The sequence below is a fragment of the Musca autumnalis genome, unplaced genomic scaffold, assembly GCF_047663935.1.
Source record: "Musca autumnalis isolate F117 unplaced genomic scaffold, ASM4766393v1 scaffold_4, whole genome shotgun sequence".
Classification (NCBI taxonomy): Eukaryota; Metazoa; Arthropoda; class Insecta; order Diptera; family Muscidae; genus Musca; species Musca autumnalis.
In genome coordinates, this window is record NW_027411977.1 from 69,666,659 (window position 1) to 69,791,639 (window position 124,981).

The window sequence follows — 124,981 nt, forward strand, 5'->3', positions numbered from 1 at the left end:
AATAAAAACGAAAAATGGGCAATCGACATTGAATTTTAAATTTTTCGCAAAAATAAAATTTGAAAGTGATAAGCAAAAGTTCATTCATTCCCGCAACAGCAAAACATTTTTGAGAAAAAAGTCAAAATCATAAGGCTGAAGATATACAAATTAAAAAGCAACCTTGTTACAACTTACCTCGGACTTAACTTTTTTATGTATCATTAATTATTTTATTTTGTTATTTTTCAGCATAAAATTGATATGGTGGCACATTTTGCTGCTCTAAAAGCTGTGGGAGAATCATGTCGCATTCCATTGCAATACTATCACAACAATATGACGGGGACGAATGTTTTGCTGGAAGCTATGGCTGATAACAATGTCTTTAAATTTGTGTATAGTTCCAGTGCCACCGTCTATGGTGAGCCACAATTTTTACCTGTCACAGAACAACATCCTGTGGGCAATTGCACAAGTCCATATGGTAAAACAAAATACTTTACCGAAGAAATTCTAAAAGATTTGTGTAAATCTGATAAGGTATGTTCAATTGAGTGAAAGTGAAAGAGACTGAAACACACTTATTAAAACTATTTTTCTACGATTATTTCAGCGATGGGCTGTTGTCTCTTTGCGTTACTTCAATCCTGTCGGCGCCCATCCTAGCGGCCGCATTGGTGAAGACCCGAATGGTGAACCCAATAATTTAATGCCATACATTGCCCAAGTTGCCGTGGGCAGACGTGATTGTTTGCAGGTTTATGGTTCAGATTTTCCTACCAAAGATGGTACTGGTGTACGTGATTACATTCACATAGTTGATTTGGCAGAGGGTCATGTTAAAGCTTTAGATAAATTACGCAACATTGCAGAGACTGGTTTCTTTGCCTACAACTTGGGCACAGGTGTTGGTTATTCTGTGCTAGAAATGGTCCATGCATTCCAAAAAGCTTCTGGAAGAAATATTAATTATAAATTGGTTGATCGCCGTTCTGGCGATGTGGCAACATGTTATGCTGATGCCAGCCTAGCAGAGAAAGCCTTGGGCTGGAAGGCAAGTCGTGGTGTTGATGAAATGTGTGTCGATACATGGCGCTGGCAAAGCAACAACCCCAACGGTTATGCTGTGAAATAATTTTTGGAATCTTTTTGCATTTTCCTAGATATGCATTTTCTTTTGCTAAATTATAATTTTAACGAAACATTCTTTTAAAAAAATGTATTACTTTATGTTTTCCATTGTATGTATGCATGTTTCTGTTTTTTGTTGTTTTCCGTTGTATTTTGTTTGTGTTATATATGTATATCGTGAATGTTTCTTGCCTAAAATGGAAATTATTGTGCAAATGATGACTTTGGAGTATTCAATATTATTGTGTTACCAAAGCCATCTGTTATAAAAGCTTTTGTTTATCGCCTTGTTCTTCTTTACAGTGCAAATAACACACAGAACATAGTCATTTGTTTTTAAAATATTTTAAAATAAACAATTATCTATTCGAACTCCTTTTCTCTAATCGTTTTCCAAAAGAAAAAAACAAACACATGTTTTTAGTTATTAGCAAATTGTCTAACTTTTAAAAAAGAGCTCTTATTTAGTTGAATTTTTAAATATACCTACTATTATCAAATGTAAAATGCATTTAAGCATTTAACTATTATTGTAATAAATAGAAATATATTAAAAGAAATCCATATACATATGTATGTGTGTATTAAATTGTAAGAAATGTATTTATGTATGTAATAAATAAAATATACTTATGCAAAATATATTTTGTATAAAAAGTATAAATATACTGATTTTTTAAAGGAGACCCAGTCTGAGCGTTTCTGAGATTTTAAAATAGGCTGCTGATATTTTCATTCCTTTTCCAATCTGTAATACAATATTTTGATGTACTCATATACGTTTCAATTGAATGTTCCAAAAAAGTTTTGGATTTACCAGTTTTTTTTTTTATTTGGATGTTGAGTTTTGAGTTGAGATAGTGTTCAATTTTCTTTCATAGGGGCAGCGAACAGCTTCTTTCAATATGTGTGGACATAAAACCGATTTTAAATAGCGACGACACACGCTCGTTTAGCGGAGACACACTTTGTCCTGTATGAGAGATTATTAATATGCCTGGAATCTACACATTTTTACTACAATATTTATACACTCAGCATTTATGCAAACGAGGGTGTATACTAGGCCGGGGCGATTTGTGTGGAATAAAAAAACCTTAATGGGCCCTTCGTGTTTCTGATTCCTGGGATTGAACTGAGCAAAAAGTCCACTGGACCATGGGGTCGATCATCGATAACAATTATCGTCCACGTATGGCAACTCTCAACTGAAGTTGCGAATCTCAGTTGACGAAGCGGCTGTTTTTCAGCAACCACCATTTTTCAGTTGCAGTGAAAATTTTTGAAGAAACAAGAAGTAAAATAGAAGGAAAAATAAACATTTTTTTAACAATTATTGATTCTTTGCATCATTAATTAATTTTGTGTATCAATATGGTGAAAATAACGACAAAGCAACAGTTCGAAATATTAATTGATAAACTGAGTGAAAATGCCTCAAAATAAAATAAACTTCAACGACACTGGTTGTGGTCCATACAATAAGTGAATTTATTGCCTTTGGAGCGGACAGCAGCAAATCTTTTGCAAATGAATTTGGTGACAAATACAGTAGGTTCAGTTGAAGTACAAATTACGAACATCTTCCTTTGGACCCATAATGTGCACATGTACTCCATCAATATAGCCAACTACACCAGAGAAAAAAAATGGTTTTTATTTTGCCTTTTTTCCTCCTCTGTCAACTTCGAAACACACAATTTGTCCTCTATCAAGTGGACAATTTCCTTCAATACTCTCGACAATGTAGATTGAGCCATGCAATTGTTGAAATCATTGCCATGGGACTTTTGGAAACTTCCGTCCTCAAAGAATCGCAACGCTGCGCACACTTTTAAAAGTGGGGGTATTGCTGTTGATCTGTAACTTACTTTGAAGTCATCCTTTAACGTTTCCACAACGTAAACTACGGCATACTTATGCAATCGAAAATACGCCCTAAACCTGAAATAATTTACTGATTATACAGATCTTTCCACATGATCATCACCTTACAGTGCAGATGTCAATTCCAATGGAATCGACTTGTCCCTCAAATTTCTTCTAATAGATGCAATGTCCTGTACATTTTCTTCATCATCAAAAAATAATTTCACCGAACTTATCATTTTTTGGGACAGCAAATAAAACTTGACGATCCGAAGATTCAATGGGCAGGTTATATTCCAATCTTGGGTTGTTTTCCAAATTTGCTCGAAAACTCAGCCAAAATATTAAAATTAAAATATTGTCCAGAATACACAAAAGAGTTATCCAAAGCGCAATTATTTTTGAAATGTTTTTTTTTTTTTTTGGCGAATAGAGGTCACAAGTTTGAAAAAACACTGATCGATAACAACCACCCAGTTGAGTTGACATTAATGGTACAACATTTCGTCTCAGTCGCGCAGACAACTGACAACGCAACTCAAGTTTAGTGGCAATACAAGATAGACCCACATATGTAAATCCCACGGCAGCGGGTTCTAACGTACCGGATTGGCCCGAAACCATAGTGTTTCGGCCAGCGGCTGCCAACCCAGCATCAAGCCTATGTTTTTACGTAGGTTTCATGTTGCTACAACAACAACAACTGGATCATATGTCTACGATGAAAATCGAGCCTCCCGAAGTTTTTTATTGACGTTTTTTGGATTTTTTGGCATATGACAGCCAAATCATTGAGATTTGCGATCCAACACGAAGACCAAAATTGTAACCAACACAACAATTAAGAAATCTCTAGTACATCGCAAAAGTATTGGAAATCTCCTTCAGGTAGTTTTGGCCTTGGGAAAGTGAAAATTTTTCGGAAAATATCGATAAATGACACCGTGCCAAAAAAATTGACCAGAAAAATATTCAAGCGTTCTTTTACAAAATTCTATCCTGTTGGGATCCATGGACAACGAAAATACCTTGGGTCGTTTGGGTCACTTCGTTTTATTATTTTATAACGGTAAAAGTAGAGAAAATCTGGGTTTCCTACATTTTCAAACTTAAACGGACATATCTTTTTTCACAACGATCTCTTGATCCTTTTCCCTTTAAAGGAGTGAATAATATCTTTCGAATGAGCTATTATTCGAAACTTTCTCCTATGGACAGGTGCAAATCTAAGGCACGGGAACAACTTTTTTTTTAAATATAAAATTTTTCTCTTATCAGCTTGCCTTTAACAAAGGAATTTTTGGAACTTCAAAGGCCCATATCTCGGGAAGTTTGGACTTCCGCCATGGTGTAAGAAAGAAGGTGATACAATAATAGCAACCTATGTCTTCATTTGCTGTCAAAACATATTTTTAATCAAAAATAAATAACAAATATTTCGTTTCTATAAAAAAAATCTGTGTACAACATCTTTGTTTAAGCTTCGCGAATAATATTTTAACGTTTTCTTCTAACTTTTGTGGATATTTCGCGCAAAAAAACAGCAAATGAAGACTACAACCTAACGTCAACTATTGGATCACCTTGTTAAATTCGCCTTGGACTTCCGCAACAAATGTTATATATATTTGTGATCAGGGTGACGAGATCTACCTGTGATAAAAATTTCATTTCGATCCGAGCATAGTTGGCCAGCTCATTTTATGCCACAACTTTCCTTGCGGCAATGTTCAGTTTGTCGGCGAGAGATTGTGTTGAGAAGGAAAGGGTTACCATATGCCTCACCTCTCTCTCCATCAAACTAACTAAATATGGACTCCTGTTAGTTTTGCAAAATTGATTATTCAGATATATGCGGCAAGCTCAATGTTTTGTCCCATATGTCTTGAAGCTTTAAATAATGACCTCTCATAAATGGGGTTTCAAAACCACATCGATAAAAATTCACTTTCCTTTTCCCCCTCAAATAGAATATGAACGGAGTAGTACCATAAAAGAGTACGAAGAGCTATTTAGCATAATCATAAAAACTAAAACCGAAAACTGGACCTAAAGTCAAAGTCACATACATATCTATTGTATGGAGTTTGAAAAGCAATTAGCAGTTATATGTAAACATTTAATAAATGATTTGCTACGCTTAAATATTCCATACTATGGAACAACAATCTAATTTATTATACAAAAGAAAATTAACTAAATGTTTACAATGATAGGTAGTACGTACGTATAACTAATGTTAATTAAACATAAATAGGTATGTATTAAATAAGTATAAATAAATAGTTCCTTGATTATGACAGCAAATACTTTCGCCCATAAAGCTGAGCTTTTTTCTCGAATGTTGGCGATTTAATGGGTGTATTAATTTTATAAAAGGAATTCATGGAATACTTAACATACGTTTCATACATTTCATTAAAGAAATTCTTAATGCCTTCATCATTTTTCTGGTCATGGACAATAATAAAACGTATTTGACTTGCCGTAACAAATGCCGAAACAAACCATTGATTGAAACGATCAATGGATTTCAAGTACATATTGGGTGTTTTCCATTTATGTTCGTCCACTAAATCTAGAGCGGCATGTGCTATAAATTGACTTAGATGGCGATGATCCTCCTTCTGAACAAAAAAAGTGAAGATATTATTATTTGTTGCGGACCGACTTAGATTTACAGACAACCCACTTACCCGCATTTCTTTGCTTACAGCTGGAAATTCCATTTCAAATATTGGATTGTCCTGATGACCCACTATTACAAAATAGAATGTGGGCATTGTGGTGTTTAAAATGGATTTGATTTGTTATTAAATTCGACAGAAATATAATTAAACAAGTGAAACAAATCTTCTTCTGTGGCTGACGAAAACAAATTAGAAAACTAAAAAACAGCTGTTTTTATAAACGCAAATGGGATCTGTAGATCGAAAAATAAACGGCCAGATGGATCTGTAGGTTGAAGAATAACTAAAGGCGAAGACGCACATCATGAATTGCAAGTCGGATATACCAATTTTAGGAGCAACTGGAGTTTAGCCGCTCAACCCAATTTTTTTTTTAATTTACAGTTTTTTTTTAATTGGCCGGCCTTCGGCCGGCGATTTAAGACTTTCTCCTATGGACAGGAGCAAATCTAGGGCAAGGGAACACAATTTTTTTCTAATTTAAAAATTTTCTCTTATTAAGTGGCTTTTTACAAGGGAATTTTTGGAACTTCAAATGCCCATATCTCGGGAAGTATATACTTCCCAAAAAAATTATGTGTACATTCGTGATCAGGGAATTGAAATCTACTTGTAAAAAAAATTTCATCAAAATCGGAGCTGAGCGGCTAAACTCCAGTTAAGCCCAATTTTATGTCATGTTTACATTAGAACAGTGATGGCCAAAGCATGGCCCAATTATAGGTCCTCCATCAAGCGAATTCAAAGAAAAACAAAGATTTTAAATGTCAAAATTTATAAACAGAGGCGAAAAAATGTTATTTATTTATTTATTTTGAACATATTTTATAAATTAAGGCGCCGGGTTACCAATTAAGGCGCCGGGTTACCAATTAAGGCGCCGGGTTACCAAGACCATATGCGCACGATATAATTCAATGGTATATAATTAGATTGAGATCAATGTAAAGTAAAAATGTAAATAAAAATAAATTTTAATACATACAATTAATTATTAATAAATTTTAAATTACATACAATATATATATATATATATATGGTTTGTTCCAGTACTGCAAGAATCTACTAATTTTTACTATTTTCTTCGATAATATAAAGGAAAAAATGTTATCGTAGTAAAAAATAGTAGCTTCTAGCAGGTTCTGGAACAGAGCAATATATAATATATATATATATATATATATATATATATATATATATATATATATATATATATATATATATATATATATATATATATTATGAACAATAAAGCATATACATAGGTTTAGATTTAAACATCACGGATATTGTGAGCCAAAAGCGCTGATCGAATAAAATGTAAGTGTTGTTTTGTGGAACAGTCAAGAATTTGCTCAAGGTTTAGCTCAGATGCTGAAGACGGACATTCCACTAAAATATGGGATACAGTCAAGCAAGCACCACAAAAAGAACAAGGTAAAGGTTCGGTGTTTTCATAGGCGAAAAAATGTTTGAGGCGAATTTCTTTTCTGTCAATTCAGGTAGATACATACAAAACATTTCCGAGAAAAAGTTGTTCCCGTAGTTATATTTGTTTGACGAAATAGAAAATATCAGCTGATCGAACATGAAATGCTAAAGTAAGTTATTGTAAATTAAATGTTCATACAAAACACAACAAATGCTGACTTTTAACATGTATAACATTAGGTTTATTTGTTTTCTGTTTTCGAGATACATCTACCTGTTTCTGTACAGTTTGACATTTCTACACCTCACAGGGCCCATGGCCCAATTATAGGTCCACCAGCAAAATCAGATGATTTCGATTTGAGCTGTCAAAATTCGTATTTGTCATTTGAGTTAGCTGTGAGGTATAGAAATGTCAAACTGTACAGAAATAGGTAGATGTATCTCGAAAACAGAAAAGAAATAAACCTAATGTTATACATGTAAAAAGTCAGCATTTGTTGTGTTTTGTATGAGAATTTAATTTACAATAACTTATTTTAGCATTTCAAGTTCGATCAGCTGATATTTCCTTTTTCGTCAAACAAAAATAACTACGGGAACAACTTTTTCTCGGAAATGTTTTGTATGTATCTACCTGAATTGACAGAAAAGATATTCGCCTCAAAAATTTGTTCGCCTCTGTTTATAAATTTTGACATTTAAAATCTTTGTTTTTCTTTGAATTCGCTTGATGGAGGACCTGTAATCATGGTACAATTACTTAGGTAGATGCCTCAGCCCAGCTGATCGAATCTAAAACGTCAAAAAACTAGAAATTCGCCGTGAAAAATCAAAACAAAAACCATATGATTCAGTAAAGCGCTCGGCACATACGGTGCGTTGTGCGTCGCGCTACAACAACCACATGAAAAATGTGTAAGTGATGCCAAGTTTTTTGAAAAACAACAACATGGCTGGCGCATGAAAGTTAAACATAATTTAACTGTTTTGGGACAACGCATGTCCCAACGTGTCACTAAACGGACCGTATGTGCCGAGGGCTTAAGTAAGAGATAGCATGTGTTCACTTCACTGTACAAACACAAGCGATAAAAAGAGACAACAAGAAACCATTTGGCGAAAATTTTGACAGTTTACATTGCAAAAAAAGTTGCTTTGTTGTAGCAATTCGCCGATGTTTCTACCTAAGTAATTGTACCATGCCTGTAATTGGGCCATGCATGGGCCAAAGCACACATTTGCAGATTATAACTTGCGCTAGTGTGAGTGGAAACCTAATCAATGCGTTAACCTAAGCCCCGGTCCACACTAGCGTGAATTTCATTAAAAAATTTCATGAAATTAGGTGTTCTTAAATCGAATTCCTCACTACAGCAATTTTATGATTTTACTCTACTATGGACGTCGATCTAGAGACGCATAATTTCATATCAAAATTTCAATGAAATTACTGTAGTGTGGCCCGGGACTAACGAATGTGCTTATAGTGTACGTGTGTGTCGTATGCCCGCGGGCTTTGGAAAGTTGTTGTTGGTGGCCATCACTGCATTAGATGGTCTGTTCCAGTACTACCCATTTCTACACATTTTTACTCCGATAACCGATTTTTCCTTTATGTTATCGAAAAAAATAGTAAAAATGTGCAGTACTGGAACAGACCAAGAGTCATGGTACAATTACTTAGGTAGATGCCTCAGCTCAGCTGATCGAATCTAAAACGTCAAAAAACTAGGAATTCGCCATGAAAAATCAAAACAAAAAACCATATGATTCGGTAAATAAGAGATAGCATGTGTTCAATTTATAGACAAACACATGTGATAAAAAGAGACAACAAGAGACCATTTGGCGAAAATTTTGACATTTTACATTACAAAAAAAGTTGCTTTGTTGTAGCAATTCGCCGTTGTTTCTACCTATTTAATTGTACCATGATTATGGCCCCGGCACATACGGTACGTTGTGCGTCGCGTTACAACAACCACAAGAAAACTTCAAGAACAAACTTGGCATCACTTACATTTTTTTCATGTGGTTGTTGTTTTTAACGCGTGACGCAACGCACAACGTACCGTATGTGCCGGGGCCATTAGAGTTTTGTATTCCTTCTGGCTATATTACACCATATGTTTTTCACATGACGTCAGCTGGTCTGTATATTAGTATACCCAAAGTGACTACATACATATGAAATATGGTGTAATATAGCCATTAATGAGGATTAAATGGACGTAAAATTGGATTGAGTATTTACTAAATCCAGTACCATGTAAACTTACTATTATCCTATCTGATTATTTTTTTATTATTGGTCTGTTCCAGTACTGCAAGAAACTACACATTTCTACACGCAATTCCGGGTGGTGGATGGAAGGGGTCTTTGTGATATGTTGAATCAGAACTGTATGAGGGCAATATCTGATAGTCCTGATTCAACATGTCTATTTAAAGTTCTATCGTCGAAGTCAAACGATTGGGTTCCGGATGTTTTTGTTTGGTTATTAAAAGTGCAAAATGATAGGAAAGATGACGAACCGGTGATTTTTAAAGAAAACGATAAAGCCAAAATGGATCTACTGAAGATAGCTTACAGAGACAAAGTAGGGAACTTCTCGAGCAAGTGGAAAGGCTTGTTCCAGAAGAGCAGAACAAGGACATGCTACTTAAGTTGAGCCTAACTGACGACGAGCTGGATACCACGGTGATCCCAGCCAAGTCTACTGGGGAAGATGAGAGTAAAATGGAGGAAGGCAGTATGGACTCCGATGCTTAATTTGCAACAAGCCCAGTTCATTGTAATGAAATTCTTGTCTTCTGTGATGATGCAATGCTCCCAAAATTTTACAAAAAAAAAAAAAATAAATAATAATAATAATTTAGTATATATTTAAAACTTTTTATTACAGAGTTTACAATAAAAAAAGGCAAGTAAAAATATAGACTAATTGTATATTAAAGATGTTTACATGAATAACAATTTCACACAAAAAAAAAACATGCATACACTTTATATATTATTATTAAATAAATACTTTTTTGTACATATATACGGAGAGAGAGAGGGAGAGAGCGAGATTACAAAATAATAAAAATTACACATTATTGCCTAATTGAATAACACTTTAAATATAAATATTTTATTTTCTACTTGGATGTTGAACTTGGTGGCTCATAGTCGCCATTATTTGGAGATGATAGTCCAACTTTTTCCATTAGTTCGGTTAATTTTTGTGCCTTACGATCTTCATTGTGGGCTATGACCGTGCACAAGTGTTCAGTTAAAAGTTCCTTTTTCTCTGAGGCATTGTGTAAATCTATTTTAGCTTTAAGAAATTGTGCCTCAATTTTTAAATAATTTTTTCTGGAAAAAAAGGAATTTTCGCAAATTAAAAATAAAATCTTAGAGGGTTGCAAATTAAAAAAAAAACTTACTCAATGTTTGAGAAATGTATACATGCCGCTTCGATTTGTTTCCTTAGCACGGCTACATCGACAGCTAAATCGTTATCTAATTTGGCAAGCTCTGCTTTAATTTCTTCAATTTTTCGGGCTTCGGCGGCAGTTTTTTGAGAACTGAAAAATTATGCACAATGTATTGAAAAAAAGTGTATTTGTTTTGTGATATTTACAAAATTGTTTCAATAAATAACGGAATTCCTTCTCAGAATGCCGTTTTAAAGGTTAGTCGGTAATTTCATTTAAAAAAAATTTAGGCGGACTTATAGAATAGAAAATTAACTTTCCTTGTAGCTAATGCTCGCAAATATAGAGTATTAAAATATCATGTAAGGAAAAAAAATGACTTCGTCCCCTCTCATCTCAAGTGGATAAGTGGATGTTGACCTGAGAAGTAAACCTCTTAACATCTGTCAAAGACAGTAAGCTTGAATGTGACGCCCTAACACATTTAGACTTACTAAAACGTAAATATTTTTCTCCCGAATAGCGTAGAAGGGTCAGGGGATATGAGCGATGTTTTACATGACTGAAATGATTAGGAAATGTAGCCAATTATAGGATTTTCGATCTATCGGTTTCTAGCCTGGGGGTCCTATTAACAATATAATGATTAGGATGACTCCCGTGGTAACAACAATCCAAATTATGCTGCGATGTGAAGCAGTACCTTCGTCTTGACAAGTAATTGGACACTTTAGTATTGAGATTTCTCTCTGAAGCATTTGAAAAATTACGTTCTGATGCCGCATAGCTCACCACAGATGTACAATGGTAAGCACACCAGCCTTGTACATTGAATGCCAAGGTTCCATTCCTAACCCAGACAACATTACATTTACAACGGTGGCAAAAATGCCCCTCAGTGTAATGTTTGTGACATTTTCTGAGTATTTCAGCCATGTACAACTTCTCTACAAGTGGTGTCTTAAGACATACCGTTCGGACTCGGCTATAAAAAGTAGGTTCCATATCATATCTCACTGATATGAGAAAAGTCTCTCTTGTCCCCTCTGGAATGTTTGTCCGAACATATATGTATTAGTATGTATACAAATCTTCCCAGTCCATGTGGTTTACATTGGTACTTGAGCAGAAAGTGATCAATTACGGGCATTTTATTTGGAAATCCAATATTACAATATCTTCGGCCATTTACAGTTGACGGTGAATACCGGAAGCGCATTTTTCTCATTGATTAACATCGGGAAGGCAATTTTTATATATTTAAAATCATACCAAATATTTAGGGAAATGACAACTTTACACTACCACTTGGCTTTGTTGAGTTTGGAAGTCAAAACAATTATTACGTAGGTGTATGCTTCTTCTATGTTGGTCTTTTGCACATTAGAAATGGTCAGACAAAACGGAATTAGAATTTCAAACTTAATTTCTTAAACTGATAACAAAATACATACTTATCAAAACAACTCAGGGTCATTTCGGAAGCCAAAATGTATAAACATTATTTTTTATCATACCAATATTGATTGTTGTATGTACTTACTGTTGTTCAATAACTTTGTAAAGTAGATCTTTTTTCTGGCGATTTTGTTCTTCAATCATTTTTCGATGTGTTTCGAAATCTTTCAATGATATACCTCTAAATGGTGATTGAACATTCAATGAACTTGGCGGGACAAAAGCATTGGATGGTTTTTCACTTGTTGCTGAAGAAGGTAAAATTGAAGAATCATCATCATCCATACTATTGCTATTGGAACATGTTGAAGATATTTTGCTTTCATCGTCCACATTTAGCTTTAATATGGAAGAAGAATCGTTTGATGACTGTTGTTGTTGTGAATCTAATTCTCTGTACTGGCCAGCAGCGTTATTCTGACGTGACGTTGACAATGCTTCTGTTGGTGTTCTTGGTGTGGTGGTATTAGTGTTTGGTGTTTTTGGTGTCGTTGTTTCTTTAGATTGCTGGTTCTGCGATTTTACAGGAGGTTTATAGAATAAAGCTTCTTCAATGGATTTCGAAAGACTGCCATCCAGATTTACTTCCTCCATAGAATCATTTGTATCCATTTTTTGAATTTTTTCTGTTTGGTTTCTATTAGAAGTAGCCATAAAGTTACCTTGGTTTTTTTGAAGACGATTGATTTCACTTTTGTCTGGCATACGTCTGATACCGTGTCCACGAAATGTTGCTGGTTTAACTAGAATAAAAAAGAAGATCCAACATCACCATAAAAAGAGATTCAAGTTAGAACACGAACAAAAGACAGGTATTTTTTGTCAACATTTATCTCGGCAACATCCAACATCATGTAAATTGCCTATCTCTATGTCGTGTCGTACCATTGTTGATATCAGTTGGAATTTTTCTATTCTTCTGGCCGGAAACTCGATTTATTTCATCTTGACTAAATCCATTGAATTTATCGGACATTTTGAATTTCTAAAACTACCAATATATAAAGTTCTGGATTTCGTTGTTAATAAATATGTATATAAATTTAGAACGTGTACTTGTGTAATTAATTAAAAATACAAACAAACCGACATCAAGTGTTGGAACAAGTAAAAAATCAACAAAACTAAACTAAGTAACAGATTGAGAGAGGGAGGAGAGAGACCTCAATTGTGTGCATTGCCATCTCTTAATAAAAAGTGTTACCAACCAATTGTCAAACTATGTGATCAATGGGCAATGAATGATCAGCAATTTCCGTTATATATAATTATTTTGAATAGCAATTCTATAAAATATATAACAATTAAAGAAACGATTTTAACGTGGTCCAGTGAATAGATCCCACAGTTGATCGTAATAAAGATGTCAAAAATATAACCCAAAAAATATAATAATAGGTGTAGAAGCTCATCTGTAGTGGTATTCTATAAAGCTGGGTACACATTGTCAGTTTTGAATGACAGATTTGTTGTTGCTTGCTAGTGTGGCCGTTCATTTTTGTCATTCATCATGCAACCACAAAATGTTTTGTGGTTGCTGGACGGTTTGACAGTTATCGATAATTGCGAAATATCGACATTCAAAACTGACAATGTGTACTGCACTTAACTCATTTTTGCTGTTATCGATAATTGTCGGTAAAATTATAATGCTTATAATTTCGATAATTAACGAAATTTTTCGGTAAGTTAACGGTTAATAAAAAGTAGTCACTAGCCTCTACCGACACAAACAGTGATGCCAATTTTTCATTATGTTTTTAATCATAATTTTGCGATTTAATTTTACCGATTTTTGTCGGTAACAGCAAAAATGAGTGACAGAATCCCACTACTGATCGCGGGCGTAGGAAATTATATGCACTAGTGCTCCAGATTTCGGGGATTCATTGTAAACGCAAAGTTACTTCACGCCAGTTTAATCTGCCTCCATGGTCTGACTGAAGATAAGGTTAAAGAAACCTATGAGCGTTTGGAGATATCATAAAATCAATATGCTGACTTTCTTCTGCTACTACGACGAAAGCATTGACCCTCCCGAAATCATTGCTCGGTGGTGTCCTGCCCGACTACTAACTGTCCCAAGATATTGGATGTAAAGTTCGATACCATGCTTAAATCGTCCGCGCAAGCCACAGCTATTGCAACAACACCAGTAGTGCGATTCTTTAACACATTTTCTGAGTTACCGACAAAAATCGTAAAATTAAAATGCTTTTAACTTCGATAACTAAGGATATTTTTCGGTAAGCTAGCGACAAATAAAAATTAGTCGTAAAGTTCTACTAATAGCAAGAGTGTTGTCAACTTTTATTTGAATTTTTTGCGTTTTAATTTTAACGATTTTTGTCGGTAACTCAAAAAATGAGTTAGAGAATAGCACTACAGAAGTAGGCAAGGTATTAAGTCGCTGGCCGGCAGTATCGAAGCTGACCTTGTTGACCTCTTATCGAGCAATAGACCGGTTTGTGGGAAGCTTTAACGATCTAGTGGACAGACTTCCTCCCCCCCCCCCCCCCAGGCACGTCAGGAGAGATTTTCATGATCTGGAGAGAGAGGTCCAAAGGTATAAACGAGAACCTGTCGATCAAAGAGTCTATCAGACAGGCTTTAATAGCATTCAAACTGATGCAGTTGCGCAGGCAGTACAAAGGTACAGTGTAAATGCCGCATCCATCGCAGCAGAAGAAAGCCAGGTGGCAACTCGAGTGGTCTTAAGCCAGTTAAGATCCGGACAAAACAAACGTTGGTTTAGGTCAAGGCTGCCCATTATCACCACTACATGACATAATGTTAAAGGTGTGCCCGAAAAGGCGAGGTGTAACATGGGGACTGAATAGGCAGCTCGAGGACCTAGCATATGCAGATGATATCTGTCTTCTTTCACACAAGATCTGCAGGACAAAATAAAGAAAGACTTAGAAAGACGCAGATAAGGAGAAAGAAATTGAACTAGATTGGTTGCACCTTGCGGAAGCAATGTGAAATCTCGAGAACGGCTCTAGATTGGAACCCGCTGGGCAGTAAAAGGCCGGGCCGCCCAAAAGTGTCCTGTCAATAAATCATGGGATTATATAAAAACAATTCTGCATAACAGATCATTGTATTGTTAAAGCCCTATGTCCCCCGATTAATAAAGGAAAACAAGGAAAAAAGCGGTAAGTTCGGCCGGTCTGAACTTTTTATACCCTCCACCATGAAATACTCTGGTCGGTCGGTACCGTTATATGGGGGCTATACCAAAACGTAGACCTATATTGGAAATTTTTAGTGGAGAAAAATGTTGGTCATTGGGAACCTCAAAGGTCAAATTTCAGCTAATTCAGTCAAAAATGGAACTAAAAGCTTCAAAATACCTTAAATCGGGAGGTACCGTTATATGGGACCTATACCAAAACGTGGACCTATCTTCACCATTTTTAGTGCAGAAGTTTTATGATCTGTTGAAACTCCAGGTGTCAAATTTGAGTCAATTTAGGAGGAAAAATGTAGCTAAAATCCTCAAAATACCTTAAATCAGGCGGTACCGTTATCTCGGGGCTATACCAAAACGTGGGTGGACCTATCATGATAATTTTTTTTTTTTTTTTGAGAAGTTTCTAGTCCATTAAGATGCTGAAATATCCAATTTCAGGTAGTTTGGTAAAAAAATTAGATAAAATCCTCAAAATACCTTAAATCGGGTGGTACAGCTACATGGTGTCTATACCAAAACGTGGACCTATGTAGGCCATCTTCGAAATTGATCTGTCTATGGAAAAAAAGACACTCGGGTGCAAAATTTTAGCGTTCTATCTCAATTACTGTGGATTACAACAGACGTCTTAGAACTTTTGTGGGGAGGTATCCTTAGGAAGGACCGATATGGGCAATTTTAGAAGTTAAACTACATTTTGACAAAATATTAGTAGACGCAAAGTTTGGACCAAATTGGTTGCCCCATTCAAGTGATATCGTCCTAGCATTTTTGTGAAATTTTTTAAATATTGGGGAGAAGTACCTTACTTTGTGGACCGGTATTGCCCCATGAAACTAAGTTTGGATAAAATATGAGGAAGACCGACTGTTGGACCAAATCGGTTGAACAGTTCGAGAGTTCGTGGCCGCCACATATGGTGACATAGGGGTTTTTTACACCTTTCGGTGTATGGACTTGCCCCTGAAAAAACTTTTACTGCCGTAATGGAGGTAGCGAATGCAAATAGCTTCAACAAAAATCAAAGTGATTCGAGAGCAGGTCTTAAGTGAACTTGTCCGAAATTTTGTGTGGGAGGTACCAGAAGGAGTAGATAAATATAGTCCATATTCGAACCTGATCTATATCTGGTAGATATATTAGGGTGTGCAGAGTATGGATTACATCGGTCACTCCCTTCAAGAGTTATCGTGCGCACAATTTTTCCGAACATTTTTGAACTTTTGTGAGGGAGGTACCTGAAGAAGTGGACCGATATGTTTTATCTTCGAACTTAAACTATGTTTGGACAACATATTACGAAGGCCAAATTTTGGACCGAATCGGCAGATCCGTTCGAGAGTTATCTTGCGCTCCATCCACTACACTCGGTGTTATAGGGGCTTTTTGCATCTTTCAGGCTATTTGCTCAGGAAGTATGGACTTGCCCCTGATGAAACTTGTACCGTCGTATGGGCGTATGGGGAACAGTGAATACAAGTTGTTACAACAAAAATCAAAGCGATTCGAGAGCAGGTCTAAACTGAACTTTTCCGAAATTTTGTGTGGGAGGTGCCCGAAGGTGTGGACCGATTGAGTCCATATTGAAACCTCATCTAAGTCTGGTAGAAATTTCACGATGTACAACGTATGGGCCAAATCGGTTACTGCCTTCAAGAGTTATCGTGCGCACAACATTTTCGAACTTTTGTGGGGGAGGTACGGAAGGAATGGACCGATATAACCCATCTTCGAACTTAAACTAAGTTTGGGCAAAATATTACGAAAGCCAAATTTTGGAGCGAATCGGCTGATCCGTTCGAGAGTTATCGTGCGCTCCAGCCAGCCAGAGAGACAGTCGGAAGGACGTTGCTAAATCAACTCCAAATTGTCTGAACACATTTCGTCCAAACATACTTGGGGTCTAAAACCATTATTTCGATGAAGCGCATTTTGCCCATATGAAAGTGTATATACCCTCGTTAGCATAAATGCTGACGGTATAAAAACAAACTTAATATACCCTTCATACTATGGTGGAGGGTAAAAAAACGGCCAAGCTATCCCCACTCACCTGTCACCTGATAAAGAGGAACCAAAACCAGTTAACTGAATAAAATATACGAACAAACATATCGGCACCATAAATGCCCGAAGACGTAACCCACATGAAATTCGAAATTAGTTTTTTGAAGGAATCTGAAACATAAAGCTAAATTTCAAGCTTCAACGTTTAAAAATAACGATCCAATTCAAGAAATGGCATTTCGGAAAATGGGTAACGTTGCAGATGTTGTTGTAATGACGGATCCCAAAACCAAGCGTTTTCGCGGTTTTAGTTTCATTACTTACTCCCATTTGTACATGATTGATAATACCCCGAATACTCGCCCTCATAAGATTGGTATTCTATAAAACAGTTTTTCCTTTTGGAAAAGTTGTTTGCTTCTCCTGTAAAGTTTTGGTTTTGTGGGTGACGTATGTATGTATTTGCCTTTCTACAACAACAACTGAAAACATTTTTGGCACTATTCATTCACAATTTTGCATTCTAATTTTATCGATTTTTATCGGCAACTGAAAATGAGTTACAGAATTCCACTACAGATTTTGTTCCGAATTTGGAGATAAATATCAGAACTCAGATGTTCGACTATCTTATGTCTCTTATGTCTGTCTATCTTGATGTTCTCGAAGATAATTTTGATCTCATGTTGAGAATAAAGCGTACATTTTAGTTTGATATAAATACCGAAATCAGGAATTTAAAACTTGGTTTGGTTTTAGGACGCGCAGCTACCGTTGTTGGCAGCTACTTCACTCGGGACCTTGAGGTCAATTGTGATCATCCTTAAAGAAACTGTCTGATGTGGTTGGTCTATTGCGGGTTTGTTTGTGTAAGTGGTTTGCTGTGATGAAGTAGACATGTGAGAGGTGGTTGCTTGTTTAAAGTTGAGTGTGTTGTTGCTGATGTTGTGATGATCGATGACTGGTCTCTTTTGGAGTGATGTACGGTGGATGGTTATTGCGGATTTTGTTGATGTAGAGTGGTTTGGTGTGATGAACCTGATGAGTAATAGATATGGGTGTGTGACTGCTGTGGTTGTGGTAGAGATGATTGATGTAGAGCACTGCCGACCAAGAAGAGGACACACAAAATTCTGAATATTGGCATCTAATGACAGTGTGTTAGTAAGGTTGTATGCACGCATGCTGCAAAACAAAAACAAATCAAAACACTTGCTCTCTTTGTGCGCTCTTTCGTTGCCTTCGGGTCGTGTGTGTGAATTGCCGAAAAACTTCGTAACTTCAACAATACCAAAGAACGGCATTGATGTAGAGTTGTTTGATGTGATGGAAGTGATGTACTATGGATGTGGGTGTGTGGCTACTGAGATTGTGCTTCAGAGTTGAGCCAGTTTTTATCCCCCTGTGTTTAGAAGAATAAAAGCAAAGAAGTTAATTAGTTTTGTTTGCCAAGCCATGTTAGATTTTTGGCAAATTGGTATATGTAGATGGGGTCTATTACCCTAGACAGACGGCAGCGTTAATTTGCATTAATAACTGTATTTAATTTTGGCCTGACAGACGACAGTTTCTGCATTTACAAAACAGCTGATTGCTGTTTTGTTGTTGTTTGCAATGTATTTGTTGTTTTCCTTGTGTCTCAGAGCATGAATATGCTCTCTCCTCCATATGAATATGGGCTCTCTTCTACGGCATTGCCATATAGAAATACCTAAATGCCTTTTAAATGCAGCTCGATTTTGTGCATTAAGAATGTGGATAATGCACGAATTAATTTGAATTAAGGCAGTTAATGCAAATTAACGCTGCCGTCTGTCTAGGGTATATGTCGGAGAAGAAAGTCAGAGTATTTATCTCATATCTACCGAAGAATCGATGTCTCCTGGTGAGTAGCGAGGGCACCTGCATAGTAGATGTTCGACCGTCTCTGTTTCTTCTGGGTCTTGACATAGCCTACAGTAGTATATACTACTGTTGTCCCATCTAGAAGTTAGGGACCTGACCACGCTATGACCGGTAATGAGTCCTACAGTGGTCTTTATCCCTAACTTATTTAGTGAAAAGAGATAATTGATTCTATGTTGAGAGTAGCTGGGCCAGATTGCCTTGGATACCTTACAGACAGGTTCCGTTTGCCATCTTTGCCCTGCCCTCTCAAGAAAGAAGCCGCCGTGTTTCCGGATGTAGTAGCACTTTGGTGGTCTGGTGGATAACTCAGCTGGTAAGTCAATCGACTGAGAGCTACCCCGTACTAGTTCATCCGCCTCTTCGTTCCCCTCTATTCACTGTGTCCAGGAACCCAGCAAAGACCAACGATATCACGTACTTCAGCAGAGCGTTTTTGCAGTCAAGGATAGCTTTTTAATTTACAGTCCACGACTTGAGGGCCGCTTGACTATCGACAAAAATAGTCACTGGTCCTTTAAGGCTGCTCCTAAGTTCTTTGACCATCTCCATTGCTTTCCTTATTGCAAAAATCTCTGCCTGAAAAACGCTGCAATTATCATTGAGTTTGAAGGACTTTTTAATTTGTGGGTTTTCGCAGTAGACCCCGGCACCGGTGCCATCCTCCATCTTGGAGCCGTCTGTACAGATGGCCAGACCGCCAAGAGGAGGGCTACCACTAGACCAGGCATCCCTGCTTGGAATTGTAATATTTATTGGGTTGAAGTTGAGTATAGTGGGTATATAATCACTGATGTGATTGAGTCCACTGAACTCATGTAATTCGGTAAAGGGGGAGAGGACCTTTGCATGTCCAAATCGTGAACACTGCCACATTCCTGGCTCTCTGAGCCTGAAATCCGTTCTCGCCGCCTGAAAATGGATAGTGATGTCCAGAGGTTGGAGATCAAGTATAACATTCAGAGCGGCTCAGAGCGGCTTGAGGTGTGTTTCTAATAGCACCAGAGATGCGGCTCTTTGAACACTCGATAGTTTGGACAGAAGTGCACTGTTCCCGAGAGCATGCCACCAGACAAGCCCGCCATAGGTAAGAAAGGGGAGAACCACCGTATCATACAACCAGTGTATGATCTTTGGTCTGAGACCCCAACTTTTACGATGGAGTTCTTGCAGGAATATAGTGACATAAAACCCCTCTTAGCCCTCTCCTCAGTTTTCCTTTTCCAGTTTAGACGTTGGTCCAGGATAACACCGAGGTATTTGGCTTCCGATGAAAGTCTTAAGGCACCACAGTCCAGTTTTGGTACACCATATTCCAATTGTGTTTATTTTTTTATTAGAACAAATCACAACTTATTTACACGAATAGGATTTAAAATAAAATCTAATAGAAACATTTAATTATTCCTTTTTATTTCTTCTTATTTTCTATGGACTTTTCTTGCTTTGGTAGTACTGTGATTTGTAATTCTTTGCGTAATTCTTCGACATCTTGTTCCCAGCGTTCCTCCCAGTAAACTGACATCAATGGTTTAGCCTTTCTGCCATTCTTAATGGCCCATGGTAAATATGTCGAGAGATATTGTTTTCTTTGTCTATATAAAACAAATAGTAAGGTGTTTTAAGGGAACGAACACATATGCACATAGTTATTTTCACTTACTTTGGCCGCAAACGCAGGGCTCCAAAAACTGCACCACCATAACACATTGGCAAACCTGTATTTAAGGCTTCAACCCATTTAACGGCAACTTCACCCAACATATTTGTGGGCATATCGAGAATGGCATGCACTAAATCATGACACTCACGATATCTGGTCATAATGTATGCCAATTCGGGATCATCCATAAAACGAACTTCCATGCGAGAATCCGGTGTTACTTGCTATGTAGTTAAGAGGAAAGGATTAAAGGTTGAATTGGTTTTATAACATTCCAAATCCAATACTTACATTGTCATCTAAAAACTGTACATATGACCTGCCGAATGTGTTTTGTGGCAATTGACGTAATCTCTCGAGATTAACTGTGCGAGTGTTGATACGTGGCTTCTGTTGCAATATACGCTGACCTTCATCGCTGGCTCGCATAGTATGCAAAATTTGTTGCAATGCATGTTCACCTGTTGTCTCACCCAAGCTAGCAATCATATCATGCCTAATAAATGTCAATGGAAATGGTTAGGTATAATAAATGAATGATCATGCAATACATATTAGGATGGGACGAAAAAAGTTTAAGTTTAATTCAGCAGTGGAATATTTATGGAATGCAGTCGACTTCTCTATAACGAATCACTTTATAAAGAATAAATATGTATTCCCACACGAATTAGGCTCTTTATAACGTAATAGTTCTTCGTCCATAGCATCTACGTTAAAGAAAAGGTCAACTGTATGCACGAAAAGTGTTTCACATACAACCTTATTCTGAACGTAAATTCCCCGTAAGTTTTCTCACTCCCTATTTTAAGTTGCAATGGCAGAGAGAAAAATCTCACTGGCTAAATGTTTGTTATTTACCTTTTTCGACCCATTCTAGTGTCCATTTGTATGTAATCATTATACATACCTTCGTGGATCCACTAAAGCTGCAATGGATGATCCTGCCCCCAGTAAAATCCTTTGAAAGGAATTAATTTCGATGCGATTTTGCAAAAATTCTTTGGTAAATTCATCCAAATCTTGTTCAGTAGTTCCATCGTGCTCAATATTTTGCTCAGCCTTAGCTAATGATGATGCAATACTTCGAAAATATATTGGGTTTTTTATTGATAGACTTTTTAAAAATAATGTTCGGTAGGCGTTCGTCAACATGATGTTAGAGATGTATCTTTCTGAAAACATACGTAAATTGACATTAGAAAGGTTCAGCAGAAAAAAGTAATATATACGTCCTTCAAGAGATGTCCAGCAATTGAGAAGACCTTGAATCATGATTCTTCCTTCGTAATAGCATAAAAAAATACATAATTTTCCTAAGGTCTCCAAATGAAGCAGTTGTGACTTACTATGCCATTTGCGCACCATGGATCTTCAAGATCAAGCTGGCAATAAACACACTCCTCCATTCGTGACTTTGCAAAAGCGCCATTGCTGTGTGCATTAAACAACAACAAAAGCGCTTTTGCAAATTCAGGCCATCAGTAATCTACTCCATAAAACGGCTGGTCCAGATACCGGCTTTACATATATTTGAGAATATCTATTAATCCTATCTTATTCACACCTAGATACCCGATCTGTGAGCAGAAAAGTAATATTACTTATATTCACAAAGCTAGGATGCTAGGTCAATACAGATCTTAAGACTACAGACTAATAAATCTATCGGCCTTTCTCATCAAGACTCTCGAAAGTTTGATCAAGTTGGAACCGAAAAATTTGTTTCCATTCTCATCCAACAGGACAGTTGTATTAGCCAACTGACTTTCCGTTGCACCATCCTTCTTCCTCTAATAAGCTCCGTTCTTCCACGAGGAGCTCGACTCGGAGCTCCAGAACCCTCCTGTTTCCCTCAGCAGCTTCAGCGGAAGTCGCAGGTGTAGCTGTCAAATTGGCTAAAGCCTTGTGAGACTACGGATTCTCTTACTTCGATGAGGGAGCCACCTTGGTGGAGTACGATTATGCCTGGCCCAGCCGTAGACACCAATGGTGTCCTCAAGGAATCCGGACCGCTTGAAACCAGCGTTTTTTGAACTTTACTGGATTTGATGTTATCATCACAGTTTTTGGACTTTGGCCTAGGGAACGGAATCCGTTCGATAGGTAACGAACGCTTCTCAACGTAAGTGTATTTCGTCTCGAAGCACTTTAAGAAGAACAAAAGCTTTAACTTTTATGCCGGAATTCCGGAACCTACCACTTTTGATGGCTGGTAATGTGGGAGAATGATCCATCTCTTCACCCACAGCCTCATTCAACAATGCATACAGCATGGGAAGGAAGGGTCCGTCGGAAGCGACCGATATTCCGTCCACTGAGGGAGTTGCTCTCCGATCGCCTGGAGTGGTGCTCCCCTGAGTAACTGAAGAGGACTCCGCTCTGTTTGATTGAAATGATCGTAGCGACCATCATATCGTCCGACAGAGGAATATCTGCCCAGTAGCTCACGGGAGAACTATCCAGACGTGGACCTAAAGCTGTACTCAGAAAGGGTCTCTAGAAGCACCCTTTCTTTCAGAGAGGGTCTATAGAAGCACAATTTCTTTCAGAGAGGGTCTATAGAAGCACCCTTTCTTTCAGAGAGGGTCTATAGAAGCACCCTTTCTTTCAGAGAGGGTCTATAGAGGCACCCTTTCTTTCAGAGAGGGTCTATAGAGGCACCCTTTCTTTCAGAGAGGTCTATAGAGGCACCCTTTCCTTCAGAGAGGGCCTGTAGAAGGACTCTTTCTTTCAGAGAGTGTCTATAGAAGCACCCTTTCTTTCAGAGAGGGTCTGTAGAAGGACTCTTTCTTTCAGAAAGGGTCTTTAAAGGCACCCTATCATTCAAAGAGGGTATATAGAAGCGCCCTTTCTTTCAGAGAGGGTCTATAGAAGCGCCCTTTCTTTCAGAGAGGGTCTATAGAAGCACCTTTCCTTTCAGAGAGGGTCTATAGAAGCATCCTTTTTTTCAGAGTGAGTCTATAGAAGCACCCTTTCTTTCAGAGAGGGTCTGTAGAAGCACATCTTCTTTCAGAGAGGGTCTATAGAAGCACCCTTTCTTTTAGAGAGGTTCTATAGAAGCACACCTTCTTTCAGAAAGGGTCTATAGAAGCATCCTTTCTTTCAGAGTGAGTCTATAGAAGCACCCTTTCTTTTAGAGAGGGTCTATAGAAGCACACCTTCTTTCAGAAAGGGTCTATAGAAGCATCCTTTCTTTCAGAGAGGGTCTTTAGAAGGACCCTTTGTTACAGAGAGGGTATATAGAAGCACCCTTTGTTACAGAGAGGGTATATAGAACCACCCTTTGTTACAGAGAGGGTATATAGAAGCAACCTTTGTTACAGAGAGGGTATATAGAAGCACCCTCTATTACAGAGAGAGTATATAGAAGCACCCTTTCTTTCAGAGAGGGTTTATAGAAGCACCCTTTCTTTCTTTTAGAGAGGGTCTATAGAAGCACCCTTTCTTTCTTTTAGAGAGGGTTTATAGAAGCACCCTTTCTTTCTTTCAGAGAGAGTCTATAGAAGCACCCTTTGTTTCAGAGAGGGTATATAGAAGCACCCTTTCTTTCAGAGAGAGTCTATAGAAGCACCCTTTCTTTCAGAGAGGGTCTATAGAAGCACCTTCCTTTCAGATAGGGTCTATAGAAGCACCCTTTCTTTCAGAGATGGTCTATAGAAGCACCCTTTCTTTGAGAGAAGGTCTATAGAAGCAACCTTTCTTTCAGAGAGTGTCTATAGAAGCACCTTATCTATCAGAAAGGGTCTATAGAAGTACCCTTTGTTACAGAGAGGTTATATAGAAGCACCCTTTCTTTCTTTCAGAGAGAGTCTATAGAAGCACCCTTTGTTTCAGAGAGGGTATATAGAAGCACCCTTTCTTTCAGAGAGAGTCTATAGAAGCACCCTTTCTTTCAGAGAGGGTCTATAGAAGCACCTTCCTTTCAGATAGGGTCTATAGAAGCACCCTTTCTTTCAGAGATGGTCTATAGAAGCGCCCTTTCTTTGAGAGAAGATCTATAGAAGCAACCTTTCTTTCAGAGAGTGTCTATAGAAGCACGCTATCTATCAGAAAGGGTCTATAGAAGTACCCTTTGTTACAGAGAGGTTATATAGAAGCACCCTTTCTTTCAGAGGGGATCTATAGAGCACCCTTTCTTTCAGAGAGGGTATATAGAAGCACCCTTTCTTTCAGAGAGAGTCTATAGAAGCACCCTTTGTTACAGAGAGGGTTTATAGAAGCACCCTTTCTTTCTTTTAGAGAGGGTCTATAGAAACACCCTTTCTTTCAGAAAGGGTCTATAGAAACACCCTTTCTTTCAGAGAGCGCCTATAGAATCACCCTTTCTTTCAGAGAGGTCTATAGAAGAACCCTTTCTTTCAGAGAGGGTCTATAGAGCAACCATCCTTTCAGAGGGGATCTATAGAAGCACCCTTTCTTTCAGAGAGGGTCTATAGAAGCACCCTTTCTTTCAGAGAGGGTATATAGAAACATCCTTTCTTTCAGAGAGGGTCTATAGAAGCACCCTTTCTTTCAGAGAGGGTCTTTAAAGGCACCCTATCATTCAGAGAGGGTATATAGAAGCACCCTTTCTTTCAGAGAGGGTCTATAGAAGCATCATTTCTTTCAGAGAGGGTCTTTAGAAGCACCCTTTCTTTTAGAGAGGGTCTATAGAAGCTCACCTTCTTTCAGAAAGGGTCTATAGAAGCATCCTTTCTTTCAGAGAGGGTCTTTAGAAGGACCCTTTGTTACAGAGAGGGTATATAGAAGCACCCTTTGTTACAGAGAGGGTATATAGAAGCACCCTTTGTTACAGAGAGGGTATATAGAAGCACCCTTTGTTACAGAGAGGGTATATAGAAGCACCCTTTGTTACAGAGAGGGTATATAGAAGCACCCTTTATTACAGAGAGAGTATATAGAAGCACCCTTTCTTTCAGAGAGGATCTATAGAAGCACCCTTTCTTTCAGAGAGGATCTATAGAAGCACCCTTTCTTTCAGAGAGGGTCTATAGAAGCACCCTTTCTTTCAGAGAGGGTCTATAGAAGCACCTTCCTTTCAGATAGGGTCTATAGAAGCACCCTTTCTTTCAGAGAGGTCTATAGAAGAACCCTTTCTTTCAGAGAGGGTCTATAGAAGCAACCATCCTTTCAGAGAGGATCTATAGAAGCACCCTTTCTTTCAGAGAGGGTCTATAGAAGCACCCTTTCTTTCAGAGAGGGTATATAGAAGCACCCTTTCTTTCAGAGAGGGTCTATAGAAGCACCCTTTCTTTCAGAGAGGGTCTATAGAAGCACCCTTTCTTTCAGAGAGGGTATATAGAAGCACCCTTTCTTTCAGAGAGAGTCTATAGAAGCACCCTTTGTTACAGAGAGGGTTTATAGAAGCACCCTTTCTTTCAGAGAGGGTCTATAGGAGCACCCTTTCTTTCAGAGAGGGTCTATAGAAACACCCTTTCTTTCAGAGAGCGCCTATAGAAGCACCCTTTCTTTCAGAGAGGTCTATAGAAGAACCCTTTCTTTCAGAGAGGGTCTATAGAAGCAACCATCCTTTCAGAGAGGATCTATAGAAGCACCCTTTCTTTCAGAGAGGGTCTATAGAAGCACCCTTTCTTTCAGAGAGGGTATATAGAAGCGCGCTTTCTTTCAGAGAGGGTCTATAGAAGCACCCTTTCTTTCAGAGAGGGTCTATAGAAGCACTCTTTCTTTCAGAGATGGTCGATAGAAGCATCCTATCTTTCAGAGAGGGTCTATAGAAGCATCCTTTCTTTCAGAGAGGGTCTATAGAAGCACCTTTCATTTCAGAGAGGGTCTATAGAAGCACTCTTTCTTTCAGAGAGGGTCTGTAGAAGCACCCTTCCTTTCAGAGAGTGTCTATAAAAGCACCCTTTCTTTCATAAAGCGTCTATAGAAGCACACTTTCTTCACAAAGGGTCTATAGAAGCAGCTGTTCTTTGAAAAACGGTCTATAGAAGACCCTTTCTTTCAGAGAGGGTCTATAGAAGCAACCTTTTTTAAGAGAGGGTCTATAGAAGAAATGTTTCTTTCAGAAACAACTTTTCTTTTAGAAAAGGTCTATAGAAGCCCCTTTGTTTCAGAAAGGGAACAATGTATGAGTAGCATGCACCAACATAGTCCCTCTCGCAGTCCTCCATATAGAAACGTATGTTGGTACCCCTTAGATCCGTTTACTCCCGACATCTATTGCATCTCAGCGAAGATTTAGTATGGTGGTTACGGATGTCATTAACTGAGCACATCCATATTTGTCCTGATTTGCCGCAGCTAGGCAGAGATTACCAGTTTGGCAGCTAGTTTGATAAATGACTTGTCCTGGCAACCCGATGGAGGGTATATTTGCCATCCCATTTATAACACATCGAAATATTCGTCGGAGACCAGCATAAAATTCGAAGTCGAAATAAAGACGTCCATCTTACTGTTAAAATCAAGATACAGCTCGCATCATTTAAGACAGAGTTTTATAATTTGGTACATACATTTCTATTACTCCTGTGATGTGTAGTATGGGCTATATCGGTCCATTGAACTTTCACCCAGAAATTGTCAGTACATGTCCACGTTTTCATATAGCCCCCAATAGGCGGTACTATCCGATTTTCGGTATTTTCAATGTTTTAGCCTCATTATCTCACTGAATTGGTTTAATTTCGTATTTAGTCTCGTTCGGAGCATTTAACTTTCCCCCAGAAATTTGTCAGTACAGGTCCACGTTTTGATATAGCTCCCATAGGACGGTACTACCCGATTTTCGGTATTTAAAAGATTGTAGCCTCATTATCACACCGTAGTGGCTGAAAATTGGTATTTAGTCTTCTTTGGGTCACAAAACTTTCCCTCAGAATTTTGTCAGTACACCATTTTCGGTATTTTAAAGGTTTTACCCTCATTATCACACCGAAATGGCAGAAAATAGGTATTTAATATTCTTTGGGTCCACAAAACTTTCTCCGCAGAATTTTTTCAATACAGGTCCACGTTTTGGTATAGACCCCATTGGATGGCACTACCCGATTTTCGATATCACACCGTAAGGACTGAAAATTGGTATTTAGTCTTCTTTGGGCCCACAAAATTTCCCCCATAATTTTGTCAGTACAGGTTCACGTTCTGATGTAACCTCATAGAAGGTATGTATGTCGCTGGGTTAGTACACTAGACAGTACTTCAGTTACTGCTTCTCATAAAGAATCTTCTTCTATTCACATAGTATGTGTTTCTATGCGAAATGCTAACACTTGAAATGTTCAAAAGAATTTGTCAGAATGTATGTACTCGTACGTATGTCTGTACGTAGCACCAACCACTATTGATTGAAACACCAATTAATTTATCTTAGCGCAAAAACAATCAAAGTGATTTCTACCTTGAAGGCATCATTCTTTTTGCCTCTTCCGAATGTTAGATTTGGTGATGAACATTATGACGAAATACACCCAACAACCGGTTAATTGTTCAGTGGTGGTACTTAAGGCTAAGATAAACACAAATTCTGAACATACATACATAGGTATATACGTATGTAAGTACATAGCATTGAGTAATGTACATATGTACATATTTGAATGACTTCAGCACTTTATTATAATGAAAGAAAAAATCCGGAAGGCCATTCTGGTGTTCGGAAACGAAACATAACTTTTTTAAGAACTTCTGAAGGCTTGTTTAATGGGAATGTACTGAAGAAAAAAATAACAAGTTGTCCAACACAATTTTATTTCTAAAAATTCTAGAGTTTTATAGGTATGTAAGGAACTTATGAGAAATTCTGGAATTAACAACATAAGTGTCCAGTGATTTACACCCTCCACATCTGTAATAAATACAATTTGAATCTAATTTGTAATAAAAATTGACCCAGTTGTGCCGGTAGCTTATAAACATTATTGGTCAATTAGATTTCTATCAGTTTTTCTTAGGAATTCCCCTTAGGTGTTGATTATGTATGCCACCTTTTAACCCGACTTTTTGTTTGTTAAAGGGAGAACAATTAAAAGCAAAAACAATTAAAAAGAGAGCGAATAATTGTTTTCTGTCTGTTCTCCATTCAGTTGATATGTGATTTTATTCCGTTTTGTATTGTTTCTATCCAGACACCAACCAACCAACAATTTTATTAGACCAGAGATCAACGACTTTGGGTGAAGTGAGTATAACGCACGTATTGGTTGGTACATACCTACAGTATGTATGTGCGTTTGTATTAAGATATATAGGTGAAATAATAAACCGACCACTAGTAGATGTACAGTGGCGAGCATTGTTAAAACAAAATTGACCACATTTGACTTTAAGGGGCTGCTAGGTTGCGAAAAATGCTATAATCGGTTATTTATATAATTAGGTTGCTATAAAATCTAAAATCTATGAACAAACAAGAGGTGTTCTTATCGAAGACAAAGAGGTCTGTTTATGGAAGACAAAGAGTTTCTCCCTCAGCATAATCTAGGCGACATTTCTTGAGTATTTCAAGTAGTGTATCCACAAATGGTGTCTTAAGTCCGACCGGCGTGGACTCGGCTATAAAAAGTATGGCTCTCACGATAACATCCAAGCAGGTACTGCAACGAAATCATCTCATTGTGTTGCTTTACAGGAAGAATGTTTGCCTCCTCATGTAGATGGTCCACTGAAGATTTGAGGATGCACCCTGTCGCTGTTCTCAGGGCGGCATTCTGGCAAGTTTGAATCTTTTTCCAGTTCGTACCACACAATCTCGGGGACCAGACTGGAGCCGCATAGCTTACCACAGACCGACCTATCGCGTTATACGTGGCCAACAAGGTTTCTTTATCTGCACCCCAAGTGCTGCCGGCCAGGGACTTGAGGACCTTGTTCCTACTTTTGAAATTGTCGCAGATAGATGTGGCGTGTGCGCACGACGTGAATGTAGTGTCGTATGTGACCTCTAAAATTTTAGGGCAGTTTGTGGTCGGAATTCTGCTACCGTCGACCACGACATTCAACTCACGTCCAAACTGCGCTGCCCATGTGGTGAACAGAGTGGCTGTAGATTTTGTGGCGGAAATCTGCATATTCCTCGAATTGAAAAAGGTGGTAAGATCGGTTAAATAGTTGTTCAGATGTCATCAGGATAGGTACCCGACGCCAGGATCGTGCAATCATCCGCATACGTCACGATCTCAATGCCGTCTGGAGGGGGTGGAATACAGGAGAGGTAGAGGTTAAACAGTTCCGGAGACGTCACTCCACCTTGGGGAACTCCCTGTTTCACTCTACGGGGTTTGGACTTCTTATTCCTGAATTCCACGTACGACTGGCGTCCACACATATAGTTGACTATCCAACGTTTCAAGCTTGGCAGGAGGGTTGTCTGCTCAATGTCCTCAAACAGCGTGGAGTGTCTGACTGTATCAAAGGCTTTTGATAAATCAAGCGCCACCATCACTGTTCTATCGCACGGCCGTCCTTTACAGATATATGTGGTAATGGCGTGCAGCGCTGTTGTCGTGCTGTGCTGCTTACGGAATCCATGTTGATGATCGGCAACTTGATAGCTATTTCTGACACTGGGGAGGAGCAAGACCTCAAGTGTCTTTGCTACGGGCGACAGAAGCGAAATCGGTCTGTACGATTCACTTTTGCTGGCATCCTTGCCTGGCTTCCGTAGTGGGACCACCCTGCCCAGTTTCCAGACTTCGGGAACAACGAGGGTTGCTAGCGACAAGTTGAGATACTCGACTCCAGGCTCATCCAGCTGCTTCAACATTACCATGGAGATTCCATCAGGGCCCAACGCTTTGGATGATTTAGTGTTCCTGATGACATTCGCAACATCAACCATTGTAAATTGTGGTGGTTCATCCTCGGCTGGTAGAGATCTGGTGCGACGTAATACTCTTCTCTTCGCCCTGTCACTCTCGGGATGCTCGAAAAACTGCCGATTGAAATTACTTGCGCACCTCATCGGGTCAGTCAACGTAACGTCGCCAAATGTGACTGAGGTCCTATCTTCCCTTCTTCCAGGGTTCGAGAGTGACTTAACCGTTGCCCACAATTCACCAATACCGGCTCCAATGTTTCAACTCTTCAGATGATTTAACCATTTGTTCCGCTTATGCTCGCCGACCAGCCTGATAACTTCCAGTGTCAGCTCCCTGACTCTGGTGTCATTGGGGTTGATACGACGAAGCCCATCACGCTCATTTGCTTATCCCGTCGCCTCTGCTGGGAAATTTGGTCTTACTTCGGGTATTCGACCAGCAGGGATATGGCGAGCGGCTGCAGCAGTGATGATGTCCTGGAACGTCCTTTCCGCTACCCGAACATCAGAAGGATTGGGCAATTCTCTGAAGCGGTGATTGGTGAACTCTCTAAAACTCGGTCAATCAGCTTTTTTATGATTGAAGAATGTGCGGCGTTCAGAGGTGATGAAGTCGGGTGGTCTGCTAATGGAGACAATTATGGGGAGATGGTCTGATCCAAGGGAAATGACGGGTTGCCAGGTAACGTAATTTGTCAGACCGGGTGACACGATGGTTATGTCAGGCGAACTGTGACACTCTCCTCTAATTCTGGTAGGGGCGTCCTCATTGACCGTGCAAAACGTAGAGCTATCAATCTGCTCAGCCAGCGCTGTACCTCTCTGGTCGTTTCCGAGGACCGAATGCCACATCTCATGATGCGCATTAAAATCCCCCAGGACCAGACGATTATGACCTTGCAAGAGCGGGCTAATGTCAGGCCTATAATCAGGGATACAGCTATTTCTCGGCGGGATGTATACATTCAGCAACTCTATCTCGGCAGCTCCACACCTGACTGCTACCCCCATACATTCCATGTACGGGTCATTAGAGACAGGCTCAAGCGAGATAGGTCTGTATTGGACAGACTGGTGCAATAGGAAAGCCAATCCCACACCTCCACTTCTGGTGCGATCTTTCCTCAGAACATTGTAACCATCACAATGCTCTAAGCTGTGGTTGTTGTTCAGCTTGGTTTCCTGCACCGCCGCGACCTTGATGTTCTTCCGACTCATAAAATCTACTATCTCCTCGGTCTTACCTCGGAGTCCATTGCAATTCAATTGCAAAAAGGCTGCATTTTCGGGGATTGGGACAACAACGGCTGGTGTTATAGGCTGCGTGTGCGTTTGTTTCCGAGGGGACTGCGGGGGAGTTTCGTAATCAGACGACGAGGGAGTCTCGTAATCCGACGACGACTCACTGGGGACTGTGTTCACGCAGCAAAATAGTCCCTGTCGTAGTCCCTCATGTGGACGAGTCCAGAGCAACCCCTTAGATGCACCCACTCTTGACATCTATTGCATCTCACCGAAGGTTGGATGTGGGTGAAGATGCGGATGTGACAAACTGAGCACAGATATATTGGTCCTGTGTTTTCCTCCGTCCCGGTTCGGACCAATAGAATTCGGAGCAGGCATTCCGGGATATGCTGCTCCCAATACAGAAAAACGAAACAAATACAAACGTGTACACACTGAGGTGGCAGCCGCTGGCCGGAACATTGGTTTTGTGTTGTTCCGGGTCAATCCGGTACGAAAGAACCCGCTGCCGTGGGATTGTGTTTGTATGTTCGTTCCTCTGTTCAATCTGGCCCAAACAATCCAGTTTCCGGAAAGTGGCTGCGTCGACGAATGTAGCCACAGATCCACTAGAGTTAGATAAGTAAGCATCCCGTAGTGCCTTGAGGCTCAAGGAGCTCAACCTGTGGCGTTCTTCAGGGTCTGCTAGCATTTTACGACAATTAAACAGTCAGATCGGACTAAGCAACAGGGGGAGTGAAACCGACAATATTTCGCCTTCACTGGACTTTGATGCAGCGAAGGTAATAATCCCTGATAGAAGTGAATGGGAGCATGGCAGACCACTACTCAATAGCCTTTCCATCTTTACTGACGGTTCAAAGATGGATGAAGGTACTGGAACGGGGGTGTATTGCGAGAGTTAAACATCAAACGCTCGTTTAAGCTTAGTACAAATTTCAGTGTTTTTCAGGCGGAGGTCTTTCAGTAATGAAGGCCCTAGAATTAGTGATAGGAATGACGGACCATGCAGCTAGGACAGTCACAGTCTATGTAGATAGTCAGGCTGCCCTCAAGGTGTAAGGATCCTATACTATTTAATCTAGGATCGTTCAAAATTGTAGGTCCATCTTAAAAAAATTTAATGTACGCGTAAACCTTTTTTTACGCTTTGTTGGATTGTTGACGAATTAGCAAGGCGAGGCTCCTAGTCCTCGGACCTCATGGTTTAGGAATATGTCAAGCCACCGCTTTGTTTCTTTCTCGGCAAACTCAGCCAGCTCTACGCAGAGAAAACCGTAAGAATTTGGCAAGACGTACCTGATTGCAAGGTATCGAAGTCAATCTGGCCGGCAATCTCAGGGCGCATAACTGCGTCCCTTCTCTGACAACGCAAGTCAGAAATCAGAATCGCTACGGGGGTCATAATTGGCCACTGCAGCATAAGATCTATAACATGTAAGTGGGATGATAATAACATTGAGTATTGTAGGTTATGTGAGGATGAGGAGGAAACGGAGACAATCGAGCACCTCCTCTGTCGATGTCCTAGACTGATGGTCAAAAGACATAGACTATTTGGTGTACATCTGATTGAATCTCTCTCTTACTTCTCCTCTATTGACCCTACAGTCTTGGTAGCATACTGCAAGAGCCTTACGTGGCTTTGGGGCGCGTCTTTATAGACTATGAATAGTCTAGAATTTTTTTTTCTAAATCAATTTATCTTCTAAATACCATCTGATCTTTTCTCTACATTTACTTATTCTTTTTACTCTTCCCACGTGTCTTTCCACTTCCCTCCTTTCCTATCCAACTTAATCTATCATCTCCTCCCTCATAGCGATACCGGAATGCAACAGTCACACATCACCATATAGCCGTATCTACAACCACCCTCCTCATATACAATCAGCTCATCCATAACCAACATCGTATCATACATTTCTTTCGCACCATTACCGAATCCATAACCAGAAACACCTCTTCAACAAAATACATAGCTGTTCGAGATACCATATCCTACATCTGCAAGCAAATAACCCGATTTACACACAACCTATCAAAACAAAATCATTATCTCTACCATTATATATAACTAAAATAGTTAGGATGTTCACAATGGACCTAAAGGTCCCCGAGTGGAGTGGCTGCCAACACGGCAGCTGCGCATCCTAACCTAACCTAGATAAGTAGGTTTGGCGGGGCAGTTGAAAAGGTGTTTTGTGTCGAGCGGGCCCATGCCGCATACTGGGCATACACGGCGCGGTCAATTTCCGTCCAATAAGAATTTAGACGACTGCAATATACCGAGCGTAGTTGAGCCAAAACTACTCTGGTTTGTCTTTGCTGCTGACGCTCCTCAGCTGCGATAGATGGGGGATGTACTCCGAGGACTTTATGCACACTATTTTTGTTTATGGTCTTAGGAACTGCATCCGTGTGAATGCTATTTAATCCTGCTTGATATGCCTGTTGATCTAGGGGTTCTCTACTGTATCGTTGAACCTCCCTCCCTAGAGCATGAACATCCTTCTTGATATGCCTGAATGTGTCGGGCCTGGCAGATTGTGATTGGGATGGCTCTCACGGTAACACACAAGCAAGTACTGCAACGAAAACATCTCATTGTGTTTCTTTACTGGAAGAATCTTTGCCTCCTCATGTAGATGGTCCACTGAAGATTTGAGGAGGCATCCTGTTGCAGGGTTTCTTTCAACAGGGTTTCTTTATCTGCATCCCGGGTGCTGCCGGCTAGGGACTTGAGGACCTTGTTCCTACTTTCCAGTTTGTCGCAGATAGCTGTGGCGTCGGAATTCTGCTACCGTCTACCACGACATTCAACTCTCTTCCAAACTGCGGTGTCCATTTGGTGAACAGAGTGATTGTAGATTTTGTGGCGGAAATATGCGGATTTCCTCGCGTGATCCAAAAACCCTATATATATGAAATTTTATGGCGATCGGTGAAAGTTAACCTGTGCCAACCGAGCGATCTTTGTTGCCATAGTAATTTGTATGGGACCAAAGATAAATTTTCACGAAAATTCTCTAAGGGCCGTATTCATTGTCCAATCGATTAAAAAACTTTAAAAGTTCATTGTTGTGGCTAAAAAACGATTTTGTTTAGTATTTTGCGGCGCTGCACAGTGGTCCCACTTCTATGGAAAAGAATGCCAAAAATAGTTATAATCGAGCTACCGCCTCCAAATTTTAAACGTAGGTTTATAATAAGCCAAGAAGATAGAAACCCTTTTTTAGTGGATGTAGGTCCATATTTGGGTATAGCTCCCATAGAAAGGTACAGCCCGATTTGTGGTATTTTGACGATTTTGGCCAAATTACCCAACCGATTTGGATGTTATTTTGCATTTTGAGTTCTGAGTGAATAAACTACCTCCTTACAAAAACTATTCAATATAGGTCCACGTTTAGGTATAGCCGCCATATAATCGTACCCTCAGATTTTCGGTATTTTGCAATTTTAGCGAAATTTTCCAACTGATTTGGCTGTAATTTGGCATTTTGAGTTCTGAGTGAACCAAATACCACCATGCAAAAAATGGTCAATATCGTTCTACGTTTAGGTATAGCCCCCATATAAACGTACCTCCCGATATTCGAAATTTTGACGATTTTACCCACATTTTCCAACCAATTTGGCTGTAATATTGCATTTTGAGTTCTGAGTGAGCAAAAACGTACCTCCTGATTTTCGGAATTTTGACGATTTTACGGGCGTGGTATAAGAGGAATAACTTATCGGGTGGCAGATGGGGGCAGCTGGACTTTTTTTAGTCGTAAAGTAGAGACTTTTCCTTGCATTCTAAAAAAAATTTCAAGACTCTCAAATGCTCACAACATTAGTAAAACTCAACATAAATTAATAGTAATTATATTAAAAATAGCAGAAAAAAGTCATTTAAAAAGAATTTATTTTTATTCGTTTTCTAACGAATTTTGAATTTGTTTTTTCGTAAAAACATTGCCAATGCCATCACCTATAAGATTAATTTTTAAATTGTAAACTCTCCAATCTTTTATAATTTTATTCATAACCTACGAATGCTTTGCGGATGTATTTTTCGTTTTTAAGGCCTCACATACAAATCGCAACTTCTTCGACTTAACTTGGCGTATAACCGCTGTAAATTTACAAAAATAAGGCTGGATGTTAAAAATTTTATATGTTTAGAGAATATTTATTTCAATCGCAATAAAATTTTTCGATTTTTGTCCACGGGGGGAACCACTGTGCGCTGTCGGATGTCTCAGTAATTTTTTCGGTTCGAAAGTATGCATTAAATTCTTCTTCTTGATGCCGTCCAACTATAGGTGTGTTCGTTTACTCAATAATTTGTACAAATTTGTACAAATCCAGTAACTTCTTGTAAGCGGCCAAGGTCTTTTACATTGTACTGGAGAGTAAACGAACAACATCCAGTAACAATTTGTACAAATTTTAAGTAAACGAACACACATTATAACTCTTTCCTTTTTTGTTCTAAATAAATTAAAAACATATTTCAAATTTATTCCAAAAATTATTTATTTTTTGTTTCTATTTTGCACATTATTAGTACATACATATTGTTCTACTACTATTTACAAATATTGTACCTCTTATCAATAATAGTAATTTACAACTACGAAATATGCTTAAATACACTTAAATCTATTGAAAAGTGAATATTATAACAGGTGGAAAAATGCGCAGAAAGCTCAATTCAATAAAGCATTTATATGATTTTGGGGACTATAATAATCGAACAGATAATTAAATACTTCTACAAAGTGATTTGCAATAACAATTTCTTGACAGACTGTCAATTGAATGATTTAATATACAAAAAAGGATACATATTTTTAGGAATATTTCATATGGCTTTGGGCATTTGTACACGTTTTTATAGAAACAGGCGATAAAGTCTGTGCAATGTCCCAATTTGAACTTCTTCTATATCTCAAAAATGGTAATACCTAGGAAAAAATCATAAAAGTCAATCTTGCAGAGAATTTTCACAGCTATAACATTTTCTCCACTCCCATTTCGATAGAACTTGCCGTTCTATAGCAAAATTCTGAAAGCCTAAAAACGCAAAAAATGTAACCTTTGACCTTGATTTATTAAAAAATCCCTCCGGAGATTTTTTTTCTCATCTATCAACTTTTTAGTTTCATAATCCGCAACAACTTTCCAGGTGTAAGCACTTTTCATTTAATGTTAGTTAAGAAGCACCATGTTCGCTTTATCACTGTATAATTTAGAGCTTTTGTACACATAATTTAGAGTTTTAGGAATTATGGGTTTGTCCATGAAAAACTAAATATCGCTGTAAGCAGAACAACAAGGAGTACCTTGGGATCATCGAACAAACCTTTTTTCGAGACATTTTCTCAGGAAGCATGGACTTGTCCCTAAATAAACTTGTAACGCGGTAATAGGGATCGCGAAACAAACTGTTTCAAAAGTAAGAATGATTCGATACCTGGTTTTGACTGCCGGACTGACGGACGGAGATATCTATGAATCAGAAGTTTGCTTATTAAAATTTTTTAGTCAGAAGCTGAGGGTATATCTCCGTCAGCACAGTTGACTGATACTTTCTTCCTTTTTATACCCTCAGCATTTATGCTAACGAGGGTATATACACTTTCATACGGGCAAAATGTGCCTCATCGAAATAATGGTTTTAGACCCCAAGTATGTTTGGACGAAATGTGTTTCAGACAATTTGGAGTCGATTGAGCAATGTCCGTCCGTCTGTCTGGCTGGCTGGAGCGCAAGATAACTCTCGAACGGATCAACCGATTCGGTTCACATTTTGGCTTTCGTAATATTTTACCCAAACTTAGTTTAAGTTCGAAGATGGGCTATATCGGTCCACTCCTTCCGGTACCTCCCCCACAAAAGTTCGAAAATGTTCGTAAAATTTGTGCGCACAATAACTCTTGAAAGGAGTAACCGATTTGGTCCATACTTTGCACATCCTGATATGTGTATCAGACTTAGATAAGGTTTCACTATGGACTCAATCGGTCCACTCCTTCGGGTACCTCCCTCACAAAATTTCGGAAAAGTTCAGTTTAGGGCCATCTCTCGAATCGCTTTGATTCTTGTTTTAGCAAATTGTATTCACTGCCCTCCATACGACGGTACAAGTTTCATTAGGGGCAAGTCCATACTTCCTGAGAAAATAGCCTGAAAGTTGCAAAAAAACCCCTATGACACCGAGTGAGGTGGTTGGAGCGCCAGATAACTCTTGAACGGATCTGCCGATTCGGTCCAAAATTAGGCCTTAGTAACATTTTGTCCAAACATAGTTTAAGTTTGAAGATAAGCCATATCGGTCCACTCCTACAGGTACCTCCCCCACAAAAGTTCAAAAATGTTCGGAAAATTGTTCGTACGGTAACTCTTGAAGGGTGTGGCCGAATTGGTCTATACTTTACACATCCTAATATATCTACCAGATATAGATCAGGTTCAAATATGGACAATATTTGTCCACTCCATCCGGTACCTCCCACACAAAATTTCGGAAGCAACTTGCATTCGCTGCCTCAATTACGATGGTAAAAGTTTTTTAGGGGCAGGTTCATACTTCTTGAGCAAACAGCCCGAAGAGTGTAAAAACCCCCATGGCACCATATGTTGTGGCTGGAGATCCACTTCCATAACGGTCAATGTCGATCCATTCCTTTAAGTACCTCCTCCGCAAAACTTTTGATCTTTAATCCAAATCAACATTTTTGTCGTTTCAAACGCCCAACATTTTTAAAACCCCCTAAATACATACGTATTTTGGGAAAAAAATTTTTTCAATATACACAGGCTGAGCAAAGCCGACTGATACTTTCTTCCTTTTTTTAAATATATGTACTTTATAAATTCAGAATAATTAGGTACCCGAACGAGTGGACCGATATAGTGCATATTCCCACCTCATACACGACTGGAAGAAATAATACGATGTGCAAAGTTTGGATCAATCAGAAACTCCCTGCGAGAGATATATTGCTGATTTGCCATTTTAGTTCGTGCCGTCAGGTTTCTTGGAACTTTTAGGCCGTTATTTCAGGATGTTTGAACTTGCCCCTAAAAAAAATTATACCGCCAATTCGGTTACTCCCATCAAGAGTTATTTTAGGGCATTTCTTTTTTAAAGTTTTGTGGGGGTGGGGGATATCGGCAGGGGTAGACCGATATGGCCTGTCTTCGAACTCAGCTACACATTGTGCTAAAGGGTTTTTTTTAACTTTCGGGCAATTTTCTCAGGAAGTATCGACTTGTCCCTGATGTAACTTGTACCTTCGTATGGGGGGCAGTGATACAAGTTGTTACAACAAAAATCAAAGCGATTCGAGAGCAGTTCCTAAACTGGGGCCTAATTACGACATTCGATTCGATCGAGTATTTGCTCGTGAATGAAAAATCGAACTATTAAACCCTATTCGCACCACCAATCGTACATTTACTAAGGAGATGCATTAGCAATTTGTTACAACAATATGTGTGTTCGTTTACTCAAAATTTGTACGAATTGTTACTGGATGTTGTTCGTTTACTCTACAGTACAATGCCAAAGACCTTAGTCGTTTACAAGAAGTTACTGGACTTGTACAAATTTGTACAAATTGTTGAGTAAACGAACACACCTAATGTCACAAAGTTTTACAAAAATAAATCATTTCGTACATTTTTCTACCACAACTTCATTCCGAAATTATTACCTAAAGTATTATTCAACAATTTCAGCAAATATTTACATTTTTTCATTAATAACTTTGTTTTTTTTTTAGTTTTTGTTTAAACAATAAACACATTTTTACCATCTACTTTTTAAATGTTCTTTGAAGAACACAGGTTTTCATAGTTCGATTTTTTCATTCACGAGCAAATACTCGATCGAAACGAAAGTCGTAATTAGGCCCCTGAAGTTTTACGAAATTTTGTGTGGGAGCACACGAAGGAGTGAACCGATTGAGTCCATATTGGAACCTCATCTAAGTCTGGTAGAAATTTCACGATGTGCAAAGAATGGATGAAATCGGCTACTCCCATCAAAAGTTATCGTGCGCACAAATTTTCCGAACATTTTCGAACTTTTGTGGGGGAGTTACCGAAAGGAGTGGACCGATATAACCCATCTTCGAACTTAAACTAAGTTTGGACAAACTATTACGAAGCCAAATTTTTGACCGAATCGGTTGATCCGTTCGAGAGGTATCGTGCGCTCCAGCTAGCCAGACAGACGGACTATTATTTCGATGAGGCACATTTTGCCCATATGAAAGTGTATATACCCTCGTTAGCATAATTGCTGAGGGTATAAAAATTGTAGCTGATCAAAAACATTTAGCTACATAGGTAGGTGGCAATTACGTGATCTATGTATACTTGTTGTGTTGTCAAACATCAATTATTGTTGTTATTGTTACGTTTTTGCAACAAAACAATTCTTAACAAAAAAACCTACTTTATTTACTTTATTTAGAACTACTTGCTGCGCACTTCTTACTTTAGACAAATGAAATGGCAACGAAGATAACGTCTGTTATTTTGTATGCAATGATATTCACTACTTTATCAGTTCTTGCATTCTACAAAAAAAATAACAAAATAAAAGATAGCACTTCAAGTGAAAACTTTGAGATAAAAAGTGCAATTGCAAATATGTAGTTGCGTAATACTGGAGAAAAGCCATAAGTTGTATACCGATAATATGGAAAGCTCAGTGATTCGTAGTATTGGGTAGGGAGAATGATAAATACCAAAAAACGGTTCTGGTGGTCGACTTTAATACGGCGAGACCTACCTTAAGAAAAAAAAAAAAAACAATGAACAAACGAAGAAAACACTATTTCATAGAGGTCATAATCTCCGAACTGTCAGATGTATTTGGAAAGTTCAAAGCCGATATATTAATTCCTCAAATGCGATGAAACGGAAAAGGCATCAAAGAGTTTGTATTGAAAAAGTGATATGTAGTGAGGTCCCAAAAAGACTACAAAAATACATCAAAAAATCCAAAAATACTTATTTGCAATAATCTATATTAATAAAAGAATAGAGTGACTGATTCACTGACTGACTGATTGATTCATCAACGCCCAGACGAAACGGCTGAAGCTAGAATCATGAAATTTTGGGTGAGGGTCACTTTTGGTCCGAAGTTGACAGATAAGGCTTGGTTTTTGGAAATTCGAACTGGAAGGGTACTAAAAGTACTAAAAGGTACTAAATATGGTACCGTTTGTATTTGGCGAACCGGTAAAGCTAGAACTTTGAAATTTGGAATGAAGGTCACTGATGGAGAGTTAGAAAGGTGTACCAAAGGGTTTTTAGAAATTCGAACTATAAGTGTACGAAAAGTACTAAAGTGTACTAAATTTGGTGCCAATTCGTACTTTGCGAACGGATAAAGGTTATAGGTTGAAATTTGGTGTGAGAATCAAGGTTAAAAGGTACGGTTGACATAAGGAGGTGGTTTAGGAAAAGTGTACACATGTGTACGAAAAGTACTAAATGGTACTAAATTTGGTACAATTATGATTTGTGCGAACGGATAGAGCTGGAATCCTGAAATTTTGAATTAAGGCTATTGTTGGAGAGTAGAATGGACGTAGTTTTGAAAATTCGTACTTATGGGTGCGAAAAGTACTAAATGGTACTAAATTTGGTACCCTTATGATTTGGGCGAACGGATAGAGTTGGAATCCTGAAATTTTGAACTAAGGTTACTGTTGCAGAGTAAAATGGAAGTAGTTTTGTACATTCGTACTTATGGGTACGAAAAGTACTAAAGGGTACTAAATTTGGTACAATTTGGATAAAGGTTGAACGGATAGAGCTGGAATCCTGAAATTTTGAATTAAGGCTACTGTTGGAGAGTAGAATGGACGTAGTTTTGAAAATTCGTACTTATGGGTGCGAAAAGTACTAAATGGTACTAAATTTGGTACCCTTATGATTTGGGCGAACGGATAGAGTTGGAATCCTGAAATTTTGAACTAAGGTTACTGTTGGAGAGTAAAATGGAAGTAGTTTTGAACATTCGTACTTATGGGTACGAAAAGTACTAAAGGGTACTAAATTTGGTACAATTTGGATAAAGGTTGAACGGATAGAGCTGGAATCCTGAAATTTTTGAATTAAGGCTACAGTTGGAGGGTAGCATGGAAGTAGTTTTGAAAATTCGTACTTATGGTTACGAAAAGTACTCAATTGTAAAACATTTGGTACAATTACGACGTGGGCGAACGGATGGAGCTGGAATCCTGAAATTTTGAACTAAGGCTACTGTTAGAGGGTAGAATGGACGTTGTTTTGAAAATTCGTACATATGGGTACGAAAAGTACTAAATGGTACTAAATTTGGTACACTTATGATTTGGGCGAACGGATAGAGTTGGAATCCTGAAATTTTGAACTAAGTTGGAGAGTAAAATGGAAGTAGTTTTGAACATTCGTACTTATGGGTACGAAAAGTACTAAAGGGTACAAAATTTGGTACAATTTGGATATAGGTTGAACGGATAGAGCTGGAATCCTGAAATGTTTGAATTAAGGCTACAGTTGGAGGGTAGCATGGAAGTAGTTTTGAAAATTCGTACTTATGGGTACGAAAAGTACTAAATTGTACTAAATTTGGTACAATTACGACGTGGGCGAACGGATGGAGGTGGAATCCTGAAATTTTGAACTAAGGCTACTGTTAGAGGGTAGAATGGACGTAGTTTTGAAAATTCGTACATATGGGCACGAAAAGTACTAAATGGTACTAAATTTGGTACACTTATGATTTGGGCGAACGGATAGAGTTGGAATCCTGAAATTTTGAACTAAGGCTACTGTTCGAGAGTAAAATGGAAGTAGTTTGAAAATTCGTACTTATGGGTACAAAAAGTACTAAATGGTACTAAATTTGGTACAATTTGGATATAGGTTGAACGGATACAGCTGGAATCCTAAAATTTTTGAATTAAAGCTACAGTTGGAGGGTAGCATGGGAGTAGTTTTGAAAATTCGTACTTATGGGTACGAAAAGTAATAAATGATACTAAAATTGGTGCAATTATGATTCAGGCGAACGGATAGAGTTGGAATCCTGATGTTAGAGAGTAGAAAGGAAGTAGTTTTGAAAATTCGTACATATGGGTACGAAAAGTACTAAAGGGTACAAAATTTGGTACAATTTGGATATAGGCTGAACGGATATAGTTGGAATCCTGAAATTTGAATTAAGGCTGCTGTTAGAGAGTAGAATGGAAGCAGTTTTGAAAATTCGTACTTATGTGTACGACAAGTACTAAATGGTACTAAATTTTGTACAATTTGGATTTAGGCTGAGCGGATAGAGCTGGAATCCTGAAATTTTGAATTAAGGCTGCAGTTGGAGGGTTAAATTGAAGTAGTTTTGAAAATTCGTACTCATGGGTATGAAAAGTACTAAATGGTACTAAATTTGGTACAATTACGATTTGGGCGAACGGATAGAGCTGGAATCCTGAAATTTTGAACTAAGGTTACTGTTGGTGAGTAGAATGGAAGTAGTTTTGAAAATTCGTACTTATGGGTACGCAATGTACTAAATGATACTAAATTTAGTACAATTATGATTTAAGCGAACGGATAGTGCTGGAATCCTGAAATTTTGGATTAAAGATATAGTTGGAGGGTAGAATGGAAGTAGTTTTTAAAATTCGTTCTTATGGGTACGAAAAGTACTAAATTTGGTACAATTACGATTTGGGCGAACGGATGGAGCTGGAATCCTGAAATTTTGACCTAGGCTACTGTTGGAGAGTAGAACGAAAGTAGTTTTGAAAATTCGTACATATGGGTACGAAAATTACTATATGGTACTGCATTTGGTACAATTACGATTTGGGCGAATAGATAGAGCTGGAATCCTAAAATTTTGAAATAAGGCTACTGTTGGAGAGTAGCATGAAAGTAGTTTTGAAAATTCGTACTTATGGATACGAAAAGTACTAAATGATACTAAATTTGGAACAATTACGATTTAGGCGAACGGATAGAGCTGGAATCCTGAAATTTGAATTAAGGCTGCTATTAGAGAGTGGAACGGAAGTAGTTTTGAAAATTCGTATTTATGGGTACGAAAAGTACTAAATGATACTAAGTTTGGTACAATTACGATTTGGGCGAACGGATGGAGCTGGAATCCTGAAATTTTGAACTAAGGCTATTCTTGGAGAGTAGAACGAAAGTAGTTTTGAATATTCGTACTTTTGGGTACGAAAAGTACTAAATGATACTAAATTTGGAACAATTACGATTTAGGCGAACGGATAGAGCTGGAATCCTGAAATTTGAATTAAGGCTGATGTTAGAGAATAGAATGGAAATAGTTTTGAAAATTCGTACTTATGGGTACGAAAAGTACTAAGTGGTACTAAATTTGGTACAATTACGATTTGGGTGAACAGATAGAGTTGGAATCTCGAAATTTGAAGTTGAGACTACTGGTGGAGTGTAGGATTGAGGAAGTTTTGGAAATTCGTACTTATGTGTACGAACAGTACTAAGTGGTAGTAAATTTAGTACAATTTGTATTTGGGTGAACGGATAGAGCTTGATTCCTCAAATTTAGACTGAGTGTCGCTGATGATGTGACCAAAGTACTAAATGGTACAAAATTTGGTTCGATGGTGATTTGAGTGAACGAATCCTGAATTCGTAATTGAGATTATTGTTGAAGTATAGAATTGAGGTACTCTTGGAAATTTTTACTTATGTGTACGAACAGTGCTAAATGGTACTATATATAGTACAAATTGGATTTGGGTGAACGGATAGAGCTGGAATCCTCAAATTCGGAATTGACATTACTGTTGCAGTGTAGAACTAAGGAGTTTTGGAAATTCGTACTTAGAGTACAAAAAGTACTAAATGGTACTAAATTTTGTACAATGGGGATTTGGGTGAATGGATAAAACTGGAATCCTGAAATGTGGAATTGAGATTTTTGTTGGAGTGTAGGATTGTGGTTGTTTTGGAAATTCGTACTTATGAGAACGAAAAGTATTACATTTCGTACAATTGGGATTTGGAATCTGGAATCCTGAAATTTGGAATTGAGATTATTGTTGAAGAGTAGGATTGAGGTAGTTTTGGAAATTCGTACTTATGGGTACGAAGAGTACTTAATGGCACTCAATTTGTTGTTGGGTGTAGAGACAGTGCTGAAATCTGTATTCTTTGGATTTAGGGTGAGTATTGGTGTGCAAAGTTGGTATCGCTGTTAATATGTAAGGGTGAGATACTGCTGATCTTTTTCAAATCGAACTAAAGAGGATTCGAACAGTACTAAAATAACAATAAATATTGATTAAAATTGGTATTAGTGCAATAAAATTTTCAGTGTTCGCCATTTTCATATTTTATACTGTTTATTTGTTTTTTATATCCTTTCCGCATACGAAGTAGCGGGCACTTTGCTAGTGTTCGTATAAATATAAGTTATCAAACTCCGCGTTTGTCTAGCCAACCACATCTGACACCACATCAGCTAAACGATGGTAGCACATTGGTTGGATGTGTGGGACTTCGCTAGATATAACTTTTTCAATTCAATTAAAAACTTTTATAAATAATTTCCTTCGTCCTAATAGGACAACAAGAAATAAATGATAACGGGCCTACACCATAATAGTGTATATGTCAACAACTTTTGATGTAGATGTTTTCTGTCCAAATGCCAATTTGAATAACAGGGGCTAAAATCTTCATAATACTTAAAATAATCAAAGTACCGTTAAATGGATGCTTTACCAAAATATTGACCTATGTCAACAATGTGCCTCATCGAAATAATGGTTTTAGGCCTCAAGTGTGTTTGGAAGAAATGTGTTTCAGACAATTTGGAGTCGATTGAGCAATGTCCGTCCGTCTGTCTGGCTGGATGGAGCGCACGATAACTCTCGATGGGATGAACCGATTCGGTCCAAATTGTGGCTTTCGTAATATTTTGCCCAAACTTAGTTTAAGTTCGAAGATGGGCTATATCGGTCCACTCCCTCCGGTACCTCCCACACAAAAGATCGAAAATGTTCGGAAAATTTGTGCGCACGATAACTCTTGAAGAGAGAAACCGATTTGGTCCATACTTTGCACATCGTGAAATTTGTACCCGACTTAGATAAGGTTTTAATATGGACTCAATCGGTACACTTCTTCGGTTCAGTTTAGGGCCATCTCTCGAATCGCTCTAATTTTTGTTTTAGCAACTTGTATTCACTGCCCCCCATACGACAAGTTTCATTAGCGGCAAGTCCATACTTCTTGATAAAATAGCATGAAACTTTCAAAAAACCTCTATGACACCGTGTGAGGTGGTTGGAGCACAAGATAACTCTAGAACGGATCTGCCGATTCGGTCCAAATTTTGGCTTTTTGTCCAATCCACCCGGTACCTCCCACACAAAATTTCGGATAAGTTCATTTTAAGACCTGCTACCGAATCACTTTGATATTTGTTGAAGCAACTTGCATTCGCTGCCTCAATTACGATGGTAAACGTTTTTTCAGGGGCAAGTCCATACTTCTTGAGTAAACATCCCAAAGTGTCTAAAAAACCCATATGGCACCATATGTAGTAGTTGAAGATGCACTTCCATAATGGTCAATGTAGATCCATTCCTTTTAGTATCACCTCCGCAAAACTTTTGATCCATAATCCTAATGAACATTTTTTTCGATTCAAATTCCCAAAATTTATAAAAACCCCTAAATACACACGTTTTTTGGGAACAAATTATTTCAATGTATACAGGCTGAGGGTATATCTATGTCGGCAAAGACGACTGATACTTTTTTACTTGTTTTTTTTTTAATTTTTGAAAAAAACTTGTATTTACAGAATTTTGACCAGGAAAAAACGATTCTGAACCACTGTGCGTACTAAAAGGGACCGCGAGGACTACCTGCTGTAATAAATTTAAAACTATCCTAGGGCTGGACTTTGCATTGCACATTTGAAAACATTTTTGAAATATTCAGGGTTATCATGAATAAAATTTCCGTGCGGAATTTTTCCCTTTCCCTAATTTCATAATTTTTTATTTCCATATGTCCAAAAAGGGAATATTTTTGTTCCTTCGGCAAGAATATTCCATAATTAAGTGATTCCAGTAGTTTTCAACTGTTTAAAATATTGATTTTAAAATAATTTCACTTTTTAAAATTATTTTCCGTGCGGAAAATTCCGAGAGAAATATTCATGAAACGATGGTACCCGATTGTAAACTATATACGAAAAATTTATTTTTGTTTGTTTTTAGTGAAAATGTTTGAACTTTTGTGAGGAAGGAGGGCCCAAATGGTCAATCCCTGATCTCCATCAAGGTTTGGGGAAAATATTAAGAGGTGCAAAGTTTTCAACAATTCGATTGATCCGCTTGAGAGTTTTCGTTCGCACCAGCCAGTCAAACCCACAGACAGATGGACAGACCGGTCTAAATCGACTCCAACTAGTCTGAAACGAATTTCGATGAGACACATTTTTTACATACCCTCGTTAACATAGAAAGTAATACTAATATTTAAATTTTAAATAAATTTTTTATATACAACTAGCAAAGTGCCCGCTACTTCGTATGCGGAAAGGATATAAAAAACAAATAAACAATATGGAAATGGCGAACACTGAAAATTTTATTCTACTTATACCAATTTTAATCAATATTTATTGTTATTTTAGTACTGTTTGTACCGCTTTAGTTCGATTTTCAAAAAGATCAGTCGTATCTCACCCTTACATGTTAACAGCTAGACCAACATTGTACACCAATACTCACTAGAGTTGTGCCAAAGGAACTATATGGAACTATCTAGTTCACTTCGCAGTTCCAATGGCCCACATTTTTTCTTTGAACAAACTGCGTATACTTAACATCACACGTTATATTTCATGATGTTACTCATACGTTTTGGAACTAGTACAAGGAACTAGATTACCCAACTCTAATACTCACACTAAATCCAAAAAATACAGATTCCAGCACTGTCCCTACACCCAATAGTACGATTTTCCAAAACTACCTCAATCCATCACTTCACCAGTAACCTTAATTCCAAAAAAAAAAACAGGATTCCAGCGCTATCGGTGCACTCAAATTGTACCATTTGGTATATTTCGTGGCCATAAGTACGAATTTCAACAACTACCTCCATGTCTCAAGCCTACACTCCAATCGTAGTTTTACCAAATTCAAGGATTCCAGCTCTATCCGTTCCCCCAAATACCCACTGTACCAAATTTAGTACCATTTAGTACTTTTCGTACCCATAAGTACGAATTTCCAAAACTACCATAATCCTATACTCCAACAGTAATCTCAATTCCAAATTTAAGGATTCCAGGTCTAATCGTTCACTCAAATCCAAATTGTACCAAAATTTAATACCATTTAGAACTTTTCGTACCCATAAGTACTAATTTCCAAAACTACCTCAATCCTACACTTCAACAATAATCTCAATTCCAAATTTCAGGATTCCAGATTCCAAATCCCAACTGTACCAAATTTAATACTTTTCGTTCCCATAAGTACGAATTTCCAAAACTACCACAATCCTACACTCCAACAGAAATCTTAATTCCACATTACAGGATTCTAGGCCTATCCGTTGACCCAAATCCAAAGTACGAATTTCCAAACTACCTGAATCCTACACTTCAACATTAATCTCAGTTACGAATTTAAGGTTTCCAGCTCTATTCGTTCACCCAAATCCAAACTGTACCAAATGTATGTAGTATTTTTCTTATCCATAAGTAAGAATTTGCAAAACTAACTCCATCTTACACCCTAACAGCAAGCTTAATTCTAAATTTCATTATTCCAGCTCTGTTCGTTCACCCAAATCCAAATTTGGTATTTTTTGTACCCATAAGTACGAATTTTAAAAAACTTCTTCCCTTTTACACTCCAAATGTAGCCTACGAAGTACGAATTTCCAAATTATCTCAACCCCATACTCTAATATCAATGTTAATTCGAAATTTCAGGGCTACAGCTCTATCCGTTCACATTAAATCTAAATTGTACCAAATTTAGTACCACTTAGTACTTTTCGTAACCTTAAGTACGAATTTTCTAAACAACTTCCATTCTACAATCCCACAGTAGCCAATCTTATACTCCAGCAGCAATTTTTATACCAAATATCAGAAATTCAGCTCTATCCGATGACCCAAATCTTAATTGTACCAAATTTATTACGTTTCGTAACCCATAAGTACGAATTTTCAAATTATCTCCATCCCATACTACAACATCAATCTTAATTCAAAATTTCAGGATTCCAGCTCTATCCGTTCGCCCAAATCGTAATTGTACCAAATTTAGTACCATTTAGTAATTTTCATACCCATAAGTACGAATTTTCAAAACTACTTCCGTTCTACTCTCCAACAGTAGCCTTAGTTCAAAATTTCAGGATTCCAGCTCCATCCGTCCGTTCGCCCAAATCGTAACTGTACCAAATTTAGTACCATTTAGTACTTTTCGTACCCATAAGTACGAATTTTAAAAACTACATCCAATTTACTCTCCAACAGTAGCCTTAGTTCAAAATTTCAGGATTCCAGCTCTATCCGTTCGTCCAAATCATAATTGTACCAAATTTAGTACTTTTCGTACCCATAAGTACGAATTTTCAAAACTACGTCCATTCTACTCTCCAACAATAGCCTTAATTCAAAATTTCAGGATTCCAGCTCTATCCGTTCGCCCAAATCATAATTGTACCAAATTTAGTACCATTTCGTACACATGTGTACACTTTTCCTAAACCACCTTATATAGGTCAACCGTTCAAATTTCAACCTTTAACCTTTATTCGTTCACAAAATACGAATTGGTACCAAATTTAGTACACTTTAGTACTTTTCGTACACTTATAGTTCGAATTTCTAAAAACCCTTTAGCACATCTGTCCTACACTCCATCAGTGACCTTCATTCCAAATTTCAAAGTTCTAGCTCTACCGGTTCGCCAATTACAAACGGTACCATATTTAGTACCTTTTAGTACTTTTCGTACCCTTCCAGTTCGAATTTCCAAAAACCCACCCAAATTTTCAGGATTCTAGCTTCAGCCGTTTCGTCTGGAATTTGATGAATTAATCAGTCAGTCAATCACTTTACTCTTTTATTAATATAGATAAATTCGATTATATGGATGCAAACCGGATGTTGTCAAAAGCTGAAGAACAGACTGTAGCTGTCATGACCATCTGTGGAATCCCTTGAAGAAGCTGTTAATCCCTTGAAGAAGCTGTGAGGTGGTATATCATGAAGTAATCCATTTTTATTTTACTGAAAACAACAAACAATTATTTTTATTTGATAGACTCGAAGGTAGCCTTCGCTGATAACAATCACGAATGCAGTTAGAATTCCAAAAGGGCCTAATTATACCCTCCACCATATGGAGGGTATAATTAAATTTGTCATTCCGTTTGTAACACATCGAAATATTCGTCGGAGACCCTATAAAGTATATATATTATTGATCAGCATAAAATTCTATGTCGATTTGACCATGTCCGTCTGTCCGTCCGTCCGTCCGTCAGTCCGTCCGTCTGTCTGTCTGTTGAAATCAAGATACAGCTCGCAATTTTAAAGATAGAGAGTCAAAATTTGGTACAGAAGTTTTTATTACTTGCAGGATGGTTGGTATTGAAAATGGGATATATCGGTCCACGTTTTGATATAGCCCCCATAGAACGGTACCTCCCGATTTTCGGTATTTTTAAGGTTTTAGCTTCAGTATCCTACCAAAATGGCTGAAATTTGGTACGTTGTCTTCTTTGGAAGTATAAAACTTTCCCCCAGAATTTTGTCGGTATCGGTCCACACCTTCATATAGCCCCCATAGAACGGTACCTCCCGATTTTCAGTATTTTGAAGGTTTCAGATTCATTATCACACCGAAATGGCTGAAATTTGGTACTTAGTCTACATTGGTGGTATAAAACTTTCCCCCAGAACTTTGTCGGTATCAGTCCATGCCTTCATATAGCCCCCATAGAACGGTACCTCCCGATTTTCGGTATTTTTAAGGTTTTAGCTTCAGTATCCTACCAAAATGGCTGAAATTTGGTACGTTGTCTTCTTTGGGGGTATAAAACTTTCCCCCAGAATTTTGTTGGTATCGGTCCACACCTTCATATAACCCCCATAGAAAGGTACCTCCCGATTTTCGGTATTTTGAAGGTTTTAGCTTCATTATCCTACCAAAATGGCTGAAATTTTGGCACGTAGTCTTCTTTAGGGGTATAAAACTTTCCCCCAGAATTTTGTCGGTATCGGTCCACACCTTCATATAGCCCCCATAGAACGGTACCTCCCGATTTTCGGTATTTTGAAGGTTTCAGATTCATTATCACACCGAAATGGCTGAAATTTGGTACTTAATCTACGTTGGTGGTAAAAACTTTCCCCCAGAACTTTGTCGGTATCGGTCCATGCCTTCATATTTGAACGTTCTAGCCTCAATATTCCACCGAAATATAAAATATTCCAGAAGAGTATTATCAGTATAGGTCCACGTCTTCCTATATCCCCATAGAAGAGTACTTCTTGATTTTCGGTATTTTTTTAAGTTTTAGCCACATTCTCTTATATATATATATATATATATATATATATATATATATATATATATATATATATATATAGGAAATTTGGTATTTAGTCTTCTTTGAGCCTAAAAACTTTCCGTCAGAAATTTGTCGGTATAGATCGACGTTTTGAAATAGCCCCCATAGAATGGTACCTCACATTGTTTTACCTAAATTGCTGAAATTTAGTATTAAGTCTTCTTCATACACGAAAGAAAACTAATTATTCCATTTTACTTCAATACAACTTGTGGTGGAGGGTATAACAAGTTCGGCCCGGCCGAACTTAACGCCGTTCTTACTTGTTGTATGTCTCAAAAGTAAGTATGCACCGGAGAACACTTGTGGAACTGTGTGCCAGATATTTTTGAAGAAACTTTTATTAAGTCTCAATATTATACTATCCTCCGTAGGATATTAATTGGCTTTAATGACAGTTATAGATAGTAATTTTAGTAACATATAAAACGTGTAAATACAAAACTCCGGTGTTATTTCTTGTTTTTGAATTCTTAAGCCATCAAAAGCTCAGGAAGGCACTAACGTTTTAATATGAGGAAATTTTTATCGACTTTTAACTTGTCCTGTTTGATAGAACATGTAATAACCCTTAATCCATACACATAAGGACCTTTCTTTTGAGTTTATTCTCTCAAAAATTGTGTCTCTTTTCATATTCCAACCAAAAATAAAAATTTGAGTATAGTGTAAGGCATGTATATCACAATTTTAACTATCGCAGACATATGTATATAACAATGACCCCATGAATCTTATTTGCAAATTAATTAATTGATTTTACAATATTGAACTGTGTAAATAGTTTATACATTTGTTTGTGTACTTGCATAATTGCAAAAAATCATTCTTTTGAAGAGAACTACAAAGCATATGTATATGTAAATATTTATGTTAACAATTTTTAATAACAATTACAAATGCTGAGGAAAACAGAAAAAACAAACTACCTGAAAACATTGAAATTTCCCGGTCACAAACTGAATTTGCAATGTACTTTTTTTTCGTCTTATCAAAATACTCAACGTAGTTGGACGAATACAAATAACACAAGAAATACTTTATAAAAATTAAATTTTAAATTATTCTCGTATGTTTTATGTATGAATGTACACATATTTAGACATGTGTTTTTTTATTTCCAGCAAACATCAGCAAATTTTGAATGAGAAATACTATCAACATCAGAAAACTTAAAATTATTTTGTGTGTTTAATGCCCACAAATGCTTGCGTGGTTTATGGCAAATATGTATTAATATTTTCATTTCCTTTTATTTAAGTTCTAACTTTACTACATATAAAAACATGTGTAACAATTTAATAACATTAATTAAATGCAATAGGCTGTACTGAAAATGTTTTATTGTATTTGTATAATTGTTTAAGAAAGTAAAGTTATAAGAAAATGTCAATATATGTTCTGTTCCAGAACCTGCAAGAAGCTACTATTTTTTACTACGATAACATTTTTTCCTTTATGTTATCGAAAAAAATAGTAAAAATTAGGAGATTCTTGCAGTACTGGAACAGACCAATTATTATACATATTAATTTGTATAATTAGTAATAGATAACAATATGTATGTCATCAATCAATAAATTGTATAATAACTTAATCATACAACAACAACAAAACTCATATTACTAATTGCTATTTGACATAATGCTAAAAATATCTAAATTATTAAACGATTAGCGGTTCTTCCTTTTATTGCTACTTTTGAATTAGAATACAATAAAGATCCCTTTTGGTACTATTTCAATAGTAAAACTATGGTGTAAGAAGTAAGGTGTTTACATGAATTACAACAACTAACAATTTTACAATAAAAACACCAGCAAGGAAAGGATCATAGCCGGGCGGGGCCGACTATATGATACCCTACATCACTGTGAATATGTAAAATATATAGGAGATATGTATATACATACATATATCAATTTGAACTGATTTCTATATAATACGGTACACCTATTACTAGGCAAAATTCCGTCACAGATTCCAAATTTCATCATAATCGGACGTATATAGGGTGTTTGGTGCAGACAAAAAATCGGCCGAAAATATATATCGGCCGAAAATCTGAACCGATTTCGATATAATTTGGCACAGTTCAGTCATACCATGCAAATTTCATCAAAATCGGAAGTATATAGCCTGTTTGATGCAGCAAATACGTCATATCGGCCGAAAATATATATGGGAGCTATATCCAAATCTGAACCGACTTCGATATAATTCGACAAACTTATTTCTAGACCGAGTGCAGTCACACATTTCAAATTTCATCAAAATCGTGCGTAAGTAGCGTGTTTAGTGCAGTAATGATTTATTTGAGATATTCTATTGTTTTATATTCATTATATTATATTTCATTTCATTTCATTTATTCATCAATTGTAATATAAAAAAGCCAACATGGCCAATAACTAAATACTACAATATCCAAACACCAAGAACTTAGAAGTAAATAATTAAAATTAAATATATATATATATATAAATACATAAATAAAATATATACATAAATACTATGCATACTATGATTAATGACTATCAAAGGAATTCATTGAAATACAAATATAAATAGACTCCCTATTCATAGCCACTAACCACTGCACTTCACTTAACAAATGTTAAGAAAAGTGGAGGGGAGATGAGCAAGGGACGTCCCTACACAATAAATGCTATGTTTCACTCAATCACTAGAGTGAACATAGAAGGTCTACAGGAACCACATCCATAAAAAAAGTCCAAAAAAAACAAACAATATAAATATGGCTCCCCAGCCACAAAAATCACAAGTATATATGTATACTAGAGTGGGGCGATTTGAACACCATCACGGGCGCCTGGAGTTTCTGATTTTTGGGATTGTACTGAGCAAAAAAGTCAACTAGACCATATGTCTACGGTGAAAATCAAGCCCCCGGATTTTGACTTGAAGTTTTTTTTCAAGGATTTTTGGATATTTTGGCATATAACAACCAAACCACTGATATTTTCGATCCAACACACAGACAACAATTGTAGCCAAGACAATAATAAAGAACTCTCTAGTACATCGCAAAAGCATTGGAACGCTCCTTCAGGCAGTTATGGCCTCGAGAAGGTGCACATTTTTCGGAAAATATCGATAAATGACACTGTGTTACAAAATGGGACTCAAATTCAGTGGGTTGAAAATCCCTTTTTTAGATGAAAGCCCTTGGTGAGTGTACTAAGAACCCAAAAGGAAATTTTCACCATAGGTCAAGTTTCCGAGATATCGCGTGATTAATGGTTTAATTTTGGCCCTTAATTTGCGAGAAAATAGCTTTATACCTCTGTTAAGCGTTATTGTAGCTTAATTTTGAGATTACATGTCTTCAGTCAAATCGAGTGGTGAATCTTTTTGTAGAATATTTCATCCCTCTAACTCAACTCCTTCCATGTCCTTTTCGTCCTTTATTTTTTGAACCGTAGTAAAAGTACCACAAGATGAGATTTTACAGCATCCAAATGTTCTACAAAAATGTTGATCAGAAGATTTTAGGTACGGTTCTCATTGATGACCAATCGATATTTCCCCGTTTTCATGGTCCTTTTTGACATTTACCTGTATTTTGTTGAGAAAACTATGTTTTGTTTTTATGTATATTCGTTATTGGTCTGTGGTGCATCTGAAATACTTACCATAAATAGCTCTTGTAATGACGAACACGTTAATAACAAATTTTATTGAAGGATAGATCCGGTTATTTAAATTTTTTAACCGGATATTCTGATATCAAAACCGATTTTGGAACCGGTTTTAAGTAACCGATTAACCGAATATGTATATCATTAGAAAGCTAATAAAATGGTCAATCAAATGACAGCAAGTAGCTGATTACATGATTACTACTTTGTTGGTTCCGAATCTAGAACAAAAAACCGCTTTCTTAAACCGATTTTGATGTAAAATATCACTCGGTTGAAAAATTCTTTTTGGCGATGAAAGTCGATTAAGATATTTTATAAATCTGGAAAGACAGTTATGCCATAGGTCAAACTTCTGAGTTATTGTGAGATGAATTTGTGTTATGTTGTTTTGTTATCATGCACTTAAAGTTCATCAAGAATGAATTAATTTCGCATTAACTCAGAAGTTTGAACCACGTCAACCCAGTGATATTACATCAAAATCGGTTTAAGAAAGCAGTTTTTTGTTCTAGATTCGGAACCAACAAAGTAGTAACCATGTAATCAGCTACTTGCTGTCATTTGATTGACCATTTTATTAGCTTTCTAATGATATACATATTCGGTTAATCGGTTACTTAAAACCGGTTCCAAAATCGGTTTTGATATCAGAATATCCGGTTAAAAAATTTAAATAACCGGATCTATCCTTCAATAAAATTTGTTATTAACGTGTTCGTCATTACAAGAGCTATTTATGGTAAGTATTTCAGATGCACCACAGACCAATAACGAATATACATAAAAACAAAACATAGTTTTCTCAACAAAATACAGGTAAATGTCAAAAAGGACCATGAAAACGGGGAAATATCGATTGGTCATCAATGAGAACCGTACCTAAAATCTTCTGATCAACATTTTTGTAGAACATTTGGATGCTGTAAAATCGCATCTTGTGGTACTTTTACTACGGTTAAAAAAATAAAGGACGAAAAGGACATGGAAGGAGTTGAGTTAGAGGGATGAAATATTCTACAAAAAGATTCACCACTCGATTTGACTGAAGACATGTAATCTCAAAATTAAGCTACAATAACGCTTAACAGAGGTATAAAGCTATTTTCTCGCAAATTAAGGGCCAAAATTAAACCATTAATCACGCGATATCTCGGAAACTTGACCTATGGTGAAAATTTCCTTTTGGGTTCTTAGTACACTCACCAAGGGCTTTCATCTAAAAAAGGGATTTTCAACCCACTGAATTTGAGTCCCATTTTGTAACACAGTGTCATTTATCGATATTTTCCGAAAAATGTGCACCTTCTCGAGGCCATAACTGCCTGAAGGAGCGTTCCAATGCTTTTGCGATGTACTAGAGAGTTCTTTATTATTGTCTTGGCTACAATTGTTGTCTGTGTGTTGGATCGAAAATATCAGTGGTTTGGTTGTTATATGCCAAAATATCCAAAAATCCTTGAAAAAAAACTTCAAGTCAAAATCCGGGGGCTCGATTTTCACCGTAGACATATGGTCTAGTTGACTTTTTTGCTCAGTACAATCCCAAGAATCAGAAACTCCAGGCGCCCGATAACACTTTTTTCCTTCCATACAAATCGCCCCGGCCTAATGTATACCCTGTAACTAGTGACTAGTAAACAAACATTAATCTATTAGAGAGATGCTCAAAACACCTTCTCTTAAAAACAAAGGTGGAGAAAGCAAAATTACGTAGGTCAAGAGGTAACCGATTCCAAAATCTTGCAACCCTAACAACAAAAGAATGCTCTCCTATCCACGACGAAAATATAGGAAATGACAATTGAGGATTCCTAAAGTATCGATTAAACACAAACTTATTAAAGAGGGGAGAGTTGACGTCCTTCATTATCCTATAGTGGCATAAAAGAAGGCGATATTCAACATACTTGTCAAAGGACAAGCCCAGGAATTTAACAACAAATTGCGAAACATGGTCACCACGTCGCAAACCAAACACATATCGCACAATAGAATTAACAATCTTATGAACACGCAGCATTTGAGAAGAACTAGCTCCAGAAACAACCTCCAAACAGTAGTTTACATGAGACATCAACAACGACATAGCAACTTTCCGCCTAACATTAAGGGGTAAATATACTTGGAGACTATAAAGCCTCCTAAGCTGAAAGCGAACACGAGACAACAGAACATCAATATGCGTTACAAAACTAAGCTTAGAATCGATGACTACACCCAAGCACCGAATCTCACCAACAACATTAACAACAGAAGAACTCACACAGATATTAGGAATTACAGAATTAACAGGCGTATTAAAAACAACAGCTTCAGCTTTATCCCAGTTGATAGCCAAACCATTAGAGGAGATCCAAAGTGATAGCGATTGTAGCACAGAATTTGCTAAATTCTCCAGATTCAAGAGATTTACACTCCTGAAGAAAACATGGATGTCATCCGCATACATAAAAATACTATAGCCAGAACCTGCAATTGAATCCACAATGTCATCGATAAACATTATAAACAGAAGGGGCCCAAGCACCGAACCCTGCGGGACACCACGCCGAACATCACTAACATCAGACCGAACACCCCTATGCTCCACAAACTGGGACCTACCCACTAGATATGAAGAAATCAACCTACAGGCAGAAAGAGAAAAACCAAACTTATGCCTCAACTTGTGGAGCAGAAGGCCATGATCAACGGAATCAAAGGCCTTGGACAAATCAAGACCAACAAGTAAACCAACATCAGAACCATTGAAAACATCACGAATAAGATCAGTGAGGCATAACAAATGCAAAGTACTACTATGGCCATGTCGAAACCCATACTGGGAACTACTCAAACACTTACGGTCATCAATAAACTCTACAATAGCATTCTTAACAATGTGTTCAACAATCTTCGACATCGACGGCAATATGCTTATTGGGAAAATACGTTAAATCGGGCGAAAATATATATGGAAGCTATATCCAAATCTGAACCGATTTCGATATAATTCGACAAACTTATTTCTAGACCGATTGCAGTCACACATTCCAAATTTCATCAAAATCGTGCGTAAGTAGCGTGTTTAGTGCAGCAAATACGTCAAATTGGCTGAAAATATATATGGGAGCTATATCCAAAACTGAACCGATTTCGATATAATTTGAAACATTTATTTCTAGACCTAGTTTAGTCACACATTCCAAATTTTATCAAAATCGGACGTATGTAGCGTGTTTGGTGCAGCAAATACGTCAAATCGGACGAAAATATACATGGGAGCTATATCCAAATCTGAACCGATTTCGATGTAATTTTGCACATTTATTTTTTGACCGAATTCAGTCACAAATATTTCATCGAAATCAAACGTATATAGCATGTTTGGTGCAGCAAATACCTGGAATCGGCCGAAAATATATATGGGAGCCATATCCAAATCTGAACCGATTTCGATGTAATTTGGCATACATATTTCTAGATCGAATTCAGTCACACATCCCAAATTTCATCAAACTCGTGCGTATATAGCGTGTTTGGTGCAGCAAATACGTCAAATCGGCTGAAAATATATATGGAAGCTATATGCAAATCTTAACCGATTTCGATATAATTTGGCACACTTATTTCTAGACCGAGTTCCGTCATACAATCCAAATTTCATCTAAATCGGAAGTATATAGCCTGTTTGGTGCAGCAAATACGTCATATCGGCCGAAAATATATATGTGAGCTATATCCAAATCTGAACCGATTTCGATATAATATGGCACATTTATTATCAGATGTAATTTGAAACATTTATTTCTAGACCTAGTTTAGTCACACATTCCAAATTTTATCAAAATCGGACGTATGTAGCGTGTTTGGTGCAGTAAATACGTCAAATCGGCCGAAAATATATATGGGAGCTATATCCAAATCTGAACCGATTTCGATATAATTTGAAACATTTATTTCTAGACCGAGTTCAGTCACACATTCCAAATTTTATCAAAATCGTGCGTATGTAGCGTGTTTGATGCAGCAAATACGTCAAATCGGCAGAAAATATATATGGGAGCTATATCCAAATCTGAACCGATTTCGATATAATTTGGCATACATATTTCTAGATCGAATTCAGTCACACATCCCAAATTTCATCAAAATCGGACCTATATAGCGTGTTTGGTGCAGCAAATACGTCAAATCGGATGAAAATATATATGGGAGCTATATCCAAATCTGAACCGATTTCGATGTAATTTGGCACATTTATTTTTAGACCGAATTCAGTCAAATATTCCAAATTTCATCAAAATCGAACGTATATAGCGTGTTTGGTGCAGCAAATACGTCAAATCGGCCGAAAATATATAAGACAGGTATATCCAAATCTGAACCGATTTTCACCAAAAGCAATAGCTTTTCTTCCTATGGCTACAAAAATTGTATTCCCCAATTTTCAGCTGAATCGGACAAAAAATGCGACCTGTACGTTGCGAACAAAAATATATGGACAGACGGACATGCATAAATCGACTCAGAAAGTGATTATATGTATATCCCCAAAAGGAACTATGGGTCTATTTCGTTTCCATTTGTATGTTACTTACAAATGCACAAAGACATAATACCCCTTACCACAGTGTGGTGTAGGGTATAAAAACATTATGTTATAAAAACTAAGTTGCCAATGAAAACATTTGAATACTAGGGCAGTTCAAGCAAATTTACGGTAGTATTCATAAGAAAATATGTGTTCCAAATTTTTCACCACCAACGCTTTGGGCATACGGGCGGGCGTATTTAGGCATGCCTCTAAATTATAGCCTGCTTACATTATAGGTTTTTGTCGGGTTAACCTTCTTTATGAGGATTTACTTGACGTATACCCAATGGAATTGACATTTAAAACTCAGTGGGTTTGTTTTTAAAATTTATAACTTCGAAATTTGCTAAAATAAAATATTTATGTTCATCTTAAACGTGTAATAAAAAGGACCCACGACAGTTTTAAATGCTTTATTTTTACATTTTTATTCAAATCTGGTTTTACTGTATTTGCCATGGTTTTACTGTATTTATGTATTTCCTAAGAACATTTTAAGAACGACCCTATTATCTTTATGTTAATGCTGAAACTGCTTGCTCATACAGTTCGGAGTTAGTATCTTACCAAATTTTTCAACATAGACCTCTCACATCGTGTCCCTGGATGTTAGTAAAGATCAATCTATCAGACCGATTTCGCTTATGTTGCCTTATGTTGTTAGTCCCGGGCCACACTAGAGTAATTTCAATGAAATTTTGACATGAAACTTAGCGTTTTTTGGGAAAAATGCATAATTTCAAGAAACTAGTGTACACGGTTTCATGTGTTCTGCAATTTTGCTTTGTTGCAATATTCGTATGAAACAAACAGGCCGTTTTATTTTACATTTTCTTTTACTTTCATGTCAAAATTTCAGTGAAAGTACTCTTAGTGTGGCCCGGGACTTAGCAAAAGACTCATTCCCACAAATAGCCATCTCCACCCATATAAGGGTGAATTATTTTCCGGAATGGTTTAACCACTACCTTTCCTGTATTCCACACCCTCCAGATGGCACTGAGATCGTTACGTATACGGATGATTGTACGATCTTGGCGTTGGGTACCTTCCCTACTGCCATTTGAGAAAGGCTGAATATTTCCATAGAGTTGAATGTCCTGGTAGATGCTAACGGAATTCCGGCCACTAACTACCTCAAGATTCTAGGGGTCAGATTCGACAGAATGTTTACATTGTCCGCGCATGTCACAGCTATCTGCTACAAGCTGAGATATAGGAACAAGGTCCTCAAGTCCCTAAGCGGCAGTACTTGGGGTGAAGAAAGAAAGAAGAAACCTTGTGGACCACATATAATGCGATAGGTAGGTCTGTGTTAAACTATGCGCCGTCAGTGTAGTCCGCGACTACAAGTTCAATGCGATGGAAAAATAGTCAAACCTGCAACTGCAACAGTGCACCATCCGCATGATGAGTCGAGATTCTTCTTGTAGTACTTGCTTAGGTGTTACCATGAGAGTCACTCTAATCACCGTATGGTGGATAGGACTATTCAACCAGGAATTTCTGGAGGGATCTTCATGATCTAGAAAAAGGTCTAATCTTACAAGAGAGATTCCCTAGATCAGCGTGCCTATCAAGCAAGTTTGATGTCATAAAAACCATCGTGCGAATGAGGTCCATCTATCGCAGCTGAGAAGCATCAACTGCCACTACAAACCAGAGAAGGTTTAACATCTAAATTCCTATAGGTCAAGGATTGTTGGCACCTTACAAAACATGTACATGTCCGCAAAACTCACTGCACCTTTCTCTGATAGAGTCAGATTAAGCAGAAAAGTGAACTTAGAAACATATAATATGTTGTTACAACATCAAGCACTAACCAATCAAGAAAGAATACAATGGACCAAATGTCTCCAAGTGAAGCGGTCACTGGTTATTAGGTGGCTGCGCTAAGGTCTTAAAGCGTTCGACTAGCAAAGGAAGTCCGTTGTTGTTGTAGCTGCATAGAAACCTGCGCAGAATCATAGGTTGATGCTGGGTTGGCCGCCGTGTCAATCAGGTACCAAAGAACCCGCTGCCATTGATCATCGTGTGTTTTCCCGAACCTAAAAATTTGCAAAATTTTTCAAATTTATAAAAAAAAACAAGTAAAACAGTATCAGTCGGCTTTACCAACAGAGATATACCCTCAGCCTGTATATATTGAAATATTTTTTTTTTTTTTCAAAAAACGTATGTATTTATGGGTTTTTAAAATGTTTGGGAATTTGACAACAACAAAAATGTTCATTAGGATTAGAGATCAAAAGTTTTGCGGAGGAGATACTAAAAGCAATGGATCGACATTGACCATTATGGAAGTGGATCTCCAGCCACTACATATGGTGCCATAGGGGGTTTTTACACCCTTCGGGATGTTTGCTCAAGAGGTATGGACTTGCCCCTGAAAAAATGTTTACCATCGTAATTGAGGCAGCGAATACAAGTTGCATCAACAAAAATCAAAGTGATTCGATAGCTGGTCTTAAAGTGAACTTATCCGAGGGAGGTACCGGATGGAGTGGACAAATATAGTCCATATTTGAACCTGATCTATATCTAGTAGATATATTAGGATTTGTAAAGTATGGACCAATTCGGCCGCTCCCTAAAAGAGTTACGATATGAACAAATTTTCCGAACATTTTTAAAGTTTTCTGGGGGAGGTACCTGAAGAAGTGGACCGATGTGGCTTATCTTCAAACTTAAACTATGTTTGGACAAAATATTACTAAGGCCAAATTTTAGATCGAATCGGCAGATCCGTTCGAGAGTTATCTTGCACTCCAACCACTGCACACGGTGTCATAGGGGGGTTTTGAACCTTTCAGGCAATTTTCTCAGAAAGTATGGTTTTGTCCCTGATGAAACTTGTACCTTCGTGTGGGGGGCCGTGAATACAAGTTGTTACAACAAAAATCAAAGCGATTCGAGAACACGTCCTAACCTGAACTTATCCCAAATTTTGTGTGGGAGGTACCCGAAGGAGTGGACCGATTAATCCATATTTGGACCTCATCTAAGATTGGTAAAAATTTAACGATCTGCAAAGTATGAACCAAATCGGTTACTCCATTCAAGAGTTATCGTGCGCAAAAGTTTTCCGAACATTTTCGAACTTTTGTGGGGGAGGTACCGCAAGGTGTGGACCGATATAACCCATCTTCGAACTTAAACTAAGTTTGGACAAAAGCCACATTTGGTTAATCCGTTCGAGAGTTATCGTGCGCACTAGCCAGCCAGACGGACGGACATTGCTAAATCGACTCCAAATTGTCTGAAACACAATTCGTCCAAACATACTTGGTGTCTAAAACCATTATTTCGATGAGGCACATTTTGCTCGTATGAAAGTGTATATACCCTCGTTAGCATAAATGCTGAGGACATAAAAATGAACTTAGAAACAACAAGCACTAACCAATCAAGGAAGAATCCAATGGACCAAATGTCTCCAAGAGAAGCGGTCACTGGTTATTAGGTGGCTACGGTAAGATCTTAAAGCGTTCGACTAGCAAAGGAAGTTCGTTGTTGCTGTAGCAGCATAGAAACCTGCGCAGAAGCATAGGTTGATGCTGGGTTGGCCGCCGTGTCAATCAGGTACCAAAGAACCCGCTGTCATTGGTCATCGTGTGTTTTCCCGAACCTAAAAATTTGCAAAATTCTTAAAATGTTTAAAAGAAAAAAGTAAAAGTGAATTAAACGGTTTTGTGGTGAACGGATTCCATTTTTTAATAATAAATAGCATGGGCTATAAAAGAAGTTTTAGAAGTTTCCTGAACCAGTCCATGTCCGGAAGAAATATAACCAGACACAAAGTTTGAACGGAATTGGTTACTCCTTTCGAGAGTTCTCGACTGCACCAGATACCCAAACAGACATCGCATACTTACAGTGGGATGAACATGGCTATGTCGACACCAAATTGTCTGAATCGGATTTGGTATTAACATATGTAGGGTTATACCCATACAGGGTCACATTTCTAATCGTAACAATGTGTATAAAGTATAAAGGGGTTAAATATTCTAGGCCCCGAGCTTGGAAAGGAATTTTGTAATACTGGACCAAGAAGTATTGTAAAAGCATGTGCCAAATTTGGGAACAAGTTGAGTTGACGCACTATGCTCAAATTTTTTTTTTAAATTGTCCTATGGACAGGTACAAATCTAGGGCACGGGAACAAGTTTTTTTTTTAATTTAAAATTTTTCTCTTATCAGCTGGCCTTTAACAAAGGAATTTTTGGAACTTCAAAGGCCCATACCTCGGGAAGTATGGACTTCCGCAACAAATATTATATATATTTGTGATCAAGGTGACGAGATCTACCTGTGATAAAAATTTCATTTCGATCCGAGCATAGTTGGCCAGCTCGTCTTATGTCCAAATTTGAAACGCGAGAGATATTCAGAGGTGCTAAAATAGCGGATGAAAAACTAGATAGAAGTTTTTGGGTGGCGGCCCATGTACCTATAATTGGAAATTAAGGCCCTCTTCAACTCTTGAAAGTATGAATTTATCCCATAATGAATGGACCATATGTAAATGTGATCACTGACACCAAAACTGTGACAAACATTTCCAACATCCAAACATGTTTGATTCATATTTTTTCTAAATAAAATTCGAAAAGTCTTTTGTTCAATTCTTCATAGTTAATATATTTTATTCCAATGGAAACGTTCTATTTTCAATGAAATTCTTAAATTTTGGTAAAAAATATTCTACAGATAAACATAATCTTATAATATCAAAGTCCTATTGACATACATATTATACATCTGTAGCTCGCATTTAATTTAACAACTATTGGCACATACACGATATGAGAAGGTAATTAGTTTTTTTTTTTTAATATTTCGTTATCAACGTTAAATTTTTTTTTATATTTTTATAAAATAAAATTAAAAAAAAATCTTTTTCAATACAGCCTATTCTACGCAAACATAATACAATACATAAATACAATATAAATTATAATACAAAAAAGAAGAATATACAGAAAACAAAAATTAATTTATAACTAATCCTAATCATGACGTATGTACATTTACCGCATTGGAGTCGACGACTGTTAGTACACAACAGCAATGAAATGTATTCTTTGTGATCACAACAACAAACAAAAACAGCCGCAACAGCACATGATTGCGCGATATTCGTCGTCTACTCCGCCAGCAACAACAACAGCACACAACCACCCCACCAGACGGCAATGTACTCATTTTTCTTGATGATCACTCGACAAAATGCTTTGGCTTCTTGCCCTCACAAAAAATAAAATAGGGGCAAGAAAGTAACGCGTACCAAGAAAGAAATCTCTAAACCGCTTCACTTTTTGTTGTTGTGGGTAGTAGTAATTCCTTATCGGGTGACTGTTTCCGGCGGAAAGTGACATAGGTATAGAGAAGACTAGCAAATACACTGATATTGATGCCGATGCAGTTCAGCCAAGAGAAAACATAATCACCACCAATAAACATGCCCAAATATGTGACACATATGTTCTTCAGGCAGCCCACGATAGTCGTTGTCAAGGCCGAGTTATATTGCGTACATAAGATTGTGCTGTAGGATAGGATGAATCCCATAAAACAGCTCAGTAGGAACTGTATAACAAAGTATGGATTATGCCATTGGCCAAAGGCAATAGAATTATCCCAATCACCGGTGGCATAGGTTATCAGCAGGGCGGGTAATAACATGAATAGGGAATTATAGAACATAAGTCCATATTTTCCTATTTCCGAGGTATCCAATTTCTTTTTGACGAACACGCCATTCGCCGCTGTCATGGCATTTGTAATCATTACATAGGTATAGCCTTGCATATTGAAGGAAAGATCATCAGAGGCAGCCAGCAGTGCTCCGCCAATCATACCATAAACACTGACCTGAACGGCAGTTGAGGGTCTTATACCCAGAATCCTTAGTTCCAAGAGCATTGTCATCAGTATGGAAAATCTGCGTAGAGCTGCAAACATGGGTAAACTCAAGGCCTGAGTACCTCCCAATCCGAACATCATGTTTCCCAGAAATATTAGAGGCAGTGGGAATATTTTCCTAAATGTGTTCCGCTGCAGTGGGGCAAAGGAAACGATTTTCAGACGTTTGCCGAGACCAAGTACCACAATACTTGCAGCCAGCTGCCCCAAACTTAGAAATAGGAAGGATGGGAATTTGTATGAGGTCAATACAGTTTTGTTGATAACTGTTATCATAAAGGAGGCCATGCCATAGAACAGGGCACTGCCAATTTTCTTAAAATACAATGTGACATCTTCTTTTTGTTGTCTAGCCTCTTTGGAATTTAAACTGGACGTACTTCCTCCAATGTTATTGCTATTGCTGCCAAGTTCTAATGTGGTAAGTCCAATGCTGTTGTTGCCAGCACGGTGGTTGTTATCCATTGTGTGGTGTTAGTGCGTCATGCAAAACGCGCCTCGTTTCGATGTTGTCCAATAAAGAGGCACCCAGTCAGCTATTTGTGGTGTTAACTTTAATTGCCTGCCTCAGCCACCAAATTACGTTTCGTCACCCAAGTAAGTCTCACCGCTCCAATTCAATGGGTGTTATTGTTGATACTGTGCACTTGCTACGTAATAACACTTTTTCTGTCTCTCTCCTTTCGTTTTTTATTCTTTGGCACTGTTTCTAATTTATCATAATTTTTTTGTTGGTTTGTTTCTATTATAGTATAGTTATTTCGGTAACATCATCTATCAGAGTATCTATTCGTTTCATATTTTCAGTAGGTATCTAATCGCTTATCATTTTAATGAACAAAATATTTATTTTTCGATTGAAAATATTTCCGGCTTTCGTCGTACAAAATAATGTACTTCGCGCACGTACACAATTACGCGAGCACTAACAAGCGAATGGGCCGTCAACAGTGTTGAATGGGGGGAGATACAAATTGAGATTCGTTTTGTGTTGTTGTTCTCTCTGTGTGAGCAATTATGTCAACTGTTTGTTTATATTTTGAAATACCTAATTTTGCATAACTGGCGAATATTTTACTTACCTCTTCAAAGCAATGTTTCAATAATTTATTCACAATAATGTTGTTTTATTAATAAATCTAATTAATATTCAATTTTTTATAAATTTGCAATGTTTAGAAAAGTCAGGTTATCAGCTGTTTGTACAGAGTTGTTTTTCTGTTGTCAAAGCAGGGATGGAAACGCAGGATGTAATATCTGAAGTGTTTTGGTAACACATCAAATTAGTTTAACACTAGATTACAACTTGTTTACAAAAGAAAAAGACATTAGCTGTGTCTGGTTACCCTAAAATTTGTAACAATTTGTACCAATTGTTGCTGGAAGTCGTCTGTTAACACAAAAAACCAGCAAAAGAGAGCGATTCGAGAGAGACATTTTGACAGTTCTTTCACTGAGAGCTTGCAAATTCTTGCTGGACAAATTTCTTCTAGCAAGCACTTGCAAGCTCTTCTTCTTCCTGAAAACAATCAATCAGCCGTTTTTAGTTTTTTGTTGATTTATGTTTGTGAACATTAAAAACAATTTTATTGTGGAAATAACATAGTCTAATTGTATTGTTTTATGGAGAACAAATTTGTAAAGTGGAAAAATACTTTTTTGTTTCATTTTCTTTTTTATTTTTAATAAAATACAACGTGTTTGCTTCCTTTGTTGGCAGACAAATTGTTCTGTTTTGGCAAGTCAGCTGATTGCTTGCTGGTTTTTGCTGGGAAGGTGTCTGCTTACTTTTTACAATTTTCTAGCAAAAGAGAATAAAAACCCCTTACTCTCTGAGAAAGTTCTTGCTGGACAATTCTTGCTGGGAAAGTAACCAGACAGACTTATTACCGGCGAAGACGAATTTAGCAAGGTGATCCAGAAGACGAATTCAGGGGCTCATATATCTTTCTATGAAAATGTGAAATGAAAGATTTTATATAGAAAATAAATGTCAAATGAAAAAATTTATAGCTCTATTCCTTTACGTGCAAGCCTTCGAGTTTTCCCACTTTTTACTCGAGAAGCGTTCCTTTTCTTCAGACACCATACAATTCATTTGAGAGCAGCGTAGAACTTTTACTAATTTTGCTGGTATTATTTTTATTACTAATGTTGCAAATTTTGACAGTTGTGTAAAGGAAAAGTTGCTGAAAAAATGTTTCAGCAACATTCAGTAAGTAAAAAAGACACACCTATTTTCAAATGTAAAGGAACATACCATATGAAGAAAATATTTTCCATTTCGAATTTACATAGAACAAGAATCCAGCCCCAGGACGTAGTCTTCATTTTATGTAAATTTTTTTGCGCGAAATATCCACAAAAGTAAGAAGAAACGTTAAAATATTCTTCGCAAAATTCAAATAAAGATTTTTTTACACATATATTCTTGATAGAAGCGAAATATTTGTTATTTATTTTTGATTAAAAATATGTTTTGTCAGTAAATGAAGACGTCAATTGGTACTATGTTATCACCTTCTTTCATGTACTATTTCACAAAATATTTATCAGCTATCTCAATAAAAATAACTATGCGTTTACACCAGGCAGTTTGTTTCAAATACAACTCTGTTTTACTAACACATACATACATTTGTCGTTTGTCTTCCCAGCTGTCCATCATTTTTTCACAGATAGTAGGGAAGACAAATTTTTGACATTTTTATAAAAATAAGTGAGATAATAATTGAAATGTGTTGAAAACAAAAGAACATGAACAAAAACAAACTATGTGAACGGAAAACAAAAAGAAATCGATGACTTTCATTCAAAATTTTACAACTGTTTTTGCAGTTGTCGGGACGCCTACGTCACACAGGCAAGTTGTGGGATTTTGACAATCAATACATGTACTCAACTGTCCTGTCATTTGTAAATGCAGGGTAACCTAATAGTACGTTTATATATAACGGGATTTAACAAACCCACTGGGTTTCAAATGTCAATTTCATTGCTTATATAGACCGTGTTTAGACATTCAAACTGGAAAGAAAACTTTTCTTCTCAATTTCTTTAAAAATTTCCTTGTTGTTTAGACACGGAAATCATGTTTGTGTCAATTTTATAATTTTTCTTATTCTTCTTCACACTCATTTTCTCATTGCGCCGTTCAAAAACAAAGCCAAGGCAAAATTGTAATGAAAAGTAAAAATGGACGTGAGTGATAAACAATTAATTATTAAAGGAACCCTTGAATTGCATTTTAATTTTGATATTTCCACTTATTTCGAATTGTTTTTGCTTAAAAAAATAGTTTTTCCTCCAAAAGGGTTTTTTCAATTGTCTTCGCTTTTGTTTGTTTCTCGACAGAGAAAATAAAATGAAAGAAAATTCAAAAACAAATCTGCAGCCAACTTCAGGTTGTATACGAAGAAAAACGAAACAAAACAGAATTTGCCAGTACAGAGGTGTGCGTACCCCCTCTTATTCCTCTCTACTCCCTCGCCCATAAACTCAATTTTCTTTCCCATTAACTTTCCCTGTATAAACACGGACATATCAAATAAATCCTCATAAAGAACCCAGCAAAAAGTTTGCATCCGCGGGTGCAGTTGAATCACTACAAGTGTACAGTACATTTGCCGTTGGAGTACATCTTTTCCTATGAATTAACTTATGAATTTTACAAGAGAGCGCGCGGCTAGGATGCACTCCATTTTGCTTCCACAGCACACAGCTAAGATGCACTCCGTTTTCGATTCAAATCACAGCTTTCGATGTAGTCGTTTGGATTGAATTTAAAGGCACTCTTCGGATTGTGTGTTTAATCAATCCAAAGATGCAGTAAAAATGCAAGCCATTGCGAAATATCCCAGAATAAATAAAATGCATTTATTATTTGCGTAAAACAAGAATACAAAGAACTTTATTATATAAACATAAATTAAAAAAGTTTTCATTAAATTCAATCACAATTGAGTGTACTTCCTCCGTTCTCCATTTAATCTATGGACCATGGATAGGCAATGTGCGCTTACTGAGAGCAAGTGAGCGAAAACTTCAATGTAAAATGCATTGAAATGTATGCTCACTTGCTCTCAGTAAGCGCACATTGCCTATCCATGATTTAATCCAAACACAACTGATTTTGCTTCGTCATCCTAAAGGGTTTTTATGTTGCCTTCCCATCACTAGTTCAGCTCTCGGCATGGACTCCACTCCATTAAAAATTACCGTCTCGTAAATTACCACAAAAATGTTCGCAACTTTAGTTTGTATTTTTTTATTTTATAACAAATTCTTCGAAAAATATTCACACTTGTTTCTCTTTTCAAGAAATTATGTCGGCAGCGATCAACCAGCTGTTTTTGTTTTGTAGGGATCTCTAAGGCAACTGCTTATAAAATGTATCGAACGGAGTGCATTTTTCACAACTCTGTTGGACTACATCGAAAGATGTTGTGAAATCGTAACTCCACTTGAAAAACTTCCAATTTTTTTCTGCTGGGGAGTTGTGCCAAATGAACTACATATATGGAACTATCTAGTTCACTTCGCAGTTCCAATGACTTATGCTTGGTTTACATTTACGAAATCCACTCGATTTCAACTGTCAAATCCATAGGTTAAACGTCAAATGAAATCCAGATGAGATTTCATTTGACGTTTGAGCTATGCAATTGACAGTTGAAATCGAGTGGATTTCGTAAATGTAAACATATTATTACCCCCTCAAACATTTTGTAACTAGTACAAGAAACTAGGAACTAGATTACCCAACTCTAGTGTTAACCATTCGCTTTGTATTTATCATTTTACAAAAAAAAGAAGAAGACTCAAATCAATTTTACTGTTTACCCGTGTTATTTCTATTATTTACAATATTAAAAAATTGGAAAAAATGCACAAAACTAAAAAGAAAACAGCTAAAATTCCCAAACCTATCAAAATCAAAAAAGAGAAGAATGACGAAGATCGGCTACCACAATCAATGGTGCACTACATTGATGATAGATTGGAGTTGGTCAAACAAGTCTTTGGATCGCTTAAACCTAAAACAATTGTGAATTTGGCACCGGAATTTTTAAAGGTAAGCGGTCCCATTGTGCTGCCACAATTTAACAAATATATAAATGTTTCGTTTTTCAGACACAAAGTTTGGAAGAAATAGAGGAAGCCTGCCTTAATGAGCTCCTTTGTATATCAACAAAACGTTTGAAGTCGATAATAACAGCTACAAAGTGTCCCACAGATACAGAATCATCTGAAGATGATGATGTCCAAAGAAAGGAAGGTGTGTGTGCAAAAATTCATTTGTAGTTGGTTGAATAGATTGTCAAATTTACTAAATATTTTTCATGTAAATTTTCAGAACATGTATCATTGGAAGAGATATCATCGGATAGCGAATTCGAAGGAGGTACATCCAAAAAAGGTGAGTGTATTTACAATCTTAAGGATTGCACATAACTGGGAAAAATAAGATCACATATAGCTATTAAGTTGCTGATCATAGAAGAACGAATGGTCTTCTCATAGAAGACCAAATGACCTTCTTATAGAATATGAAAATATCAAATGACCATCTCATATAAGCAAAAAAAAAAATCTTCTTAAAGACGGCCAAAGGGTCTACTCGTAGAATATCAAATGGTCTTCTTATAGAATACCAAATTGTTTTCTTATAGAAGACCAAATGGCCTTTTCATAGAATACTAAATGATCTTATCTCCATCTCTCTTTCGCATGGAAGACAAAAACATCCTCTCAAAGAAGAACAATAGGTCTTTTCATAGAAGACAAATATGTTCTCTCATAGAATACCAAAAAGTCTTTTCATCGAATAGGTTTTTAAAAGTGATCTCGTACCTATAAGTTCAATGTGTATTTTGTTATAAAAGACCATAAAGTGTACTCATAGAAGACCAAAAAGTATTCTGATAGAAGATGTAGATTTTTTGAATTTTTATTACAGACAAGTTAATACATACTAACAAATTAATTTCTCACCCACACTCTTCGGGGGTACATAATAAGCACGCATTATGACAACATCTTCGCCAACACCCAATTGGACGGCATCTTCACCACCATATTTATCCAAATCAATGGTAATTATAAAATCTCCCATTTCTATGGCACCACAATATCGGGCATATTCAATACCATAATCAATTGGTTTATATTCGCAGGGATTCATTGTACGATTATAGATTATTGTGTTTAAATTTCTTCTTAAATTTAAATTCTTGGCCATTTGTATGTGGTGTAGCATTTCCTCCTCACCATCATCATCTTCCATAGAAATTATTACAAATACCGGACAGTAGATTTCCATACGACCTAATGCTGCGGCAGTCACTTGACATTTGGTGTGAAGGAATATAGCTTGACATTCTATTGTGCTGATGGTTCGTATTACAAAATTCACCGCCGATTGATATGAGGAGAGGTCATCACGTAGTGGGGAAATATTTTGCACAATTCCTCGTCGATAGTTTTTAATGGGCAGCAGTTTTTTAACAATCAATGGATATTTATTGCACCATTCACTTTTCTCCATAAAAATACAATCGATTTTCCACAGAAAGTCATGATTTTCAAAAACACGAAAATCACTACAACGTTTTAGAGGTACAGTTGCAATGAGTGGTTTCTTCCAACATTTGGCAATGGGTATTACATCTTGGCAAATGTATGTGTGGAGTGCTTGAGGGATATCAAACAAGTTGGTTAGCCATAGGAAATCCAACAATTTTATTATACCCATTATATCCAGCATTTTACGACTGACATATTCCAAATCGATTGTGCCAATTATTTGGAATTTAAAGTTATCTCTAATGTAATGACGTAACATTTTCAACACAGTTTTGCAGCGGATTTGCGGTATTACTAAAAAGTCGGCCTGTAATCCGGCAGCCATCTCAAGATCATGTGAGAACACGTTTGTTGCCTTTTGTAGATTTAAGAATTTGCATTGCTCCGGAAGTTCTATGTAATCATATGAATTGATTATTCCAGCTTCGTCTATCAATATGGAGATATTTGTTTTTAATATTTTCACAATGCGCCCCTTAACTTCGCCACCAATTTTTATTTCATCACCCAACTTTAATGTGGGCAAATAATGTTGCAGATTTATAACGTAGCAAATTTCGTTGAAACCCGAATATCTATAGCTACTGTTAGATGTTAGGGTCATGTTGCTACCAATTTCCACAAATATGGAACAGTTATTACGTAAACGTCCAATACGACAACAATCTCCATTTATTTCAATTGCCACACCCACAACCAACTTATTGTGGGGATCTTGTGTTTGAATCTCTTCAACTGTTTGAGTTATTAAACTTGCCATTTTTTCAATTTCATCCGAACGATTTCGTACAGCATCTAACAAAAATGTTCTTGTTCCATTTTGTATTAGATTTCGTATTTCATCACAGCTGGTGTTGCAGGCCATTCTTGCCATGAGAGCCAAATTGTAATAACGACGTTTACAACGTTTCCGATTATGTTTGTCATGAGCATTGCAGGCCTTTTTAAATTCATTTAGCTGTTCTTCCACATCACGTTGTCCATTTAAAAGAACGCTAAATTTCCCATGTTCATCCATAACTGATGCCATATTTTAGAATGTTTTCTTTTAAATAATTTTTTACTTTTCCTTTGTTTTGTAGGCAAAAAGAAGAAGAAGAAGACGTCCAAACCGGAGGATACAAATAAAGCTGGAGCCAAAACGGATACACAAAAATCCAACGAAAACAAAGAAGGTAATTTACAAAAAAATACGAATTGTTATTTTCCAAAGAATAATTTTGACAAAATGATAAGTAAAACATTCCCATTCTGCTTGATAATTTATATGAAACAAGGTAGTGTTAGTTTTGGTCACGGTATTGCCACTAGATTATTGTACCATGGGTTTTGGTTAGGTTTGACTCCTCAGTCTATGACTGTACAAAAAACAATAACATCAGTGAAACCTTAAATGGGAATTTATTCCAATGATAGCATGTAATTGTGTTGGCATACTGAATATGCTCCACCGATGATATGAGAAGGCACCCTGTTGTGGTTTTCAGGGTGACATTGGCGACCTTCTACTTTGAATATTGTAACATCGCGTTGCGCTTATGTATATGCACTATGGAGCCGCATAGCTTACCACAGATGATCCTATATTTCTTTATCTGCACCTCAAGGGTAGCGGACTAGAGTCTTGAGTGCCTTGATCCTACTCCTCAGCTTGTTTCAGATAGCAGTGGCATGCGCGGACGACGTGAACATATTGTCGCATGTTAGACCTAGAATCTTATGTAGTTAGTGATCGGGATTCACTTTTTATAGGCCAGAATATTTACCTTGTATTCATTTCCGCAGTCCATTTGTTGAACAAAGTGACCGTGGATTTAGTGGTGGATATTTGCATATTCCTAGCCCGGAAAAACGGTAAGATCGATCAAATATGAGTTCATCCTGCATCACTCCAAGATCGTACAATCTTCCGCATACGTAACCCCAGCCACTCGTTACAATACTGGAAGGGTAGAGGTTAAACAGTAACAGGAGATATCTCACCTTGAACTCCCAGTTTCACTGGGCTTCGGTTTGTTTGTTGTTCCTGAATTACTACAAGTACGGCTGGCGCCCACACATTTAATTTCGTTTCGTTTCAAACTTGGCCGGAGGGTTGTCAGCCCGATGTCCTCAAACAGAAGGAGGCGTACATCAATCTTCCCAGCCAGTGCAATACCCCCTGGTTATTACCTTGGACCAAATGGCACAATTTATGATGAGTATTAAAATCACCGTTTTGACCTTACATTTCTGAAAGAAAGGGTGCTTCTATAGACCCTTTCTATAAGAAAGGGTGCTTCTATAGACCCTTTCTATAAGAAAGGGTGCTTCTATAGACCCTTTCTATAAGAAAGGGTGCTTCTATAGACCTTTTCTATAAGAAAGAGTGCTTCTATAGACCCTTTCTATAAGAAAGGGTGCTTCTATAGACCCTTTCTATAAGAAAGGGTGCTTCTATAGACCCTTTCTATAAGAAAGGGTGCTTCTATAGACCCTTTCTATAAGAAAGGGTGCTTCTATAGACCCTTTCTATAAGAAAGGGTGCTTCTATAGACCCTTTCTATAAGAAAGGGTGCTTCTATAGACCCTTTCTATAAGAAAGGGTGCTTCTATAGACCCTTTCTATAAGAAAGGGTGCTTCTATAGACCCTTTCTATAAGAAAGGGTGCTTCTATAGACCCTTTCTATAAGAAAGGGTGCTTCTATAGACTCTTTCTATAAGAAAGGGTGCTTCTATAGACCCTTTCTATAAGAAAGGGTGCTTCTATAGACCCTTTCTATAAGAAAGGGTGCTTCTATAGACCCTTTCTATAAGAAATGATGCTTCTATAGACCCTTTCTATAAGAAAGGGTGCTTCTATAGACCCTTTCTATAAGAAAGGGTGCTTCTATGGACCCTTTCTATAAGAAAGGGTGCTGCTATGGACCCTTTCTGATAGAAAGGGTGCTTCTATGGACCCTTTCTGATAAAAAGGGTGATCCTATGGACCCTTTCTGATAGAAAGGGTGCTTCTATGGACCCTTTCTGATAGAAAGGATGCTGCTATGGACCCTTTCTGATAGGGTGCTTCAATAGACCCTTTCTAAAAGAAAGGGTGCTTTCTATAAGAAAGGTTGCTTCTATAGACCCTTTCTATAAGAAAGGGTGCTTCTATAGACCCTTTCTATAAGAAATGATGCTTCTATAGACCCTTTCTATAAGAAAGGGTGCTTCTATAGACCCTTTCTATAAGAAAGGGTGCTTCTATGGACCCTTTCTATAAGAAAGGGTGCTGCTATGGACCCTTTCTGATAGAAAGGGTGCTTCTATGGACCCTTTCTGATAAAAAGGGTGATCCTATGGACCCTTTCTGATAGAAAGGGTGCTTCTATGGACCCTTTCTGATAGAAAGGATGCTGCTATGGACCCTTTCTGATAGGGTGCTTCAATAGACCCTTTCTAAAAGAAAGGGTGCTTTCTATAAGAAAGGGTGCTTCTATAGACCCTTTCTATAAGAAAGGGTGCTTCTATAGACCCTTTCTATAAGAAAGAGTGCTTCTATAGACCCTTTCTATAAGAAAGAGTGCTTCTATAGACCCTTTCTGAAAAAAGGGTGCTTCTTTTGACCCTTTCTGAAAGAAATGGTGCTTCTATAGACCCTTTCTGAAAGAAATGGTGCTTCTATAGACCCTTTCTGATAGAAAGGGTGCTTCAATAAACCCTTTCTGATAGAAAGGGTGCTTCTGTAGACCCTTTCTAAAAGAAATGGTGCTTCTGTAGACCCTTTCTAAAAGAAATGGTGCTTCTATAGACCCTTTCTGAAAAAGGGTGCTTCTTTTGACCCTTTCTGAAAGAAATGGTGCTTCTATAGACCCTTTCTGAAAGAAATGGTGCTTCTATAGACCCTTTCTGATAGAAAGGGTGCTTCAATAAACCCTTTCTGATAGAAAGGGTGCGTTTATGGACCCTTTCTGGTAGAAAGTGTGCTTCAATGGACCCTTTCTGATAGAAAGGGTGCTTCTATGGACCCTTTCTGATAGAAAGGGTGCTTCTATGGACCCTTTCTGATAGAAAGGTTGCTTCTATGGACCCTTTCTGGTAGAAAGTGTGCTTCAATGGACCCTTTCTGATAGAAAGGGTGCTTCTATGGACCCTTTCTGATAGAAAGGGTGCTTTAATGGACCCTTTCTGATAGAAAGGATGCTTCTATGGACTCTTTCTGATAGAAATGGTGCTTCTATGGACCCTTTCTGATAAAAAGGGTGCGTCTATGGTCCCTTTCTGATAAAAAGGGTGCTTCTATGGACCCTTTCTGATAGGGTGCTTCTATGGACCCTTTTTGATAGGGTGCTTCTATGGACCCTTTCTGATAGAAAGGGTGCTTCTATGGACCCTTTCTGATAGAAAGGGTGCTTCTATGGACCCTTTCTGATAGAAAGGTTGCTTCTATGGACCATTTCTGATAGAATGGGTGCTTCTATGGACCCTTTATGATAGAAAGGGTGCTTCTATGGACCCTTTCTGATAGAAGGGGTGCTTCTATGGACCCTTTCTGATAGAAAGGGTGCTTCTATGGACCCTTTCTTATAGAATGGGTGCTTCTATGGACCCTTTCTGATAGAAAGGGTGCTTCTATGGACCCTTTCTGATAGAAAGGGTGCTTCTATGGACCCTTTCTGATAGAAAGGTTGCTTCTATGGACTCTTTCTGATAGAAAGGGTGCTTCTATGGACCCTTTCTGATAAAAAGGGTGCTTCTATGGACCCTTTCTCATAGGGTGCTTCTATGGACCCTTTCTCATAGGGTGCTTCTATGGACCCTTTCTCATAGGGTGCTTCTGTAGACACTTTCTGAAAAAAGGTTCTTCTACGAGGAACCCTCTACCGTGAGATTGTTAATTTTTCAGGATTTGACTTGACATATTTTGTCCTGGAAATTGAAAATTCCAACATATGTACCTAGCATGTTGCGTCCACAATTAAGCGTCTATCTTTCTAAAGTGCATTTCAGGAAGTTTTGATTTTTTTTCGTTACTTAACACAAAGAAATATTGAAAATATTTCTTTCAGAGGATGGTCAAATAAGCGTTTTGGAATTACTCGAATTGCAAGCAAGGGCTAGAGCAATAAGATCCCAGTTGGCTCTTGAACCTGTTACAAAAATTGAAGTTGATTCTGATGAAGATGAACGTGAACGGGAAGAGCAAAGTTCATCCAAGAAAAGTAAAAAATCGAATAAATCTACCACCGAGAAGAATGATAGAAAGCGTACCTCTAGCACCAGGGAATCTCAGGATTCGTCAAATAATATTTCAAGATCTTCCGACAAAGAAGCTGAAACACGTAAAACCAAAAAGGTCAAGCTCAAGCGTAACTATAGAAATTCTTCAACACAAAACGCCGAAGAGGATGCAGGAGAGAAAAGTAAAAATAAAGAAAAATCTTCATCAGAAACTGTTAGTAGTGGTAACAGCAAGGATGTAGCGGAGAAAAGAAATGAAGCGGAGAAACAATCTACCACACAACATGAAGATAATGTTGAGAAAATTAAAAAAGAAAAATCCAGTCGTTCTCCATCTCCAGATGTTATACCCATTGTTGCAGAGCCTGAAACGCTGTTGATAAACGATTCTTCAGATGAAGAAAATGACAATAGCGGTGATAAAAATAATGCAACGCAAGATAATTCAAATTTAAGTTCGACAAAAGCCGATGATGAGCAGTTGCCAAAGGATGCAGTTAAAGATCGTAAAGTATCGGAAATGGAAGAAGGCGAAGTTAAGGAGCGTGATGATGTCGATAGTTCTAAAGAATCAGCTAAAACTCCACAACAGACAGAAAAACAAAGCAATGCAGATAATGGTAACGGTGATGATGTTGGCAAAAACGAAAACTCACCAAACCGAAAAACGTCTTCGGATTCAAACACCAAACTTCAAGCGAAAGAATCGAATGCCATACCCCCTGAAGAGGAATATGAGGATCACAATGATGATGTCATATCACTAGGTGAAGATTTGGAGGATGAAATGGATGAACAATTAGAAAGCATCAACAAAGCCCAAAACAATGAAAAGCAGGACACAGAATCTTCAACAAAATCCAAAAAGAAGAAATATAGCGAAGAAACTACCAATACTGAAGATAATCAGGTAGAAATCAATGAATACAAAAACGTTTTTAATTTATAATAATAAAAAAAAAAAATCATTTTTTTCCAGTCATGGCATGAACGTTATATGAAAAGCTCCAAGGTAAGTAAAGTTCTAGCTGCTTCACGTTTGGGAAAGAAGGTTCGAGACAAAATCAAGAAATCCAAGGAAGCACCACGTGAAAGTTCCGATAAGACTGAAGAAAAGGAAGAACTATTTACATCTAAGCACGAAGAAGGTTCCCTAGAACAATATAAGGAATTATTGGAGTTGCGTCAACGCAAATCCAAGTGAAATTATTATTTTTTTTTATTATTTCGAAACATATGTATGTATAATACAAAACAAAGTTGAAGTAAATAAATATATATCGTCTGCTCCGTCGGGAAAGGTCGTAAGTCCCTTTCAATAAATTTTTCAGGAGGAAGAAAAAACATTCCAGCGCTTTCTGTATTAAAGATTTTATTATGGTGGTAAAGGCAGAATTTTTCGTTTATTTATTCCGCTTCAATACCTGTACTTTGTTTGATAAAATTCCGTCGCGTTTGAGAGATAATTGGATGTCTTTGGACTTACGACCTTTTCCTTGTACAGTTTTGTATTTTTGTAGGGACTTACGACCTTTTCCTACAATTTACGGACGTTTTTAAAATAAAATATTTATACTTTACAAAACAATGTGGAAAGGGTATTATAAGTTTGTTTTGCCCAATATTCGTGTAACATCGCGAAGTATTCGTCGTAGACCCCTCCCCTTGCCATTTTTTCATATCTTGACGAGATAAACCGATCTAGCTATGTGTGTCCGTCCATCCATTAACAATTGTAATAAAACTACAAGCCTCAGTTTTGGACCGATCGCAACGAAATTTTGCGGAGAGGTCGGGTTCCGACCAGAAGTGACCCCATTAGATGTTGGTTATGATCGAAAGGTGTGAAATGGACCAAACCCACAATTTTTACCCGACTTTGTAGCTGTCCTGTAGATCGCTGTAATATTCCGATCGGAGCGAAATTTTAAGAATGATTTGAGTTTAAGACAAATTATTAGTGGGTTTAATGGACCAAAACTTTTGTGTGAAATCTTATATATAAAAGACAATGTGTGTGAATGTTTGTATGTTCCGCATAGACTCAAAAACGGCTGAACCATTTTTTTTGAAAATTTCAGAGAATGTACAAGGAACAACCGAGGTGAAAATAGGCTTTATATTTTTTGAATTTCGGAGGGGGCGGGGCAGGCCCTATTTTTCAAAAAACCCTTTTTTTTAAAGTTATGAAAGTATCGGTCAGAAAATTAATTTGCGAGGCAACGGTTGTTGAATCTCCAACCCTAAGTACTTATTCCATGTAATTTTCAGATTATGCACAGGGATGTCCCTTGGTTTAAGTAGGCTATATGTGTATTTTGTTGAATTTCGGAGGAGCGGGTTACACATGTGCCCTATTTTTTAAATGCGCTATATATAAAACTTACGAACGATTCCGTTTCCCCAATCCTGTGTACATATTTAAGCAATAAGACCCGACCAGAGTAAAATTCTAAGTCGGTATAACCATGACCGTCTGTCCGTCTTTTGAAATTAAGATACGGCTAATTTTTAAGATAGATCTTCGTGATTTGGTATAGAAGTTTCTATTACTTCTAGGATTTTTGATATTGACGTCATCAGAGCTTTCAGAATCACCCTTAAAACCATGGGGAACTAGACCCATGACACCATCGTCTAATTCCATTCCAAATTCATACTGCTCTTTGTTAGCAAAAATCATGATGCCTTCTTAGTTTAATATCATTTCAATCAATTATTATTTTAGAATCATTTAATAATATAAACATTGCACTTAGCCGTCCGTTAGAAAGTGTTACTTTATTGAATTCAGAATACAAACTAATCTCGTTATGTGAATAAATGTCCCTAGAGAAACCACAAATTACCATTTGATAAAGTTAAGTAAGATATACGACAGTAAAAACAGTAAAAATGTTGATTTTTTTAAAATTTTTTTCAATATATGAGGTATTTGAACACATACAGCATCCCAATTTGTATCAATGAAAAGACCAGAAGTCCATCTTTAATAATCAGTTCGCTTATATGTGAACATAGATTTCCAATGTAAATTTTCGTTGCAATATAAAAATGATCACATTTTTGTTCAAAAGGTTGGTCCACAGGCTCCGCCAAATATCATCCGATTATCATCCAAAGGTGTAGGCTAGTTCTTTACATTGTACCCCAACCATGGATGACGTTAAACATTATATCTGAATTACATTAGCTGTAGTATTCTTTTAAAGTATACATTTCCCTGGACTTACGACCTTTTCGTACTCAAATTTGTACGTTTTGTGGACTTACGACCTTTTCCGACAAGGGCAAAACATATAGAAAAACGCCACATACTACCATTTTCTTTGTATCTTACGACGTGTTTTGACTTGTACTATCATCCTGTAACAAAAACGCGATTTCCAAAAAAAGTGGACTTACGACCTTTTCCGACGGAGCAGACGATATGTATGTATTTATAGTTGTAAAATAATAATGTAAAATGTTTTTCTTTGTAAACTCAGATTTTTTAAGCTGCTTAGGATGAAAGCACCTATTAATGCTGTCTTGGCCTTATTCTACTGGGCGGTATACATTAGCGATATGACTTTTTTACAACCTCGTATCCCTGTATGATATTTTGATTTGTTTTTACCTAAAATTGTGTAATATCTTAATTATAAAGTGATTCGAAAAAAAAAAAAACAAAAAGCGTTTAAAATTTTTATTTTTCAGAACTTTTGACAATTTTTTGAAGTTAGTCCATATTTACATTACGCTTCAGTTAGTCCCAATTTACATTAGGCGAGTTTACTTGCGGCAATTGCCAGTTTGTAGGTGAGAGAGGGTGCTGAGAGGCAAAGGGTTACCATATGCCTCAGCTCTCTCTCCTACAAAATGACAATTGCCGCAAGTAAACTCGCCCAATGTAAATTGGGACATACACATGCCAGTACTCGAAAATGCCGAAAAAGTGTTCGACTGGCATGCAATTTTCTTGTGTGTTTACACATGCCAGTGCAAATTCAAAATTATTTTAAGCCGCATTAACACACAAAAGTGCATTATATTTCAGATTTAAAACACAATTCACAACTTATTTTACTACTTTTTATTTTATTTCGTTTTAAAAAGATTGTTTTCAATCATAAACATAATGAATCTGGTATTGCCGCCTTTTCAATATTGTATAATCCCAGAGGGGAAATTATTTATCAACCTATATTTGCATGAAAAACATCAAAATTATGTCTTTGCTAACCACTAATATATTGCAGCTACCAAGACGTATTATTTGTGTTTCCTAATCTTTTTGAAAATATGCATTAAATCTTTGCATTCTTAAAAGAAACAAAAATGTACATGGATTAAAAAATAGTCTCGGCAACTCTTTTTTCATTTTCGACATATCACTGGCAGCCAGCTCAAAATTTTGCTGGCATCAAAAATCTAGTGCCAGTGGAGTCGACAATTCCCAAAATATAATTGTGGTAGTAAAAAATTGTGTATGTATTGAATTTTTCGAACTGTCACTGGCATGTGTAAAGGTTGGGTTAGGCAATTTTCTTTGCAGCAATTGTCAGGTTGTTGGTGAGAGAGGGTGCTGAGAGGCAAAGGGGTACCATATGCCTCACCTCTCTCCCCTTCAAACTGACAATTGCCGCAAGAAAAATTGCCTAACATAAATATTTACTTAGTCCCAATTTACATTAGGCGAGTTTACTTGCGGCAATTGTCAGTTTGTGGGTGAGAGAGGGTGCTGAGAGGCAAAGGCTTACCATATGCCTCACCTCTCTCTCCTACAAAATGACAATTGCCGCAAGTAAACTCGCCCAATGTAAATTGGGACTTACTATAAGCAGATATTTCACTGAAAACAATGTATGGTGGGGAAGGTTAGGAATCGAATTATGGAATTCGAACAAAATGTTCAAATTTTACTCTATGAATCCCGAGGGTGTTTGTCAGTTCTCCTAACGGGCGCGTCCCCACCGGCGGATAGGGGGAGGCGGATGACCGTATTAATTTGTTCTAGATCTAGGGAATTCATTTGTGAGTAAACCTGTTCCGGAACGGATTAGTACGATCACCTACCTCAGGGAAATTTATTTTCCCCGCGGACAAAAAACTGACTATGGGGGTGTTCCCCTAAAACAAAAAACACAATATGAAGAAAGTTGGACAAAGTGAAAAAGTTACGGTGCAGGGCCTAATAAACCCAGTACCGGCGGGTGATGTTGATCTGCCCACGAGTCACACCCCGTCGTCATCATGCGATCGTGAGCAAATCTCTCCCACAGGTGTGGGTGCCTTGGCACCTGTGGTCGAAGGTAATGCGACAAGCACACAGCCTAAGGGCAGATACAGGGAGGAAGAGACTGAGAAGCTAAGGGGAAGTTCATGCTCGACCCAGCCTTCAGATACAGGTAGCGACTCAGACTCCAAATCCGATAGCGAAAGCAAAAATAATATAACCGTCATGGAAATCCCAGAAAAAGAGGAGGTCCACAAGATGGTAGACGAAGTGAGCGACAGCATTGCAAAGCTCACAACACACAAAAATCAGCGGTCTGGTGCTCAACGACGAAAGTGCAGGAAGCAACGGGCAAGCAAAAAGGCTATATCGCAGGACGCTCCCACAGGGATCATGAACACTCCCTCCACTTCTTCGGAAGCGGCGAAGAGGATCAGATCCCCCGAAGAGCAGAACACTGTAAAGCCGACGAAGAAGAAAAAGAGCTCCACATCCCCAAACGTCTCGAGTGCACCCCGTCAAGTACCACGCAAAGGAGACTGTTCCGAGAATCCTTTGGCAGAGGGCGATAAAGTCAGCTCGAACGTGAAGAGGGTGTGCCCAGCCGCGGAATCGACTGCAGTGCCTGGGGATTCTGCGAAGAAATCCCGGACCCGGCAGAAGAGGAAGAGGGCTGCGGAGACTGGTAGAGAGCCGCCATCTTACGCCAAGGTAGCCAAGAAACGCTATAGGGACGAACTCTGCTATGCAGTGATCGATACCAATAGAGGTTCCGGAAAGCTACCCAAAGACCATCTTCCAGCAATTGAGGAAATGGTCAACAATAAGATATTGGATCACATAATGATTGGAGGTGATCCAATTCAAATTATCAGCAGCGGGGTCAAAGGGGACGTGATGGTGTTCCAATTTGCCCAGCATGCAAACGTTGCCGCCCTTAAGGATATTATCAGCAGCATAATACCTCCATGGGAAAACGGCAAACTAAAGTTGGTGAGGAAAGACCAAATTCCTCAACTAACAAAAACTTCAGTATTCGTCAGAGGATGGGGCAGCAAGTTCGAGACGGAACGCATGCTCGAAGTCTTTGGTCGTCAAAACAAGGACTTGGACGTGAAGAGATGGGAGGTCTTCCACAGGGAGGAGCAGGAGGACGGAACTCTCCTTGTGGTCGGAATTGACCATCTCTCCATGGCTAGTCTGACAAAGACTAAGGGCAGGGCTTTCTACATCTCCAACGCTGTCCGCTTCAAAACAGGAAAGGCGGTAATCGGCAATTGCGAGGAAGCCAAACAAAATAGCGAAGAGGTTTTACCTCCCAGCAACAATGAAAAGGGAGTCGATGCCGTAATCACCGACTCTCAAGAAGCCCGTTTACTGGAGGACCAATGATTGAGGTCATCCAGATAAACCTCCATCGGAGCGAGACGGCAACCATGGCCCTGATGGAGAAAATCAATACAGGTAAAATCCATATTGGCTTGATCCAGGAACCTTGGACTATTCAGAACAAGGTCTCTGGACTAAACCATATAAACTACCAACTGTTTTATGCAAATACGGGGTCTCGACCGAGAACCTGTATAATATGTCACAAAAACTTAAGTTTTCTTTTCTCTCCAGAGTTGTCAACATCGGACGCAACTGTGCTGAAGCTGGGGAATGGCAATATATACCTTGCGTCAGTATATTTACCGTTCGACTCGCCGACACTACCACCTACGTCGGAGCTGCAGCGGTTGGTGAGGAAAGCAAAACAAACAGGTAACGAAGTACTAGTAGGTAGCGATGCTAACTCACACCACATTGCGTGGGGTAGTACTAATACTAACAAAAGGGGCCAAGCCCTTTTAGATTTCTTGAATACTAACGACCTAATAACCCTTAACATAGGTAATAAAGCCACCTTTGTTAACAAGATTAGGGAAGAGGTATTAGATATAACAATATGTTCCGAAAATCTTATAAACGAGGTGCAGAATTGGAGGGTCTCGGAAGAGCACTCGTTCTCGGATCATCGTTATATAAGATTTGAAGTAACACGGCCACCGAAACCTATAAGTTTCCGAAATAAATCCAAAACCAATTGGATAAAATTTGGGAAACTAATAAAAGACAGGCTAGGGCACGATAGATATGAATGCCTAAGCACGGAAGATATAGACAGAAACGTCAACATTATAACGGAGGTCTTAGTAAAGTCATTCGAAGAAAGTTTTCCCCTTCGAGAGAGGAAATCTGACTACGAAAAACCCTGGATGACAGGAGAAATTCGTAACAAAGGCAAAGAGGTCCGAAGGCTTTACAACAGAGCTCGACGAAAGAAATTAGCTGTATTCTGGGACAACTATCACACAAAACTTAAAGAATACAACAAAATGACTAGAACAGCAAAGCGCAATTCCTGGAAACTTTTCTGTGAACAGGTAGACAGCGTAAATGATGTATCCAAAATAAAAAAGTTTCTATCGAAAACCCATACACAAACCGAGATCATGGTGAATGATATGGGAAATAAGATGGAAACAATCGAGGTCACGCTGGGGCTTTTGATGAATAACATTTCCCGCGGAACACTGTGACGCACGCAGAGGTGCCGGTAATGAGGGAATGTGTTACAGAGGAAGCACCAACAATTGATGAAGCGATGGTAAGGGATGCCATCAAGAGCTTCAAACCCTTCAAAGCAGCGGGGCCGGATGAGATATTTCCGGCCTTACTCCAGAAAGAGATGGACTTCATTGCGCCCAAACTATCTGGAATTTTTAACGCATGCTTAAAACTTGCGTATACCCCTAAAGGCTGGCAGGAGGCGAGGGTAGTATTTATCCCCAAACCTGGGAAGGCAAGTTACGCAATTCCTAAGTCTTATCGTCCGATAAGCCTAACATCCTTCCTGCTTAAAACCATGGAACGAATAGTCGACACCATGATTAAGAGCAAGATTCCAAACGATATGCTTAAATACAAACAACATGCATACGTTAAAGGTAGATCAGTGGAAACCGCATTACATGAGGTTGTACACCACATCGAGAGAACCTTCGACAGGAAGATGTATACACTAGCGGTATGCATTGATATCGAGGGTGCTTTCAACAACGTCAGCACCGAAACCCTTATCCAATCCTTAGATAAGTTTCAGGTGAATCGGGCCCTTAGGGACTGGATAAGCCACATGCTAAGGAATAGATGGATAAGCTGCGGGCTACTTGACGTAAAAATAAAGGACAAAGTTGGTCAGGTTACGCCACAGGGGGGGATTTTATCCCCACTCCTATGGGTCACTACCATAAATAGCCTATTAAGGACTTTAACCGATGAGGGATTTGACCCAGTCTGTTATGCAGACGACGTAATAATACTTCTGAGGGGTAAGAATCCAAACTTGCTATGCAGAAGAGCTGAATCAGCCCTAAAACTAGCGTACAACTGGGCTAGACCAAGAGGTCTTAATGTAAACCCGGAAAAAACGGAAATATGTCTGTTTACTAGGAAAACAAAACTGGGACACTTTGAAGAACCAGTTTTTCTAAACAAGACGATCAATATTTCCAATAAAGTCAAATATCTGGGAGTAATTCTGGATAGGAAACTTAAATGGAAAGACCATATTCAAGAAAGAGCCAATAAAGCTCATAGATGTTGGTCAACCTGTAGAAGGGCTATAGGCGCCAAGTGGGGTCTTAATCCTAAGATGACACATTGGCTATACAAAAGCGTAGTTAGACCTATTCTAACATACGCTTCAGTAGTCTGGTGGACAGCTATGGATAAAAAGTGTAATATTAAAATACTACAGAAAGTCCAACGAATGTGCTGTCTAAGTGTAAGCGGCGCAATGAGGACAACATCAACGAGGGCATTAGAAACTATTCTATATATACACCCAATAGAAATCCAGATAAGGTATGAAGCGGCTGTCGCAGCTATTCGACTTAAAGCGATGGACGAGTGGATCAGTAAGGACCTCGTAACATACCATCAAAACATTCTACAGGTAACAACGGGAGAGTCAATGGATAACATTGTATCGGACCGTATACCTGAAACATTTGTAGCTGCCTCATGCGAGACATTAATTCCAGACAGAGACTCGTGGATCGGCGGAAACCTAGCACAAATGCCGACTGGAAACTGTTGTTATACAGACGGCTCAATGCTAGGTGGGAGAACGGGACTGGGTCTCTTTATTGAAGAACCAGAGACCGAAATATCTCTTCGTTTGCCGGATCACAATACGGTCCATCAAGCGGAGATCCGAGCGATCACAGAGTGTCTGAACTGGCTTAATGCCAACACGAGGCCAACTACTGTAAACGTCCTTACGGACAGTAAAACTGCAACCAAAGCAATAACATCCAAGACAGTAAAATCACAAACAGTCTTGGATTGTATAAATTCGATCAACAGCTATACTCAGCATGGCACGGTGCGTATAATATGGGTACCGGGACATGCGGGGAATAGAGGTAATGAGATAGCAAATTCTCTGGCAAAAAAGGGAAGGGAATTAGCAACCGTAAACTTGGCGAACGCAAAGCCACTAAATGCGTCTCGGCTAGAGTTTAAAAATTGGGCAAAGAATGCCCACTTATCCCTATGGAATAGAGAGGAATTAGGGAAAACCACAAAAATCCTATGGGGAGACCCAAATGAGGAAAAAACTAAAAACCTATTACTGCTAGGTAAAGCAGAGTTGAGTAGACTTACAGGTGTTCTTACAGGTCACCTGGGTTTACAAGCTCATCTGCAAAAAATTAATTGTGCAGACAACAGCGTATGCAGGGCATGCGGAGAGGATGATGAAACATTGGAGCATTTTCTCTGCCAATGCCCCGCTTTCGCAAACATCAGATCCCAGTTTTTAGGGAACGACACAATACCAGATCTTAATCAGGTAATTGTAGACGACCTAAAACAACTACGGGATTTTGTTAAGGGAACAGAGTTCCTTAATTAATTTATAGTAGAGACCCCTTCTTCAAAAACACAACAGCGCACAACAGGCCTACTTCATGGCTTATGTGTATGTCCACCAGGACATGTGGCGAGTACTCGCCCCTCTTTTCAACCTAACCTAACCTACTCTATGAATTCTATATGTTTTTTTTTCAAAATAATCTGGCTTAACCCCACAGTTGCACAGGGAATGCACATATATGGAGAAAGTGGCCAAACATATTTCCTGTGGAAACAAAACAATCTCCAAAACAATATAAAAACCAACCAATTTAGCGGATTAAATATACCAACATTTTTGTCTGACAATTTGTAAAAATTTTGAATATAGATCTTAAAGCGTTCTTCCAGGAAGACGCGTACAGCTCACGTAAGACGAATTTGGAAGAAAACTTCTTGACCTTTCCACTGATGCCACTTTGTTAATGTACGTGGTCAGATACCAGAGTTATACCCTAGTATCTCCGTAGAAACCATATTCTATGGCAGTTTTAGTCTGCGACCCACCATTTAAAGTCTGGCACTAGATGCAAGCTCATATTAATACTGGATAATATTAAACCCATGACCTACATTGGAAAATTATTCCCGAGGTGGACACTGGTGGGTACTTGAAGAATCTTCGTCTCCTCATGCATATGGACCATTGATGAATGAACACATGAAGAGTTCTCAGCGCGACGTTCTCACAATCTTAAATATTATTCCATCGCGTTGAACTTATATGTGGACCATCGCGTTATATGTGGTCACGATGTTTTTAATCTCTGCTCAAAGCGCAGCCGGTTAAGGACTTGAAGAGTTTGTCGCAGATCGATGTCCTCAAACAACGTGGAGTGTTTGGCAGTATCATTGGCTTTTTATAAGTCGAGCGCAACAAACACTGTCATATCGCATGGCATGTTCTGGTTGAATTCTCGGCTAATATATGTGGAGATGGCGTGCAGCGCTGTTGTCGTGTGATGCTGCTTACGGAAGCCATGCTAATGATCGGCAACAGGATAGCTATTTCTATAAGAAAGGGTGCTTCTATAGACCCTTTCTATAAGAAAGGGTGCTTCTATAGACCCTTTCTATAAGAAAGGGTGCTTCTATAGACCCTTTCTATAAGAAAGGGTGCTTCTATAGACCCTTTCTATAAGAAAGGGTGCTTCTATAGACCCTTTCTATAAGAAAGAGTGCTTCTATAGACCCTTTCTATAAGAAAGGGTGCTTCTATAGACCCTTTCTATAAGAAAGGGTGCTTCTATGGACCCTTTCTATAAGAAAGGGTGCTTCTATAGACCCTTTCTATAAGAAAGGGTGCTTCTATAGACCCTTTCTATAAGAAAGGGTGCTTCTATAGACCCTTTCTATAAGAAAGGGTGCTTCTATAGACCCTTTCTATAAGAAAGAGTGCTTCTATAGACCCTTTCTATAAGAAAGGGTTCTTCTATAGACCCTTTCTATAAGAAAGGGTGCTTCTATAGACCCTTTCTATAAGAAAGGGTGCTTCTATAGACCCTTTCTATAAGAAAGGGTGCTTCTATAGACCCTTTCTATAAGAAAGGGTGCTTCTATAGACCCTTTCTATAAGAAAGGGTGCTTCTATAGACCCTTTCTATAAGAAAGGGTGCTTCTATAGACCCTTTCTATAAGAAAGGGTGCTTCTATAGACCCTTTCTATAAGAAAGGGTGCTTCTATAGACCCTTTCTATAAGAAAGGGTGCTTCTATAGACCCTTTCTATAAGAAAGGGTGCTTCTATAGACCCTTTCTATAAGAAAGGGTGCTTCTATAGACCCTTTCTATAAGAAAGGGTGCTTCTATAGACCCTTTCTATAAGAAAGGGTGCTTCTATAGACCCTTTCTATAAGAAAGGGTGCTTCTATAGACCCTTTCTATAAGAAAGGGTGCTTCTATAGACCCTTTCTATAAGAAAGGGTGCTTCTATAGACCCTTTCTATAAGAAAGGGTGCTTCTATAGACCCTTTCTATAAGAAAGGGTGCTTCTATAGACCCTTTCTATAAGAAAGGGTGCTTCTATAGACCCTTTCTATAAGAAAGGGTGCTTCTATAGACCCTTTCTATAAGAAAGGGTGCTTCTATAGACCCTTTCTATAAGAAAGGGTGCTTCTATAGACCCTTTCTATAAGAAAGGGTGCTTCTATAGACCCTTTCTATAAGAAAGGGTGCTTCTATAGACCCTTTCTATAAGAAAGGGTGCTTCTATAGACCCTTTCTATAAGAAAGGGTGCTTCTATAGACCCTTTCTATAAGAAAGGGTGCTTCTATAGACCCTTTCTATAAGAAAGGGTGCTTCTATAGACCCTTTCTATAAGAAAGGGTGCTTCTATAGACCCTTTCTATAAGAAAGGGTGCTTCTATAGACCCTTTCTATAAGAAAGGGTGCTTCTATAGACCCTTTCTATAAGAAAGGGTGCTTCTATAGACCCTTTCTATAAGAAAGGGTGCTTCTATAGACCCTTTCTATAAGAAAGGGTGCTTCTATAGACCCTTTCTATAAGAAAGGGTGCTTCTATAGACCCTTTCTATAAGAAAGGGTGCTTCTATAGACCCTTTCTATAAGAAAGGGTGCTTCTATAGACCCTTTCTATAAGAAAGGGTGCTTCTATAGACCCTTTCTATAAGAAAGGGTGCTTCTATAGACCCTTTCTATAAGAAAGGGAGGAAATCATCAATGGCGAAATTGTGTTGTACGATTCACCTTTGCTGGCATCCTTGTCTGGTTCCTGTATCGGAACCACCCTGCCCATTTTTCAGACTTCGGGCACGATGTGGGTGCCCGCCGACTGTGTGAAAACCTACATGAGATACTCAATTCCTGGCTCCTGCCACTCTCGGGTGCTTAAAAAATATCATCGCTAAACGTGACTGAGCTCACAATTCGCTAATTCCTGCTGCAATGTTGCAACTCTTCAGATGATCTAGCCACTTGTTTCGCTTGTGCTCTTCGATCTGCCTAATAACTTTCAGTATCGGCTCCCTGGGGTTGGCACGACGAAGCTCATCATGCTCATTTGTTAATCCCGTCGCATTTGCTGGGAAATTTGGTCTCACTTCCGGTATTCGACCAGCAGGTACATATATTGCTGTAACAGTGTTGACGTTTCGGTACGTCTTTTCTGCTACCCGAACATTAGAAGAGCTGTGTAGACCTCTGAAATGGTGATTATGAAACCAATTAGCTTACCCATGATTGATGAAAGTGTGGCGTTCAGAGGTGATGAAATTGTTTTGTCAGGAGACATTATTTGTCAGGCCAGTTGACACGATGGTTGTCTCTGGGAAACTGTGACACTCTCCGCTAATTCTGGTAGGGGTGTTCTCATTGACTGGTGAAAACACAATCTTCTCACCCACACTATATCCGTTTCAGAGGACCGAATGTCACAACTCATGTTGAGCATTAAAGTCCCCCAAGACTAGACGGTTATGACCTTCCAAAAGCGGGCTAATGTTGGGCCTTTAGCCTTGAGTACAGCTATTTATCGGCGGGATGTATACGTTTAGCATATCTTTCATGTATGGGTCATTACAGGCAGGCTCAAGCGAGATAGATCGGTATGAACAGACTGGTGCAATAGGAAAACTAATCTCCCACCTCCACTTCTGGTGCGAGCGTTCCTCAGTACGTTGTAACCATCAAAACGTTGTAAGCTGCAGTTGTTGTTTGAGCTTGGTTTCCTGCACCGCCGCAACCATGATATTCTTCATGAAGTCCATTATTACCTCGGAGTCCATTGTAATTGAATTGCAAAAATGATGCACTTTCAGGCATTTCAACAACAACGGCTGGTGTTAAGTGCTGCTGTTGGCGAACTGCGGAGAAGTCGCATATTGTGATGATGACGACTCACTAGGGGTTATGTTCATGCAGCATGCACCAACATTGTCCCTGCCGTAGTCCCTCGCATGGACAACAACCCCTGGGATGCACCCACTTCCGAAATTTATTCCATCTCCCTGACATTTCAGTGTGGTGGAGGTGGATATGGCAAACTGAGCACATCCAAATTGGTCCTGCGTTTTTCTCCGTTCTGGCAAGGAAAAAGAAATCGGAAAAGACAAATTCCAGAATATGCTGCTCCCAACACAGGGAAACTATACAAATACATACAAACATGTTTACACCGAGGTGGCAGGAACACGGATTTTTGATGGTTCCGGGTCAATCCGGTATCGAAGAACCCGCCGCCGTGGGATTTATGAAATAGTTTTGACCAATAGGAACCTCAAATGTCAAATTAGTTATAGCGCTCATCAAGCACTTAAGTTGGCCGCCGTGGATTTTTCTGAGGTTCTGGACCATTATGTCAGGAAGCCAAAACAGACATTTCTTAAACTGCACTTGCTTTAAAATGTTGAACATTTGTAACTTAAGGAGTGGACCGATATACTAAGATTGGACAAAATATTATGAGAACAAAGCTTTCAGGCCTAGTCCATGTCCATGCACTTTAAGAAACTTGTACCGGTGTAATGGGGTACCAAATTTGTGGTTCCCAGTGGTTAGAAACATCTATATCTAAAATTGTGGACGTTGGCACACGTTGCGATATATCCCCCATATGACGGTACCGCCTTATTTCAGGTATTTTCAAGTTTTTAGCTGTCCGAATTTGTTAAAATTGGGTGCTTACAGTTCCCAGTGCTCAGAAAAAACCTCCACGTAAAATTGTAAAACATAATTATGCCATATAAGTTCAGAATATTTCTTGTTGTACTGTATACAAAGTTCGGTCCGGCAGAACTTAACGCCTTTTTTATACCCTCAGCATTTATGCTAACGAGGGTATATACACTTTCATACGGGCAAAATGTGCCTCATCGAAATAATGGTTTTAGACCCCAAGTATGTTTGGACGAAATGTGTTTCAGACAATTTGGAGTCGATTGAGCAATGTCCGTCCGTCTGTCTGCCTGTCTGGTTGGCTGGAGCGCACGATAACTCTCGAACGGATCAACCGATTCGATCCAAAATATTAAGTTCGAAGATGTGTTATATCGGTCCACTCCTTCCAGTACCTCACCCACAAAAGTTCAAAAATGTTCGGAAATTTTGTATGTACGATAACTCTTGAAGGGAGTAACCGATTTGGTCCATACTTTGCAAATCGTAAAATGTCTACCAGACTTAGATGAGGTTCCAATATGGACTCAATCGGTCCACTCCTTCGGGTACCTCCCATACAAAATTTGTGATAAGTTCAGTTTAGGACCTGCTCTCGAATCGCTTTGATTTTTATTTCAGAAACTTGTATTCACTGCCCCCCATACGACGGTACAAGTTTCATCAGGGGCAAGTCCACACTTCCTAAGAAAATAGCCTGAATGTTGCAAAAAACCCCTATGACACCGTGTGAGGTGGTTGGAGCGCAAGATAACTCTCTAACGGATCTGCCGATTCAGTCCAAAATTTGGTGCTAGTAGTATTTTGTCCAAACATAGTTTAAGATAAGCCATATCGGTCCACTCCTTCAGGTACCTCCCCCAAAAAAGTTCAAAAATGTTCGGAAAAATTGTTCGTACGGTAACTCTTGAAGTTAGTTGCCGAATTGGTCCATACTTTACACATCCTGATATATCTACCTATAGTCCATATTTGAACCTGATCTATATCTGGTTCAAATATGGACTATATTTGTCCTCTCCATCCGGTACCTCCCACACAAAATTTCGGATAAGTTCACTTTAAGACCTGCAATCGAATCACTTTGATTTTTGTTGAAGCAACTTGCATTCGCTGCCTCAATTACGATGGTAAAAATTTTCAGGGGCAAGTCCATACTTCTCGAGCAAACAGCCCGAAGTGTGCAAAAATCCGCTATGGCACCATATGTAGTGGCTTTAGATTAGAGTTGTGCAAATTGAACTATATTGAACTACCTAGTTCACAATCTAGTTCAATGGACACCGGTCGCTTCTTTGAACAAAATGCGTATACTTATTATTTCACGTTAGTTTGTATGATGTTACTCATACGTTTTTGAACTAGAACAGTGAACTAGGTCGTTCAATTGCCCAACTCTACTTTAGATCCACTTCCATAATGGTCAATGTCGATCCATTCCTTTAAGTATCTCCTCCGCAAAACTTTTGATTTTTAATCCTAATCAACATTTTTGTCGGTTCATACATCCTAAAATTTTTAAACCCCCTAAACACATACGTTTTTGGGGAAAAAAATTATTTCAAAATACACAGGCTGAGGGTATATCTCTGTCGGCAAAGCTGACTGATACTTTTTATACCCTCCACCATATGGAGGGTATAATTAAATTTGTCATTCCGTTTGTAACACATCGAAATATTCGTCGGAGACCCTATAAAGTATATATATTATTGATCAGCATAAAATTCTATGTCGATTTGACCATGTCCGTCTGTCCGTCCGTCCGTCAGTCCGTCCGTCTGTCTGTTGAAATCAAGATACAGGTCGCAATTTTAAAGATAGAGATTCAAAATTTGGTACAGAAGTTTTTATTACTTGCAGGATCGTTGGTATTGAAAATGGGATATATCGGTCCACGTTTTGATATAGCCCCCATAGAACGGTACCTCCCGATTTTCGGTATTTTTAAGGTTTTAACTTCATTATCCTACCAAAATGGCTGAAATTTGATACGTAGTCTTCTTTAGGGGTATAAAACTTTCCCCCAGAATTTTGTCGGTATCGGTCCAAACCTTCATATAGCCCCCATAGAACGGTACCTCCCGATTTTCGGTATTTTTAAGGTTTTAGCTTCATTATCCTACCAAAAGGGCTGAAATTTGGTACGTAGTCCTCTCTAGGGGTATAAAACTTTCCCCCAGAATTTTGTCGGTATCGGTCCAAACCTTCATATAGCCCCCATAGAACGGTACCTCCCGATTTTCGGTATTTTGAAGGTTTTAGCTTCATTATCCTACCAAAAGGGCTGAAATTTGGTACGTAGTCTTCTTTAAGGGTACAAAACTTTCTCCCAGAATTTTGTCGGTATCGGTCCAAACCTTCATATAGCCCCCATAGAACGGTACCGCCCGATTTTCGGTATTTTTAAGGTTTTAGCTTCATAATCCTACCAAAATGGCTGAAATTTGGTACGTAGTCCTCTCTAGGGGTATAAAACTTTCCCCCAGAATTTTGTCGGTATCGGTCCAAACCTTCATATAGCCCCCATAGAACGGTACCTCCCGATTTTCGGTATTTTGAAGGTTTTAGCTTCATTATCCTACCAAAATGGCTGAAATTTGGTACGTAGTCTTCTTTAAGGGTACAAAACTTTCTCCCAGAATTTTGTCGGTATCGGTCCAAACCTTCATATAGCCCCCATAGAACGGTACCTCCCGATTTTCGGTATTTTTAAGGTTTTAGCTTCATTATCCTACAGAATGGCTGAAATTTGGTACGTAGTCTTCTCTAGGGGTATAAAACTTTCCCCCAGAATTTTGTCGGTATCGGTCCAAACCTTCATATAGCCCCCATAGAACGGTACCTCCCGATTTTCGGTATTTTGAAGGTTTTAGCTTCATTATCCTACCAAAATGGCTGAAATTTGGTACGTAGTCTTCTTTAAGGGTACAAAACTTTCTCCCAGAATTTTGTCGGTATCGGTCCACACCTTCATATAGCCCCCATAGAACGGTACCTCCCGATTTTCGGTATTTTGAAGGTTTTCGCTTCAATATCACACCGAAATGACTGAAATTTGGTACTTAGTCTACGTTGGTGGTATAAAACTTTCCCCCAGAACTTTGTCGGTATCTGAAATTTGGTATTTAGACTTCGTTGGGGGTACTCAAACTTCCCCTTTAAATGTGTCGGTATAGGTTCACGCCTTCATATAACCCCCATGGAAAGGTACCTCCCGATTTTTCGTATTTTGAAGGTTGTGTCTTCAATATTCCACCAAAATGGCTGAAATTTGGTATTTAGTCTTCAATGTGATATAAAACTCTTCGCCAAAAATATGTCTGTACAGGTCCACGCTATCTTATTGCCCCATTTCTGACTAAAATTCGTCGGTATAGGTCCACTTTTCGATATAGCCCCCATAGAACGGTACCTCCCGATTTTCGTAATACTGAAAATTGCGACGTCAATATCCAACCGAAATGGCTGAAATTCGTTATTTCGTCTTCCAAGAGTTATAAAATATTCCAGAAGAGTATTATCAGTACAGGTCAACGTCTTCCTACACCCCCATAGAAGCGTTCTTCTTGATTTTCGGTATTTTTTAAGTTTTAGCCACATTCTCTTACCGAAATATGGGAAATTTGGTATTTAGTCTTCTTTGAGCCTAAAAACTTTCCGTAAGAAATGTATCGGTATAGATCGACGTTTTGAAATAGCCCCCATAGAATGGTGCCTCACATTGTTTTACCGAAATTGCTGAAATTTAGTATAAAGTCTTCTTCATACACGAAAGGAAACAAATTATTCCATTTTACTTCAACACAACTTGTGGTGGAGGGTATAACAAGTTTGGCCCGGCCGAACTTAACGCCGTACTTACTTGTTTTACTTGTACTTGTTAGAATTTAAGAATGATTTCCCCTGTTGACAATAATTTTCCATATATACATGTACGAGTATATGCTAATTTTAATTTATTTATAATAACTGGACGGACACATAGGTAGATGCTTTAATATGGTAATTGCTTTTGTTGACCGGCTGAACAGGATATCTGTCTAAAAAACAATGTTTATATTGTTACAACACCATAACAGAGAATTCGTAAACGTTAAAATATAAAAAAGTTTCTTTAACGTAATGGCTGAGATTCGAATTTTATTAATATTCCTATTTTTGAATGGTGGTAAGTGATATATTTTTACTTAATTTTAAATTATCTAATGTATCTCTAGTTAACTTTAACTCTATCAGAACGATAGACTAAAGGCTATCAAGGTCATAATGCTTGTGTTTTTCTTTGTGGAATATTTTTCAATTTTAAGATTTTTTTAGTAATTTTAAGATTTGCTTTCTTAGCTTTGGCAGCAGATCCGTTAAAGTGCATAGGAAAATATTATTTTCCTGAGGATGAGACAACGTTTAATATTTTAAAGCGGAATATAAGTGACATACAATATGTCAATCGTGCAGAACGGCCGACGGAAAGTCGCATAATCAATACGGGCCGAACAATATTTATGGATTTCTCCTATAGCTCCGATAATGCACCTATTCTTACCAATGGACCCTTTGGTGAGGAGAAATACCAATTTAAATTTATTTACTTTCATTGGTTGCCAGCCGATATCAGCAGGATGACAAATATTTTCATGGAAATGCATATGATATTCATTAATACGCGCTACTCAAATTACGATGAAGCATCAAAGAAACATTTGGGAGTTGTGATGATTGCAGTTAGGCATGTGGTTAGTAAATAATTACACATTTGCAAATATACAAAAATGCACTTATGTATTTGTCAGTTATAAGTCAATTCTCTCGTATAAGATTTTGGGTATAATATTTTTATATCCTCAGCCTTTAAATAGTGTACGAGTATATTCACCTTGATACTATCAACAAGGCGTTAACGGCGTTAAAATCGGCCGGGCCGAACTTTTTATACCCTTTACCGCCACTGTATTGAAGTACATAAGAACGGTAGGGTTATGACTTTTTGACATTTTTTCTCAAAAATGATTTCCTGTAGTGAGAATTATTGAACTTTTTTCTATTAATGCCTAAAATAACGTTAAATCCATTTTTATTTTAAAAAAGGTTCCGCACAAACCACTTTACAAAATTTTTTTGAAAAAATTCTATGAAACGAAAAAAACTCAAAAAATAATTTCCTGTTGCACGAATGAATGCCCTTTTGACTATTAATGACTAAATAGCTTTTATTCAATTTTAATATTAGCGGTATTCACTCATCGTTGTAAAGTGGCATTGTAGATCTTGTACATGTTGTTAACATTGTAGATCTACAAGTGTTTACAACACCACAACAACAAAATACATGAAAGTTTAATTTACCACAGGGTTGTTAATTTACTCGACCTAAAGGCCTGCGTACATAAGCTGCTCTGCCTGATTGCCTTGCTTTCCTGCTTCATTTCTGACATAATAAAAATAAAAGAATAAAGAAGGCAGAGGAAATTTCGAACTGCGTTGCCCTTTTCTTTTTTATTCTTTATCAGAAGTAAGCAAGGTAAGCAGGCAAGGCAGCTTATGTACGCAGGCCTTAAAAGTATTGTAAACATTCCATTGTACTTTTACAAGGGTTAGAACAGCTGATTGCTGTGTCGTCACTTTGTTGTGAGTTTTATTTATGTCGGAGTTTTGTTTTTTTTGGTAGAAAAATGGGAAAAATAAAAATAATAAAAGAATGGAGGCCAAGAAAAAAACAATTTTTTATGAAAAAAGTGTAATAAAACTGAAACTAAAAGATAGACTTACGACGACGTTAAGATGCTTTGATTTTTTTACGATATTCACAAAGAAGACATTCACACTTCGTTGTAAAAAACCCTGGTACATATAGTACATTAACAAGAGTTGTAAATCTACCACAATGAGTGAATACCGCTATTGAAAAAGGTCGCGCACAAACCACTTTTAATTTTTATGATATACTAGCAAAATGCCCGCTACTTCGTATGCGGAAAAGGAATAATAATCAAATAAACAATATTTATAATGGTGAACACTGAAAATTTTTATGTACTAATACCTGTTTGAATTGATATTGAATTTCTTTCAAGAACTGTTCGTACACGTTTTGTTCGAATCTCAAAAAAAAGACCTCCAAACTTCAACATCAAATTTTCAACGGTGCACGATGGGGGCAATGACAGGTTTTCGAGGCAACAAATCACTGGGGTAAGCTAGACCTTCCAAATTTTGTACAGATGCTTATAATGGGCTTAGAAACTAATATGCCAAATTTGGTTCATATCGGTTCATATATACATATATCTCCCGTATATATTTTCGCCCGATTTCAAGCAATTGATGGACCAAACACGCAAATTCTGCCCAATTTTTATGCGATTTGGAAAATACCACGGAATTAGGACTACAAATAAGTTTGCCAAGTTATATTGAAATCGGTTCAGATTTTGATATTGCTCCCATATATATTTTCGCCCGATTTTAGGTATTTGGTGCACCTATCCCGCTATGTATGTCCAATCTTGATGAAATTTGAAATGTGCTACGGATTTTGGTCTAGAAACATATTTAACAAATCATATTGAAATCGGTTCAGAATTGGATATAGCTCCCATATACATATATGTTCGCCCGATTTAAATGACCAAGCATGCAAATTCCATCAAATTACAATAATATATGGAAAATGTTACGGAATTCGGATACAAATAAGTTTGTCAAGTTATATTGAAATCGCTTCAGATATAGATAAAGCTCCCCTGTATACATATGTTAAAATTTCATGGTTTTGTCTGTGGTTTGTTATAAGTTAATAAAATGAGGTTCCATGAGATAAAAATCGGCTAAGATTCCGCCACAAAAGCCAAAGTTTGTCTGCGATATTTTTGAAATTATATATTATTATATATACATATATTATTATATACGTCCATTAAATTTTTCCGAAATCCAATTATTAACATTAATGAGTTTCCGATTATTCTCCAACCAAAACATAAAAATGTCAATATTTTTAAGTATTACGACATCTGAAATCAGATTTTTATGAAAAGGCGCAGATGGGCGCAGCTAATTTTTTCACAAAATGATGGTACACATTATTCACCACATATATATAATATCCTAGATCTACTTAGATCTCAAAAGTTATACTCCAGAGAACATATTGATAACAAAGCAAAATACTCCAAAAAAAAGACATCACATCTTACCTCAAAAATACATTTACCACACATAACATTTTTATTATTTGTTAACACCATCTTATTTTACATACCAATTAAAGAGCTTTTCATGTTTAAAAAATATAAAACCGTTGAAATGTTCCTTTTGGCGCATAAAATGCTTTCACTACTTATTTATAATGAATGTCGGAAAACGATGCATATGAAAATATGTCACCATTGCCAGATCAGTGTGTCGCTATGTGATGTTACCAGATTGATTTATTTTTTTATTTTTAGTGGTTCAGAGTGTTGGCAATCGAAATCCGTTATTATTTTTTCAAATTGTTAACTTCAAAAATTGACTTTTTGCCTCGAAAACCTGCTATTGGCCCCATCGTGCGGTGGCAAAATACCCCTCAGTAATTTTGGCGACATTTCCTGAGTATTTCAGCCATGTAAAACTTCTCTACAAGTGGTGTCGTAAGCCAAGCCGTTCGGACTTTGGTACAAATCCAAATTGTACCAAATTTAGTATCATTTATTACTTCTCGTACACATAAGTACGAATTTCCAAAACTAAGTCAATCCTACACTCCAAAAGTAAATAAATTCAAAATTTCAGGATTCCAGCTCTATCCGTTCACCCAAATCCAATTTGTACCAAATTTATTACAGTTTGTACTTTTTGTACCCATAAACTACGAATTTCCAAAACTACCTCAGTCCTTCACTCCATCAGTAATCTTAATTCCAAGCTTCAGTTTTCCAGGTCTATCCAAATCCAAATTTTACCAAATTTAGTACCATTAAGTACTTTTCGTACACATAAGTATGAATTTCCAAAACTACCCCCATATTTCACTTCGACTGTAATATAAATACCAAATTTCAGGTTTTCAGCTTTATCCGACCACCCAAATCCAAATTGTACCAAATTTAGTACCATTTATTACTTCTCGTACACATAAGTACGAACTTCCAAAATCATTCCCTTATATCAACACCACTTCCCAACCCTTATTCCCATACCAAATATGAAGATTGTAGCTATATCCGCTCAAAATATACAATTGGTACCAAATTTAGCAACTTCAGTACTTTTCGTACACTTATAGGTAGAAGTACCATTTAGTACTTTTCGTAAACATAAGTACTAAAACTACCCCATATATCAATCGTACACATGCACAGTTATCTTAATTCGAAATTTCAAGTTTCCAGCCCTATTCGTTCACCCAAATCCAAGTTGTACAAAATTTATTACCATTTAGAACTTGTCGTACACATAAGTACAAATTTCGAAAACTACCCCCATATCGCAAACCTATACTCCGTCAGTAATCTTAATTCTAAATTTCAGGTTTCTAGCTCTATCCGTTCATCTAAATCCAAGTTGTACTAAATTTAGTACTTTTCGTACACATAAGTACGAATTCCAAAACTACCCCTATACCTCAATCCTATACTCCGTCAGTAATCTTAATTCCAAATTTCAGATTTCCAGCTCTATCCGTTCACCCAAATCCAAATTGTACTAAATTTAGAACCATTTAGTACTTTTCGTGCACTTTTAGTGCTAATTTCTAAAACCTTTATTTGTTACTCTCCATCAGTGACCCTCATTACAAATTTCAGGATTCCAGCCCAATCCGTTCACCCAAATCCAAATTGTACTAAATTTAGTACCATTTAGTACTTTTCGTACACTAATAGGTCGACTTTCCAAAAACCCTTTGGTACATCTATCTAGCTCTCCTTCAGTTACCCTCATTCCAAATTTCAGAATTCTAGCTCTTACCGTTTGCCTAATACAAAGGGTACCACATTTAGTACCTTTAGTACTTTTCGCACCCTTCTAGTTCGAATTTCCAAAAACCCAGCCTTATCTCACCCCTACACACCAACAGCAACCCACAGTCAAAATTTCAACTTTCTAGCTTCAGCGGTTTCGTCTGTGCGATGATATACATGTCACTCACTCACTCAGTCATCACTAAGCTCTTTTATATATATAGATGAAATAAAGTTATATAATATAAATGACATATACGTAATGATATGAGGATAACATTAGTGAAAAACAAACGGTTATGTCATTTTGGTTATGTCGTGTGCCCCTATACCTTAATTTCAGATAAATATCGGCTTACAGTGACTTCGAAAAATTCCAAAATTCTGAAAAAATAAAAAAAGCTTATTTGTTTTGAATCACTTTATTATTAAGATTTTATGTAATCTTAGGTAAAAACTCTTCAAAATATCATACTGGGATAGGGCATTAAATTGGGTGGTTACTGGGTTCTCTTAATAATCTTTAAAAAATCCACGCTTTTTTGGTTATTGGGTCCTCTTCAAAGTCTTTAAAAAATTCACGCATTTTGCGGTTATTGGGCCCTCTTAAAAATCTTAAAAAAGCCTTTTTTGGTTATTGGGTCCTGTTAAAAATCTTTAAAAAATCCACAAATTTTGTGGTTATTGGGCCCTCTTAAAAATCTTTAAAAATCCATGGTTTTGTGGTTATTGGGTCCTCTTAAAAGTCTTTAAAAAAATCGCGCATTTTGCGGTTATTTGGCTCTCTTAAAAATCTTAAAAAAACCAAGCATTTTGTTGATTATTGGGTCCTCTTAAAAATATTTAAAAAATCCAAACTTTCGTGGCTACTGGGTCCTATTAAAAGTCTTTAAAAAATTAGCGCATTTTGCGGTTATTGGGTCCTCTTAAAAATCTTTAAAAAAACAAGAATTTTTTTTGGTTATTGGGTCCTGTTAAAAATCTTTAAAAAACTCCACACATTTTGTAGTTATTGGGTCCTCTTAAAAATCTTTAAAAAATCGACGCTTTTGTGGGGCCTTTAAGAAAACGTGGACGTATGTTTTGTACCTCTTAAAATGTTTTTAAAGGTTTCAAAATGTCGAAAATTCGTGAATTCCGTTCTAGGGTACTATATAAAGACCTATACCGAAAAATTTCTGGTGGAAAGTTTAACACTCAAATTTCAGTGGTATATTGGGGCCACAACCATCAAAATACCGATAATCGGGAGGTACCGTTCAATGGGGGCTATATGAAGACGTGGACTAATAAAGACAAATAATAAAAAACATTTTTCCACAACATCCCATACGGGACAAGGGATACTTCTCTGATATCAATGAGTGCACCCCAATTCATATTTAGCTCAATGATATGGGACCTACTGTTTATCGCCGAGTCCGAACGGCGTGTCTAAGACACCACTTTTGTAGAGAAGTTTTACATGGCTGAAATACTCAGGAAATGTCGCCAACATCACTGAGGGGTATTTTGCCACCGTTGAAAAATGTTTGATGTTGCCTGACCGGGGAATCGAACCCCCGACCTTCTGCGTGCAAGGCGGGCGTGCATACCATTGCACCACGGTGGCACCAAAATATACCCCTAACGCAGACTAAATTCCAAATTTCCGACTTTTTGGTGGGATATTGAGGCCTTTCTTCCTTCCTTCCTTAAAAATACCTAAAATCTGGAGGTACCGTTCAATTGGGGCTATATTAAGACTTTGATGTATTACGAAAAATTTCAGATGGAAACTTATATAGCCCCAACCAAAACTATATACAAATTCCAGCCATTTCAGTGGTATATTGAGGCTAAAACCTTGAATATACCGAAAATCGGGAGGTATCGTTCTGTGGAGGCTATGTTAGAAGTTGACCTATACCGAAAAATTTTATGTGGAGAGTTGTATATCGTAAACGAACACTAAATACCAAATTCAAGTCATTTTAGTGGTATATTGAGACCAAAACCTTGAAAATGTCGAAAATCCGGATGTAGCCGATCTATGGGAGGTATATCAAAACGTGGACCGATACCAAAATAACGAACTACATGGGCGAATATTAGGGTTATGACTTTTTTACAACCTCATATCCCAGTATGATATTTTGATGAGATTTTACCTAAGATTACATAAAATCTTAATTATAAAGTGATTCGATAAAAAGCTTCCACACAAAAAGCTTTTAAAGATGTAATTTTTCAGAACTTTTGAAAAATGTTTGAAGTCACTGTAAGCAGATATTTAACTGAAAACAAGGTATAGGGGCACACAAAATATCTAAAATGATTTTATCATCGTATTATACCATATATATCATTCGTATTATACCTTATATATATTATATATAACTTTATTTCATGTATCATAAAAATTAAAATTGGTTTGGTGCGTGACCTTTTTTAAAATTTAAGTGAATAAAAATTAATAGATAAAAGACCATCCATTCGTGCAACAGGAAATAATTTTTTGAAAAATATTTTTTTTTTCATTTCATAGAAATTTTTCAAAAAAAAAAAATTTTCAAAGTGGTTTGTGCGGAACCTTTTTTATAATAAAATGAAATTAATGTTATTTTAGGCATTAATAGGCAAAAGTTCATTCATTCTCACTACAGTTCGTTTTGAAAAACATTACTCTCTGTAATAGAGGGTAATAAATGAAGTTGAGCCAATGGGGGAATACTCCACTCAATCAATCGGAAATCATTTTTGAGAAAAAATGTCAAAAAGTAATAACCCTAGTGAAAATTGCGAAAAGACTTGTTTTGGTTATCGAAAACGGCAAAGTGCGAAAATGGATTTAAGTAAATATTTTTCGGCTTATACTGTTATCTAAGATAATTTTGTGCATTAATTAGCGATGGGCCATTTTTTTGTCATTACCGTAGTTAGAAAATAAGCATGGTAATGAGAGTCACGGTAATGATGGAAACGTGATTATTCTTGGAATGTGGAAATTTTAAAAATTTGTTACAAAATATAATATAATTCAATGAAGGCTTATAGCCCGTTTCCACGGTACGTCGTTCGTTCTCTATTCGTTGTTCGACCCATAACTACGAATAAATTACTTATTTCCCCACACAAAATTCTATGAACGAACGGCGATTTTTCTACGTTGTTCGATTAGAAATACTCTCTGAACGACGAATAAGTATGTCCCATCCCTAACAAATGAGAGAATTTATCGAAAAAAATTAATTATGACATGTCTAAATTCAAAATTGAAAAATTTGTTGAAAACACAAAAATTTTTAGAAAGAAGGAAAAACATGAATGGAAATTAATGAACTAAATATTTTATATAGATGCAGAAGGAAGATGGTTGTGTTTCCTTCTTAATTCCACACACATTTCCTGTCCATTAGTTCAAAATTGCGTAAAAAATCAGAAACAAAAAGGAAACAAATACCTGAAAGTCTGAGTACACAAACATTGTTTTGACATGTCTCTCTCTCTTTAATTTTGAAAATAGAAACATATAAAAATATATTGAAAATACAAAATTATTCAGAATTTATGGAAAAAATGAATGAAATGTGTGTAGTTAAATGTAGAAGATACATTTGAAGGAAAGTCTACTGCTTTTCCTATTCATTTAATGTATATTTTATGTGTTTTCGGTTCAAATTTTCGTGAAAACTAGGAAACAAAAATAAAGGAAATTTTGTTTATGTTTCTGTTAATTACGAATGGTGTCGTGGAAACGGGCTAATTCGTGTACGTCGTTCGACAGACGAACAACGTAATTGAAACGCTCGTGTGAACATGACATTATTAAGAAATGAGTACACCATTACCATAAATTTGGAAATTATAATAGCTCTGTTCCTTTACATGCAAGAATCTTCAAGTTTTGCCACTTTTTACTCGAAAAGCGTTCCTTTACTTCAGACACCATACAATTCATATGAGAACAGTTTACAACTTTTACTACTTTTGCCGGTTTTACCATTTTTAAAAGTAAAGGAACAGACCAAATATAAATAACGGAAAAAATACTCTCCACGGGAATGAAAAAATTTCAGGAACATGCAGAAAAAACACTGAACACTTCAACAGTTCTCAAACAACTGACAATATTCACTTCTGTGGATTATCTTTAAACCTAAAGGAAATTGTCGTTACACTGACAGATTACATATAAACAAAAGAGGTTTAAAGAATTTTTTTCTTGGCCCATGGGAATGAAAAAAAAAATAGGAACACGACTAAAATGTCTCAAAATCATAATTTAAAAAATAAAATTATATTTTTGAAATTAAAATAGACCCATTCTTCTACAACAACTCTGCGTACTTTATTTATAAAAAATATTTCGAAATATTAATGAATATTTCGTGTTTAACTCCTCCCGGTACTTACTTACTTAGCTGGCCCATTACAGAACATTTGTTCTATAGGCCGAACTAAGAATAGATCTCCATTCCTCTCTATTTGTTGCTTTGCACTCTGGAATACCGCACCTTTTCATCTCATCATCCACTTGTTTGCGCCATCTATTCCTTGGCCTGTCAATTCTGCGTGCACCGCCATGTGGCATGTATTCATACGCCTTTTTAGCGGGTTCATCATCGCTCATTCTTATGATATGGCCTAGCCAACGCAATCGCTGCATCTCGATACGTTTAACAATATTGATGTCGTTGTACAGCAGATACAGCTCGTGGTTCATGCGACGTCGATATTCACCGTCAACGCAGATTGGTCCGTAGATCTTTCGAAGAATTTTTCTCTCAAACACACCAAGCACTGCCATGTCTGCTTGCGCAAGTACCCAGGCTTCGGAGCCATACATCAGCACGGGTAGTATCAGTGTTTTGTAGAGCCCATGATGTCTATATTATCAGCATAAGCAAGTAACATGTGACTATTGGTGTAGATTGTGCCACTTCTTTTGACGTTTGCCTCTCGTATAACCTTTTCTAGCAGGATGTTGAAGAGGTCACACGAAAGGCTGTCTCCTTGTCTGAAACCTCTTTTGGTACCAAACTCTTCGGAGAGGTTCTTTCCTATTTTAACTGAGGACCTCGTGTCAGTTAAAGTCGTTTTACAAAGCCGGATGAGCTTTGCGGGAATACCAAATTCAGACATGGCTTGGAATACCTTTGAACGCAGCGGGCTGTCGAAGGCTGCTTTATAATCGACAAAAAGGTGGTAGGTGTCGATCTGCATCTCTTGGGTCTTCTCCAGGATTTGCCGCAGGGTAAATATCTGGTCAATGGTGGACTTGCCAGGTCTAAAGCCGCATTGGTATGGTCCAATTATCTCGTTGACCATAGGCTTTAGTCGTTCGCACAATATCCCTGACAAGATCTTGTAGGCAATAGGGAGTAGACTTATGCCCCTATAGTTAGAGCATACAGTCTTATCTCCCTTCTTGTGGACGGGGCACAGGATACTCAGGTTCCAATCGTCGGGTACTCGTTCTTCCTGCCAGATGGTGCTAACTAGCTGATGAATACACCTTATCAGCGTGTCGCCTCCGGTTTTGAACAGCTCGGCTGGTAAGCCATCGGCCCCTGCTGCCTTATTATTCTTCAGCCGATTTATTGCTGTCTTTACCTCATCTTGGCTGGGCGGTATACATTCAATACCATCTTCTGGGATTGGGACTGTGGTATCTTCGTCATCTTCGCTGCTATTGGATACCAACAGATTTGAAAAATGTTCTTTCCATAATCTGAGTACACTATCTGTATCAGTTACCAAATTACCTTGCTGGTCTCTACAGGAGGATGTGCCTGTACCAAAGCCATCAGTTTGATGCTTGACTCTTTGGTAGAATTTTCGGACTTCATTCTGGCTCCTGTACATCTCGAGTTTTTCACACTCCCGCTTTTCCATCTCTCTCTTTTTCCTGCGGAAAAGACGTTTCTCCTCTCTCCTTTTCTCCCTGTATCTCTCTCGTGCGCTACGCGTTGTTACGGATTGTAAAGTAGCCTTATATGCCGTATTTTTCTCTTCGGTGGCAGCGCGACACTCCTCATCATACCATGGATTCCTTGGTGGAGGTCTCTGATATCCAAGTATGGATTTGCGGCTGTTTGCATGGAGTGGGCAATGCTTTGCCATTGCGCTGATATGTTATCGGGATGAGGAGTGCTTTGATTAAGCAATTGGGCAAGTTGAGTGGAATATGCTGTGGCTATCTGTTGTGATTGCAGCTTACCGATGTCTAACTTTCGTGTTGTGTCTGTTCGTACTTTGTTTGCTACGTTTAAGCGGGTGCGTACCTTTGCTGCAACAAGGTAGTGGTCCGAATCAATGTTTGCGCCTCGGAACGATCGTACATCCAACACGCTCGATGAATGTCTTCCATCTATCACAACATGATCAATTTGGTTTCTTGTTTTCTGATCTGGAGACAGCCTGGTGCCCTTATGAATATCGAGATGATTAAATCTGGTACTGCTAACTACCATGTTTTTTGCAGCTGCAAAGTCTATCAGCCTCATACCATTGTCAGATGTTTCACTGTGGAGACTGAATTTCCCGACTGTTGGGCCAAAGATATTCTCCTTTCCAATTTTGGCATTAAAATCGCCTAGAATGATTTTAATGTCATGGGCAGGGCAACGGTCATATGTTTCTTCTAAGCGCTCGTAAAATATATCTTTGGTCTGTTCGTCCCGGTACCTCCCCACAAAAGTTCGAAAATATTCGGAAAACTTGTGCGCATGATAAATCTTGAAGGGAGTATCCGATTTGGTCCATACTTTGCACATCGTCAAATTTCTACCAGACTTAGATGAGGTTTCAATATGGACTCAATCGGTCCACTCCTTCGGGTACCTCCCACACAAAATTTCGGAAAAGTTCAGTATAAGAGCTGCTCTCGAATCACTTTGATTTTTGTTGTAACAACTTGTATTGACTCCCCACCATACGATGGTACAAGTTTCATCAGAGGCAAGTCCATACTTCCAGGGAAAATAGCCTGAAAGTTGCAAGAAACCCCTATGACACCGTGTGAGGTGGTTGGAGCGCAAGATAACTCTCGAACGGATCTGCAGATTCGTTCCAAAATGTGGCCTTCGTAATATTTCGTGCAAACTTAGTTTAAGTTCGAAGATAAGTCATGTCGGTCCACACCTTCCGGTACCTCCCCCACAAAAGTTCAAAAATGTTCGGAAAAATTGTGAGCACGATAACTCTTGATGGGAGTGACCATACTTTGCACATCTTAATATATCTACCAGATATAGATCAGGTTCGCATATGGACTATATTTGTTTTCTCCTTCGGGTACCTCCCATACAAAATTTTGGATAAATTCACTTTAAGACCTGCTCTCGAATCACTTTCATTTTTGTTTTAGAAACTGCATTCGCTGCCTCAAATACGACAGTACTCGTTTTTTCAGGGGCAAGTCCATACTTCTTGAGAAAACAGCCCGATAGTTGTAAAAACCCCTATGGCACCATATGTAGTGGCTGGAGAGCTCGAACCGAATACTGCGTTCGTCCACACTTTGGATATTGTAATATTTCTTCGAATGTAAGATAAAATTCGAAGGTAGTGCTTATAGGTCCACTCCTTCCGGTACCTCCCCCACAAAAGTCCGAAAATATTCGCTAAAATGGTACGCGCGATTTCTCATAGACGTAGCAACCGATTTGGTCCAAACTTTGGATCTTTAAATATTGTCGAAACATAGTTTGTGTTCAAATTTGGGCCCTATCTGTCCAATCTTTGTGGTACCACCCACACAAATTTTCAACATTTTTGGTTTAGGGTCTGTTCGAGGATCCTTTGGACATTTTTACCGAAGGTTTTCCTAGTGGTCCTGTTTACAGCGATATTATGTTTTTCGTAGGCTAGTGTGATAAAAAAGCCCTATCTATAGTTATCTCCGTACATTTTTGAGCTTTAATTCTATCTATACTTTTGTCTGTTCATACGCCCAAAATGTTGAAAACCCCCCTGAATACATAAGTTTTTTTGGAAAAAAAAGTATTTCAATCTACACAGGCTGAGGGTATATCTTTGTCGGTAAAGCCGACTGATACTTTTTTACTTGTTAAAATATATTTCGAAATATTAATGAATATTTCCTGTTTTTGAGCACAAAACGATACGGTAATGAAAATTTGCACCTTGCGATCAATTTTTTTCATATATTTACTATTTGTAGGTAAGTCAAGCTTAATCTCATATTTGTTGTTTTCAAATTTAAAAATAACAAGTTTAAAGTGGGATGTAGTTAAAATTGATTACTTTAGGGGATGGATCATATAAATATGTATAATATTTTATTTTGATTTTCGAACCTCGTTTAAGGAAATTTTGTTTAACTTGTTTCGTTTCTAAGAATTACAATTTTTTCAATATTTTTAACCTTAAATGCGTCGGAACACAGACACATGTTTTTCGCAATAATCATGTAAACTATTTTTGTTAGAAATGTTTTTTAGCCTCTGGAGACACGAAATACCAAATTACAACCAATTCGGTGGTCAAATGGGAAAACTATCTTAAAATTCTTTAAAACGTCGACGCGTCACGCGTCTCTTTGTATGGTGACTATACGAAAACGTGGACCTACATTGCCCGTTTTCAATACCAAACATCCTACGTACATACAATAGATTTTACCAAAATTTCATGAAACTACTTCAATCCGTTTGGACACTAGAGTGATTTCTTCAGACGGGCGGACTTGGCTATATCGATGTAGAATTGCACGCTGATCAAGAATTTATATAGTTTGTAAGGTCTAAAATTATTATTTCTAGTAGATACAAACGGAATGACAAACTTATGGTGGAGGGTGGTAAGCCTTCAGTCAGCACCGATTTTACCTTCTCCAGTCTAAAAAATTTCAGACCATTGCTAAGTGATTGAATTTATAGTTAACCGCATATGTATATTTGTAAATTTTCAGAACCGTGGCATAATGCATTCAAATGGATACTATGAATATTTGAAAAATTTTCAAAAAGCGAATGAAGATTTGAGATTAAATGCAACCGATACTCCGACTATTTTTGAATTGGCATTTTCAACCAAATTATATAATTTGTATGTGGGCAAATCGACATTTCCCTATGACGAAGTTTGTAGCGCCGATGTTATTTGGATGGAGCATAGCTATGTTAGTAACATTTCACCAAAAGAGGTATAGAGGAGCATATCTCGTTTTGAATTTACTAGTATTAAATTGTGTCCTCTTCTTCTTCCCCCCCATAGATGCAGTATTTTCGTGATCTCAAAGCAAACGATGGTAAACCTTTAATGAGTAAAACTGTTGTGCGTTCATCACCAAACTCAGCAATTTATAAAGCCGTCAATGTTTTTGTCTATGAACAAAAAGGTTTTTCAGTCGAATCGTTTAAAGGATTCGATAGATCATCAGTTGGAACAAGATGTCTGAAAACTTTCAATATAATAATTGTTCTAATTTCTTTGGTGTTTGGAATAAATATGATATGAATTACATAATTAAACAAATCGTATTTGAAAATCCGCACACGATTTTGCAGTAATATAGGCAAAAATAAATCTCAACAGTTTTTCACATTTCCTCTAACGTAAGCGTTTTTTTATACCCTCGACATTAGTTCTTCCGCCATGTCAAGGCTTATTCCCAGGAGAAGCACAGTGCGGCTTAACTAACTTTAAATGAAAGGTGCTTACTAGGGTTATGACTTTTTTACAACCTCATATCCCTGTATGATATTTTGATGAGTTTTTACCTAAGATTACATAAAATCTTAATTATAAAGTGATTCAATAAAAAAGCTTCCGCACAAAAGCTTTTAAAGTTTTTATTTTTCAAAACTTTTGAAAATTTTTTGAAGTCAGATATTTAACTGAAAACAAGGTATAGGGGCACACGACATAACCAAAATGACATAACCGTTTTTTATCATCAGGGTGACGTAGGGGATGGAAGATACCAAGGAACGGTCCTGACCGGCTTTAACATGGCAAAGCCCAGGATTTATCTCGGTCGCTCTTTCATCTCAAGTGGACACTGACCTCCCATGGTGTCACCTGGGGAACTGCCTTTAACACCCGTTAAAGGTAGTGAGCTAACTTGTGCCGCGCGTTCACCCATAAGAATGTTAAAAACTTGGGTTTGGGCGTCGGGTTAGTAATCCTCCCCTAGAAAAAAAAAAACAGTCTACTATGAAAAAACGAAAGAAAAGAAAAGCAAATCCCTCAAAAGATGACGACCCCCGCAAAGGTTTTAAGGACCATGATCTGCGAATCTGCACCTGGAATGTTCGCACCCTTTATAGAGAAGGTGCAGTTTACGCATTGGCAGATGTACTTGAAAAGTACAAGGCCGACATTACTGCCATACAGAATATACGATAAAACGGGAAAGGCGTCACAACAACACCTAAAGGTGACGCACTGTATTATAGCTGCCATGATACAAAGCATGAGTTTGGTTGCGGATTTGTAATTGGTCGGAGGTTAAAACATCTGGTCTCCAGCTTCACCCCAGTGAATGAAAGACTCGCTGCAATTCGATTAAAAACAAAATTCTTCAATATCAGCTTTATTTGCGCTCCTACTGAAGTCTAGGACGAACAGAGCCAAGATATATTTAACGAGCGCTTAGAAGAAACTTATGACCGTTGCCCTGCCCACGACTTTACAATTATTCTAGGTGATTTTTATGCCAAAATTGGAAAGGAGAACATCTTTGGTCCAACAGTTGGGAAATTCAGTCTCCACAGTGAAACATCTGACAATGGTATGAGGCTGATAGACTTTGCAGCTGCAAGAAATATGGTAGTTAGCAGTACCAGATTTAAGCATCTTGATATTTATAAGGACACCTGGCTGTCGCAAGATCAAAGAACAAGAAACCAAATTGATCATGTTGTGATAGATGGAAGACATTCATCGAGCGTGTTGGACTCGTACCACTACCTTGTTGCAGCAAAGGTACGTACCAGATTAAACGTAGCAAACAAAGTGCGAACAGACACAACACGGAAGTTGGGCATCGGTAAGCTGCAATCACAAGAGATAATCACAACATATTCCACTCAACTGGCCCAACTGTTTAATCGTCCCAATAACATATCAGGACAATGGCAAAACATTGCCCACTTCATGCAAACAGCCGCAAAATCAGTACTTGGATACCAGAGACCTCCACCAAAGAATCCATGGTATGACCAGGAGTGTCGTACCATGGTACCGAAGAGAAAAATGCGGCATATAGAGCTACTTTACAATCAGTAGCAACGCGTAGCGCACGAGAGAGATATCGGGAAAAAAGGAGAGAAGAGTAACGTCTTTTCCGCAAGAAAAAGAGAGAAATGGAAAAGCGGGAGTGTGAAAAAAATCGAGATGTACAGGAGCCACAATGAAGTTCGAAAATTCCACAAAAGAGTGAAACATCAAACAGATGGCTTTGGTACAGGCACATCCTCCTGTAGAGACCAGCAAAGTAATCTGTTAACAGATACAGATAGCGTGCTCAGGATATGGAAGGAACATTTCTCCAATCTGCTGGTATCCAATAGTAGCGAAGACGATGATACCACAGATCCAATCCCAGAAGTTGGTATAGAATGTATATCACCAAGATGAGGTAAAGACAGCAATCAACCGACTGAAGAATAATAAAACAGCAGGAGCCGATGGCTTACCAGCCGAGCTGTTTAAAACCGGAGGCGACGCGCAGATAAGGTGTATGCATCAGCTAGTTAGCACCATCTGGCAGGAAGAATGCGTACCCGACGATTGGAACCTGAGCATCCTGTGTCCCGTCCACAAGAAAGGAGATAAAACTTTATGCTCCAACTATAGGGGCACAAGTCTTCTCCATATTCCTATAAGATAGTGTCAGGGATATTGTGCGAACGACTAAAGCCAATGGTCAACGAAATAATTGGACCATACCAATGCGGCTTTAGACCAATGCCGTTCTTTGGTATTGTTGAAGTTACGAAGTTTTTCGGTAATTCACACACACACACGACCCGAACGCAACGAAAGAGCATACAAAAGAGAGCAAATGTTTTTATTTGTTTTTGGTTTGCAGCATGCGTGCTTACAACCTTACCAACACACTGTCAAAAGTTGCCAATATTAAGCATTTTGTGTACCCTCTTCTTGGTCGGCAGTGCTTTAGACCTGGCAAGTCCAACATTGACCAGATATTTACCCCGCGGCAAATCCTGCAGAAGACCCAAAGGATTCAGATCGACACCTACCACCTTTTTGTCGATTCTAAAGCAGCCTTCGACAGCCCGTTACGTTCAAAGGTATTCCAAGCAATGTCTGAATTTGGTATCCCCGCAAAGCTCATCCGGCTTTATAAGATGACTTTAACTACAATTTTGAGGTAGTTAAAGACTTCGTCTACCTCGGCACTGCCATAAACACAACAAACAACATCAGTTGTGAAATAAGAAGAAGAATTGTATTGGCCAACAGATGCTACTTTGGTTTAAGTAAGCCGTTTAAAAACAAACCCACATCTCGTCAAACAAAAATAACACTATACAAAACGCTGATACTACCCGTGCTAATGTATGGCTCCGAAGCATGGGTACTTGCGCAAACAGATAAGGCAGTGCTTGGTGTGTTTGAGAGGAAAATTCTTCGAAAGATCTACGGGCCGATTTGCGTTGACGGTGAATATCGACGTCGCATGAACCACGAGCTGTATCTGCTGTACAACGACATCAATATTGTTAAACGTATCGAGATGCAACGATTGCGTTGGCTAGGCCATATCATAAGAATGAGCGATGATGAACCCGCTAAAATGGCGTATAAATTCGAGCCACATGGCGGTGCACGCAGAATCGACAGGCCTAAGCTTCGAGGGAGCATACAAGTGGATGAAGAAATAAAAAGGCGCGGAATTCCAAAAAGCGAAGCGAAAAACTGAGAGGATTGGAGATCTTTGTCCATATTTACATTAGGCAATTTTCGTTGCGGCAAATGTCAGTTTGAAGGTGAGGCATATGGTAACCCTTGGCCTTTCAACACCCTCTCTCATCGACAAACTGACAATTGCCGCAACGAAAATTGCCTAATGTAAATATGGACTTTTCTTAGTTCGGTCTATGGAACAAATGTTCTGTAATGGGCCAGCTAAGTAAGTAAGTAAGTAAGTATAGGTAAAAGACCATCCATTCGTGTAACAGGAAATATTGCCTAATGTAAATATGGACTTTTCTTAGTTCGGTCTATGGAACAAATGTTCTGTAATGGGCCAGGTAAAAGACCATCCATTTGTGGAAAAAAATTTTTCTTCATTTCATAGATTTTTTTTCAAATTTTTTTTTTTCAAACTGGTTTTTGCTGAACCTTTGTTTATAACACTGTGCAACACGAAAATTATTAACCATATTTTAACACCGCAGTGTGATAGAACACCAAAAATAAGAAGACACGTGTCTCGCCGTTTTTCTCTATCACATCAACTTTCGCGGTTATAGGCCTCCAAAGGTTTGAGGCTTTGATGTAAAAAGGGTCATTTAGTCAGGACTATATCTTCCAAACCGTTAGGAAATTTGAATATATCTCAGAGGCATAGTTGTAGCTCTTGTCTGAAAGAACAAAATTTGTGAACACATATAACCCATCAAACTTCATCTGCAAGGTCAAAATCGCCATGGTCAACAACTTTCTGGAATATGCGAAATGTCTATGAACGGTTCTTAACGGTAAAAATAGCAAAAATCTTTTGAAAATATCCAATTTTTATACTTTTTTCTCGAACTCCGGTCCAAAGATACGCAACCGTCCAAAAATTAAGGATACATTCAACCACAAAAATGTACCTAAGATTTCAATAAACAACTTTTTAGAACATATGAAGATTCTAGGAATGATTCTTCAAGCTCAAAATTCGATTATTTTAGATCATTCTTTCCTGTTCAGATCTGTAAATAACAAACCTTTCAAATTTCCTTGAGTTTTTAACAGTTTGTTATTTCCAAACCTGAGCAGGGGGAATGCTAAAAAAATTTAATTGTTCGTGAATTTCAGCCCTAAGAATCATTCCTAGAATCTTCATATGTTCTAAAAAGTTGTTTATTGAAATCTTAGGTACATTTTTGTGGTTGAATGTATCCTCAATTTTTGGGCGGTTGCGTATCTTTGGACCAGAGTTCGAGAAAAAAGTGTAAAAATTGGATATTTTCAAAAGATTTTTGCTATTTTTACCGTTAAGAACCGTTCATAGACATTTCGCATATTCCAGAAAGTTTTTTATTGATGCCTTTGCTACGCTATTGTGATTGATTGTTTTCTTGAATTTTGAGCGGTTTAATATCTATGGAGCAGAATCCTAGAAAAGAGGATAAAAATCGCAATTGTTTTGCTATTTTGACCATTAAGACCTGTTCCTTCAGGGTTCGTATATTCTAGAAAGATGTTTATTGAGATCTGAGGTACATTTTTGTAGTTGGTTGTTTGCTTCAAATTTGATCGGTTTGGTAGCTGTATAACAAAACTTGAGAAAAATTTTAAAAGAAATTTGACCATGGCGGTTTTGACCTTGCAGATGAAGTTTGATGGGTTATATGTGTTCACAAATTTTGTTCTTTAAGACAAGAGCTACAACTATGCCTCTGAGATATATTCAAATTTCCTAACGGTTTGGAAGATATAGTCCTGACTAAATGACCCTTTTTACATCAATGCCTCAAACCTTTGGAGGCCTATAACCGCGAAAGTTGATGAGATAGAGAAAAACGGCGAGACACGTGTCTTCTTATTTTTGGTGTTCTATCACACTGCGGTGTCAAAATATGGTTAATAAAACATGACTCAAAAAATTACACACAGTGTAATAAAATGAAGTAAATGTTATTTTAGGCATTGATAGGCAAAACTTCATTCATTCTCACCACAGGAAATCATTTTTGAGAAAAAATGTCAAAAAGTCATAACCCTAGTGTACATACCCAAGGCCACTTAACTTGGCTTAACAATAATTTTTTATTTTTATAATGAGTATACTTTTGAGATATGTTAACGTTAACAGTTGTGTTAATATTTTCCACGCTTAGTTGTGGTAAGTAATTGAAAAAAAGTATTATTTCAATGCATTCGCCTATATATTTCAATAACAACTATACATTTATATCATTGTATGTATATATGTATGTGAGTATTTTCAGTATTTGCAACAAATTCCGTGTGCACGGGAAAATATTATATTCCCTTGGATGAGAAAAATTTCACAATTTTAAAGAGAGATGTCAGTAATTTGGAATACGAGAATCTTCCCGTACGGCCAATTGGTGGACGCTTGAAAAACACTGGTCAAACAATTGTCATGGAATTTTTCTATAGACCCCATCAAGTACCTGTTATTTGGAGTGGACCATTTGGAGATGAAAAATATAAATTTTCTTTTATGTACTTTCATTGGATCGGCGATGCGAGTGTTGTCGAGAGAACGAATTTGATTTTGGAACTGCATATGGTATTCACAAATGTTCGATATGTCAATTATGAGGTGGGCTCTAAGCACAATTTGGGTATTTTGATAATTGCATATAGGCATGTGGTTAGTAGAGGCCATACGTCATTGAATAATAGAGCATCCCTATAAACCTTTGATTTTTTTAGCCTGGTGAAACAACCTTTACCGACGAATTCTATGAATATGTAGTGGAAGTACAAAATCCCAATCAGGTTTTTGATTTAAATGGCCTTGAAACACCGCCGATATTCGAAGTGGCCTTCTATACCGATTCGTATAACTTCTACGTGGGAAAGTCTACCTTTCCGCATGCTGGCACATGTAGTGGAGATGTTATTTGGTTGGAGTTTAATTATGTTATTAGTATTACACCAGAAGAGGTAAATAGTATTTACGTATTATTGTTAAATTACGAAAAATAAAAAAAAATATATTTTATTATCTTTCTCAGATGGAATATTTCCGTAATCTTAAGTCAAATGATGATATCCCCCTGATGAACAGAACGAAGCCATTCAAAAATCCAAATTCACCCATATACAAAGCTGTAGCTTTTGATTCAGATGAAGGGAATTTTGAACCATTTGAGGGATTTGCATTTGATATGGTTAATGATACATCGACAGACTTGCAAAGTCTATCAGTACTCAATGCTATAACTGCAATAATGGTATTCTGTTTGGTAGTATGAAGTGGCGCTTGCATTGGCAAATTATGTTCACAAGATTTCGCAATATTTTTATTTTTTTTTTTCTCTTCTCAGATATTCAAATTCGAAATTGTAACCGACCTTAATTAAGCGACCTCTGCCGCTAAACTAGTTAATTGTAGGAAAATTTCCTTTTGGACCGTTGTCATTCTACCCTCATTTATCTTTGCGATTTTAGCAAATTTCATGGAAAGAAAATGTTAGCTATACGCCCTCATATGGCCTCGTTATACGTACGAGGAGAAAATCTCGTCCATTTGGTTACTTGCAAGTTGAACATTAAACATCAAGAATTTTAAGGAAGAAATCCTTTTAATTTCGCAAAGTGAAAATAGTCTTTGGTTATAAATTATATCAAACTTATTCCAAAACTTGAATTGTAAGCAACCATTTTGCCAATTGTAAGTAGAAACTCTTTCGACTTTTTTACTCGGAAAGGTGTATGCAATCTATCATATTTATTTCAATTTAGTTGCTTTGGAGATTTGTGAATATAATTGTTGAACGTGACCGGCCACCCTACAGGGGTTCTTCAAATAATTTTGATTTCCATTGCTTTATTGGAGAGACAAAATAGAGATATAATTTGCATTAGGTAAATGTTTATTCTTTGAATTACGATCAAAATTGTTCTCTCATTTAATTATTTATTAATTCTGTTAGGTCGAACAGCAATTGGTTTCTGTGAGAGCACGGCTTCTTGTGCATGATCGTAAGGCACCAAACCAAGGGCTGAACAATGCACAGAATTCAGTTGACTAATAACACTCTGTCTGTCCGCTGAGTGACGTAAAACCGTTGACAATGTGATGGAAAGAAGAATATGTAAAATTTGCTTGGTTCGAGAAGAAAAAATATCAACTTGCTAAATATCCACCTCGCTGGTTTAAATTATAATCTGTTCACATTGATCTTTTTGATGGTGCCCAAAATCATTTTCACTTAATGTGATCTATTGAGGTAACGTGCATATAAGTAATTGCAGAAATTGTGACTAGAACGGAGTGAACAAGCCAGAATTGATCGAAGAGTTAAACAAACCGAAACCCAAAAATATTATGTACAAGCCTGAAATCTATTACTGTCATAATTCTCAGTGAAATTAATTTGCTTGCAACTACTACGATAAGTTTTATAAGTTCCTTGTATTATGTATTTATAAGTCATTCACGTTTCGACCATAAATCATAATTTTGAGTGCCATTTTCATTTCGGTTCAACCTAATATTCCTTCTGGTATCATAAAATAACGTTTCAAAAAAAAAAAAAAAAAAAAAAGCAGAAATCAGACGAAGAATTTGTCTTACGGTTCGTTCTCATTGTACATAGCGTGAAGATCACCGAACACACAATCAAACACACATACATGCAGTTTTTAAAATAATGTTACATACATTCAATGATCGGTTTTTAAGCATCCTGTTAAATTGTGTTTTCGGTCATGTTCCCGCTCAATGTTACTTAGCATATCAGTGTGAACAACATACATACATGAATTTAAAATTTCAAATATGTTGCTAAAGTTTTGTTCTGGCAACATTCCTGTCTACTAAATTGCTGTGCTAAACTCTCTCAACATTCCCCACAGGCTACCACAACAAATAACCTGTCATCATCATTGAGCATGAAATTACATGTATTGATCACACATCAGCATCTCTTAATCTCTACTTATTGACAGCTCTGCCGACATCGCTTCGTGAAAGTACTTTCAGCGAGGGACTTCAGCAGCAACCGTAAGTCAACGACCTTATATTATTTACATTATTTTTTATGAAAAGAAAGTACAAAAAGGTGATCATGAAACATATGTTCTGTTATAACATTGAAAGTAACTTAATTTTTATGAAGCTTATCGAATGATGCAACTTCACTATAAACATATGGTTCTTGTTCATTATAAGAAATAAAAAAAAAGGAAAAAAAAAACAAATTTAATCGACACCTTTTTGATAATGCATGCTTAAGGGAAATGTTGACATATGAAGAACAAAATATTTGTTACAAAGAGTTCAGCACCGCGTACAAATCATATTTAAACATTAACTTTAATCTATCGACAGTTTCTTTTTATGGACCTAATAAGTCTAAAAATTTAATTTATCATCCATTAGCTTTAAGGCATGCTCATGAATACCTATTTATATATTCCATGATTTTTTTGTCATTTATAGCAAAGATTATATAGTCTCTGAGATTAGTTTTTTTCTAATGTTTTTAAGATCTAGATTAAGCGTCTTATTCGTAAGAAATTATGAAGGTTGTTGAATTTTTAGTTAATAAAAAAACAATGAATTTCGACTAAGCTTAACCACTTTATCTGTTTGTGCGCTCTTGTATGTAGACATGGGTAGGTTGTAGACAGATTTTGGGGTTGCAACGCCACGATCTGCATAGTAACCGGAAACAAAATGTTGCAACCTAGGTTGGGTGGGCTTCTGGGGCAACAAACCATCTCGTTGCCTGGCATCATTTGGCTTCTTTCCTGTTTCTGCCGTCATGTTGTATATTTCTCTAGCAACTTGTTGGTGTATTTTCATTTTCCTCTTATACTATCTTTACTCTTTGACTTCTGTTTCCTTTCGAAACTTGTATATCCTTAATTGGTTCAATAAAAAAAATGCACAGAAATCATTTATATTCCTTAGTGATCTGGTGGCAAGGGAGCCACGAAGTTATTCGAACCCCCCCTCCGACGAGCAACAAGGCCGAAATAAACAGTGCATTTTCTTCGTTAGTACTCCCAACAATATCAGCCACAGATTCTTATACGTTACATGCTACAGAATATAAATTGGCGCCCAACGTGGGGCCCGAACAGGACATTATCTCTATTTTTTAACACCCCGGCTTTTTGCCATATTCGTTCGGGTTAACTACACCAAATTTTTAATCACTCTCCATTATTTCTATCTCTATTGTTTCCGAGTTTCTTTGAAAACTTTAGGGTATTACGGACTTAGTTGGAATACTTATTGGGTCAGTTAGTCATCCCATAAAGACCACTAGTTTTGGTACTCTCTCCTTTTGTCTTATTTTTATGAATTTAGTGGTTAGGAAGTTTTGATGGAATTCAGCTTCTGGATAGTTCGTCATGCTAGATCTGACCTCGAAAGCTTTTGATCATTATCTCATAACTAAAGTCATACGTCTGGAAATATGACCAATGTTTTCCATACCAGAGTATGAAATCTTCTATTATCTATATATTTCTTTTCCCTACCAAATGATGTTTCTGTTAACTACCCTGTCTTACTATACATGAGCAAGCAAACAGATAAACCACATACAAGAATTTTGGCAATCCGTTTTTCTTCATTATACATATATTCCTATATAAACCTTTTCCTCACAGTAGTACAAGTTTTGATATCTGATTAAAGTTTGAAACCCACTTCTATATAAAATTGTTTTCCAGTTGGTAATAAGTTATATATTTTAATTCACGGATCTCCCATGTGAAGGGGTATCATATGTTGAATTTTAGGGGTTGAAAATTCGAAATTACCTGTTTAATACTTTGTTTTTGGAAAGTATAGTTTATAGGGGGTATATTTTTTCGCATTATTGCTAGTTGTTCTTACAATATCGTTTTGAGAGTGAACTATCTGATTGGCAAAAGGTTGAGTTACCACGAAGATGCATTGAGAACTTATTTGCTTTTTTTAAATCTTTCCATTTATACAATCAATATTCTAATTTTAATTAGGGAGAAAAAAGTTACCTTGATATAGCAAATTAATTGTTTCTATGCCTCAGTTTTACCAATCATTCTTATTTCCTGTTTTCAGGTGTATACTAAAGCTCTTGTGTTGATGCTTTGATTGCGTGTTTACAATAATTATCTGTTTTTATATGCTCAGCATTTATATTGCATAACTGTTAGCGATTATCTGGGCTATCTCTCTTCGGGTGTTAGTTTTTCACCTTCTGAAATCTGATTTGGATTAGATTTGTTTACCAATAAATATATATTTTTGACCATTCCATATAGTAGATAGCCTTTCATATTAGTATTCAAGCGGTCCAGCAATTTTTTGTCAGAATGGCGTTGGAAGCTAGTGATGCATATTTGTCGCATGTCGCTTCTGAGGAAGCTACCCCAGCATGTGGAGCGTGTGCTTCACTAATAACCATTAAAGCCCAACTTGTCAAAACAAATTGTGGGCATACATTCCATAGGAATTGTTTAGCTAAGGCCGAGAAGATGCGGCCATATTGCCCTCTTTGTAATTCAAGATTGCTAAGTGAGCCATCAACCCCTAGCTCAGCTGGTGTGACAACAAGGTCTCAAGCCAAAGGAACATCTGTTCCCAATGGAAACAATCCGCAAAATGAGGAGCAGTCTCTTGGGGCTACGGCTTCCTCTTCAATTGGTAATGCTGCTGTTAGCTCTATAGCTTCAAAGCCAAACGAGCTACAAGAACTGGTCACTTCAATAGTATCTGCGCAGCAAGCCCAGCTTATAGATAGATTGGATGAACGGATAGCCAGAATGGTCCAAAGTACTGTAGAGTCGAGACTTTCTAGACTTAATTTGAATGGACAGGCTCTACCTGCTGCTGCTGCACCATCTCGGAGCCTTCCAACTCCGCCAAGGCCAATGCCTACAATGCCACCTCTAGAGGAACAAACCCTACGGGACATGCTCGGAATCCCGCCTAACAATTCCGTAAACCATGGCCAATTGAATTCGAATCGGTCAGCACAGACTGCATTAAATAATTCCATATCTTCTGATTTATCCTCCAGACCAGATAAGGTCTTACATATCATGTCCAATTGGAGGATAAAGTTTAATGGTAGTTCCACTGGCCTTAGTGTAGAAAATTTTATTTATAGAGTTGAAGCCCTCACCTCGCAGACCCTCCAGGGTGACTTCGATCTCCTTTGTAGAAATGCTAGTTCCCTTTTCGAAGGGAAAGCCGCGGATTGGTATTGGCGATACCACCGATCTGTTGTTAGTGTTGTCTGGAACGATTTATGCAGGGCATTACGGCAGCATTATAGTGATTCGCGATCCGACGTAGATATACGAGAGCTAATCAGGGATCGAAAACAGAAGCCAGGGGAGAATTTCGATAGCTTTTATGACTCTGTAGTCGAGCTGACGGACAGACTTAGGGAACCGTTGTCAAATGAGATGTTGGTTGAGATCTTAAGGCGAAATTTATTGCCAGAGATACAACATGAAATTCTCAACTTGAGAATTTCATCAATTCAAGAGCTCCGTGATATATGTAGGAAAAGAGAGTTCTTTCTACAAGATATGCGGCGGAAGCATGGCACTGGGATTGCGAAACCAAGTTTTGTTGGGAAGAAAGTATATGGCTTGGATGAAGTACTTGTGGATGACGATGCAGATTCGGCATTTCTTGAAAACGAACAGGTTTCAGCGTTAACTCTAAATTGCTGGAATTGTCGTCAGATCGGACATCGTTATCAGGATTGTGTGGCGGATAGAACCGTTTTTTGTTACGGTTGCGGGGCTCCTGATATTTACAAGCCCACATGCAAGAAGTGCAACCCAAAAAACTGCAGGTTGGGTGCACAGGCGTGTGCACCAAAGCGGAATCCGGAGATGAATTAATATTGCTGAAGAGACCTGGAATTAAGCCCATAACCGAATGTGTCGATAATGTTAATGCCAATACAACCAAATGTGACCAACAATATATAGATGTGCCGCCTTCGAGTGCATATCACTTCAAACCCTTGCACGTACGCCTTAAAGAATATTATGCCACTCGTGATAGGATTTTCAATGAAGTTTCGAAGCCCTCAAGATCAGCTAGAAGGATCCGAGATTTCTGGAGAGATGTTAGGGATTTTAAAAATAGATGTGTTTCTTCTGTCCTAGACAGACCTAGTGACGTAAGACCGTATGCGGAGGTAATTCTTCTTGGTGATCGAATGTTGGGTCTGATGGACACCGGCGCCTCACTGAGCTGTATCGGCGGTAGAGCGGCTAGGAACTACTTAGATTCCGGAAAACCATATAAAAAGTTGAAGTCGGTTGTCAGAACGGCTGATGGCAAAGGTCAGGATGTAGTAGGGTTCATAGAAACTACAATTATGTTTAAAGGAGTTGAAAAGGATATCATGATTTTTATTATACCAAGCTTGGACAAAGATTTGTTCCTAGGAGTAGACTTCTGGAGCATGTTTGACCTCCTTCCTCCTGGGGTAGTTCATAACCAATATCTTTCTGATACTTTGTCCGCAATTTCCGAAATATCCCATCAAGTTCAACTATCTGAAGTGCAGAAGCAACAGCTGGAGAGAGTGGTGAATTTGTTCCCATCTTTTGCTAGCCAAGGCTTAGGAAAGACGCATGTTCTGCAGCATGTAATTGATACTGGTTCGGCGAAACCAATCAAACAAAGGCATTTTCCCGTCTCTCCTGCTGTTGAAAAATTGATTTACGCTGAACTTGATAGAATGCTTGCGCTTGGGGTCATAGAGGAGTCGAACAGTGCGTGGTCGTCTCCGGTAGTGCTACATAGAAAACCAGGGAAAAACAGGCTCTGCCTAGATAGCAGGAAGTTAAATTCCGTAACTGTGGGGGATGCATATCCTTTACCCCACATTGATGGTATTCTGAGTCGGCTACCGAAGGCAGAATTTATAACAGCGTTGGATCTGAAGGATGCCTTTTGGCAGATTCCGTTGGATCAGCAATCAAGAGAAAAAACAGCATTTACCGTTCCTGGGAGACCGCTGTACCATTACACGGTAATGCCCTTCGGCTTGTGTAATGCGCCGCAAACAATGTCCCGCCTAATGGACAAGGTCATTCCACCGGCTCTCAGGACGGAAGTGTTTGTTTACCTCGACGATTTGCTGATCGTTTCGGAGTCTTTCGAGAGGCATCTTGAAGTTCTGAGGATTGTTGCTGCCAAAATCAAGGAGTCTGGCCTAACCATCAACGTGGAAAAAAGCAATTTTTGTGTAGCTGAGGTAAAGTACCTCGGTCATCTGGTGGGTGGTGGTGTTATTAAAACAGACCCAGACAAGGTATCAGCGATAACGGATTTCCCTATACCACAGTCAGTCAAACAGGTTAGAAGGTTCCTGGGAATGACCGGTTGGTACAGGAAGTTCATTAGGGACTACGCCTCGATTGCCACACCACTAACGGATCTTACCAAGACTAAACGTAAATTTATATGGAGTGATGAAGCTCAAAGATCCTTTGAGGCTTTAAAGAACCATTTGAGTAGCGCTCCAGTTCTACATAGCCCCGATTTTTCACAGCCGTTTTACATACACTGTGATGCTAGTAGAACTGGTATAGGAGGAGTATTGGTCCAGAAAGATGCGGAGGGCGAAGAGTTTCCTATTGCCTTTATGTCAAAGAAACTCAACCAAGCCCAACGCAACTATTCAGTGACCGAACAGGAATGCTTGGCAGCAATGCTGAGCATTAAAAAATTCAGAGCGTATGTGGAAGGACAGGAGTTCACTGTCATCACCGACCATGCGTCGTTGAAGTGGCTCATGTCCCAAACAGACCTCAGTTCGCGGCTAGCTCGATGGGCCTTGAAGCTTCAAGGGTATAAGTTCTCGATCCAACACAGGCGTGGTAGTCAAAATGTGGTCCCTGATGCGCTCTCCAGGACCAACACGGAGGATTTATCCGCCTT

At 37.7% G+C, this 124,981-nt stretch overlaps 9 protein-coding genes across 13 annotated transcripts in view; 4 read left to right on the forward strand and 5 right to left on the reverse strand.

Moving 5' to 3' along the window:
- Gale (UDP-galactose 4'-epimerase) overlaps window positions 1-1,777 on the forward strand; it is a 17,742-nt gene extending 15,965 nt beyond the window's left edge. For all 3 annotated transcript variants that reach the window (XM_073987124.1, XM_073987125.1, XM_073987127.1), the window contains 2 exons: window positions 232-522; window positions 596-1,777. In XM_073987124.1, coding sequence (XP_073843225.1) covers window positions 232-522; window positions 596-1,117 — 813 coding nt within the window. In that variant the 3' untranslated portion in view covers window positions 1,118-1,777. The remainder of the gene's footprint in view (window positions 1-231; window positions 523-595) is intronic.
- A 3,342-nt stretch (window positions 1,778-5,119) lies between these two features.
- On the reverse strand, window positions 5,120-5,907 carry Trs20 (trafficking protein particle complex subunit 2). 2 transcript variants are annotated; one of them, XM_073987129.1, is made up of 2 exons: window positions 5,679-5,907; window positions 5,120-5,606 (listed from the first exon to the last, which is right to left on the reverse strand). In XM_073987129.1, exons 1-2 carry the CDS (start codon window positions 5,763-5,765, stop codon window positions 5,277-5,279), a joined length of 417 nt encoding a protein of 138 aa, XP_073843230.1. In that variant the 5' UTR covers window positions 5,766-5,907; the 3' UTR covers window positions 5,120-5,276. The 2 variants fall into 2 exon arrangements, with proteins under 2 accessions (XP_073843230.1, XP_073843229.1); XM_073987128.1 differs by having other exon boundaries at window positions 5,120-5,609; window positions 5,679-5,900.
- Window positions 5,908-9,981: 4,074 nt separating this feature from the next.
- Gorab (Golgin, RAB6 interacting) lies at window positions 9,982-13,125 on the reverse strand. The gene is made up of 4 exons (XM_073985831.1): window positions 12,873-13,125; window positions 12,073-12,730; window positions 10,539-10,679; window positions 9,982-10,467 (listed from the first exon to the last, which is right to left on the reverse strand). Exons 1-4 carry the CDS (start codon window positions 12,961-12,963, stop codon window positions 10,251-10,253), a joined length of 1,107 nt encoding a protein of 368 aa, XP_073841932.1. The 5' UTR covers window positions 12,964-13,125; the 3' UTR covers window positions 9,982-10,250.
- A 7,268-nt stretch (window positions 13,126-20,393) lies between these two features.
- Window positions 20,394-66,895, reverse strand: Coq4 (Coenzyme Q4). Its single transcript, XM_073985833.1, has 5 exons — window positions 66,719-66,895; window positions 21,669-21,933; window positions 21,050-21,254; window positions 20,759-20,982; window positions 20,394-20,690 (listed from the first exon to the last, which is right to left on the reverse strand). The coding sequence occupies exons 2-5, from the start codon at window positions 21,911-21,913 to the stop codon at window positions 20,507-20,509; spliced, it is 858 nt and encodes a 285-aa protein (XP_073841934.1). The 5' UTR covers window positions 21,914-21,933; window positions 66,719-66,895; the 3' UTR covers window positions 20,394-20,506.
- On the reverse strand, window positions 64,327-66,694 carry frc (UDP-sugar transporter UST74c fringe connection). The gene has a single exon (XM_073985832.1). It carries the CDS (start codon window positions 66,099-66,101, stop codon window positions 65,013-65,015), a length of 1,089 nt encoding a protein of 362 aa, XP_073841933.1. The 5' UTR covers window positions 66,102-66,694; the 3' UTR covers window positions 64,327-65,012.
- Window positions 66,896-70,429: 3,534 nt separating the features above from the next.
- On the forward strand, window positions 70,430-81,099 carry LOC141403435 (uncharacterized). Of its 2 annotated transcripts, XM_073985834.1 has the most exons (7): window positions 70,430-70,710; window positions 70,770-70,914; window positions 70,993-71,055; window positions 73,304-73,396; window positions 77,253-78,334; window positions 78,404-78,662; window positions 80,913-81,099. In XM_073985834.1, exons 1-6 carry the CDS (start codon window positions 70,522-70,524, stop codon window positions 78,626-78,628), a joined length of 1,797 nt encoding a protein of 598 aa, XP_073841935.1. In that variant the 5' UTR covers window positions 70,430-70,521; the 3' UTR covers window positions 78,629-78,662; window positions 80,913-81,099. The 2 variants fall into 2 exon arrangements, with proteins under 2 accessions (XP_073841935.1, XP_073841937.1); XM_073985836.1 differs by having other exon boundaries at window positions 70,438-70,710; window positions 78,404-81,099.
- Window positions 71,571-73,383, reverse strand: LOC141403436 (uncharacterized). The gene has a single exon (XM_073985837.1). The coding sequence runs from the start codon at window positions 73,249-73,251 to the stop codon at window positions 71,611-71,613; it is 1,641 nt and encodes a 546-aa protein (XP_073841938.1). The 5' UTR covers window positions 73,252-73,383; the 3' UTR covers window positions 71,571-71,610.
- Window positions 81,100-96,243: 15,144 nt separating the features above from the next.
- Window positions 96,244-110,697, forward strand: LOC141402728 (uncharacterized). Its single transcript, XM_073984610.1, has 4 exons — window positions 96,244-96,407; window positions 96,581-96,972; window positions 110,096-110,329; window positions 110,401-110,697. The coding sequence occupies exons 1-4, from the start codon at window positions 96,362-96,364 to the stop codon at window positions 110,641-110,643; spliced, it is 915 nt and encodes a 304-aa protein (XP_073840711.1). The 5' UTR covers window positions 96,244-96,361; the 3' UTR covers window positions 110,644-110,697.
- A 5,469-nt stretch (window positions 110,698-116,166) lies between these two features.
- LOC141402974 (carbonic anhydrase 2-like) lies at window positions 116,167-119,567 on the forward strand. Its single transcript, XM_073985102.1, has 4 exons — window positions 116,167-116,212; window positions 116,319-116,710; window positions 116,773-117,006; window positions 117,078-119,567. The coding sequence occupies exons 1-4, from the start codon at window positions 116,167-116,169 to the stop codon at window positions 117,315-117,317; spliced, it is 912 nt and encodes a 303-aa protein (XP_073841203.1). The 3' UTR covers window positions 117,318-119,567.
- The last annotated feature ends 5,414 nt before the right edge of the window (window positions 119,568-124,981 follow it).

Coding starts and splice junctions, on each gene's coding strand:
- Trs20 (XM_073987128.1), bottom strand. CDS start 5,765: ATGCCCACATTCTATTTTGTAATAGTGGGTCATCAGGACAATCCAATA. Junction 5,610..5,678: donor CTGTAAGCAAAGAAATGCGG/GTAAGTGGGTTG, acceptor TTTTTTGTTCAG/AAGGAGGATCATCGCCATCT.
- Gorab (XM_073985831.1), bottom strand. CDS start 12,963: ATGTCCGATAAATTCAATGGATTTAGTCAAGATGAAATAAATCGAGTT. Junction 12,731..12,872: donor TCCAACTGATATCAACAATG/GTACGACACGAC, acceptor TTTTTATTCTAG/TTAAACCAGCAACATTTCGT. Junction 10,468..10,538: donor ATACATTTCTCAAACATTGA/GTAAGTTTTTTT, acceptor CTTTTTTTCCAG/AAAAAATTATTTAAAAATTG.
- Coq4 (XM_073985833.1), bottom strand. CDS start 21,913: ATGTTGACGAACGCCTACCGAACATTATTTTTAAAAAGTCTATCAATA. Junction 21,255..21,668: donor GCTTTAGTGGATCCACGAAG/GTATGTATAATG, acceptor GACATTTATTAG/GCATGATATGATTGCTAGCT. Junction 20,691..20,758: donor GCCCTGCGTTTGCGGCCAAA/GTAAGTGAAAAT, acceptor TGTTTTATATAG/ACAAAGAAAACAATATCTCT.
- frc (XM_073985832.1), bottom strand. CDS start 66,101: ATGGATAACAACCACCGTGCTGGCAACAACAGCATTGGACTTACCACA.
- LOC141403435 (XM_073985834.1), top strand. CDS start 70,522: ATGCACAAAACTAAAAAGAAAACAGCTAAAATTCCCAAACCTATCAAA. Junction 70,711..70,769: donor TGGCACCGGAATTTTTAAAG/GTAAGCGGTCCC, acceptor TTCGTTTTTCAG/ACACAAAGTTTGGAAGAAAT. Junction 78,335..78,403: donor CCAATACTGAAGATAATCAG/GTAGAAATCAAT, acceptor ATTTTTTTCCAG/TCATGGCATGAACGTTATAT.
- LOC141403436 (XM_073985837.1), bottom strand. CDS start 73,251: ATGGCATCAGTTATGGATGAACATGGGAAATTTAGCGTTCTTTTAAAT.
- LOC141402728 (XM_073984610.1), top strand. CDS start 96,362: ATGGCTGAGATTCGAATTTTATTAATATTCCTATTTTTGAATGGTG. Junction 96,408..96,580: donor ATTCCTATTTTTGAATGGTG/GTAAGTGATATA, acceptor TTGCTTTCTTAG/CTTTGGCAGCAGATCCGTTA. Junction 96,973..110,095: donor TGATTGCAGTTAGGCATGTG/GTTAGTAAATAA, acceptor GTAAATTTTCAG/AACCGTGGCATAATGCATTC.
- LOC141402974 (XM_073985102.1), top strand. CDS start 116,167: ATGTTAACGTTAACAGTTGTGTTAATATTTTCCACGCTTAGTTGTG. Junction 116,213..116,318: donor ATTTTCCACGCTTAGTTGTG/GTAAGTAATTGA, acceptor GAGTATTTTCAG/TATTTGCAACAAATTCCGTG. Junction 116,711..116,772: donor TAATTGCATATAGGCATGTG/GTTAGTAGAGGC, acceptor TGATTTTTTTAG/CCTGGTGAAACAACCTTTAC.